This window comes from Crinia signifera, chromosome 5, assembly GCF_055691185.1.
Source record: "Crinia signifera chromosome 5, ASM5569118v1, whole genome shotgun sequence".
Lineage (NCBI taxonomy): Eukaryota > Metazoa > Chordata > Amphibia > Anura > Myobatrachidae > Crinia > Crinia signifera.
In genome coordinates, this window is record NC_139221.1 from 141,062,404 (window position 1) to 141,206,582 (window position 144,179).

Below are 144,179 nucleotides of genomic sequence, written 5' to 3' on the forward strand. Positions count from 1 at the left end.
TAAGTTATGCAGTGGTTGAGAGGCAATAAGGATCTTATATGGTAGCAGGGAGAGAGATGACCATGGGCAGTGGTTGAGAGGTAAGCAGGCACCACGAGGGTAACAGTGAGTTTAAAAGGGACTGGGTTAAAAAGATGTGCTTAGGCTGAGTGCCTGATGCAGGGAGTGAGATATGTGGTTGGTGAGAAGGTAGCAGGGCATGAGAGGACCAGAAGAGAGAGAGAGATAGAGAGAAATGAAAGGACAGGGAGGTGAATGGGATAAATTCAAGAGAAGCTTGTGTTGAGACACAAATGAGAATATCTGAGTTGTGAAAATTACCTGGGAGAGTGACAGGTAAAAGGAAAAAACAGGACACATGGAAAACAGAGAGTGGTGAACAAACAATACTGTAGAAATACTGCATTTGGGAAATATGTATATAAACTAATTAGTGCTAAAAAGCATCTAAAATTAATCTTGTTTTCATAAATACCTACAACTTCTAGTGGTCTGGGGATGCCACAAGATCTCTCTGCAGTTACAGTATACTCAAATTCCCATACCTCCAACTCTAAACTCCCGCCTGAAGCACTGTATTTAATTCAAATACAATTTGTATTAATCCTTTTATTTTCTTGAATTTTAAATTTAGACTTTAATTTTTGCTTTTTTTTTTAAATTAAAGATTCCTCAAAGTAAATATCAAGTTAGAAACGATATAATAAGAAATGATTTTTCATGTTAGAAAAAAAGATACACAATTTTTTTGCAACATTAGAATAAATGTTCTGTGCATGTCAGACTCAATACTGTATAAACAGCCTTTATAAATAATCACTCCTACAAAATCAAATAATGTCTCTAATAATCAGAAATTGTCTCAATGTTTTCACAGGTTGAATTTTTTTCTGTCAGGAACTGTATAGATACTGAGAAATACTGCCAGAAAAAAATAATTATAATATAGAGTAAAAAACATATGAAATATTTGAAACATATTATTTATTATTGCACTGTAATTACAGTGGATTTTCCTTCTGTCTATATAAAATATATTAGAGATATTGCAAACTGTCTATCTTTGTCAGCAATCCCCATTACTAACTCTGCCCCCAGTGATGGGTATTATGGCAAAGAGTAAAGGTCTAGTAAGGAAAATTACTTTAGAGCTTAACATCTAAGAATTGTATTATATAATATTCCTTTTACCATGAATCCCCAGCACCTACTGTATTAATAACAGAAGCAAAAGAAAAATTCTAATATAATCCAGTGTCTGCAGTCAAAGCTGCATGGTAGCCAGGGGTTGCTCCATTTAAAGAAGCATCAACTTCCAATATCCAGAGAAGTAATAAAGTTTATGGACACTCACCAAAATCTTCATAAGAAAAAGGGTTTATTCACATATGGCAACAGGTAAGCATGGCAATCAGTCGACAGCATTTCAATCCATTCAAAACAGTGGGCAACCCAGGACCAGAATATGTGTATATACAGTACCTCACCTCCTCCAGATGGAAAAGCAGAAAGAACTAGCACTCAATATAAATGAAAAAACACGTTACATAGTATTACATGTTCCCAGCTGACTTGACAGCTGTGTCTACCAGCCTATGCTGGTTTTCATCAGAAGTCATCTGGGAACATGTAATACTATGTAACATGTTTTTTACTAAATACATAGTTACATAGTTACATAGTATTTAAGGCTGAATAAAGACTCACGTCCATCCAGTTCAACCTTGTATTTGCTTCCTCCCTTGCTATAAGTAGTGCTGATATATTCTGATATATTCAAGGACAGTCCATGATTACTGATTGTACCCCTGTATGTTTTTAACCAATAGATATTTATCCGTCCTTATTTTAAATGTATTTATTGTGTCTGCCGACACCACTTCTCCAAGAAGAGAGTTCCATAATTTGGTTGCACTTAGTGTAAAAAAATGTTTTCTTCTAAGGCAGGGGTGTCCAAACTTTTTGCGACGAGGGCCAGATTTGGTGAAGTGTCAATGTGTGGGGGCCGACCATTCAGCCTGACATTCTTTCAATCATTAATTACATCACAATGGAACCCCACTCTGCCCCCATTCACTCTATGTCCCCCAGCCTGCCCCCAATTCACTGTATGTCCCCCAGCCTTCCCCTCCTTCACCTTCACTGTATGTCCCCCATTCACTCTATGCTCCCCACTCTGCACCCATTCTCTCTGTCCCCCAGCCTGCCCCCTTCCTTTAATGTCGATCAGTGCTCCATTCATTGTATGTCCCTAAGCCTGACCCTCCTTAACTGTATGACTCCCATTCACTGTATGACCCCCATTCACTATGTACCCCACTCTGCCCCCATTCACTGTATGTCCCCCAGCCTGACCCTCCTTCACTGTATGTCCCCCACTCTGCTCCCTCTCTTCTCTGTATGTTTCCCAGCCCCTTGTGTGAGCCAGCGGAAGGAGAGGCAAAGCAGACACTGCAAGGACAGGAGATGCTTGGGCTCCTGCTGCTGCCCTCCTCCACTCTGCATGTTATGGGAGCAAGCTTCCCCCTTGCTGCTCCCCTCCCTAAACACTTCTGTCACTGTGATTGTGGAGTAGGGTGATACACGATTGCAGCAGAAGGGGTAGGACGTCAAACACATCTGACTGTGGCAGCCGGCACCTCCTCACTGCAGCAGACAGCAAGGTAAAGGCGTGCTCGCCAGGGCCCCACATTTAGTGTCCTGTGCTTCCCACATCTGATGCTCTGACCTCTTCCAGCTGGAGGCTGCAGGCCACTTGAAATAACAGCACAGGCCACAATTGGCCCCCGGGCCTGACTTTGGGCGTGCCTGTTCTAACGGAACAAAATCTTCTTTCCTCCAATCTGTTCTTGTGTTCTTGAGTCCTTCCTTACAGTAAAAAGGGCATCTGAAAGTTCCTAATATATTGGCCCCTGATATATTTGAACATGTTAAGCATGTCCCCCCTTAAATGTCTCTTTTCTAGCGTAAACAATCCTAAATGGTTCAATCTTCATAGCTCAAATTCTTCATTCCCTTTACTAGTTTTGTTGCTCTTCTTTGGACTTTTTCCAGTTCTATGATGTCCTTTTTATAGTGTGGGGCCCAGAATTGTACTTCATATTCCAGATGTGGTCTAACCAATGCTTTGTACAGTGGCATAATTACATTTGAGTTCCTAGTCTCCATGCCCCTTTTTATGCATGCTAGTATCCTGTTGGTCTTATTTATTGCTATATGACATTGAGCACTACACCCCAGTTTGTTATCTATTTGGACTCCTAGGTTCTGTTCAAGTTCTGAATTACCCAGCGCCTCCCCGCTTAGGTTATAGCTAGCACATTGGATATGTTTCCCAAGATACATAACCTTGCATTTATCCATATTGAACCTCATTTTCCAATTGTTTGCCCACCTGTCTAATTTGTTAAGATCAGTATGAAGCGTAGAGACATCCTGAGTTGATTTGGTACTTGTGTAGTATCACGGCTCCCACGATGGGCATCGTACATGGAAAAATCGCATCGCATCGCATGCGATCGCATGAGATCGCATGCGATGTGATGTGATGCGATGTCATTTTTCACTGCAATTATGGACATGTGTTAAAATCATGTAAAATGCACCCCAAATGTCATTTTTCACACTGTACCACCCCCACTATCAACGCCAACCCGAAGCATGGCGAGCGCAGCGGTACTCGTCCTATGACATTTTCATACCCCCACTATCCATGTCGGCGTGGAGTTGAGAATAGAAAGTGTGGCGAGCACAGCGAGCCACCGAGCCCGAAGCGTGGCGAGCGTAGCGAGCTCCGCGAGGGGATGCGGATACCTTCACAGGTATCCGTGTCCCCTCGCGGGCTTCACAGGTATCCGTGTCACCTCGCAGGCTCGCTGCGCTCGCCACGCTCGCCACGCTTCGGGCTCGGTGGCTCGCTGCGCTCGCCACACTTTCTATTCTCAACTCCACGCCGACGTGGATAGTGGGGGTATGAAAAGGTCGTAGGACGCGTAACGCTGCGCTCGCCACGCTTCGGGTTGCCGTTAATAGTGGCGGTGGTACAGTGTGAAAAATGACATTTGGGGTTCATTTTGCATGATTTTAACACATGTCCATAATTTCAGTGAAAAATGACATCACATTGCATCACATCGCATGCGATCTCATGCGATCGCATGCGATGCAGTTTTTATCACAAATGCGTTAAAAACCCGTTAAAATCGCATCGCATCGCATGCCATCGCATGCCACTACATATGGCATGCGATGGCATGCGATGGGAGCCGTGAAGGTATACAAGTACCGTTGATTTCATTACTCTGCTCACTTTTGTGTCATCCGCAAAGATGGAAACATTGCTGAGTACACCCACCCCAATATCATTAATAAATATATTAAATAAAAGGGGCCCTAGCACCGACCCTTGTGGCACTCCACTTAGTAGTGGTATCATATTCATAATATTGATACATTTACAACCACTCTCTGTTCTCTATTTTGCACCCAGTTCCTTACCCATCTACAAATGCTTACCCCTAGTCCCAGATCTTCCATTTTATTTATCAACATATTATGTGGAACCGTGTCAAAAGCCTTAGCAAAATCTAGGAAGACCACGTCTACTGCATTTCCATTATCAAGGTTGTTGCTGAGATCCTCATAAAAGCCTATTAAAGTTGTTTGGCATGGTCGATTTTTCATAAACCCATGTTGGTTAATACTGATTAGACTGTGATGCTCTTAATATTTTTTGGATACCATCCCTTTAAAATCCCTCAAATAATTTACCCACTATTTATGTTAAGCTCACAGGTCTATAATTAGCTGGGTCATCCCTTTTTCCTTTTGAATATTGGTACTATCCCCCCTATTCTCCAGTCTTTTGGTACCTTACCAGATTAAAAAAATAATAATAACGTAATACAGAGTGATTGCTAATTCCTCCCTTAATTCCATTAGTACCCTCACATGAATCCCATCTGGTCCTGAGGATTTGTTTGATTTCCTATTGCTGAGCCATAATGTTATCTTCTCTGTTGTGAAAGTGATTTTAAGATCTGGCCTGCTTGTCCCATTTGAGTCACCTGTAAACTACACTGTCTGTTCCTCCCTAGTAAACACTGATGAGAAAAACTCATTTAACAATTCTGCTTTTCCCGTATCCTCTGTAATGTTAATACCGTTAATATTGGTTAATGGGCATATGTTCTCTTTAATTACATGTTTTTTTTAAATACTTTTTATTATAAGTTTTAATTTGCAATACAATACAATAAGGTCGGTTTTTGATACAGAAACATAAGGGGTATACTTTCCCACCTTTAGACAGTATATCACATCTGTTCGTAGAGATTGAGGAATAGCTTATGTCCACAATGTTCTAATCCTGTTATAATGAGCATTGATGGGAAGATTGTACTTTACTATATGTTTCTAGGTTAAGTAATTAGATCAATATTGACGATCAACCTTTACAATTTAAACCATACTGAATAATATTATATATAGTGAATTACTCAACAACTAAAAATAGACGAAAGACAGAATAATAGCGGAAAGAGGAAAAAGGGGGGGGGTGCTTCAACGGAGAGGATCATATACTTTTACACATATTGTATAGTATAAACTAGTCAAAATTGTGCTGAGTAGTGCCTTCTACATCTTGTACTGATTATCAATAAATCATTTCCTGCACATATTTCTTATACTATACAGTTGAAAGAAATCAAAGTTCAGGTTCAGGCATGAATCCAGTGGTCAAATTATTTCAAAGACTGATAAGATATGTTGTTTTGTATCCGAGTCCAGAGTGTTCAGAAATAAAGACCATTTTTTAATTAACTTATGGTCCGTTCTAGCATATTTTCTTTCAAAATAAAGTATTTGTGTAAGCTTCTGCTTAACCAAAGAAAGTTGTGGTGCAGTATTTCCAGTCCAGTTGATTAATATGCACTTCCTTGCAATTGTATCAGAATCAAGAGTGGGAGGTGCTGCTTCCCAATCTTATCCATCGGCCACGTACGAAAGGAAAGTCCCATAAGTGCTAATGGATAAGTGCACAATTACACTTTGAGGAGCATCTACAGATTAATCTACAGATTCAAGGCGATAAATAGGCGATAAATATCTCTTCAATATTAATTCTGAATTTTATAAATTTGGAAACAAAATTGGCTCCATGCTTACAAATTTATTACAGGGCTCAAGCAAAAAAAACAGTTGTACACCCCCTTCTAAAAGAAGATGGTTCTATTACAGATTCCGATGACCAAACAGCTGACGTTTTATGCCATTTCTATTAACAATTATACTCTCCTCCCTTGGCCACTCAGGAAGAGTCAATGAGTGCAGCTTCCTCTTCCGATCCTCCCACTGCACAAACCCCTATTTCATTTTGGAATAACCTTCCCCTCCCACAACTACCTGAACATTTAAAATTACCCAAATCTCTACAGAAGACAATTAAAGCGGGTTAAGGCACCAGGCCCAGACGGCGATTCTAACGATTTTTTTTAATTTATGGAACCGCATATTGTTACCCCTTTGGTGGCATGCTCTAATGATATTATAGATCACGGCACGCTCCCTACCTATTTTTCAGAGGCCATTATCAAAGTTCTGCCGAAAGAAGGTCGTAACTTAAGTTTAGGGCATTTGACCTAGGATTATGACCCCAAATTTTTAACACGTTAGAACAATTTGGCTTCCCTTCCAAATTTATAATGATGATTCGCACAATTTATACCTCTCCCAAATCCTTAATATCATGTAATGGACTCCTCTCACCTATGTTTCAGTTTGGGAGGGGTACTCATCAAGGATGCCCTCTATCGCCATTACTATTTGCAATTGCGATAGAACCCTTGGCAGTGGCTATTAGAACATCACCCCTTAGACAAAGTATACAAATTAACTTGGAAGAACTAAAGATTGCATTGTTCGCTGATGATACTTTGATATTTATTTTGAACCCCTCACATTCCATCCCAGCCCTACTGCATCTCATTGACTCATTTGGATTGATCTCATGGTATAAGGTAATCCTGTCCAAATCAGAAATTTTACTCTTAGGTAATGCTGACTTAAATTTAGTGAAACAATTGGACATCCCCTTCACTCTTACTAGTACACATTTTAAAATGTGTACTAGTAAGAGTGAAGGGGATGTCCAATTGTTTCACTAAATTTACCTCGGGATCCAGATTAGTGCTAGTTTATCTAAATTATACCCATTAAACGTTTCGCAAGCTATAACGAAGATAGCTACAAAATTAACAGCTTGGAAGGATCTCCGTTTTCTTATTAGGCCTCCTAGCCATTATGAATTTAATTATATTTCCAAAAATATTTAATTTTATGCAAATGCTTCCTATAGCATTCCAAAAATCAGATGTTTCTCGACTTGAGTCGATGTTCTCTAAATTCATATGGCAGAACAAATGCCCGAGAATCGCCAAACTAAAACTTCAAACTTTGAGATCAGCCTCCCTCATTTAGATAAGTACTCATCGGCTGTATTTTTCAGATACATCAGTGATTGGATCCTAAACAAATCCACATATATAGATCTGTTGTTAGAACGGGCTATTTTTCATCCCTTTGCGCCAGAAGCACTGATCCAAGCTAAAGATACAGATATCCCAACAGAAATAAAATCACATATTTTATTCAAGGATACATACATTAGATGGTTAGCTATAAACAATCATTGTAGTAGAAACCCTTATATATCTCAATTTATCTACTAATTTGGTAACCATCCTTTTTACCTTCAACATTTAATACATTATTCAATTTGTGGACAGAAAAAGGTTTAGATCTATCAATTAAGATTTTTGATCCTGGAGGCTCATAGAAACATAGAAACATAGAATTTGACGGCAGATAAGAACCACTTGGCCCATCTAGTCTACCCCTTTTTTTAAACATGTTACCTCAAACCATATTTGATCCTTATTTTTTTGTAAGGATATCAATATGCTTATCCCAAGCATGTTTAAATGGTACTACTGTATTTGCCTCTACCACCTCTGATGGTAGGCTATTCCACTTATCTACTACTCTTTCTGTGAAGTAATTCTTCCTCACATTTACCCTGAATCTTCCTCCCTCTAGTTTCAGTGCATGTCCTCGTGTTCTGTTGCTCCTCTTCCTGTGAAGAATGTCTCCCACCTGTACCTTGTTAAAACCCTTGATATATTTGAAAGTTTCTATCATGTCCCCCCTTTCCCTTCTCTGTTCTAAAGTATACATATTATACTCTATATGTTCTTTCTATGATCTCTCCCACTGCTATGATTTGCTCTGCACACACCAGTTTATGTACTGTACTTCCAAGTGAGACATTTCCTGACTTCGATAAAAGCACCCAGTCCGGAGCCTGAGAGAGTTATAGTACCATCTAAAATTGTATCTATAGATTTACTTCTGAATTTTCTTATAACCAAACCATATAAGATCAAATGCCTATAAGCTTTATTGATGAAGCAAAGTGGTACAGATCATGTCCAATGGTGCCTAATATTGGATAAGTGTTTAAGGGACATACCGCCAGGGGCGGGCTGGGCCGGGGGGCAGGGTGCCATGTGACCCCCAGGCCACTCTGTTACCTAGTGTCTTGGGCCGCTGCCACATCGACACTGCAGTCACCTCCATCCTCCCCCTGCGCTCACTACTATACAGAGCGCAGCGCAGCACTGACTGTGCAGCGCAGGTTTCCTCCGGCTATTTGGAAGCGCCTATTTGGTATGCTGCAGCGGCCGCCAGCCAATCATAACTCGTGTTCCGGCAGCCGCGGTGATTGGCTGCCGGGATGCGAGCTCGAATTGGCTCACAAACTGGAGCCATATTTGAAATGGCTGCCGGAGGGGTTAGCAGCGGCGGCGGCGGCGGCGACTGCAGCATCAGTCGGCTGGGGGAGGCCCGGGAGAGTGCTGAGCGGTGGCAACATCTATGACAGCCACCCCAGCCCCTGCAAGACAAAGGTAAACACATGGCTCCGCCCCCTCTTTTGTACTTTCCTCCCCTTCCACCTTCCCTGCTGTTAGTAGGGATGTGTCAGCATCGTAGCATACCTGCCCTGGCCCAGCAGTGACAGACCCCTCACTCTCTTTAATGAGTGATGAAGTACCCAGCTTCCTTATGTCCTGTGCCAGCCTATTCCTGCTGTACCCATCTCCCACCTAGGCTCTCCTCTAATACACATCACTCCTTGTCCTAATACAGTAGTTCCCCCAGATTCTACTGCAACCTGCATATTTCTGCCCTTCCTAGCACCCTAGGTCTCCCTAGTGCCCTGGTACGGAACTTAAGTACTGTGTCCACGCCACCCTCCTGTGTCCGCGCCACCATGTATTATGTTTAGTAAAGTTGTGGCGAGCGAAGTGAGCCACCGAGCCCGAAGGGTGTCTATTGAAGCCAGCCCGCAAGGTGACAATGGTGCTGCTAAGCATTATCCTTCGCTCGCCACGCTTCGGGCTCGGTGGCTTGCTTAGCTCGCCACAACTTTACTGAAGGTAATCCTTCCATATCGGCTAACGTAACTGGCGTAGCAGTGGCCACAAAGATGAGGAAGTACCCTCTGCCCTCCCTAGCACCCTGCAAATCTCTGCCCTCCCTAGCGTCCTGTGTCTATCATCCCTCCCATCCCTCTCTACATCTGTCTCTGCACTCCCTAGTACCCTATGTCTCTCTATCCCTCCCTAGCACCCTGCTTCTCTCTATCCCACCCTAGCACCCTGTGTCACCCCGCCATCACTGTCCCTGCGTCTCTCCCTGGCAGCTCTGTCCCTGCGACTCTCCCTGCCAACACTGCGCCTGTGTCCCAGCCAACACTGTCTCTGCATTGTGGCCCACTCCATGTGACATTATGTTAATTTTGGCTTCTACTGCTCAGCATAATGTGAGTTTTGGTGCAATCCATATGGCATAATGTGAATTTTGGCTTATTCCGTGTGAATTAAGGCTTATTATGTGTGGCATAATGTGAATTTTGGCTCCGTCCATGTGAATTTGGCTTATTCTGTGTGAAATAATGTGAATTTTGAATCATTGCATGTGATACTGGGACAGCAGCACTCGAACACAAGACGGACACAGCAGGCTGGTTTACCACCATTTCAAAGCAGACAGCCTCTTTTATCAAGGTGCATATATGCTCATATCCACCTTCATAAAAGAGCCCGTTGGCTTTGAAACGTCAGTAAAGTAGCCTGCTGTGTCCGACTGCCGCCGTCCCAGTATCTTGTTAGATTATTGTGCATACTGCTGTATCACAATTAGATATATATATATATATATATATATATATATATATATATATAAATATACACATACATGTATGTATGTGTGTATAGATACATACAATTTTTTTTACTAAGAACCTCGGTGCTCTGTATTTGCCCCCCAGGCTAGAAGTTGCCAGCCAGCCCCTGCATACCGCAAATAGTACATATAGAGGATCTCATTGGTTTGCATTCTGTCTCACGCAAAGCATTACATTCTGTCTGTCTCACTTGAAGCATTACATTCTTTTTATTTACAGGAGGTATACTTGCGCAATCTGCATAGGGCATACATAATGCCTCACTGACGCATGCATATGGTACAAGAAGAGACGGGTAGCTGCACCAAATGTAGAGTAACAATAGCAGACTATGCACATTGTATGTGGTGCTGCTATAAGTTTAAAAGATTTTGGTGTAAAGTTCTAAATGATCTCTTCAGTATATTTCAAGTACAGCTCTCTATAGACCCTTTAGCAATTATGGAACTTTATTATCGCACGTGGCCAATGGAAAAGATCAAAAAACAAAATCTTCCACTTCTCATTTTGATACTTACAATAGCAAGGAAATGCATTTTAATTCATTGGACTGGAAAAGAAGCACCACAGTTGTCCACAGTAAAACAGAAGCTTATACAGATTATTTACTTTGAGAGGAAATACTCACAGCTGGATTTATCTCAGGGGATTCACAAGTTCTCTCAAAAATGGACTTTATTTATAGTTACCTTAGACACAGATACCTAAACGCATATCCTCTCTATTTTTAAAACTGTTTAAATACTTAACTGGTTTAATTTTACTAAATTATATTTGTATTGCCCATGAAATGTATAAATGTATAGACGTTCTATTAATAATTCAAAAAGGAATTTATAATACTGTACCTCGAATAACTACTAACTTTAAGATAATAAGGATATAAGAAATGTGCAAGCTAGCATAATTGTATCACTACCATTGCTACAACCACCCTCTCCCCTCTCCTACAACCCCATCCCTTTCCCACTTATCTGTCTTTTGTCTATTTATTCTTGTTATTATATTAGGTAATATGGTTTGTATTCAGGGGTGGGCTGGGCCAGGGGGCAGGGTGCCATGTGCCCCCCGGGCCGCTTACCCAGCCACTTGCTGCAGGCCGCGCTGGATCCTGTGCATTGGCCACCTCCAAATGGCCGCCGGCCCCCTGCACTGAGGACATGTCCTCAGTGCAGGAGGCCGGTGGTCATTTTCCTGTAGTCGCGGCCGTGTCCTGGAAGCCGCGGCCAGCGCAGGAGGGCTGGAGGTAGTAGTCTCACCAGACTGGGGTGTGGGCAGGAGGGGCATGTACTGCGATCTCCCCTGCCCCCCTCCCCCCAGCAGCAGCAGCAGATGGAGACGAGAGACAGCAACAACGGTGAGTTGCTGCTGGCAAATTCTGGCACTGTGGGGCATATGTGTTTCTGGCACTCTGGGGGCATGTGTGTATTTGGCACTGTGTGGGAATATCTGGCACTGTGGGGGCATATGTGTCTCTGGCACTGTGGGGACATATCTGGCACTGTGAGGGCATATGTGTTTGGCACTGTGGGGAATATCTGGCACTGTGGGGGCAATGTGTATCTGGCACTGTGGGGGCATATCTGGCACTGTGGGGGCATATGTGTCTCTGGCACTGTGGGGGAATATCTGGCACTGTGGGGGCATATGTGTCTCTGGCACTGTGATGGCATGTCTGGCACTGTGGGGGCATATGTGTCTCTAGCACTGTGGGGGAATATCTGGCACTGTGGGGGCATATGTGTCTTTGGCACTGTGGGGGCATATGTTTATTTGGACATCACATTGTGCGGTGTAATGGGCATCATGGTATGGGGCGTAATGGGCATTACGGTGTGGGGAGCATTGGGTAATTGCCATCACAGTATGGAGTGTAATGGGCATCAAGGTGTGCGGTATAATGTGTAATTAGCATCACAATGTGCAATCTGCAGGTACACAATACAATCATGGTACAGGCCACGCCCCCTTATGATAGGCCACACGCCTAATTTTTCAGCGCGCCTCCGGTGCGCACAAGCATTCCGTCTTCCAGAAAGTTGGGGGGGGGGGTATGGGCCAGTGCTCTGGACTTGCCCCCTAGGCTAAAAGTTGCCAGCCAGCCCCTGTTTGTATTGTTTTGGGTTGAATATGGATACAGACCAAAATTTATTGATGTGGATCTTATTGCAATATATACTCTTAATATGTATACCCTATACTACAGTCTTGGAGTGTAACATGTTTACACTTCTGGACTATAAGGGACTGAATGTAACGCAAGATTTATTCTTTATTATAATGTGAACCATTATTTATTTATATGTATGTATTGCATACCTTTATACTTATGTATCATATATAAGCCTACTTTTGTTGGAAAAACAATTCAATAAAAATTATTTAAAAAAAAGACTGCCTACCACTCCTACTGCAATGATTTGCACACTGCCAAACAAACATACTTCCAATCTCTTAACTCTTTTCACGCTTCCAACCCCAAGCAACTTTTTAATATATTTAAATCGCTTCTATAACCTCCCTCACCTCCTCCACCAGCTACCACCAGTTCAAAAGAACTTGCCTCCTACTTTAAGGACAAGATTGATAACATCCGGTATGAGATGGTTTGTTCTTCTGCGACCAGCGACCTACTTTATTCCTTACCTGAGACCTCTGGCACTTTTTCCTCATTTGAGCTGACAAATGAAGAAGAAGCATCAAAACTTTTTTCATCCTCCTACTCTACTACCTCTCTTCTTGATCCTCTACCCTTAAAAGTCAGTAAAATTATTTCTCCTGTGCTCACCCCAAGCTTAACTATAATCTGCAATCTCTCTCTCTTGCTACAGGTATCTTTCATTATCTGTTCAAACATGCAGTGATTACTCCCAGTCTGAAAAAACTCAATTATGACCCTAACTCTATAACTACCATCCTATCTCTCAGCTCACATGCCTCCCCAAGCTGCTTGAGAGACTTGCTTACTCTTGCCTCACACACTTTCTTAACTCCCACAACTTATTGGACCCACTACAGTCAGGTTTTAATTCCCAACACTCAGCACTAACTAGACAGCACTGACTAAAGTGGTGAATGATCTGGTAACTGCCAAGTCTAAAGGCCATTACTCACTTCTCATTCTTCTAGATCTCTCTGCTGCTTTTGACACTGTTGACCACTCTCTCCTCATACATACAAACACTACGCTCCCTAGGTCTAAATGATACAGTTCTTTCCTGGTTCTCATCCTACCTATCTGATCGCTCTTTCAGCATTCCCTTCTCTAATACCACCTCCTCTTCACGACCTCTGTCAGTTGGAGTACCGCAGGGCTCAGTTTTAGGTCCTCTGCGCTTTTAAATCTATACCTCATCTCTTGGCAAACTAATCAGCTATTTCGGATTCAACTATCACTTGTATGCAGATGACACTTAAATCTATCCCTCCTATTTCCCTATAGATTGTGAGCTTGCAGCAGGGACCTCCAACCTCTATGTCTGTCTGTTTTACCAAGTTTGTTCTTTCAGTGTTGTCAACATTTGTAAAGTGCAACGGAATCTGCTATACATGTGGTAGGGAATACAGATTCTAAACTCCACTGGGGCAGGGACAGATGTGACTGTTCAAATATTCTTTGAAAAGTGTTGCAGAACATGTGTGTGCTATATAAACAACTATTAAACTTAATATTTATATACCTTTATAATATAATATTTCTATACCTATATATTTCCTTCTTTTCCTAGACCTCTCATTTCTCTCCAAACACCAAAACAAATGAATGCATCATGTGATATCTGTGACTACTTGTCAATTAGCAGCAGGCTGGAAATCTCTACAAGCCATTCTTTCCTGGGTATGGCATGCTTATCATATGGAATACATGACAAGTATTCTCAAAAATTAATTTAAATCATTTGCCATAATTTGGAACCCATGGATATCATATTAACAGATTTTTTTGACCTTTCTCAATGTGAGATTTACACCTGCTGACTGAATTATATATATATATATATAATAAGGGTATAAGGGTGTGCAGTCCACACGCTGGTGTCACGCTCAGAAGTGCTAACACCAAAACACCAAATTATCCACAGTAGCAGGAGCCAGGTGCAGCAGTGTGACATTTCCCTGCAGAACTCAGCTCCTGTCATAGAGAAGGAAATGACAATGCAAGCACTATTCCCTGGGGGCAGGCCATCATTTCTGGGAATGCTGAGCTGTCTCCATAGGGATGTCATCAGGATTCAAGTAAAAATTTACATTTGATTAAATTAAGCTTCAAACAGTAATTATTCTTAATTTTCTTTTCAATTGTTTAAGGTCAAACTACAGTAAACAGATTAAGGTAATCTATGATTAAAATAATATGAAAGAATACTTTTATTTTTAATCGAAATGTGTCTGGTTGTTGGTAAAATACTTTATGTCTCATAGCTTACCTTAAACTTTTAATAATAAATTATATCTATATCAAGAATCTTTCAATCTTAAATTTGATTATGCCATTTTTGAGATCTTCTCTGTGTGCTTTCATCTATTTTTCTATAATGGGACAGGAATTTAAATCACACTTTCCTTGCTGATAGTTCATATTTCAAACAAAAAGAATATTTGTAATAATTTTTATATATTAAGACAAAATGAAATTTCAGCTTTATAGGCTACAAGTTGGAACAAGAAAGATTGAACTTTTTATAAAACAAAGTTAAAAAAGTGATTTTCTGTGTGCTGTAATATATGTCTATCAGGTTTTCATTTTGAAGCTAAGGAAATGAGGAAAACTTTCATAAGGCTATAATCTAGCCTACCAAGCAAAAAATAATAACCATCACTAAGAATTTTTATCTTGCCATGTTAATGAGGCTCTGACTAAAGTTAATACTCCTTGAGGACATGAGTCTCAGAAGCCCAGATGTGGAATAAAAGCAATGGACATTAGTTTGAGGCTTAAAACATTCTCAAGAGGCCCTAGTAGGTAGAAACTTAGCTATAAATTTGCAAGCAACCTTGTGTGCCCTTCAGCTGTCTAGAGTGTATGAAGGATATTAGGTTGCATGTTTTTTGTTTTTAAATATATATTCAATGAATTGTTTAAATTTAAGTATCATTGTCTACATACAATTAAAAACTACTTAATATGTATACAATGTTTAAAAGGATGTACTATTTACACTAAATGTCATCTGATTTCTTTACAACATATTTACAAAACTATTACTATTCTATACACATTTCTGGGACATGCTCAGCACCAATAAATCTAATTTTCTTCATTCAGTTAAGAATACAGATTTTTAAGATTTAATTAGTTTGTATCCTGGAGAGAATAATAAAAAAAGGAGTAAAGATATAAAATATCATTCAGTAAAATTTTCAGCTATAATGTAAGTTGATTTTCAATCACAAAAAGAAAATTTTAACATAAAAATTGTTACACTTTTATCACATGTTATTCATACCTAATTCATAAACTTAATATTCATACACATTATGTGAAAACTACTTAATCTCTACTTCTATGACTCAAAAAAGCAATATAATTCCAATTAAGGATGACACCTTAATCTACATGTTCCTTGCACAATATACATTTACACGCCTTTACATTCTATTAACAAATTTTTTTCCTCACTTACACTATTTCTTACTATTACTATTTAAATTACATTTAATTTGTTTTCTCTCACTTTCTATATATATATATATATTTATATAAAAATGGCAAAAGGTGATCCGGAACTCCAATGACTGTAAAGATAGCGGGTGCCACGGCCAAACAAACATGCACTCTTCAATCGGGAACAGGGGCTCCCTGTGCCTGGCACTCCTCGCTTGTCCTGACGAAGGGAATATAATAATGGTTCCCGAAACGTTGTCCTATAAGACCGTCTTCAGGTCTCTTTATTGACAGGGTTGGAATGTCGACAGACAATAGGTTGACAGGGTCAATAGGTTGACAGTCAAAAGTTCGACATGGTCAAAAGGTCAACATGGAAAAGGTCGACATGAGTTTTTTGTGTGTATATGTCGACATAGGTCAACATGAACACTGTCTAAGTGTACTGCATCCCCTTGTATGGTTCGCTTCGCTCCCCATGCTTAGGGTTTAGAGCCTTGCTGTGCTCGGTACACTGTTATATTCTCCCTCCACACTGTATGATAGCTCAAAATTTTGTAAAAAAAATGCATGTCAACATTTCTCATGTCAACATTTTCCATGTCGACCATTTGACCATGTCGACATTTTGATCGTCTAAACCTTTTTGCTGTCACCCTATTTACCCTGTCGACCTATTGTCTGTCGGCCTTTAAACCCTTTCGACCTTTTGACTGTCATCCTTTGGACCCTGTCGACCTTTTAAATGTTGACCTTTGCACCTTGTTGACCTTTTGCTTGTCGACCTTTAGACCCAGTCGACCTTATAACTTCTGACCTAGAGTCAATCTATGATCAGTTCAGATACCCATCCTATCTCTAATCTCTATTAACAACTATAGTATTTTCAATGGTGTTCTACTCTGGGCTTTCTAGCTTCTTGGGGTGCTGCACTCTGCACCAAGATATAGCACTAGGGACTCCTTTATACAGAGAAACCTTGATGATGGCTTGGGGGCATACACATACATTTGTGCAAATATCTGTAACCAATATCTCTGAATTCTATTATTGTGTAGTGGTCTAGACTATGAATGATAATACCATTCAGTGAGCTGGTAGAAACCATGCATTTTTACGTACTCATTATTACTCCTCCTCCCATGCACCTGAATGGTATTAATACACTAATGTAGCTTTCACATCACATAAAACATTTTGAAACGTTTTGAAAAACTGTAATTTTAAATGGTATTTTAAACGGGTCTAGTGTTCATATTGCAGCAGATTACCATTTAAAAATACAGTTTAAGTACCATTCACATCACCAGTCAAGCCGTTTAACCTCTGAACACGTTTCTACCCACAGCTTATTTCCTGGTTCAGGAAAGGGACACAAGACAAGGGACAGCCTATCACAGTGCTCTAACCTTTATTTTTTACTAAATACCATTTCAGTGCCATTCAGACAGCACAAAAAATGGCTCTGAATTGGCTTTAAAACGGGTAGGACTCTGCTTTTTAAACGTGTTGAAATACCAGTTAACTTTAAATGGTATTTCAACTATGACACTTTCACACTGCAGCCTTAAACGTTTTAAAAGGCAAAAAAACGGCAATATACCGTTTTAAAAGTGTGATGTGAAAGCTACATAATTGAGCACCTTCTACGATCTATAACATAATACAGACATAGGTAAAACACTGCAGGTGAGGCAGGTGTAAAACCCCACCCAAATCTAATTATCTCTGCACAAGTAACACCTGCCTCACCTGCAGTGCACATGGTTTTGTCCATCTAAGAAATATTTTGTCAGAAAGAGTGAACTAGAATAAGGGCCTCAGTTCCTGCTGGAGCCTGCTGAAAAATAGCCCTGGGTACATATATCCCCATGCACCTCATCTCTGAAGGCCCCCCTGAGCAGAATGATGCAGTGTTCCACCTGCTGATTTTTAGAAACAGGGTTCAATTTGTGCACACAAACCGGCTTGAAACACAAAATCAGACACACTTTCATCTGCAACAGCAGATTCTTAAGATTAAATTTCTTAAGATACCTCTGTGGACTCTACTATGTAGGGAAAAGCACTTGCAAATTCAAAATGATGGCACAGCATCACAATGCCATTCGGTTGGCACTTGAAGGAAAAAAGAACCTGTGTCAATGCACTTCTCACAATTCAGATACATGCGTTCTTCACTCAGATACAAGATAATAGATACAGTTACTGAAGATAAACATGGTGGTGACAGGGCTAAAAAGCTTCTCTGCTTCAAAGTCAAATGGATACACCTACTGAATACTGTATCCCCCCACGGTTTAATTGAGAACCTTTCACTAAATTGCTTTTTGTAAACTGTGTTTCTGTTCAGCTAAATGTACATCTGTATGCACTGTGTATTGCATTTGACACTGAGTATAATTGTCGACATTTAAATAAGCCCCTCATATATTGATTACTGTATTGCCTATGAATAATTATATACACCTTAAATGTATAATATGTTAGCAATGTCTGCTGAATCGTCTTTGTTAATTGAATAATGGTTACCATGACAATTGATTTTTGATATACACACCATGCACAGCCAATTAAGCACAAGGTGACCCCCTTTCAATTGTTTGAAAGTTCTGTCTTTGAAACGTTTGCTTTTTTGCTAAAAAATCAAAACATTGAATTTTTAAAGGAATGTGCTTTGAGTTTCTGTATCCCTGAATTACAAAGACCATGAATGCCGCATATATATATATATATATATATATATATATATATATATATATATATATATATATATATATATATGAAGGTAAATGAGGCGGCACTCAAACAGGTTTTTTCAAAGCGTGTATTTGGCAAAAAATAGGACCTATATATATATATATATATATATATATATATATATAGAAGTCCATAACAAAATAGGCGGCACTCAGAGTCTTGTGCAACATTTTTAGTGTATTAACAAGGGTGTATTAACAAGAGTGCCGCCTATTTTGTTATGGACTTCTGTATGGCTGCCAGCCCCAAGGAAGACACCGGAGCAGAGTAACCCCTCGGGGGACCCAGGAGTGCCGGGGCCGCAGGAAGCGGATATTCAGAAATGGTTTAAATGATGCAGACCACAACCAGCATCTTAGTCTGACGTTTCAATATCTTTAATACCTTTTTCAAAGATAAAGTGAAAGACAAATAGACACTTACTTATACCAGAAGACTCTCTCCTCTGCGTCGGCGTCTCCCCGCATGCTGACTGGCCGCGCACCTCAACGACGTCATCAGGCCCCGCCTTCTGCCGTCTCAGCCGCTCGGCTCGGCGTGTTGCCTGGGAAACCGCTGGATGCTAAGGAAAAAAGAGATTATTAAAACCATAATGTGCAAATACAAGATCAGTCCAGAGGGACTACATGGTAATAGTTAATGGTCAATAAATAAGTAAATTAAGTGCAGGTATCACGATGGTGCTCCAATTGATTGGCGGAAATTCCATTAAAGAAAAAACATATCTATGAACAAAAAATAACGGGCAGCAATATATCACAAGACATTTAGAGTGCTGCATACTATTAAGTGGACTATCAAAAGATCAGTCCTCCAGCAAATCAATACACACAAATCCCATCTTGTACAGTTCCTGCCAGACTACTTCCGAAATAAAAAAATCCCTAGAGGATTTCGGATTGCGAACGTACCCACCATCAGTAGAACTAATCCAAATTTCTGCTCCCGATGATGTGGTGTTTTAAACAAGTGTTCGCTTGATTTAATATTATTGGTGGTGGAGGAAGTCGGACGGGAACTGGATCAGGTCAGAATAGAGCTGAAGGATGTAAAAATAGCTGTCAATCCAGTATTGGTAGAAGATAAAACTGAAAAGTGGATTGATAAGCTAAATTCAAGTATTGACCATTATAGAAATGAACTAATTTCCTTTAAAAGGAAGTAATTAGACACAGTAAATTTAGACTACAAACAGCACACCTTTTACTGGTGGCTCTCAAATGATAGTCAGAGATATCCCCGACGTAATTATTGTTCAAGACCGATTTATACGGTTGATGCATATAATCATCATCGGAAGCAGAGGGAGATAGATTGCCACCTAGTGGGATAGGTTCAAGTAATTTTTAGAGGAGGGTGGTCGCGGGGGCACGTACCATCGAAGAAGAAATGCCCCAGACCGCACACGCGGAGGGGCGGGCACAAAAAGAACACGCCATTGACAAATACTATTATTAATATATCCAACCACCAATTGACTGAGGGGGAGGAATCGTTGCTCAACATGGGACTTGGATTCGTACCCGTTTTCACAAGAGATGATTTTGATTGTACAGTAGACCAGTACAAATTTGGTAGAAAACTTAGGTTGAGAGACCATTTTAAGGATGTAGAAACTGTTAATAAAACAGATATGAAACAGATTCTGAAAAGACCAAGCAGCTTCGACCCTAGTACTAATAACCCCAATATCAAAACATTTTAAGAATGATTGACCATGACAACCAAACTTCATGGCCTTTGCAACATAAGTTTGATCATTTAAATCATGTCCAACGGATGGCCTTGAAATCACTCAAAGACAATAAAGAAATAGTGATACGCCCCGCAGATAAAGGTGGGGAAGTGGTAGTCATGAATTATAAGGATTACGATGACGAAGTCAGGTCCCAATTGAGCGACGCCTCAGTCTACACTCTAATTGAAAAAAATCCTATTGATAACATCAAAAGAAAGGTGGACCTATATATAGAACAGGCCCACATGGCAGGTTGGATAGAAGATACTCTGAAAAAATACTTGAGGGTAGATGAACCCATCTGCCCTATCATGTATACTCTACCCATAGTGCACAAACGGTTGGAGAAACCCCCTGGTCGACCAATTATATCGGCCAAGGGGTCGGTACTCCAACCGATTGCACAATTTATTGATCAGATACTACAGCCCACTGTGAGGAATATTCCCAGCTATATTAGGGATACTCTTGATTTTTTGTCCAAGTTGGAAGATGTGGATATGATGGAGGATGAGACACTATTTGCTACTTTAGACGTGTCACCACTCTAGATCAGGGCTGGGCAACACCGGCCCTCCAGATGTTGATGAACTACACATCCCAGCATGCCTTGCATCAGTTTCAGCATGACCACATTTCAAAACTAATGCAAAGCATCCTGGGATGTGTAGTTCATTAACATATGGCGGGCCGGTGTTGCCCAGCCCTGCTCTATATAGTAATACCACATAAAGAGGGGATAAATGCTGTAAAAAAAAGATTACTAGAAACTGATTTCACTGGTCCACCAATTGAATTTATGTGTGAGCTTATTGAACTAGAGCAGACCCAGAACCACTTTCAGTATGGAAAAAATTATTATATTCAACAAAAAGGCACCGCTATGGGCTAGAATTTAGCCCCGGTATACGCTAATGTATATATGGTGGAATTCAAGGAGACGCACATATATCGGACCTATGGATATTATCAATTTATCGATGATATCTTTATCATTTGGAACATTACCTTGGAGTCATTAGAAAAGATGGTAAATGAGCTGAACAACCTAGATACTCCTATTAAACTTACTTACAATGTGAGCAAAAAATCCATCAATTTCTTGGATGTAACAATATTTAAGGAGGAACAGAGGTTGGGTACAACTCTGTATAAAAAGGACACAGATAGAAATTCTCTGTTATACTACACCAGCTTCCATCCGAGGCCATTAAAAGATGGACTATCGGTGTCTCAATTTCTACGTGCATTAAGAACCAATACAGACTCTGAGAAGACTGAGATACAACTCAAAGAGATGACATATTAGTTTCAGGAAAGGGGATATCCCACCGAAGTGGTACAAACCAACTTGAAAAAGGCAAGAAGTTTGAGCACAAGATGTTAAGCGCCGCTGTCCGGGATCTCCTGCGCCCGGACAGCCGGCGGACGTCACAGGGCATGTGAGCGCTGGGGGTGGTCCCCGCCAGCGTCTCACGCCTCGTCCTGGACTCGGGCGTCGGGGCGTTGCTAAGCAACGACCCCGCACTTCCGCCCGGCGCCTCCCCGCGTCGCCAGCTGACGTCAGCTAGGCGGCGCGAAGCTCAAATATAAGCCGGCGTCTGCTGGGCACAGACGCCGGTTATAGCTTCCTCTAGCTGTTCCCCGGTCCCTGGCGCTGCATCTGCCCCCTGTCCCTTGGACGCACTGCTGATCCCGCCGTGCGAGCTCCTGTCTGCGTCTGCTGGTGGGAATAGGAGTTTCCACCATCCTGCTCCTGTCGCCCAGCCTCCTTGGTGATCTTTTACTTTGGACACGTAAGTGCTCCTGTGGAGCCTGGGTCCTTTTCTTTTGGAGCTGCCTAGCTCTGTTTTCTATCAGCTCATTTGTCGCCCGTTTTGCTATATCTGTAGGGGTGTTTGTGACCCTGCCCCCCTGTGGGCTTTTGCTCACACGTTTAGATCCTTTCCTCATCAGGTATCCCTGTTTTCCTTGCTAGTCGGTAGTTCTCCTCGGATAGGCAGGGCCTTCCCACCTCTTGTCTCGGTCCTTGTTTTGGGGATTCGCTACCTATTATTTTGCCATCTGTATCTTATGTGGAGATTCCCCGTCTCTGGTCGCTTGTGCCTGTGACTGGGTCACATTCCCGAATTTGGCCCGGTGCCGGCAGACAGGGGTTTTGTTTCAGTTAGGCCCGGTAGTAAGATCATCCTTTTGAGATTACCCCTGACGATTGCTTACCCCTTGTCCCCTCATAGACCTAGCTGCATCGGGGTCGGAGCGGGCCTAACTCGCTCCTTCGAACGCGGCGGCCACAGGTGAAGCCTAGTACCTGCAGGGGTTTGTCATCTGCCCGGGGTACTCAACAGAGTCAGCGTAGGATTCGCTGTGGCCGTCCTAACCGGCGGTCCCGGCTACGGGCTCACGCCTGACCTTTCACTCCCCATTTTCTGCTACTGTTCCCCAGAGTCTAGCGGCAAGCATAACATTATAACCGGCCATACAGGTTATATAAAAAGGGATTTATATAACAATTTTTTTTTTGTCTTGTCTCTTGCCGTTTTTGTTTAATGAATCCTACTCCTCAGACTTTCTCGGATCAACTCCAGGGGCTAACCCAAATGGTCCGGGATCTGTCTTTAAAGGTAGCCAACCAAGAACAGAGGATGCGTCCTCCAGATCCAGGGGTGTTGGAACCTAAGGTGAATTTGCCCGACCGATTCTCTGGGGATCGGAGGGCGTTTTTCAACTTTAGGGAAAGTTGCAAGTTGTATTACCGGCTCCGTCCCCGGTCATCCGGTTCTGAGTCTCAACGAGTAGGCATGGTGATGTCTTTATTACAGGGGGACCCTCAGACCTGGGCATTCGGGCTACCTTCCGACAGTCCGGCCTTGTCTTCGGTTGATAACTTCTTCTCTTCGCTAGGTTTGTTGTATGACGACCCTGATAGAGAGGCCTCCGCGGAGACTCATCTCCGAGCCCTTAAACAGGGGAAAGACCCCGCAGAGGTCTATTGTACTGAATTCCGTCGGTGGTCAAATGATTGCGGATGGAATGACCCTGCCTTACGGAGTCAGTTCCGCTGTGGTCTGTCCGATATCATCAAGGACAGCTTAATCCAGTACCCTGCACCCAGTTCTCTGGATAAATTAATGGAACTGGCCATAAAGATTGACCGCCGTCTCCGTGAACGGAGATCTGAGCGGGGTATACAAGCACGGTCACTTCCCTACGTTCCCTTAGTTCTGGAGGAGATCGATGAGCCCATGCAGATTGGGGCGACTCGCATATCTCCGGAGGAGAGAGCCCGTAGGTTCAGTTCAGGCCTTTGTTTATACTGTGGGAACAAAGGGCATATCCTTAAAAATTGTCCCAGCAGGCCAGTAAAAGCCTTGGCCAAGTGAACGAGGAGAGGGTTCACTTAGGCCTGCAATTGTTTTCCTCTCACGATTCTTTATTAGTTCCATGTGGTATTTGTTTTCAGGAAAATAACTTTTCCGGTACAGCATTCATAGATAGTGGTGCGGCCGGAAATTTCCTGGATATCACCTTAGCCCAGACATTGGGTATTCCTCATCTGAAACTCCAAGGTCTTGTTACTCTTCGGGGTTTGGATGGGAATATCTTGTCCAATGGGGCAATTTCTTTTCAAACTCACTCAGTCTTGAAGACTATCGGTTTATTTCATACGGAGGAGATTTCCTTTTTGTTAACCTCTTGTCCTCTCGTTCCCATAGTATTGGGATATCCTTGGTTAGTCAAACATAATCCCATTATTGACTGGAGTTCGGCGCAGATTGCTCGTTGGAGTCCCTTCTGTACTCAGCATTGTCTCAAAACCTCGGCCTTAGTGGCGTCTGTCTCCCTCTCCGAGATACCTCCTCCTTATCAAGACTTTGAGGATGTGTTTTCTAAGGGGAAGGCGGACAGACTTCCGCCCCATCGCCCATATGATTGTGCTATCAAATTGGTCCCCAACGCTACCTTACCCAAGGGTAGATTGTACGCCTTATCCATTCCGGAGACTAAGGCGATGGATGATTATGTACAGGAGAGTCTAAAAAAAGGGTTCATCCGCCCGTCTAAGTCCCCCCTCAGCGCGGGTTTTTTTTTTTGTGGCCAAGAAGGATGGTTCCTTAAGGCCTTGTATTGATTTTCGGGCCCTAAACAAAATCACGGTGAAAAACACCTATCCTCTTCCATTAATTGCGGTACTTTTTGACCAATTAAGATCCGCAACTATATTTTCCAAGATCGACCTCAGAGGCGCCTATAATCTCATTAGAATCAAGGAAGGCGATGAATGGAAGACGGCGTTTAGTACTCAGACGGGGCATTATGAGTACTTGGTGATGCCTTTTGGCCTCTCAAATGCCCCCGCTGTGTTCCAGGACTTTATCAACGATGTCCTTCGTGATTTTTTAGGTCAGTTTGTAGTTGTCTATTTAGACGACATCTTGATTTTTTCGCAAGATTTACATTCCCACAGAATTCAGGTGCGTCAAGTCCTGCAAAAATTGAGGGAGAATCAATTATTTGCCAAACTGGAAAAATGTGAGTTCGAAGTTACAGAGGTTTCTTTTTTGGGTTACATTATTTCTTCTCAGGGTTTCCAAATGGACCCTAAGAAGCTTCAAGCTGTGGTAGACTGGGCCCGTCCTACCAGTTTGAAGGCAATCCAACGCTTTCTGGGATTTGCCAACTATTATAGGCGATTTATTCACTCTTTTTCCTCTATTGTTGCTCCGTTGGTGGTGTTAACCAAGAAAGGGGCCGATCCGTCACAGTGGTCCCCTCAGGTAGAACAGGCTTTTGAATCTTTGAAACAAGCCTTTGTCTCAGCTCCTGTTCTTAAACATCCCAATCCTGACCTTCCCTTTATTGTAGAAGTGGATGCTTCCGAAGTAGGGGCAGGAGCAGTTTTGTCTCAAAGGGATCCAGAGTCATTGGACTTGCATCCCTGTGCATATATGTCCCGAAAGTTTTCCCCAGCAGAGACCAACTATGATGTTGGTAATAGAGAGTTACTCGCCATCAAATGGGCTTTTGATGAGTGGCGTCATTGGTTGGAGGGAGCGGTTCATCAGATTCTGGTCCTTACTGACCACAAGAATCTGCAATACATCGAAACAGCTAAGAGGCTCAACGCCCGGCAGGCTCGGTGGGCGTTGTTTTTCATGCGCTTTAATTTTTCTATCTCTTATAGACCGGGCTCAAAAAACGTCAGAGCTGACGCGCTGTCTCGGTGTTTTCTTCCCCGACACGACGACAAGATCAGCAAGAGTCCCATTTTGCCTGCATCTTGCATTCATGCAGGAGCCCAGCAGACCTTAGAAGCCCTCATCCGACAAGCTCAGAGTCAGGCTCCGGCTCAAACCCCCACCAACAAGTTGTATGTTCCCCCGTCTCTTAGACGTAGAGTCCTATCGGAGTCTCATGATTCCAAACTGGCTGGCCATCCAGGAGTCTTCAAAACTTTGAAACTGCTTTCTCGTGTTGTTTGGTGGCCTGGCATGTCACGTGATACCAGGGAATTTGTATTATCCTGTCATGGCTGCGCGCAGCATAAGGTTCCGAGGTCTCGGCCCATGGGGGAGTTGATTCCCCTGTCCATTCCTGTCAGACCCTGGTCACACTTGGCGATGGATTTTATTGTAGGATTACCTGTATCCGCTCACTGTCAAGTGGTTTGGGTCGTGATCGACAGGTTTTCGAAAATGGCGCACTTTGTGGCCTTGAGACAATTACCTTCGGCCAAGGAGTTGGTTGCTCTGTTTTTGCAACACATTTTTAGATTGCATGGTTTACCCACAGATATCGTGTCTGATCGTGGGCCGCAATTTGTGGCACAGTTTTGGAGACTGTTCTGTTCTGCATTAAAAATCAAGACCAGTTTGACATCGGCTTTTCACCCACAGTCCAACGGACAAACAGAGCGGTTGAACCAATCCCTCAAACAATACTTGAGATGCTTTGTGTCCAAATTGCAAAATGATTGGGCAAGCTTTTTACCACTTGCCGAATTTGCATATAACAACGCACATCATTCAGCATCTAGGACCTCTCCGTTCTTTGCTGTATATGGGTTCCATCCGCGAGTCAACTCCTTGGGACCTGAAGCTTCTGGGTCGGCCTCGTCGTCTTCGGCCTCTCGACTCAGAGTCATCTGGAGGAGTATTCACATTGCTCTTAAGGAGGCTGCATTGAGAGAGAAGGCGTCTGTAGACAGGTCTAGGCGTCCTTGTCGCTTTAAGGTCGGTGATTGGGTCTGGCTTTCGACCCGTAACATTAAACTTCATCAACCTTCAGCCAGGTTGGGACCTCGATTTATTGGTCCTTTTCAGATCATTAAAAGGGTGAATCCGGTAGCATTTCGCTTGTCTCTACCCAAGTCCCTCAGGATCGCCAATACCTTTCATGCCTCCCTCCTCAAGCCTGTGTTCTTTTCTCGGAAGTTTCATCGCAGGAGCAACGCTGGGTCTTCCCCAGTGATGGTGCGGGGACAACAGGAGTTTCACGTAGAGAAAATTCTGGATTCCAAGTTTACTAGAGGTTCATTGCAGTTTCTGGTGCATTGGAGGGGCTTTGGTCCTGAGGAGAGGTCATGGGTTCCTGATAAGGACCTTCATGCGCCCAGTCTAAAAAAATTTTTTTTCCGAGAATTTCCGGATAAGCCTGGTGGAAAGGGGTTGTTGACCCTTCCTCAAGGGGGGGTACTGTTAAGCGCCGCTGTCCGGGATCTCCTGCGCCCGGACAGCCGGCGGACGTCACAGGGCATGTGAGCGCTGGGGGTGGTCCCCGCCAGCGTCTCACGCCTCGTCCTGGACTCGGGCGTCGGGGCGTTGCTAAGCAACGACCCCGCACTTCCGCCCGGCGCCTCCCCGCGTCGCCAGCTGACGTCAGCTAGGCGGCGCGAAGCTCAAATATAAGCCGGCGTCTGCTGGGCACAGACGCCGGTTATAGCTTCCTCTAGCTGTTCCCCGGTCCCTGGCGCTGCATCTGCCCCCTGTCCCTTGGACGCACTGCTGATCCCGCCGTGCGAGCTCCTGTCTGCGTCTGCTGGTGGGAATAGGAGTTTCCACCATCCTGCTCCTGTCGCCCAGCCTCCTTGGTGATCTTTCACTTTGGACTTGTAAGTGCTCCTGTGGAGCCTGGGTCCTTTTCTTTTGGAGCTGCCTAGCTCTGTTTTCTATCAGCTCATTTGTCGCCCGTTTTGCTATATCTGTAGGGGTGTTTGTGACCCTGCCCCCCTGTGGGCTTTTGCTCACACGTTTAGATCCTTTCCTCATCAGGTATCCCTGTTTTCCTTGCTAGTCGGTAGTTCTCCTCGGATAGGCAGGGCCTTCCCACCTCTTGTCTCGGTCCTTGTTTTGGGGATTCGCTACCTATTATTTTGCCATCTGTATCTTATGTGGAGATTCCCCGTCTCTGGTCGCTTGTGCCTGTGACTGGGTCACATTCCCGGATTTGGCCCGGTGCCGGCAGACAGGGGTTTTGTTTCAGTTAGGCCCGGTAGTAAGATCATCCTTTTGAGATTACCCCTGACGATTGCTTACCCCTTGTCCCCTCATAGACCTAGCTGCATCGGGGTCGGAGCGGGCCTAACTCGCTCCTTCGAACGCGGCGGCCACAGGTGAAGCCTAGTACCTGCAGGGGTTTGTCATCTGCCCGGGGTACTCAACAGAGTCAGCGTAGGATTCGCTGTGGCCGTCCTAACCGGTGGTCCCGGCTACGGGCTCACGCCTGACCTTTCACTCCCCATTTTCTGCTACTGTTCCCCAGAGTCTAGCGGCAAGCATAACACAAGAGGTAAAGAAAGGGCGAATACCCAGTCACCACCACGCATGATCGTAACTACAACCTTTGACACTAAAGCAACTACATTTAAGAAAAATGTGATGAAACATTGGGACATCGTATCTACGGACCCTAAATTAAACCTAAATGAGAAGAAGGCATTGTTCTCTTATAAAAGGGGCCAAACGATCCAAGATCATCTGACGAGACCAATGTTAAATTTTAGAGATGACCAGAAGAAAACCTGGCTAACTCAACCCAAGTTGGGGTGCTTCAAGTGTACAGGTTGTACAACATGCCAATCGATGCTAACAGGAAGTCAATTTACACACCCACACAATGGACAGAAATTGGACATAAGGCATCATTTGTCCTGTTTATCCGAATATGTAATTTATTTACTCAAGTGTCCTTGCGGACTGACGTATTTGGGTAAGACAATCTGCTCTTTTAAAGAGCGAATGGCAAACCATCGAACAAGCATTTGAAGTGCATATAGTACGGGCCAGTCTGACAAGCCAGTAGCTCGTCACTTCTTGCTGCATCCATTGTCGTCATTGAGGAGTATGATAATAGACCATGTCCCAAAGTTGACGAGAGGAGGGGACAGAGCAAGATTATTGTTACAAAAAGAGTCCCGCTGGATATACAAACTGGACACCATTAATTCCAGGGGACTCAATGAGAATAATTTGTTAAAATGTTTCCTCTGAGAACATGGGTCCGATATAAAATATATGTGCGATATCCATACTAAGAGAGAAAAAGTAAGAAAGAGAGAATAAGAGACAAATTATAGAGAGAGATCAGGGAAATAATGTGATACCATAATGACAGAGTTTTTTTTTTATAATTGATGGTAGATCCATTTAGATGGATCAACCGATTTTTTAATTGTGTGTATATGTTTGTACGTTTCCCCCCCCCTTTTTCTATATTTGTAGTAATGTATATTTGGGATTTGGTATATGTTGCTCCCAACAGCCTCTGAGGTCTGCCTGTTTGAAGGCACATTGAGAGATTAAGTGCTGTACTAGGCTGATTAGAGTTGTGCATTCCAGGGTACTGGAGCACAGATTACATTGCTTCCTGGGTGGAGGAGGAGCAAAGAAGGATGCTAGCGTGCGTTCCAAAGGTGGTTTGCATGTCAGGAGTAAGTCACGCTGATGCGCATCACTTCCGGTGGAAGTGTGAGCACAGAGAGGTGGAAGTGGCGGCGCCATGATGCGTTCCACAGCAGTGGAATGCATAACCGTGATCTACACTTAGGAGCTACACAGGAGCCGCGGGGGAGCCCTGGAGGCTATTATGAACTAGCGGTAAGCACACATTTGTGACATATATTTATAGGGTGTACTGGTTGTTTTATTGGAGTGCGGGAGATGCAACCAGGTCACTAATGAGGTGACCACAGGTGTGGATGATTCCTCATTCGTGATGCTATATTAGGGATGCTATAAATGTGGTTTAATGGTGGGTAGTAGTCAGATGCTGTTTGGTGCAGGAGATGTGAACAGAGCAATGACTAAGGTCCTACAGAGGACCGAAACGTTGGCTGCTACATCCATGTAAAGGATACAAATAAGGAACCATTTATCTGCATTTAAAGTGGTGAGTGCTCTGAATTACATATATATATATATTTGCTCTCATGAAAACTAATATATTCACATCTCTCTATCTCTCTCTCTATGAATATATATATATATATATATATATATATATAGAAACAGTGTGCACAGGCACTCTTTCAGTAACAGCTGGTTCAATAAATGAAGGACGCTACAACTGTAGGTATTGTCAACGTTTCGAGTACTTAGACTCTTTATCAAGACATAAAGCAAAAGAAAACATAAGACTTACATTTATAGTAGTGATCACAGTGACAAACACCAATGCACTCAGCAGCTCCCAGCGTGTGCGCCCCACGGGGTTCCCATGACGTCATACAGGCGCCGATGCGCTTGGCTGGCCCGTCAGACAGGAGAGGGGGGGGCGTGATTCCAGGGGAGAATGCCAAAGGAAAATTATCATAAACACACCTAAAGAATAAAAAAGTGCTAGAATAAGTGATAATGAAATATTAAAAACAAACAGTGTTAAACCACGTAGAGATAATAGGCATCAGGTAATAATACTTCATCTAAAACAAGCAATAATGTTAATGTTAAACTAAACGAGTGATGAAGATCAAAGCATGTTGTATAAGTCGCTTCACAGGATGTGTTACTGGAGAGCAGGTGCTTAGTCCAGTGCATATAGTCAAACTGTTGACATGAAGTCGTTATGCCACTGTTAGTGGGTAGACTACTGACTTAATAACCAAAAGGATAAGGGAGAAAACATGGCAGTGGAATGTCAAAGTAATATGGGGAGGATGCGATTGGTCAACATGCAAGCATGTCGGCACTTTTACAAAAAGCAGGTAAATGAGAGCTGCTCATTCAGGCCGTACGGGTGCACCGTCTGTAGCCGGTGTATCCATTTGGCCTCACATTTTAGCAACATCTTGTTTCTGTCACCACCTCTTTTATTAGCAGGTACACAATCGATCATTTTGTAGCGGATGGATGGCAAGGTGTGTTTAGAGTCTCTAAAGTGTCGCGCAACCGGCTGTTCGGAACCTTTGCCTTCCAATGCAGCCCTGATCGCGGATCTATGGTTGGCAATGCGTTCCTTAAATTGTGTGGCAGTCTTACCCACATAGAATAAGCCGCACGGGCATCTTATGTAGTAAACAACGTATCTACTACTACACGTTAAAGGGTGCCTGATTTTAAATTTTTCTCCTGTCCGAGGATGGAAAAAATTGTCACCTGTCTCGAGGTTAGCACACGTGGTGCACCCAAGACATTTGTAGTTGCCATTCTTCCTACTGAGGAAGTGTGTCTGAGGGCTAAGGTTGAAATCACTGATATCGTTGTGTACAACGTAATCTTTGAGATTTTTACCTCTCCTAAATGATGGCAAAAATTGGCTGTCTTTTAAACTGGGCAGGGTTTTATTAGAAGCAATAATGGGCCATACTCTTCTGGCTGATTTGACTACAGAATGGCTTTTAGTGGTGTATTTTTGAGTCCATACTATCTTATTATCCAACTTTTTATCGGTGGAGGAGTTGAGGACAACATTTCTGTCTAGGTTAAGGACTTTGGTTTTGGTATTTTGTAATAATTTGTGTGGATACCCTCTTTTGAGGAAATTGATGATCATGCTATCAATTTCAAGCTCCGCATCTTCGATTCTGCTGCTGATCCTAAGTGCCCTCAAAAATTGAGAATACGGGAGACCCCATTTCAGGGATGGGGGATGGTGACTAGATCCGTGCAAAACTGTGTTGCGGTCAGTCGGTTTTTTGTACAGGGTAGTGATGATGGCATTATCGTGAGCAATATTAACACATACATCAAGGAAATTAGTGGTGACAGGGCTGCAATTAAACGTGAATTTAATTGATTGATCACTTTCATTAGCACTGCACATAAAAGAATGGAATTTTTCAGCACTATCTAACCAAATTAAGAAAATATCGTCGATGTAACGATAAAAGACATGGATCGCAGATGATATCTCTGGGTTACTGAAAAAAATGTCATTTTCAACTTCATGCATGAAAATATTGGCTAAACTCGGAGCCACACAAGACCCCATAGCCACCCCCGAGCACTGTAGGAAAAACTGGTTATCAAATAAAAAATAATTGCGAGATAATGCAAGATCAAGGAGTTCAATGAAGAACAGAGCATCAGGGCCATTATATAGATTGCTGGACAGTACAGCTCTTTTCACAGCTTGGATACCTCTTTGATGGGGGATAGAGGTGTAGAGGGAGACAACGTCTATGGTGCAAAGTAGGCTGTTTGCTGGAAGTGTTGCAATGTCGACCAATTTCCTCAAGAAGGTATTAGTGTCCTTGAGGTACGTGGTTTGATGTTGCACAACAGGTTGAAGGAACATATCAAGAAACTGTGCCACCGGGTAAAAGATAGAATCTCTGGCCGAAATAATCGGGCGACCTGGGGGGCATCTGGCATCCTTGTGAATTTTAGGGATGGTATAAAGAAGCGGTGATTTAGGGAAGTCTGTAGTAAGAGCAGAGCGAACCTATTCAGGAATAATGCCTGAAGAGACACCTTGTTGGAGTAATGTGTCCAATTCCTTTTTAAACGAGCTTGTAGGGTCTCCATCGAGTTTTCTGTAGATTTGCTCATCTGCCAATTGGCGGTATATTTCAGTCTTATAATCAGATGTATTCTGGACTACCAATCCACCGCCCTTATCGGCTGTTCTGATAACTATATCCGTATATGAACTCAGGTTCTTGAGAGCCATTTTTTCATCAGGAGATAAGTTGTACAGAGTGTTGCCGCAGGGGTCATCTGATGTAGAGATGATATTGTCAACATAATCAGTGAAGCTCTTAATTGCGGGGTTGTTGGAGTAGGGGTCAAAAGCAGATTTTTTATGGACCTTCTGCTGGGCTACTGGGGTTGATGGGCTGTCAGCGAAGAACTCTCGTAGTCGAAGGCGTCTGCCAAATTTAAACAGGTCCACTTTGTCATCAAACACGTCAGGAGTTGTAGTAGGGACAAAAGACAAACCTTTATTAAGGACACTGTGTTCGGATGCAGTGAGTGTCCTGGATGAGAGGTTGTAGATTATGTCCTCCTGCCTGTGTTCTTTTTTCGTGAGCCTCGCCCATTGTCCGCCTCTCCTGACTCTAGGACGTCTGTTAGTCCTCTTCGGGCTCGGGTTAAAACACCTAGAGGGGGCCGTTGGGTGCTGCGGCCTCTGCCTCTTGGCGGTTTGACACATTCTGCGTCACTGGACGAAGGTTGATCGCTAGATCTGTCAGAGTCTCTTTGAAATCTGCGGCGGTAATTGCGGCGGGAATCAGTAGTCTGGCCCCGGCTGTATGCCCAACTGTAAACCTTATACTCTTCGGAATCCCTGTTCACAGTCTCACACTTAGATTTCTTAAAGGCTATTAGCTCTTTACGGTATTGGTCGATTTGGGAATTTAGGTTAGATAACCAATCTTGAGATTTATCCAATTTAATGGCGTTGAGATTAACAGTTTCAAATGCCGAGATCTTTTCTTTAACAATGTTCAGTTCTCGTTTTGATTCTTCTATGACTAGAAGAATTAAATCATAGGAACATTTGTTGAGGACAGCTGTCCAACGACGGCAAAAGTCTGGGTTGGTACGGCCAATAGTGGGAATATTTTTAATTCTAAAGCCGCGGGGAATTTTCTTTTCTCTATAATAGTCAGAGAGTGTTACCCCATGTAAGTAAAAATCAACTTCTCTCTTCTTCAATCTGGTAAGAGCTGTGACGAGTTGTTCAGCGGAGTCTGCTGTACTTACATCCTTTAAATGGTCAGAGAATAATATGATATCAGCATCAGAGTCTGTTAAGACCAAAGAATCACCCACTGGTAATGTAATATCCTTGAATCCTGGAACGACTTCTTGCTCTGTCATTACACCCGTTCAACCAGTCTGAATCCTCACAGAGAAGCTGGGACGTGGATAGAGAGCTGAAGAAAGTCACTGATGGTTGCTGAAAGCGATGCAGGTTGAAGAAAAGTAGGTGCCTTGGCTCCTGGATTGGAGATTTCATCCAAACTGGAATATAGATAGGCTTGCAATGCCCGGCACTCTGGATAGTAGAAAGCAACTTAGAAAGGTGCTCTGTCTCCCTTCAGGGATAGGTATAGAAACAGTGTGCACAGGCACTCTTTCAATAACAGCTGGTTCAATAAATGAAGGACGCTACAACTGTAGGTATTGTCAACGTTTCGAGTACTTAGACTCTTTATCAAGACATAAAGCAAAAGAAAACATAAGACTTACATTTATAGTAGTGATCACAGTGACAAACACCAATGCACTCAGCAACTCCCAGCGTGTGCGCCCCACGGGGTTCCCATGACGTCATACAGGCGCCGATGCGCTTGGCTGGCCCGTCAGACAGAAGAGGGGGGGCGTGATTCCAGGGGAGAATGCCAAAGGAAAATTATCATAAACACACCTAAAGAATAAAAAAGTGCTAGAATAAGTGATAATGAAATATTAAAAACAAACAGCGTTAAACCACGTAGAGATAATAGGCATCAGGTAATAATACTTCATCTAAAACAAGCAATAATGTTAATGTTAAACTAAACGAGTGATGAAGATCAAAGCATGTTGTATAAGTCGCTTCACAGGATGTGTTACTGGAGAGCAGGTGCTTAGTCCAGTGCATATAGTCAAACTGTTGACATGAAGTCGTTATGCCACTGTTAGTGGGTAGACTACTGACTTAATAACCAAAAGGATAAGGGAGAAAACATGGCAGTGGAATGTCAAAGTAATATGGGGAGGATGCGATTGGTCAACATGCAAGCATGTCGGCACTTTTACAAAAAGCAGGTAAATGAGAGCTGCTCATTCAGGCCGTACGGGTGCACCGTCTGTAGCCGGTGTATCCATTTGGCCTCACATTTTAGCAACATCTTGTTTCTGTCACCACCTCTTTTATTAGCAGGTACACAATCGATCATTTTGTAGCGGATGGATGGCTTCAACCTTCAACCTGTTGTGCAACATCAAACCACGTATCTCAAGGACACTAATACCTTCTTGAGGAAATTGGTCGACATTGCAACACTTCCAGCAAACAGCCTACTTTGCACCATAGACGTTGTCTCCCTCTACACCTCTATCCCCCATCAAAGAGGTATCCAAGCTGTGAAAAGAGCTGTACTGTCCAGCAATCTATATAATGGCCCTGATGCTCTGTTCTTCATTGAACTCCTTGATCTTGCATTATCTCGCAATTATTTTTTATTTGATAACCAGTTTTTCCTACAGTGCTCGGGGGTGGCTAGGGGGTCTTGTGTGGCTCCGAGTTTAGCCAATATTTTCATGCATGAAGTTGAAAATGACATTTTTTTCAGTAACCCAGAGATATCATCTGCGATCCATGTCTTTTATCGTTACATCGACGATATTTTCTTAATTTGGTTAGATAGTGCTGAAAAATTCCATTCTTTTATGTGCAGTGCTAATGAAAGTGATCAATCAATTAAATTCACGTTTAATTGCAGCCCTGTCACCACTAATTTCCTTGATGTATGTGTTAATATTGCTCACGATAATGCCATCATCACTACCCTGTACAAAAAACCGACTGACCGCAACACAGTTTTGCACGGATCTAGTCACCATCCCCCATCCCTGAAATGGGGTCTCCCGTATTCTCAATTTTTGAGGGCACTTAGGATCAGCAGCAGAATCGAAGATGCGGAGCTTGAAATTGATAGCATGATCATCAATTTCCTCAAAAGAGGGTATCCACACAAATTATTACAAAATACCAAAACCAAAGTCCTTAACCTAGACAGAAATGTTGTCCTCAACTCCTCCACCGATAAAAAGTTGGATAATAAGATAGTATGGACTCAAAAATACACCACTAAAAGCCATTCTGTAGTCAAATCAGCCAGAAGAGTATGGCCCATTATTGCTTCTAATAAAACCCTGCCCAGTTTAAAAGACAGCCAATTTTTGCCATCATTTAGGAGAGGTAAAAATCTCAAAGATTACGTTGTACACAACGATATCAGTGATTTCAACCTTAGCCCTCAGACACACTTCCTCAGTAGGAAGAATGGCAACTACAAATGTCTTGGGTGCACCACGTGTGCTAACCTCGAGACAGGTGACAATTTTTTCCATCCTCGGACAGGAGAAAAATTTAAAATCAGGCACCCTTTAACGTGTAGTAGTAGATACGTTGTTTACTACATAAGATGCCCGTGCGGCTTATTCTATGTGGGTAAGACTGCCACACAATTTAAGGAACGCATTGCCAACCATAGATCCGCGATCAGGGCTGCATTGGAAGGCAAAGGTTCCGAACAGCCGGTTGCGCGACACTTTAGAGACTCTAAACACACCTTGCCATCCATCCGCTACAAAATGATTGATTGTGTACCTGCTAATAAAAGAGGTGGTGACAGAAACAAGATGTTGCTAAAATGTGAGGCCAAATGGATACACCGGCTACAGACGGTGCACCCGTACGGCCTGAATGAGCAGCTCTCATTTACCTGCTTTTTGTAAAAGTGCCGACATGCTTGCATGTTGACCAATCGCATCCTCCCCATATTACTTTGACATTCCACTGCCATGTTTTCTCCCTTATCCTTTTGGTTATTAAGTCAGTAGTCTACCCACTAACAGTGGCATAACGACTTCATGTCAACAGTTTGACTATATGCACTGGACTAAGCACCTGCTCTCCAGTAACACATCCTGTGAAGCGACTTATACAACATGCTTTGATCTTCATCACTCGTTTAGTTTAACATTAACATTATTGCTTGTTTTAGATGAAGTATTATTACCTGATGCCTATTATCTCTACGTGGTTTAACGCTGTTTGTTTTTAATATTTCATTATCACTTATTCTAGCACTTTTTTATTCTTTAGGTGTGTTTATGATAATTTTCCTTTGGCATTCTCCCCTGGAATCACGCCCCCCCCTCTCCTGTCTGACGGGCCAGCCAAGCGCATCGGCGCCTGTATGACGTCATGGGAACCCCGTGGGGCGCACACGCTGGGAGCTGCTGAGTGCATTGGTGTTTGTCACTGTGATCACTACTATAAATGTAAGTCTTATGTTTTCTTTTGCTTTATGTCTTGATAAAGAGTCTAAGTACTCGAAACGTTGACAATACCTACAGTTGTAGCGTCCTTCATTTATTGAACCAGCTGTTATTGAAAGAGTGCCTGTGCACACTGTTTCTATACCTATCCCTGAAGGGAGACAGAGCACCTTTCTAAGTTGCTTTCTACTATCCAGAGTGCCGGGCATTGCAAGCCTATCTATATATATATATATATATATATATATATATATATATATATATATATATACATATACACACTGTATATTTACACTCGCATGCAAAACTTACAATTTCAAACTTGCTAAAATTACCACAAATAGATAAATAAATAATATATATATATATATTAATTATATATATATATATATATATATATATATATATATATATATATATAATATATATATATTTTAAATAATAACACTTAATAAAATTTTTTTCAAAATACAGTATAAATTAAGAGAGCAAATTTGTAAGATCTTAGTGGCAATATTTTGTACTTTCATTTGGTGTTTTATTGTTCTTCCTGTGGTGTTATTTTGTGACAACCACGATGAGCCAATCAGAGTTCACTGTGCCGTACTTGCCTCTTCCACTGGCAATGGATATCAGAGGAGATGGAAGAAGGTCCATCAGTGGAGAGGGAGCACTAAAGAGCTCACAAAGATCATAAGATGGCGGCGGCACAAAGAGTTTTGGCAGCCATGGAAGAGGCCAGAAGGCACTGGGATCAAGTAAGAAGGTTCTTGGCTCCATCGTGAAGAAGAAAAGAAGCGGCACCACAGAAGATTGAAAAAGGACCATCAGAGAGGCCAGCGGGAGTAGAATGCAAAGAGAGAAAACAAAGGTAACCCCATGGCCTCTCCCAGCTCTCCCAGCTCCCATCTGTTGGCCACCTAACTCCTCCATAGACCACCAGGTGATTGGGCATTAGGCCCTTGGGAAAAAGTCAGGCCCTTTCAGCCTGGGGCCACTGTAGTCAGGCCCCCTTGGCCCATGTACATTATACTCCAGACCACTCAGCCTGTGGGCATTATAGTCAGGCCCTCCTGATCCTTGGTCATTACAGTTGGGCCTTCCTGTCTTGTGACCATTGCAATTGGGCACTCCTGGACCATGGCCATTACAATTGGGACCTCTTGGGACTTACAGTCAGGCCTTTCTAGGGTGCAAGGCCCATAGTTGTAGCCAGGCTCTAGGCCCGTGGATCCTTGCAGCTAGGCTCTAGGCCTTTGACCCTTGTATCTGGACACCAGGACCGTGGCCCACTTGGGATGGGCATTTATTTATTATTTATTAACAGTTTCTTATATAGCACACACATATTCTGCAGCGCTTTACAGAGAATTGTCAGGTATGCTCTGCTGGTTCTGTTATGAAGTTGTTGCTAATCAATCTGCCCTGAATATCTCATTAGCTGGTTACCCTTCATTAGGGATTCTGACCAGCTGCTACCCACCAGTATTACTTCCTGTTGAGTGAAGTTCAGCATTAGCTGCACGCTGTGCAGCTCCTTGGTTCATTTTCTTAGCAGTGTATCTGGAGACATTGCCTCCTGTTTCCAGCATACCTAAGCTGGTGTTCCCTGTCTAAGATTTTTTACACCTACAGTTGGTTTTCACCACTACAAGCTGTATCTTCTGGTGTTTCTGGTCGCCTGTACCTCCGATCCACGTGTCACTTACTCCGGGTGTCATGAGTCCTGTGGGCCTTACAAACATTGTGGCTAGGTCCTCTGTTTGTTAATTGTGGTTCAATGTATATTTTGCATCTGGGTTGTTTATGTTTGTTTGTAACTACCTTGCTTTTAAGCAGTGAGGTCGCTTCTGGTTCATATCTGCAAAGAGATTGCTATAGTTCTTTTGTGTACTGGTTTTTGTGTGCAGTGTTATTGTTCACTTTTTCTTAGTTTTTCAGGTAGCCTTCTAGTTTTATTTAGTTAGTTTTCCTCTTGTCTTCCCTTGGTTTCCACTGGTGCCTTGTCACCCTTTAAGACCTCACGGCACCGGAAATGGGCAGACCAAATTTGCCCCTTCAAACATGGCTGTTAAGGGTGAAGTCTTAGCAACACAGATACCCAGTGGTTTCTAGAGGAAACAATAGAGATAACTGTTAGAGTAGGGTGCTGTGACCTTTTCCTTACATTGATCACAGCTTGGATTTTTTTATTCACATATTCCATTTCATACATCCATACCCTGGTCATGTGATCTGTATCCTCACCTCTATGCTCCTGGTTTCTGTCAGATACACTTGTCAGTCATTAGACCTGTATTAAGTTTAGGTTTAATCATTTGTTAAATTTGTCCAATGTGCATAACAGTAAAAAGTATGAAAAGTAAATTCACAGAATTCAAGGGAAAAACATACAAAATGTCAAAATTCATCACATGACACGCCCCAAATGTAATATATCTAATAAAATGCACGTGTGGACTTTATTACATTGGCAGAATGATCAGAACTCTAAATACAAGAACAGGAGAGCACTTGAGGAACATCAAAAAAAGCCTAGACACACAATCCCTTTCTGAACATTTCAATAAACACCATTAGTGTACTATGAACTATATCAAAATATTTATTGGGATAGAAACAGTTAGAAATATGTGGAGGAAAAGAGACAATAATATCAGACTAACACATAAGGAAATGGAGTAAACATATTAACACTGGTAAGATTGAACAAAGACTTAGAGCTGAAATGGTTCCTACTGTATGATAAAAATAACAGAATCCTCTCACCACTTCTGATCTGCACCATTATTATATGTGTACCCCTATTTATGCCTAGTGAGGAGCCCGTCTATCCATGTCGGTGTGGAGTTGAGAATAGAAAGTGTGGCGAGCGCAGCGAGCCACTGAGCCCGAAGCGTGGCAAGCGCAGCGAGCCCCGCAAGGGGACACCGATACGTTCACAGGTATCGGCGTCCCCTCGCGGGCTTCACAGGTATCCGCGTGCTCTCGCCACGCTTCGGGCTCGGTGCACTCGCCACGCTTTCTATTCTCAACTCCACGCTGACGTGGATAGTGGGGGTATGAAAAGGTCGGAGGACGCGTACCGCCGCCCCTCGCGGGCTCACTGCGCTCGCAACGCTTCGGGTTCACGTTTATAGCGGGGGGTAGCGTGGGGGTGCATTTAACATTGTAAGCACCCATTTTGGCATGCGATGCGATTCGATAAAAACATTGCGCGATGTACATCGGGGGCGCCGCTATAATACACAAGTACCCAGATTTTTCCACAAGAACCATATATATATTTACATATAAAACTGTTTATTAAAACATGAATTTCTTTAAACAGGTTCTTCTTGTCATAGAAGAACAATCTTTGTTTTTACAGATGAAACCCAAAGCATTTCGTCTTTTAACAAGACTTCATCAAGGGTAAAGATATTTATACAGTAATCTCTGTTTAAGAAAGGATGGTAGCTATTGTATGAGTATCTTCTTAGGACCTTCTTAATCTTTCTGATCTTAGGAGTGGACTTTATAATGATATATTCAATTCCTGTAATAAAGTATTTTAAATCGATTATACTGGTGTTGTCTTCCTTTCCGTCTAACCAGAACAATTATATATATATATATATATATATATATATATGACCCTGCTTTTTGCCACGTTCTTATAGATCTCACTTATAGACCATTCATAGGATATTTTTCTGTAGTTCCAATTTTTATATGGAGGACCATAATCATTCAATTTATTCCGATGAAAATTTATCTTAGTACTTTTTCCTATGTGTCCTTAAAAGGACAGAGTAACCATTTAGTATGCCTATGGATCTGTACGGGAAAAGCTTGTAGTTCCTGGTCTGGTTATACTAGTGCTCTCCTCAGAGTCCAAAGTGCAAGTGCAGAGTCCAAGTGTAACATCCAACGTTTCGGGGTTTGCTAACCCAAAGGGGTTAGTGAACCCCGAAACATTGGATGTTATATTTTGCCACTTAAAAGTTTATTTCAAAGTCCTCCTGAGTGCTACAGCCTGTTCCTTGGATCGCTATATATGTATGTAATGAGAGAGCACCGGGGCAGCTGTTTACCTAAAGGGACTGAGTGCCGGGCTGAAGTATGTATCAAGCACATGGCAGCATAGTGAAAAGTACTTTTGGTGCAGGTTACTTTTCAGAATGCATCACTGCATCATAGCGAATAGGAGAACCTGCTGCCAGCCTCATAGCCAAAACACCCGACAGCCTGGTGGTCCCACCACCTTTTTCAACGGCATACAGTATATGTGTAACTGACACACTGCCAAATAAATAGAGCTCTGGTTTAGTTTGGCAACACCCAGAGCTCTATTTATTTGGCAGTGTGTCAGTTACATTTATGCCCTTGAAAAGGTGGTAGGATAAGAAGATAATGTGTAATTAAAACGTGAACAATAGAATGGGGGTTCAGTGAAGCGCTCCACCCCTTTGGTGTTTGGTGCGATGACACAATTTATAAGCCGGTTTGTTTTGCTTAAATTGCCTTTAATGAAATAATAGTAGTACAAAGGGTTAACAATGTTTCATAGAATACAATATGTGCGGTTGGCACATATACACACAAGGATGGGGTGGGGGGGGAGGGGGGCTTTTGGTAACACAAACAGCGGTGGTGGGATAATGGGATTGGGGTATTAGGGAATGTTCCGATTCCGGGGGTCTCTGGATAGGGACAGAGTCCGGGGTCGGATGATGGTTGGAGGGGGGGGGAAGGGGTTGTGGGCTTGTTGGCGGTGGGCACAGGTGCGGCGTCCCGCTTGTCTGTGCGCTGTTCCTTGGAGCCTTCCACAGGTCTTGCTCGGGGGCCCAGACTGGTGATACTGGGTGGCGTGCCGAGGGTAGTTGTTTGCCGGTGGTCGTTCTGATGCTGTACGGAGGGTGCTGCTGGAGTGTGCAGTGCTTGGGAGCTGGTCGGGTGGAAGGACGTAGCGGCCCGGGTCTGGGCGCTCCGTGTGCTTCCTTTCCCCGCGTTGGCTCGACTAGGTCCGGTGTCGGGCTATGCGCCGTCTGCCTTGCTAGTCTGAGGCCTGCGGTCAGGGGCGTGGAGCGTCTGGCAGAGGTCGCGAGCGGGGATTAGGCTGGTTAGCGTCTCCCCCGTCGCGAGTCCTTGCCGACGGACCCTGGCTACTTACCTCCTCCCGTTCCCGTCACGATCTTCCTTCTGCCCGGCGGATGTTTCACTTTGCCGTCGCGGTAGTCGGACGGTGTTACTCTCGCGCTTCCCTTCTGGTCCCGTATGCTTCTGCCGTTGCTTGGGGTGCTCTCACTCGCCGGGGTGCTCTTGGGGCTGTTTATGGTTGGGATAATGGAGCTTGTTTTCCTGGTGTTTCTCCAACGCGTTTCGGCCTGGTGCTGGCCTTCTTCTAGGGAGTTTTACAGTCTCTGTGGCTTGTCAGTCTTAAGTAGGCTGGGGGCGGGTCTTCTGTATGGTCTTTTGTCATCTGATTGGAGCTTCTGGTTCTTGCTGGTGTCTGATTGGTTGGTGCTTCTGTCTGCTTCTTGATTGGTGTTCTTTGATGCTTGTGTCTGCGCTGATCCCGAGCAGACACGTTTGTGGTTGCTAGTGGTAACCATTGTTTCTGGATTCCACGTTATTGTGTGGATGTGGGTTATATACATTTGGAATGTGCAATTACGGTGGTGTTGTCTGTAAATATAGGATCGGGCGCAGGGGGCTTGTTTTTAAATAGGATATTTGTATGCTTAACCGGGCTATGCCTGTATAGGGCAATGAAGATTTCTTGTGTTGTTGGGCGGTGGTGTCGTATTTAATTGGGGGGATGGGTGTTTTTCCGGTGGGGGGGGGGGGTGGGAAACGGAAAGATGGAGGGTGGGACGGGGGGTGTGGTGATTGGCGGGCTTGGGGGGGGTGAGGATCAAGGAAATAGAAACTAGAAATGGTACAAAAAGTTTGGGATTATATAGTCTGTTGGTGAATGTTGGTCGCTTCCATGGTTTTTAGAATGTCCAGGCAGATTTATTTCTTTTTTCCGACTATTGATTTGACCTCGTTGTCTAGATTGAGTCCTCTTGGGTTAAGTGTTTTCAGTTCGTACATCCACCTGAGTTCTGTTTTGTTGATGAGTTGTGTGTAGTCTCCTCCTCTCCAATTTTGTGTTACTCTCTCGATTCCTATGAACGTGAGATGTTTGGGATCACTGTTGTGGTGTTGTTTAAAATGTTGTGATAGGTTGTGGTCTTCGAACCCCTTCTTGATGTTGTTTAGATGTTCTTTTATGCGTGTCTTCAGGGTTCTTGTTGTTCTTCCCACATACTGTTTCCCGCAGGGGCATTCTAGAAGGTATATTACTCCTTTGTTGTCGCAGGTGATTTGACTTTTGATTCGATATGTATTGCCTGTTGATGCTGATGTGAATTCTTCCCTTGGTTTAGTGCTGAGTTGTTTCTGGTTCTTGCATCCGGTGCATTGGCCGCAGTAGTAGAAGCCCTTGGGTGGTTCCTTCCCGTTGATTGTGCCTTGCTTCTTGAGCTTTGGTGGAATGCAGCTGTGGACAAGTTTGTCTCGTATGTTGGGCGCTTTTCTGAATATCACTCTTGGTCTGTCCTGAATGTGCTCGCTCAGTTGTTCATCCTGTAGGAGTATTGGCCAGTGCTTTCTGAGGATCTGCTTTATTTTTGTTGCTTGTTGGGAGTAGTTGGTAATGAAGAGTGGTATTCCTAGTTCTTTCTTGGTGTCTTTGTTTTTGTATTTGAGTAGGTTCTTCCTTTCTATGGCTTCTACTTCTTTTCTTGCTTCGTTCAGGTGTTCGTTGTTGTATTGTTTTTCTTTGAATTGTGTTGTTAGTTCTTCACTTTGTTCATGGAAGTCTGTCAGTCTTGAGCAGTTTCGGCGTAATCTGATGTATTGGCTTTTGGGTATGGTCTGCAGCCATTGTGGATGGTGTCCGCTGGTGGAGAGGATGAAGCTGTTCACATCCACTTTTTTCCTGTATGTTTTTGTGTGTAGTTTTGTGTCCTCGATGAAGATCTTGAGGTCGAGGAAGTTGACTTCTGTCTTGCTGTACTCGGTGGTAAATCTTAGGTTGTTGTTGTTGTTGTTGATGTGTTCGAGGAAGAGTTTAAGTGATTCCTCGGTCCCCTTCCAGATAAATAGGACATCATCTATATACCTGCTCCATGTGATAAGGTTCCCTTTCCAGTTGTGTTCATTCCAAATGTAGTTGTCCTCCCACCACCCCATGAATAGATTCGCATAACTTGGTGCGAATTTCGTACCCATTGCGGTCCCAGTGGTCTGTAGGTAGAACTGGTTCTCGAACCACACGTAGTTGTGTTGGAGTATGAAGGTTCTAACTGGAAAGGGAACCTTATCACATGGAGCAGGTATATAGATGATGTCCTATTTATCTGGAAGGGGACCGAGGAATCACTTAAACTCTTCCTCGAACACATCAACAACAACAACAACAACCTAAGATTTACCACCGAGTACAGCAAGACAGAAGTCAACTTCCTCGACCTCAAGATCTTCATCGAGGACACAAAACTACACACAAAAACATACAGGAAAAAAGTGGATGTGAACAGCTTCATCCTCTCCACCAGCGGACACCATCCACAATGGCTGCAGACCATACCCAAAAGCCAATACATCAGATTACGCCGAAACTGCTCAAGACTGACAGACTTCCATGAACAAAGTGAAGAACTAACAACACAATTCAAAGAAAAACAATACAACAACGAACACCTGAACGAAGCAAGAAAAGAAGTAGAAGCCATAGAAAGGAAGAACCTACTCAAATACAAAAACAAAGACACCAAGAAAGAACTAGGAATACCACTCTTCATTACCAACTACTCCCAACAAGCAACAAAAATAAAGCAGATCCTCAGAAAGCACTGGCCAATACTCCTACAGGATGAACAACTGAGCGAGCACATTCAGGACAGACCAAGAGTGATATTCAGAAAAGCGCCCAACATACGAGACAAACTTGTCCACAGCTGCATTCCACCAAAGCTCAAGAAGCAAGGCACAATCAACGGGAAGGAACCACCCAAGGGCTTCTACTACTGCGGCCAATGCACCGGATGCAAGAACCAGAAACAACTCAGCACTAAACCAAGGGAAGAATTCACATCAGCATCAACAGGCAATACATATCGAATCAAAAGTCAAATCACCTGCGACAACAAAGGAGTAATATACCTTCTAGAATGCCCCTGCGGGAAACAGTATGTGGGAAGAACAACAAGAACCCTGAAGACACGCATAAAAGAACATCTAAACAACATCAAGAAGGGGTTCGAAGACCACAACCTATCACAACATTTTAAACAACACCACAACAGTGATCCCAAACATCTCACGTTCATAGGAATCGAGAGAGTAACACAAAATTGGAGAGGAGGAGACTACACACAACTCATCAACAAAACAGAACTCAGGTGGATGTACGAACTGAAAACACTTAACCCAAGAGGACTCAATCTAGACAACGAGGTCAAATCAATAGTCGGAAAAAAGAAATAAATCTGCCTGGACATTCTAAAAACCATGGAAGCGACCAACATTCACCAACAGACTATATAATCCCAAACTTTTTGTACCATTTCTAGTTTCTATTTCCTTGATCCTCACCCCCCCCAAGCCCGCCAATCACCACACCCCCCGTCCCACCCTCCATCTTTCCGTTTCCCACCCCCCCCCCACCGGAAAAACACCCATCCCCCCAATTAAATACGACACCACCGCCCAACAACACAAGAAATCTTCATTGCCCTATACAGGCATAGCCCGGTTAAGCATACAAATATCCTATTTAAAAACAAGCCCCCTGCGCCCGATCCTATATTTACAGACAACACCACCGTAATTGCACATTCCAAATGTATATAACCCACATCCACACAATAACGTGGAATCCAGAAACAATGGTTACCACTAGCAACCACAAACGTGTCTGCTCGGGATCAGCGCAGACACAAGCATCAAAGAACACCAATCAAGAAGCAGACAGAAGCACCAACCAATCAGACACCAGCAAGAACCAGAAGCTCCAATCAGATGACAAAAGACCATACAGAAGACCCGCCCCCAGCCTACTTAAGACTGACAAGCCACAGAGACTGTAAAACTCCCTAGAAGAAGGCCAGCACCAGGCCGAAACGCGTTGGAGAAACACCAGGAAAACAAGCTCCATTATCCCAACCATAAACAGCCCCAAGAGCACCCCGGCGAGTGAGAGCACCCCAAGCAACGGCAGAAGCATACGGGACCAGAAGGGAAGCGCGAGAGTAACACCGTCCGACTACCGCGACGGCAAAGTGAAACATCCGCCGGGCAGAAGGAAGATCGTGACGGGAACGGGAGGAGGTAAGTAGCCAGGGTCCGTCGGCAAGGACTCGCGACGGGGGAGACGCTAACCAGCCTAATCCCCGCTCGCGACCTCTGCCAGACGCTCCACGCCCCTGACCGCAGGCCTCAGACTAGCAAGGCAGACGGCGCATAGCCCGACACCGGACCTAGTCGAGCCAACGCGGGGAAAGGAAGCACATGGAGCGCCCAGACCCGGGCCGCTACGTCCTTCCACCCGACCAGCTCCCAAGCACTGCACACTCCAGCAGCACCCTCCGTACAGCATCAGAACGACCACCGGCAAACAACTACCCTCGGCACGCCACCCAGTATCACCAGTCTGGGCCCCCGAGCAAGACCTGTGGAAGGCTCCAAGGAACAGCGCACAGACAAGCGGGACGCCGCACCTGTGCCCACCGCCAACAAGCCCACAACCCCTTCCCCCCCCCTCCAACCATCATCCGACCCCGGACTCTGTCCCTATCCAGAGACCCCCGGAATCGGAACATTCCCTAATACCCCAATCCCATTATCCCACCACCGCTGTTTGTGTTACCAAAAGCCCCCCTCCCCCCCCACCCCATCCTTGTGTGTATATGTGCCAACCGCACATATTGTATTCTATGAAACATTGTTAACCCTTTGTACTACTATTATTTCATTAAAGGCAATTTAAGCAAAACAAACCGGCTTATAAATTGTGTCATCGCACCAAACACCAAAGGGGTGGAGCGCTTCACTGAACCCCCATTCTACTGCCTACCCTCGATTGGCCCAGTCACCCAATAAGTGGAGCAGCTAACCCCGACCACTGGGAACAGTGCGCAGGAACAAAAAGACTCAACACGTACTAAAACGTGAACAACATTTAGCGATGCCATTTTAATTTTAATAAGAAACAATGTTGTTTTACATGATAATGATATAGTACTCAATGGTGTTTATCTATATATATTTTTTTTTTATTTTCTATGAGGAATAATAACTACTGTGGTAAAAACAACTAAACAGACCTGTAAGTGATACTTTAATTGGATACACAGGTGCTCTTTAATCAAAGCTCCTGAAGGATTGGCTGAAACAGCCTTTTTATACCAGAAACTACCTGTGCCCATTATCTTCTGAGGAAACTGCCAGCTTATATGACAAAGAAACGTGTCACGAGCTTGGTGCACTAACTTGACAGCTTATCTCACCTCATCAATGGTCTTCTGATCCTTGAAAAAGACCCCATAGGGGTTGAAACGCATTGGAGCACAGTCCACACACTACAGCAGTCTCCTCCCCACCGGGAGTTGAGCCCGTGTCACTCCAGTATCCCACTCACCCCGGTGAACGTCCAGCAGCGGGACCCGGAAGTACACCGGACACTGTGGTAGCGACGCGGCTTCTACACTGGTGCGCCTGCACGGCTGTGCAGACACCAGCAGGAGAAAGACAGAGACAGCGTGGCGTGGGACGGTCGGAGAGGAGATCCTACCAGGGTATCAGGTAAGTGTAAGGTGCACCGCTGGGACCAGAGGACGGGCTAGCTCCGGGGGACACTTCTGCACTTCCCATGACCCCCAATGTGACTCACTTTGATCCACCAGCAGCCGGAGCCTTATTGTGACTTTCCCCACAGTGACTCTTCATCCAGGGCACACGGACCACGTTCGCCGCAGGAGGTGAAGTGTTATCTGCCCTTCCACACCCCCCTGTGGCATTCTCAGGACTGAAAGGCTTACCCACAGCCAGACTCCCCCATCCAGATTCCCTCCACCAGATACTTTTCCCTCAACTACCCCACATTCTTGTATGCATTAATACAGCCATGTCACATGTCTAATAAATATTGTTTTATCAGCACACTCACTGTAGTCATCTATTTAGTGGCATCATCTGCACCCAACCTTATCGGCCCAGATCCACTAGGTATCCACCAGATACTTGCTGGTTTAGCACCATAGAGCCAGAGTGCTGGTCAAACCCCCTTTTTACAATGGTCTTCTGTGTCCAGACTGACTGGTAATTATGCAAAGAAAAACACATGGTGCAGACGCACACTCCATATTATTAATCAATCAATCCAGAGGTACTTGGTATATCAATTGGCTAAGAAATATTTGCCCACCAACCAGCTTCACGGTAACCTCATTTCTGGTGGGTCCCTAATACTAAGTTTGGATCTGGGGCGCAGAACCCCACAAAGGCCAGCATAAGCAAGTCACCCCAGGGCAGCACACAAGTGAAAAAACTAAGCTAGAAGTGTGTTAATAAGAAAGTAGCAGAAACTAGAGGTTAAAATGTGTAGTGCTAGAAAAATTTAATATTAGTGAAAAATAAATAGTGCTAAATAAATGTTAGGGTGTGCCACCCCGAAAGCAACTCGGTTACACCAACCCGAGGGGAGCCGCGCCCCAAATCCATCCCTAAGACTAGCAACAAGTGTCAATTTTTAGGTCTTACCTTCATTGTGCCTACAGTTTGCAGTCTGTGGCTACCAGGGACCAAGCTGGTGAAATAATAGTCCGATCAGGTGGGCGGGGTGCTACTCTAAGTTGAAGGAGTACTAACCTTCAGGTGTGCAGGTGTACACAATTTTAGTTTATGGGGGGGGGGATATTAGAATGCACACCCAATATACATGAGGTGCTATCATGCTGGGACATGTAGTTCTGCAAAGAAAAACACGTGGTGCAGATGCACACTCCATATTATTAATCAATCAATCAATCAATCAATACTGACTGGTAATTATACATGGACTTGAATTTGTCCCTCAATATATGCAAATAATATATAAATGATTTGTATGTGTTTCTGTGAAGTTACATGCAGTAACACACTAAAATAACCATCATTATAATCACCAAACAGCTATACAGTTAAGCTGTGTTTAACATGTCCGCAAGTAACAATTTCTTAAACACGGACCTAAATTACAGAAAGAGCAAAGCCTTACTAGAACGTCTCTGACCTGTATTTTGTAACTTTTGAATCTAATGAGCCATGATCAGTTTCTTCAACCTCCCATACCCTCAATTAGTAATGTATCATTAATATTTGCATATAAGATTGTTAGAATTACTTTTGTCAAGGGGAGGAACACAAACACTAATTAAGAACAGATGTCTACTCTCGGTCTCTATTGCACATTCATTGGTAGCTGGTTAAGATAAATCTCTGATGATTTGCTTTAAGTCATTTTATGTTACACTGGAATAAGACAAAACAATGCCTATAGGAAACATATTGATGTGAAATACTTAAACAGTGTGACAGGATTATACAAGGTTGAAAGAGACACATAGAAGAAATATAACATGCATTAGATACATTTAATGTCATTGTTAAGTTGTCTTGTAACAGTTGGATTTATTCTTTGATATTGTATCAGATAAGACAGTGAAGCCTGCAGAATTCTCATGTTGCAACTGATGGTTCTTTGTTATTGTGTTTTCACATACAGTATACAGTATAAAATATTTAAAACAATGTGCCTGTAAATATTTTATCAAAGCATTAAAGTATATCACTCATATATAATATACCGGACTGACATCTCAACAAACATGTCTGCAATATGCAGTATTTGACTATATGGTCAGCAGTATTTATTGCAATTTGCCCATCATATAGTACAGTATTTTTAGCAATAATAAAAAAAAGTTATTGGTGTTCTTTTTCACAAAAAATTATGGAGTAACACAAATTCACCTAACACAGATGTAAATGTGAAAACTGTTCCAGAGGTGATGGCGCTGGTTGCATGATATGGCCTTTTTTTCATAAATATTAACATAAATTATACTGATCATTTTGCATTAGCCCTGTCCACTCATATGATTTCCTATATGTGCTTTATTTAATAAGATAGGGGTTCTCCTGAAGATGGGATGTTGCTATGGACAACCATTCATATTTTATTAACTTCTAGAGGGTGCTAAATAATTAAGAAGTACATTCTGATTGGTTGCTATGGGTAATATCCCATCACCAATAGAACGCCCATCTGAGTAAATGAACTCCTCTGAATGCAGTGTAGATAGAGTTTGTAGGACTAGACTGATGGAATTGCCAATGGCAACGTATTCATAGTTGATATCTGAGTACTGTTTTTGATGCTTGTTTACTTTAAAGAAACAAGTTCATTACATATGTGACCTTGAATGTTACATCCTCTGTATGTTCATAAATTTGTCATTTTAAGTCATCTCCTATAAAGACAAGATTACAATTACCATTGAAAATTCAGAATTGTTTTTAGAACTATACATACTGTACCTGTGGGGGTACAGTATAACTAAGCACTAAGCAAAGATGTCTCCTCATTTGATACTTGAAACACACTATACCATCATCCCCACATGACTGCCCAAAAAGAGGTGGGGTCTAATGTAATGGGGCACAGTCCTACTAGATTTTAAGCTCTTCAGAGCAGGGCCCTCTTCCCTCCTGTTGTCAAAGCCCTCTTCTGTTCACAGTTCACTCACAGCTCTCCCTTACTCAAACACTCAGCGACTATCTTTGTCCACATACTCATCTCCATCTTTGGCCACCACTAGTAGCACATTAATCAAGTCCTTACTACTTACATTTAAGATGTACTGTATATTGAATTGTGGCATTAATTTAACTTTTACTCTATTTTTGTTATTTATATACTGTAAAGTTAAGTTTTGTCTCCCTGTACTGTTCCTTTGTATGGCGCTGCTAAACACTTGAGGTGACATAAATAAAATAATAATAATAATAATATTTATGATGTATTTTATCAACACACCCTGTACGTTACCTTGTCATTTGTTTTTTATTTGCTATGTACGGCGCTGTGGACACTTTGTGGCGCCTTATAAATAAACGTACTACTACTACTACTACTAATAGGAAGTTTAGGCCATGAGCGCTAGGATGCCAAATACTTACCATCAGAGGAACCGTGTCCCTCTCTCAAGCTACAGGAAATTGCACTCACCTTAAAAAAGTCAAGGATTCTGCATTGATTTATGGGATTTATCACTTTAATAAAAAAAAAAAACAAAACATTTTTTTGTAGAATAACAGAATATGTAAAATGTTACTCTAAAATTTTAGTGTACAATTTTCAGTTTTATTTTTGAAAAACAAAAATATGTTTCTCTAGAATCCTTATAAAGTATCATTCTCTGTCCACTCACCATCAAACCATCAAACCAAGTAATATATCATGCCAAGGGATCACAAGATAGTATGGCAGCATATAATTATCTTTTCTGTTGCAATACATCTTTTCTGTTTGTCATCCTACAGCATTACTGAGCAGTTGTCTGAGTTTTGAACATAGTGAGCAAAAATTGCTAGATTATAATAGAATATGAGGGATATATTTTAATCATACATAAAGGTATTCTGTAAATGTCTCATATACTGTATAGCTTTCGTACAGATGAATGCATAGTTATGTCTAAAACAAAAAAAATCCATTGATGTTATAAAAAGGGCCATTAATCACTTACTACATATTTTGTTAATTTTCTGAAACTACACATCACAAATTAACAAACACTATTACTTTGAATTACAAAGGAAAAAATAAACAAATCAATGCACTGATATACAGCTTTGTCACTCTGCTCTTCATTTTATGTCTTTTCCAGTTCTCAATCCCTAAACATAAATATTCTTTGAAGTTCTTTTTATGATCAGTTTGAGTTTAAGCCAAATGTGTATTGTGAACTATTTTTGAAACGCTCTTTTATTCACACACTGAAGCACTTACTGTAATAAACATGCTAATAGCACATAAAAACTTTCCATGAATTATTATTTTTCTAGTAAGACTATCTCACTGTAGAGAACTTGTCATAAAATTTTATATTATGCAAGGCATTGATTCAACTTTTCCTTTTCAATATCCAAGTCTATTGTAGACAGCAATTTCTAATACAGAGCAGTAATCTGAAAAATCATTGTTTGTGAGCAAAGTAAATGAAATATCAATGAAAGATTTGTAAAGAATACATTTTATATCTCATTGTCATACTAGGGGACAGTGCAGAGTTCGAATTAGATTTCCATGAACTAAATTCTAAAAACTTGCACTAGGTATCCACCAGATACTTGCTGGTTTAGCACCATAGAGCCAGAGTGCTGGTCAAAACACATTTAATATAGAACAGGATATATATTTATCATCCCATATCATTAAATAATGTAGCTTCAGAAGCTAAGGAGTCTATATACTAAGCCTTGGAGAAAGAAATAAAAAAAATCAGAGATAAAGTACTTTAATACAAAAGAAGAAAAGAAAACTGTTGTGTGGGAGCACACTTGCCAGGGAAAATGGCTAGAGGCTAGGCATGTAAAACTAATTAATATTTATTGGATATACATTAAAATTATTGTAATAAATGGAAAGAGTATTTTTTATGTAAAAAATTATATATATAGGTTCTAACAATTATACTGTTACATTGTTAGAACCTATATAGTTAGCTGCACATTCAGAATGAGAGAAGCACTTAGATAACAATTTAGCGGTCTCCCACCCAGGTATTGGCCTGGCCCAATACTGCTTAGCTTTCAAGGTGCTAAGGATTTGGGCATATCCAGTGTTGTATGACACTCTTGTTTTGCCTCAGATCACGCTGTTTAAACGCATTCTTTTGCCTTATCACAGATAATAAAAACAATTAAAGTTCAAAATATATGTTACTCAATTATATAGGCACCAACACTGTAATGACTATTCATAAAGATACAATGTGAATGAAAGCACCATTGCTGTTTGATTGCAAACACCCACTTCTGCTGTTTTCAGTTGTGCCCTTAGGTATTGGACTCAGAAAATTAGAGAGTGGGATAAATAAAGAGTGGGATAAATAAACAAGAAGGGGAGTGGTCAGAAATTGTCCTTTCAGCAGGGAAAAGGTCCTGGTACTCAATGCATTGCAGGATCCAAGCACTTAGCTATACTCAGCGGCGGATCCAGGATAAAATGACAGGGGGGGCACCATGATAAAAGAGGGTTTAGGAGGGGGAGGGGCGGTGTTAGTAATGCCAGTGTACATGCTAAGAGAGCGGCAGAGAGAGGGTGGGAATGGGATTAAAAATAGGCCCTGGCATTTAAAGTACGCAGGCTCACCATGGCGACAAAAGTGAAGGATGCAGTTGTGCGCGCCGAAGGCGCGCTCCGGAAAAAGGGGTGTGGCCACTCAACAAGGGGCATGTCCTTGAGTGTAGTGTACAACACTATATACAACTTCTACGCATTATGCAACAAAATACTAGACCCCACTATACTTGCCCCTACACATGATGCCAAAAGGATTAAGCCAAAATTCACATAATGCCAAATGGATTGAGCCAAAATTCACATAATGCCACATGGATTGTGTCAAAATTCACATAATGCCACACAGATTGAGCCAAATTCAAAAAATGCCACACGGATTGAGCCAAAATTCACATAATGTCACTAGGATTGAGACAAAATTCACATAATGCCACACGCATTGAGCCAGAATTCACAAAATGCCACACAGATTAAGCCAAAATTCCCAATACGCTTCATAAACAGGGACATTGTCCATCAAAGGCGTGCATTAAACATTTACACCATAATGTCCATTACACGTTAAGTTACATGCCATTATGTATTATGCCAAACACCATAATGCCTATTAAAAATTATGCTACATAAGTGCTGCTTATCTACATGCTCATTGCCAAGGGTTCCATGCTCATTGCAAGAGGTTCCATGCTCGTTGCCATGTGGGATTACATTCTCATTGCCAAGGGAGAATACATGCTCGCGGTAAATGGGGGACAGCCGCCGCCAGGCAGAAGTGATAGCCACTGATAGTGGCAGAGCCTGGCTGTATTCAGAGCACTGCAGGTCCCGGCTATTTGAAATAATACCCCTTTCACACCAGAAAATGCATTCCCATGTTGGCCCCCTTTACACCAGCCTAGGCCCTGCATTTTCTGGTGTGAGGGGGAGAGAAAACCACCCCTCCCCCTCTTTAACCAGTTATCTCATTTAACCGGCTATATCTTCGGAACCAACTGACGCATTTACATGAGACAAGTATCATATTGATTTGAGTGGGCTTTAAATGATTTTGGTTCAGTGAAACTGAAACGCTTGGTTCCAGAGTAATCTGCCATCAAAGAACATGAACAGCCATGAAATTACATTTCAAAAATAAAAAAATTGGTTTACATGCAATATCTCTGGAACCGATTGACCGATATGGACCAGCCTGATATCTTATTGAAGGCCCAGCGATTTGGAATTGAATGAGATCAACCGGAAGCTTCTCTGATGCCAGGGAGGGAACTGGCAGCCGTCGGAACTAGGTGGGGGTCGGAATTGCTGGGTCCCATATTATCCTATGGGGAAAAAACGTTACAGCTTTGCCAGGCGATATCTTTGGTTCCCGGGGGGCTAGAGACACGGGGCTGGGCTCATTGGAAAGCCCTGGTCCTCAGCTACAAAATAAACGACAGAGGGGCACGTGCCCAGGTGCCCTCCCCCCTGAATACGCCACTGGCTATACTGGTAACATGTGGCCACCCCTGAAAGTACTAAATATACAAAAGAAATATATATTCTTAACCAGTGTTCCCTCTAAGCTGTGCGCACGTGCGCGCGCACACAACTCGACAAGCGTGCGCACAGACATTACAACAGTGCGCACAAAGCAGCAGTGGTCCCTTTTTGCAGTTCTGGACTCAATTAATGTGTGTTTCACCCATTAACTACATTGTGTGCTGTGTTTTGAATGTTTAAATGTTTAATATCATTTTGAAGTAAAGTTCACACAAATGCTGAACGTCATTTTCCAGTTATATAGAAGTGACGCACAAAATGTTTAATTTCCTTCCAAAGTTGCACAGCCAAAATCCTTTGCCGCACACAGCCTTCGTAAAATTAGAGGGAACATTGTTCTTAACCAAATAATATAAGAGGAACCAAACACAAAAGAAAAATAATGTTTCTCTTGTTATACAGCTTCTATTAGCATAATATCTGTCTGTATACATGTTGGCTCAAAAAACAGTGAAAAACCCCATGTCGACCTTTTGACTGTCAACCTTGCCCATGTCGACCTAACACTTGTATCGACCTTATGACCTGTCGACCTAGACTCATGTCAACCTTGACACATGTCGACCTAAACACATGTCGACCTTGTTGCCTGTCGACCTAGTGTTTGTCGACCTAGTTGCTGTAGACCTAATGACCGTATCCCCATTTACATGCCTTGTAAATGATTGCTCCTATAAAAAACCTCAGAGTTAGGCTGCCAACACACTCAGAGGCTATTACATTTGGCCTTAAGAGTTTCCTATGTAACAATAAGATCCAAAGCAAAAAACAATAGTCCTGATAAATAAAATAATAAAAGTACAAATAATGTGTAGCTTTGATTGGTTCCAACATTTTCACCTAACTATAGAGAAACTTTTTTTTTTAATTTAAGGTCTACGAGCATTTCCTGACAGTGATAATAATTGCACACTTGACATGCCTCATAATGGTTGTTTATTGCATCATATTTATTGTATATATTGATGTGTTTGTTATCTTTTTTATTACTATAAATATATATTTCTAGATAGCTACATTTGGAGTGTGGAAGCCACATCGTTCTTTGGATGGTTTAATTTATTAGTGCAAACACCATATTGAATATTATTTGTTCACATTACAACAGACAGCAATCTTACCTTAAAGACACCACACACAAACTATAAATCCTTATAGAAAATAGAAAGACCTAATGAATTCTATATAGCAAAAAGCAATGTCCTGTAACTGTTCACCAACTATGAGACCACAACAGACATCTTGGACAGTGGTGACACAATACACTAATTAAACACAATTCATAGCAACAGCCATTAGTTTATTATTTAGCAAAACAATGTAGAGTTTGAGAATGATTACTACCTCCAGAACACTGACTGGAACTGCAATTAGGGCAAGGTTTGGCCAAAGATATGCAAACCTCATGAGCATTGGTAGATCACATACGGTTTGGACAGGACCTTACTGTGGAGGGAAACTAGTTCCAAGGAGACTTTGCTCAATTTCATCACTCTTTTAAATTACAACACTAAATGTGCGTACACACCGGCAAAAAATTGCTGGCAATATGGTTTCTGGTCGGAGCATGCTCCTCCGACCAGTGACTTCACCTGCCTTTTCTCCCGGCAGTGAGTAATTTTCATCAGCGACCATCTCTGGAAAACACTGAGGATTACTGTATAGTGGAGGAATCCGCACTCCCAATCCAGATAGCAGCAACTGGGTTCTCCACTTAAAGTGCCACTAGTGTACACCGGGGGGCGTGGCCACGGCAGTGTGCGAGTGAGTGAGGGACCTTTTGAGCCGGCTCTCCTGCACGAAAAAAGAATGGCTCCCCAACGCCCAAACCCACATGCTACCTGTGCTGCACTTGGGGAGATCTAGGGCGGTGTACTGCTGAGGTTCGCTGAGGTCTCCTGTCAGGTTCCTGTTCGGCTGCCACAGCGGGAGACGGCTTGGTCCGGCGGCTGGAGGAGACGGAGTGACAGCGAGTGACTTCCGCCCGGCCAGACATGCACTTCCTGCCTGACCCCGGCGCGAACCCTGGGGCTTCTCCGGGTGACGAGAGTGCGACTGAGCTGAGCGCTGGACCGGGAAGATGGAGCAAGGAGGGGAGAAGCAGACCCAAACGCCCGCTGGGGGGGACTTGTTGTTGATGCAACCCGGCTCTGAGAGTGGCACAGAAAAACGGGAGCCTCTGAACGGACTCACCAGCCCCCATGGGAAGCTGGCATGGGATCCCTATTGATATTTGGGACTGCAGCCAGGCTCCTCTCCTAGACCGTGGAAGTGGTCTATAAGGTAGGTGGAAGCAGAGGGGGTTTGCTGGTGGAAAGTTCAGCCGTGCATAAAGATAATAGGAACCTGAACTGTGCCTGTGTAATTATCTACTGGGTTCAGTAGTCTCTGCATAGTGGGAACCTGTTGATATACAAGACTGCAGCTACTCATTAACCTCATCTCATTCTGCATTGGGGCCTTGTCGTCAGTGTAAAGATAAGTGAGACATAAACTGCAGGAATAGGCAAGAAAGCCTGAATTAAAGTGAACTGTGCCCTCTGTTGGTCCCACTTTGCCATAGCAAACGTTGCCCAGGTTCGCACAGAGACTGTCGCTTGAACTATACCTAAATCGGCAATAATTGACACGGGTCTCAACGGCCCTGGCAATAATAGGAGGGCACAAAAGAGCCTAGAGGTGTTCCTCTTATCACTCAGTAAAAAGCTAAACAAAATACCAATTTGATAAAGCAGAAAACAACTGAACCTTTTTTTTCTCTACCCTTCTGTGTAATAAGTAACCTACAACATGGGTAAAATGGGTCAGAACACGGCCGCAGCCCGGCTAGAGAAGTTTGCCCGCTCCCAGACACAGACTGGGAATAGTTCCCAGATGACTACTCCCCAGACAACTCCTGCTAAGGGATCCAAGGATCCGCAACCGACTGATGTTACTCTGCAACAGGTATTAGAAGCCGTTAACACTTGTGAATCCCGTTTATCGGAACAAATCAACAAGGTCCAATCGGACATAATGTTGCTAAGAAATGACGCACAGAAGACACGGGAAAGGGTTACAGAGATAGAAGGCCGTGTTTCCTCAATGGAGGATGTAATGGTTCCCCTTCAATCTCAAGTTAAAACTCTGGCAGTACAAATGGCGGACATGCAAACTAAAATGTCAGATTTCGAGGGGAAACTCCGTCGTAACAACATCAGATTTATTGGCTTTGAAGAACGGGTGGAGGACAGCTAGCCAGAAAAATTCTTGGAGGAATGGCTGATACAGGAATTTGAGAAGGAGGCCTTTTCTGCACATTTCGCAATTGAAAGAGCCCACCGAGTTCCAGCACGCCCTGCCATACCAGGAGGTCCTCCCCGGACCATTATAGCCAAGATATTACACACACTTTAAGGACCGCGACTAGCACGGGTTAAACCTGATTTTGGTTATAAGGGGAAAAGAATCTTTGCATTTCCGGACTTTCAGATTGAGATCCAAAAAGAAAGAGCAAAGTTTAGAGAAATAAAGTCAAGGCTCAGAGAGCTGGAAATTAAATACTCAATGTTATATCCATCAAAATTAAGGATCAAAGTAAATGGAGAGAATAAATTCTTTCTTTCCCCAGGAGAAGTTGCCGATTGGCTGGACAGATCCTACCCAGGCAGGAAACAACTGTCCAATCCCCAGCAAACATTGGAGATATGATAGAATATGTTTTTCTTTTCTTTTTTTTTTTCTCTTCGTCTATGCTGATAGTATAAAGCTAAGCTGGTGCTTTAAAGTATATGACTTAATCTTGCTGGTTTATCTTTCTCTTTTTTTTCTTCTCTCTGTTCTCGCATGTGGGGGAAGGGGGAGGGAAAATGTATAAAAATGTTATAGATAAGGAGAGCCGGCCGCGTGCTTGGTGGCCATTAAATAAGTGCTCCTTGAAGGAAATAGGAGGATAGTAAGGGAAGGGGGGGGGGGGGGGTTGGGAAAGCAGGTACACCTGGGGTTTCAGGAGGTACAGGGTGGGGAAGGGGGAAGAGGTATATGTTGAGTATGTTGTATCAGTATGTTTTGTATAGGTCTAAGCACAATGTAAAAATAGGTACGCAATTGGAGACACCGAAGGAGATAGAGGTTATAAAAACGTCAAATAGAAAGTGGAGAGAAGGGGTGGGGACTAGTCCAGATGAAAATATGCCCTGATGGTTAAAATACTTACGTGGAATGTGATTGGGTCTTAATAATAAAATTAAAAGGGCGTTAGTATTAAATGATTGTAAATCTTTAGAGGCCGACATCAAATGCCTCCAAGAAACCCATTTAAACGGGGATCGGGTAATGGCCCTAAAACGTCCATTGGTAGGAGCGGTCTTCCACGCCCCATTTTCTTATACATCTAGAGGCGTGTCAACACTGGTGAAGAAATCTGTCAACTTTGTAAGTAGAAGGGTTAAAATAGATCTAGGTGGCCGATTTATCTTTATTGAATGTAGTATTGACCATGTTGACTTTTGTTTACTGAATGTTTATATCCCTCCGCCGTTTTCAAATGGGGTCTTGAGGGCCGCTGTTGACTTCTCCATATCATATCCTGAGAATCACGTGATATGTCTTGGAGACTTCAATAATATCCTTTCTTCTCATCTGGATCGGTGGAGCAGGGTAGATAGCGAATCCTACAAAAACAAGAACAGATTCGCAGAGTTCATAGAAGGGATAGGATGGAAGGATCCATGGCGTATTAGATATCCAGATCTGTCCCAATTTTCCTGCTACTCAGCAACCCATAGGAGTTTCTCCAGAATAGACATGATATTAACCTCAGAAAAAAATATTAATAAAATAGTGCATATAGAGTTTACAGCGCAAGGAATATCGGAACATTCCCCGCTAATAACACACTTAGATCTGGAGAAGTCCATGGGATATCGATCATGGAAGCTTCAACCATTTTGGCTGTCACAATTTAATCTAGATGAGATTGAGGGAGAAATTATGGCTTTCTTTGAAACTAATGAATGATCCACCTCAAATATGTGTTTATGGGATGCCTTCAAGGCCTTTTTGAGAGGGATATTTATTTAAAAAAATCTCTTTTCTTAAAAAAGAACATCGGAAGAGAGCCTACAAACTGGAGGTTCTGATGATGCAGCTTGAGGCAGTATACCAAGTTAGCAAAACTGATGCAGACTGGAGTAAGTGGCAAAAAGTGCAAGGTGAATGGCTGGAGTATGTGCCGGCTCATATCAAGCTCGCATCAAGCTCCGATAAAGTTGGTAAATTCCTGGTATATCTAACAAAACAAGATAGACCATCAAACACAATAGCTAAAATCGAAACGGGGGCAGGAGAAATCCTGACCTCCACCCCCAAAATCGTGGACGAATTTGTCCAACACTATAAGTCAGTATACCAATCCCATATAACAAAAAATCAGGAGGAAATAGGGACCTTCTTAAGAGAACTAGATATCCCACAACTCTCATTGGAAGCTAAAACTATTCTGGACGCCCCTATAGAAATAGAGGAGGTAGAAAAAGTAATCAGATCCCTGCCTGCAGGGAAAGCCCCAGGCCTGGATGGGCTACCAGGGGAGATGTATCAAAAGTTTGAGAGATCAATGGCCCCACGGCTTGTTACAGTATACCAAAACATGATGGAGGAAGATGAGATGCCAGTCTCAATGGCAGAAGCCTCCATCGTTGTTATACCTAAAAGGGGTAAAGATTTGATCAGGGTGGACTCATACAGACCAATTTCGTTAATTCCAACAGATTCAAAGATCATCACAAAAATATTAGCGAATAGATTGAGCGGTGTCATTCAAAGTATAGTTCACCCTGATCAAACAGGGTTCATGAGTGGAAAGTCCACAATGATAAATCTAAGGAGGGCATTCTCATACATCCAGTATGCCAACAGGGTGGGGTTAGATGCCGCGTTGGCTTCATTTGATGCCAACAAGGCATTTGACTCCGTGGAATGGAGTTATCTGTGCACGAATATCTATCAACGGATATACATCTGCCCCCTTTCTATTGAACAGAGGGACCCGCCAAGGGTGCCCTCTGTCATCCTATATTTTTGTGATAGCTATCGAACCGCTGGCACGCCTATTAAGATCAAGGCTGAATTGCCAGGGGGTGGGATTGGATAGGAGTTTCGAACTGATTTCTCTATATGCAGATGACCTCCTGGTCGGCTTGGCCAGGCCAGGAAGGGATCTGCAAGTGGTAGTTGGACAGATTAAAATCTTTGGGAAATTTTCTGGCCTTACTGTCAACTGGAGCAAATCCCACCTTCTGGCAATAGGCAAGGATTGGTCAGATGATGAACATGTAAATACTCCCCTGTAAAAAGTGAACAGCTTTAAATATTTGGGGATTGAAGTGTCCAGACAGCCAGAAGAGTATGTGAAAGGAAACCTTCTTCCAGTGTTGGGGGAGGTAAGGAACAAATGTAAATGCTGGGTAAGACTCCCACTGACATTAATCGGCCGGACCAATTTAGTAAAAATGGTCATACTGCCTAAGATCCTATACATACTCCAGCACTCGCCAATATATTAAAGACGAATTCTTTAGAAATTTAAACAGCATAATATCTGCTTTTATATGGGGTAATAAAAGACCCAGATTAAAACTAGCTACCCTTTGGAGAACAAAAGAAAAAGGGGGACTCGCACTACCGAATTTTAAAAATTATTACCATGCAGCCCAAATTGCTCAGTTAAAAACCTGGGTCATAATAGCTGACGCAACTAAGGAATTAAGTAGCTTAATAAATAGTGTTGATAGAAGGTGTACCCCTCGGCAGATGTTGTTATCAAACGGCATAATCAAGGAATACCCTCCTATAATTAACCAAGCCATCAGAATTTGGAGAATAGTCTGCAAACAGGATAAATATACAGGGGTGGATCCAGAGACCTCTTTTTTATCTCTAACGACAGTTCAAGCAGTCAGGAAACAGCAGGGTGGGAAAATATGGTCAAATTATGGCATATGTACAGTTGGTCAATTCTATCAAGAGAGAACTTTCAAATCTTATGAGCAGATGCAGGTCGAATATGAACTACCCAGAGAGATGTTTTATAGATTTCTACAGGTTCGGAGTGCATTGACCCAGTATAGCGGAGGGAGGGAAGGGTGGTTGGAGGAAACCCCAATTAAAAAATTTATTCAACAAATATCTCACCGAAAGCAGATCTCCAAACTATATGGACACTTGCAGAGTACTATCAACGATACAGACCTACTTCAGCTTAGGCAGAGATGGACTGGGGATATCTCAAACCTATAATAATATCCTTTCTTCTCATCTGGATCGGTGGAGCAGGGTAGATAGCGAATCCTACAAAAACAAGAACAGATTCGCAGAGTTCATAGAAGGGATAGGATGGAAGGATCCATGGCATATTAGATATCCAGATCTGTCCCAATTTTCCTGCTACTCAGCAACCCATAGGAGTTTCTCCAGAATAGACATGATATTAACCTCAGAAAAAATTATTAATAAAATAGTGCATATAGAGTTTACAGCGCAAGGAATATCGGATCATTCCCCGCTAATAACACACTAAGATCTGGAGAAGTCCATGGGATATCGATCATGGAATCTCTTTTCTTAAAAAAGAACATCGGAAGAGAGCCTACAAACTGGAGGTTCTGATGATGCAGCTTGAGGCAGTATACCAAGTTAGTAAAACTGATGCAGACTGGAGTAAGTGGCAAAAAGCGAAAGGTGAATGGCTGGAGTATGTGCAGGACGTAAACAGTCGCAGGCTCATATCAAGCTCGCATCAAGCTCCGATAAAGTTGGTAAATTTCTGGCATATCTAACAAAACAAGATAGACCATCAAACACAATAGCTAAAATCGAAACGGAGGCAGGAGAAATCCTGACCTCCACCCCCAAAATCGTGGACGAATTTGTCCAACACTATAAGTCAGTATACCAATCCCATATAACAAAAAATCAGGAGGAAATAGGGACCTTCTTAAGAGAACTAGATATCCCACAACTCTCATTGGAAGCTAGAACTATTCTGGACGCCCCTATAGAAATAGAGGAGGTAGAAAAAGTAATCAGATCCCTGCCTGCAGGGAAAGCCCCAGGCCTGGATGGGCTACCAGGGGAGATGTATCAAAAGTTTGAGAGATCAATGGCCCCACGGCTTGTTACAGTATACCAAAACATGATGGAGGAAGATGAGATGCCAGTCTCAATGGCAGAAGCCTCCATCGTTGTTATACCTAAAAGGGGTAAAGATTTGATCAGGGTGGACTCATACAGACCAATTTCGTTAATTCCAACAGATGCAAAGATCATCGCAAAAATATTAGCGAATAGATTGAGCGGTGTCATTCAAAGTATAGTTCACCCTGATCAAACAGCGATACAGACCTACTTCAGCTTAGGCAGAGATGGACTGGGGATATCTCAAACCTAGATGTAAATGAATGGCAGGCAGCTCTAGCCTATCCAGGTAGGGCGACGAACTCCACAAGGACACAACAAGTCCTGTTTAAAAATTTACACAGGACCTATATAACCCCGGTTAGGTTAAATAAAATGAATAGTTCAAAAAAACATAAATGCCCAAAATGTGGGGAAAACGGGGCCACTTTTTGGCACCTGTTGTGGGCTTGTGAAAAGGTGAGATATTTCTGTGAAAAGATTTGCCAGGTCATCTGTGACCTGGGGATATCTCGGAATGCTCTCTCGGAGATAAATATAGTGCTGGGGGTATGGCCTAGAGATAATGGTCCTGAAGAGGTAGGAGCTCTGCTCCAGAACCTCACAGCTTTGGCCAAACTAGTCATCGCATGTAAATGGATGGCATCAACTGGTCCAGTAGTAGAGGAATGGATTAATCAAGTTAACATCACGTATGAACACAAAAAATTTATTTATGCTTCAAGAGGTACTAGCACCAAATTCTATGCTATTTGGGAAATATGGCATAGATCTAAATATTTCAAAGTACAAGCAACAGTCACAAGGGCACATTAACCCCTTCCCGACATTTGACGTACATTTACGTCATGGCCGGGATGTACTTCCCGACACATGGCATAAATGTACGTCATGACTTTAAACTGTCACTGCGTCTCGAGACGCAGTGACAGAGGGACGATGTCTGCTGTCCCTGACAGCAGACATGTCCCTGCATGCCCAGGGGGGGCTGCGATGTCGCCCCCCCGTCGGCGATCGCTGTGATTGGCTGTTCAGTGTGAACAGCCATTCACAGCGTTTTCCTGTGTTACCAGCGAATCAGACGCTCGGTAACACAGGTGTCAATCACCGCCGGGCGTCAGGGGGCATGAGGGGGTCATCGGTGACGATGACACCTCACCCCACCCTCACCCCACCTGCCCCCAAGGCTGTGATTGGTCCGTGGGACCCACGGACCAATCACAGCCAAGGCGCGACATTTAAACTACCGGTGACTGCGCTGCAGACGCCATTCCGGTCTGGAATAGCGTGCAGAGCGGTCACCGTGCCTATCTGCCGTGATACTGACCTGATCCTTGCTAATACTTACCTGATCCTTGCAAATACCTTACCTGATTACCTGATCACTGCTTGTAGCGTGCTGGACGCTTCCTGGATCTGACTTCTTGGGACTTCCTGCTGCTGCTGCAGTGTGATAGAGAGATAGAGAGAGAGATAGAGAGAGATAGAGAGATAGTGGCAGAGAGAGCTATATTTTGTGTCTGCTACCCCCCCTTTTTGGGGGTGCAGGTTTTTTTTATATATAAATAACTGTCAGTGCTGCTGCTGCAGTGTCATAGAGTGATAGATAGTGATAGATAGTGATAGATAGTGATAGATAGTGAGAGATAGAGAGATTTGTGTCTGCTACCCCCCCTTTTTGGGGGTGCAGGTTTTTTTTTTTATATATATAACTGTCAGTGCTGCTGCTGCAGTGTCATAGAGTGATAGATAGTGATAGATAGTGATAGATAGTGAGAGATAGAGAGATAGAGAGAGATAGTGACAGAGAGTGATAGAGAGTGTATATTTTGTGTCTGCTACCCCCCCTTTTTGGGGGTGCAGGTTTTTTTTTATACATATAACTGTCAGTGCTGCTGCTGCAGTGTCCTAGAGTGATAGATAGTGATAGATAGTGATAGATAGTGATAGATAGTGAGAGATAGAGAGAGATAGAGAGAGATAGTGACAGAGAGTGATAGAGAGTGTATATTTTGTGTCTGCTACCCCCCCTTTTGTGCTGATCAGTATATCTGTGCTGATCAGCAACTTTTTGGGGGCGCAGGGTTTTTTTTTTTTTTTATATATATATACCTGTCAGTTGCTGCCAGTTGCACTGTCAGTTGCACCAAAGGTTGTGCACCTGCTGCCCCTCACTGGTAATCAGTGTTGCATCACTGATCACCTTTTTTTTTTGAGGCTGCTGTGGGTCTTTTTTTAATTTTTTTTTTACACACACTGTGATTTTGTGGGTGTCCTGTGGCCACTGTGCGCTGATCAGTGACGTACATCACTGATCAGCTTTTTCGGCACAGGGTTGATCTATTTTTTTTTTTTTTATCAAATTCCTGTTGCCTTTGAGCGCTGTTCAGTGACGGACGTTACTGACCAACATCTGTGCTCAATTTTTGGCGCAGGAGCTTTTTTTTTTTTTTTTTTACCCCTTCAATTTTTTTTTTTTTTTAATTGGGTTCAAATTCCTGTATAAAGTATTTTTTTTTTTTCTGCACTACATACACACTACACACTACATACCCCCCAGGTTGAAATAAAGTTTGTACCCCCCCCTACACTATACACGTGTTGAAACATTTCACTACCAGTAACACAAAAATAAAAATGGCATCCCAAATGTCATCCCAAATGTCATCCCAGTCATCCAGAAGAATGTATTCAGCGGAGGAGGCATATGCCATGCTTGCCTCTGATTCTGACACAGCCAGTGAGGCAAGCGGGGAATTTGAAGGATTCATCTTAAGCTCCTCTTCCTCCTCTAGTGATGAGGGACCCCCTCAAAGACGCCCCCGTAGAGCAGCTGAGACCCCCCCCCAATAATTGATCTCGTATGGACCCCACCACCAGACAATTTTGAGCCCCAGGTTCCTGAGTTTTTGGCCATGCCAGGAATCCAATTTGATTCCACAGGTCTCAGAGAAATTGACTTTTTCAAATTATTTTTCTCTGATGATTTTATAAATTTAATTGTGGACCAAACTAATTTATATGCCCAGCAGTTTATTGCTCAAAACCCCACGTCATCATTTGCTAGGTGGACCCCTGTAGATGCAGTAGAGATGATGACGTTTTGGGGTCTGGTGTTTCATATGGGCATAGTAAAAAAGCCAGAAATTAGGCAATATTGGAGTACAGATGTTCTGTACAGCACCCCATTTTACCGTATGGCCATGCCCCGGGCTCGATTTGAGACGATCCTTAAATTTTTGCATTACAACGATAATGCACAGTGCCCACCCAGAGATGATCCCACCTTTGACCGGCTATTCAAAGTCAGGCCGGTCATTGATCATTTCAGTGCCAAATTTGAAGAGATGTACATCCCAGATAAATTCATTTGCATAGACGAGTCCCTTATACATTTTAAAGGAAGGGTTAAATTCCGCCAGTACCTTCCCAGTAAGAGGGCAAGGTATGGCATAAAAATGTATAAGCTGTGTGAAAGCACCTCAGGGTACACCCACAGGTTTAGGGTATATGAAGGGAAGGATTCAAGAATTGAACCGCCAGAATGCCCCCCCTCCCTCGTAGGTGTTAGTGGAAAAATTGTCTGGGATTTAGTGCACCCCTTCCTGGATAAAGGTTATCACCTCTATGTGGATAACTTTTACACCAGCATCCCCCTGTTTAAGGCCCTTGGTTCAAGAGGTACAGCAGCTTGCGGTACTGTGCGCAAGAACCAAAGAGGCCTCCCAAAAACGCACATTGCCCAAGTAATGAGAAGGGGTGAAAGCAGGGGAATATGCACCGAAAATATGTTGTTGGTCAAATATAAGGACAAGAGGGATGTCCTTATACTGACAACAATTCACGGAGACAGTACCACCTCCGTCCCTGTACGAGGTACCAGTACCCACACCTCCAAACCTAATTGTATCCTGGATTACAATAGGTACATGGGCGGAGTGGATCTTTGAAATCAGGTACTGAAGCCGTACAGTGCCCTGCGGAAAACAAAAATCTGGTACAAGAAGCTGGCCGTGTATATCATCCAGATGGCACTGTATAACGCTTACGTGCTATTCCGTTCTACCGGCCAGAGGGGGACATTTATGCACTTTCAAGAGGAAGTCATAAAGGGCCTAGTATTTGGGAACCAGCAGGCAGAGGGCCCCAGTACTTCTAGTACTGGCCCCCGTATTGTACCAGGGCAGCATTTTCCTGATGAAATCCCCTCCACTGGAAAAAAGGGCAGGACACAAAAAAGGTGCAAAGTTTGCTATAAAAAGGGAATAAGAAAGCAAACTATTTTCCACTGTGACACTTGCCCCGACAAACCCGGCCTATGTATAAAGGAGTGTTTTAAAATATACCACACATCTATGGATTTTTAGGTTCATCATTTCACCGTGCTTCGGGGGTCTTGCTAATGCCACATAGCACCCACCATTCATTCCACCAGAATCTGAGCCGCAAAATCCAAAAATCACTCCTTCCCTTCTGAGTCCTGCCATGCATCCAACTGGTATTTTTTGGTCACATGTGAGGCATTGCCGTACTCGGGAGAAATTGGGGCACAGATTTTGGGGTGCTTTTTCTCCTTCATACCTTCTGAAAATGAAAAATTTTGAGCCAGAACTGCATTTTTGTGTAAAAAAATGTAATTTTTCATTTTCACTGCCCAGTTGTATCAAAATTGGTGAAACCCCTGGGGGTTTGAAATGTACACTATACCCCTAGATGAATTCCCTGAGGGGTGTAGTTTGCAAAATGGGGTCACTTGTGGGGGGGTTCCACTGTATTGGTGCTTTGGGGGTCTTGCTAATGCGACATAGCACCCACCAACATTCCACCACCAAAAATCACTCCTTCCCTTCTGAGTCCTGCCATGCACCCAACTGGTATTTTTTGGTCACATATGAGGCATTGCCATACTCGGGAGAAATTGGGGCACAGATTTTGGGGTGCTTTTTCTCCTTCATACCTTCTGAAAATGAAAAATTTTGAGCCAGAACTGCATTTTTGTGTAAAAAAATGTAATTTTTCATTTTCACTGCCCAGTTGTATCAAAATTGGTGAAACCCCTGGGGGTTTGAAATGTACACTATACCCCTAGATGAATTCCCTGAGGGGTGTAGTTTGCAAAATGGGGTCACTTGTGGGGGGGTTCCACTGTATTGGTGCTTGGGGGGTCTTGCTAATGCAACATAGCACCCACCAACATTCCACCAGAATCTGAGCTGCAAAATCCAAAAATCACTCCTTCCTTTCTGAGTCCTGCCATGCACCCAAATGGTATTTTTTGGTCACATGTGAGGCATTGCCGTACTCGGGAGAAATTGGGGCACAGATTTTGGGGTGCTTTGTCTCCTTCATTCCTTGTGAAAATGAAAAATTTTGAGCCAGAACTGCATTTTTGTGTAAAAAATGTAATTTTGCATTTGCACAGCCCAGTTGTATCAAAATTGGTGAAACCCCTGGGGATTTGAAATGTACACTATACCCCTAGATGAATTCCCTGAGGGGTGTAGTTTGCAAAATGGGGTCACTTGTGGGGGGGTTCCACTGTATTGGTGCTTGGGGGGTCTTGCTAATGCGACATAGCACCCACCAAAATTTCACCAGAATCTGAGCTGCAAAATCCAAAAATCACTCCTTCCCTTCTGAGTCCTGCCATGCACCCAACTGGTATTTTTTGGTCACATGTGAGGCATTGCCGTACTCGGGAGAAATTGGGGCACATATTTTGGGGTGCTTTTTCTCCTTCATACCTTCTGAAAATGAAAATTTTTGAGCCAGAACTGCATTTTTGTGTAAAAAAATGTAATTTTTCATTTTCACTGCCCACTTGTATCAAAATTGGTGAAACCCCTGGGGGTTTGAAATGTACACTATACCCCTAGATGAATTCCCTGAGGGGTGTAGTTTGCAAAATGGGGTCACTTGTGGGGGGGTTCCACTGTATTGGTGCTTGGGGGGTCTTGCTAATGCGACATAGCACCCACCAAAATTCCACCAGAATCTGAGCTGCAAAATCCAAAAATCACTCCTTCCCTTCTGAGTCCTGCCATGCACCCAACTGGTATTTTTTGGTCACATGTGAGGCATTGCCGTACTCGGGAGAAATTGGGGCACATATTTTGGGGTGCTTTTTCGCCTTCATACCTTCTGAAAATGAAAAATTTTGAGCCAGAACTGCATTTTTGTGTAAAAAAAATGTAATTTTTCATTTTTACTGCCCACTTGTATCAAAATTGGTGAAACCCCTGGGGGTTTGAAATGTACACTATACCCCTAGATGAATTCCCTGAGGGGTGTAGTTTGCAAAATGGGGTGACTTGTGGGGGGGTTCCACTGTATTGGTGCTTGGGGGGTCTTGCTAATGCGACATAGCACCCACCAAAATTCCACCAGAATCTGAGCTGCAAAATCCAAAAATCACTCCTTCCCTTCTGAGTCCTGCCATGCACCCAACTGGTATTTTTTGGTCACATGTGAGGCATTGCAGTACTCGGGAGAAATTGGGGCACATATTTTGGGGTGCTTTTTCGCCTTCATACCTTCTGAAAATGAAAAATTTTGAGCCAGAACTGCATTTTTGTGTAAAAAAATGTAATTTTTCATTTTCACTGCCCACTTGTATCAAAATTGGTGAAACCCCTGGGGGTTTGAAATGTACACTATACCCCTAGATGAATTCCCTGAGGGGTGTACTTTGCAAAATGGGGTGACTTGTGGGGGGGTTCCACTGTATTGGTGCAACATAGCACCCACCATTCATTCCACCAAAATCTGTGCTGCAAAATCCCAAAATCACTCCTTCCCTTCTGAGTCCTGCCATGCACCCAACTGGTATTTTTTGGTCACATGTGAGGCATTGCCGTACTCGGGAGAAATTGGGGCACAGATTTTGGGGTGCTTTTTCTCCTTCATACCTTCTGAAAATGAAAAATTTTGAGCCAGAACTGCATTTTTGTGTAAAAAAATGTAATTTTTCATTTTCACTGCCCACTTGTATCAAAATTGGTGAAACCCCTGGGGGTTTGAAATGTACACTATACCCCTAGATGAATTCCCTGAGGGGTGTAGTTTGCAAAATGGGGTCACTTGTGGGGGGGTTCCACTGTATTGGTGCTTGGGGGGTCTTGCTAATGCGACATAGCACCCACCAAAATTCCACCAGAATCTGAGCTGCAAAATCCAAAAATCACTCCTTCCCTTCTGAGTCCTGCCATGCACCCAAATGGTATTTTTTGGTCACATGTGAGGCATTGCCGTACTCAGGAGAAATTGGGGCACAGATTTTGGGGTGCTTTGTCTCCTTCATACCTTCTGAAAATGACAAATTTGGAGCCAGAACTGCATTTTTGTGTAAAAAAAATAATTTTTCATTTTCACTGCCCAGTTGTACCACAATTGGTGAAACCCCTGGGGGTTTGAAATGTACACTATACCCCTAGATGAATTCCCTGAGGGGTGTAGTTTGCAAAATGGGGTCACTTGTGGGGGGGTTCCTAACTTTTAGCATCTTATGGTGCCTAGAAACCTACATGGTGCCTAAAAAATAATCTCATAAAAAGGAGGCTCCAAAATCAAGTAGGTGCTCCTTCTATTATGAAGCCTGTGGTTTGGTCAACGTGCACACTAGGGCCACATATAGGATATTTATGAAAACAAAAGAATTGGGGGAATCAATTTTTAGTCACATTTCTCTAGTAAAATGTACTGTGTTACTTAGAAAAATGTATTAAAATTGCAAATCTGCAAAAAAAATGAAATTTTGAAATTTCACCTACACTTTGTTTTAATTCCTGTGAAACACCTAAAGGGTTAACAAACTTCCAAAATGCTGTTTTGAATACTGTGAGGGGTGCAGTTTTTGAAATGGTATCATTTATGGGGGTGTCTTACATACAAGTCCCTCAAAGTCACATCAGAACTGAACTGGTCCCTAAAAAGATCAGTGTTTGAAATTTTCTTGAAAATTTGAGAATTTGCTATTCATATTGTAAGCCTCCTAGTGTCCAAAAAAATGAAAAGGAAGTTGAAATAATGATGGAAACATAAAGTAGACATATGGTCTATGTTAGTTATTAACTATTTTGAGTGGTATGATTATTTGTCTCACAAGCAGAAAATTTAACATTTTGCAAATTGCAAAATTTTTCATTTTTTCACGACATTTTGGTATTTTTCACAAAAAAACACAGACTGTATCGACCCAAATTTACCACTAATTTGAAGTACAATGTGTCACGAAAAAACAATCTCAAAATCACTGGGATAAGTAAAAGCAAAAAAAAGTTATCCCCACTTAAGTGAGACATGTCAGATTTGAAAAAAAGGGCTCTGTCAGGAACGCAAAAACTGGCTCTGTCAGGAAGGGGTTAAGAAAAGCACAAAATATAAGATATGTAAAGTAAAGCAAAGGGGTAGGGGGGGACATAAAGATAAAACAAAGTAAATTACTATTTTGGATTTCACGCATAGATTGGAAGTGAGGATGTGTAGGGTCACAGGAATTAATCAAGAAATATAGCAAGGGGGTTAGGGTGGGGCGGGAGGGGGGGGGGCTATACGATATGGGGTGGATTCACTTATTATTGACACGGTTTAATATGTTTTGTATATACATTCTTTTTTTTTCTCTTCTCGTATTGTATATTCCATCTATGGGAATTATAAGATACAAAAGGTACTACATGTGCCAGGTCTAACGCAAGATCAACAAGCTGGAGAATTCCAACTGGGCTATTAGGCCATTATGCATAAAACCAGCATGGGCCAAGAACCACATAGCGGTCAAACAAGTTCGAGACGGTATAACCAGATTCCCCAAAAATAAGAAACCAACAAGGCAGTTTAGAACGAACGTCCTATCTCACCCCGTTAGAAATAAGTTCAAGTGTAGCTTGTCATCATCTCCAATAGATATTAATCCACTGTCTCCTAAGTTGTAGTGTGCTTATGACATATGGCGAAAAATTCTGATTATGTATATTTTTGTATTTGTTATGTATGTAAATGAGTGTCTTAAAAATGTTTGTCTTTTTTATAAATAAAAACTTAATAAAAAAAAAAAATACCACTAGTGTACCATACATACTTCAAGGGGCTGATCAAAATAAATCAGCCAAGCATGCACACTCCAAAATTCCAGCAGTGTAAATTAATTTAATACATCACCAAAGTGATACCAGTCAGTCAGTCGACGTTTTGGACAAAGAATAGGCCTTTTTCAAGATGACATCTGGGACAACCACACAGCTCCACAGCAATACAGGAGGCAATGTGGCACCGTGTGCCTGGTGCACCCCTTATAAAGGTCAGTACTCAATAAAACATCAAACACCTGGGCTAATAGGTTTAATTACAATATGGGGGCCCACAAGGCTCAACCCTACATACCTTTAAAGCAGCCTCCTAAGTGTATTACAGCATGTAATACACGTTGTCTGCGGTGCCGGGTATTCAATAGTGTTAACCCGGAAGCGCCGAACCCGGAAGTGACGTCGGTGCGTTCCACCGACTCATCAATTCTGGTATTTGCGTTCCACGGCATCAAAACAGCGCTGTCAGACTAAATCAAGCAAAGGACAGCCGGCAATAGTGCACCTCGGATGCCGCAGAATTGGGGAACATCAGGTTACTTTGACATATATAGTGGGAACTAAAAGGCCTAATTATATCCATCAGACCTTATGGGTATACATAAATCTTGCCTAAAGAGGGCTAGAATCCAGCTCTTAAAGGGGAAGAGGCAATAATTGAATGGGCATACCATTAATGAGTAAGAGGTTGGGATCATAAACTGTTCCAGCACCCTGACCAATATAGGGGCAAAATCAGGCTACACCTAAAGCCAATAACAATAAAGTGCATTATAATAGAGTGCATTATGGTAAAGTGCAATACTTACTCAATATGTACATAAAGCTAAGATGCATATACAATATTTACATCAAATGAAAAAACAAACACAAACAAAAATAAATAATATCAATCAATGGATAACACTATGACATCTGTAGTTACGGTGCCAGTTGCCAAAGTCCATCAAAATAAAATTCAGAGAGACTTGTATATATATATATATTGAGATATATATATTGAGAAACAAGGGAATCACCATAGTCCAATCTCAATTGTAGTTTTTATTCCATTCCCATAAAGTGCATGATGCAGAAGCATGTGGTTTTCTCTTTACAGCATGGACGGTGTAATGGTTAGCATTACTGCCTCACAGCGCTGAGGTCATGGGTCCCATCATGGCCCTAACTGTGCAGAGTTTGTATATTCTCCCCATGCTTGCATGGGTTTCCTCCAGGTACTCCGGTTTCCTCAGTGTGTAGCACTATTGGCCCAATTCAGACCTGATCTTTGCTGTGCAAATTTGCACAGCAGATGATTATCAATATACTGCATATGTGTATGGGCCACATTGTGCCATGTGCAAAGCCTGCTAGCAAATAAATCCTGCTACCTTTGTTCGGGTTTCACCTGGTTATTGACAGGAAGTTGGTATATGGGGGTGGTAGTCGTCCGTTTAATGGGTGTGCTACGATAAATACAGGTGTGACATATAAACACTAGATGTGCTTAGGATAATGCAGGCGTGCCCAAGCATTTTAGGGGGGGAGTGTTGTGACATCAGCTCTAGCCTCAATCGGGCTGATTTTATTGCAGCTGCCCAGTAAGTTAGTAGCTACTCTGAGCCTGTGACGAGTGGTGACCAGTGCATAAATCATTTGATGGCGAGCATCTAACTAATAGATTTTGGCATATTTGCTCTGCTGTGAAGTCTTCACTAGCTGTACACATATAATCTCAAAACGATCACATTGATCGCAAGGCAGAATTTCACTATAGCGGGGCGGCATTTAACTATTTGCTGGCTGCTGCTTCTTCGCACAGCAGCAATCCATTCTGAATCGGGCCCAATATCAATAGTGATGTGTGTGCTCTATCATCTGTACATGGAGCTCAATATGAGTATATCGTCAATGACAGCATACTTCCGGATGTTGCCCCTGATGATATCTTTTGCAAGAATGAACAGTATGTATGCACTAAATCAGGGCTGGGCAATTGCGTCCCTCCAGATGTTGATGAACTACACATCCCAGGATGCTTTGCATTAGTTTTGCTATGTGGCCATGCTGAAACTGATGCAAGGCATGCTGGGATGTGTAGTTCATCAACATCTGGAGGGCCGCAATTGCCCAGTCCTGCACTAAATCGTTTGTCCAGGAGTTCACGGAAATTGTTGGCGACATTGCAGAGTTTGCCTGTCATTTAGTATTACAATGTAATGACAATGACAATGTACATGACAATGTACAAATAGAAATGATAGCAAGATGTCCGCTGTTAACAAAATTATTTAATAAGCAATCTATTAACCCTTTGAGTGCCAACATCTCAGGGTTAATATTAATGAGATGATCAAAATGTCCACTAAAAATGAAAGTGTGGCTCACATTTGTTATATAACGTCAATTTAAAAATGTTGTGCAAAAAAATATTATATTTTCTATATACCATAAGGTAAGCATTACAGGCCATTATGATGAATAAAAATATATGCTTGGCAATTATTTACACCTACAGTATTTTGACAAATTCACTTGGCACTCAAAGGGTTAAAACCCTGATCATTGAGCAGTTACATGTTAGTAAAAAATCCTAAGCACACCCTCATTGTTTTCTAATATGCAATTTACAGTATTTCTACAATTATAACAGTAATTACCTAAGCAGTAGCAATTTATTCTACCTTTAGTGGAGTTTAGGAAATCCATTAAAAGTTATCATTGAGCAGTGTGTATAATAAACATTTATAAACATAACCACTCCATTTTTTTAAATTGCTTTTTACTGTACAGTATTTCTACATTCAACAGATAACTGATATAATAAAATCTTTAACAAAAAGCTAAGCTAAAACCAGGCAGTTTATTTAAGATATTCAAACTGTTTTAACTATTTCTCATGTATCTGAAAGTTAAGCCACAAATATTGTGACAATTGCTACATGAAATTGTACTTTCTAATTGTAATTGCTACATGAAATTGTACTATTTGCTTAAAACAAAAATGCTTTCTACATTTCTGAAGAAGAGGATCTAAAATGAGTCACTGAAAGTTGTTTGCAATGTGTCATTTAAGCAGTTTAAGCATCAAGTGAATGCTTTGTACTCTCAATAAAGTGGCCTTGTAAAGAGCAGAATTTTTTTTATAAGTGGAAAATCCCTTTTGATCGAAATTTGAGGTAACTTTTTTTTTTATTTCTTAATGATAATCGGACATACCTTTAACTCCATAGTAGAATATTAGAGAATATAAAGTGGTTTATAATGATACTCAACAGGGTATGTTAAACATATCAGCAATTTTCAGATAAAAGCTAAAATATAGTTTACTAGAGATTACAAAGGAACATCTTATCTCATACAATGACACTGACAATCGTATAGAATTAAAATGTTAACATTTTTTTTTTTATATTCCAGTGAAAAAATGATAGAGAAAGAAGGGCAAGCTGATCAGTGATGACATGTTTTATACCAACAAGATGACAACAAACTTTTTTAAGACAAGTAGTCCGACCAGAATGCCAATGCCACTGACCCCAACAGGGTGAAAGCTGACTAAATGCAATCATTTTTCAATATAGAAACTAGAGTGACTCTGCGCTCTCCTTCTTGGGTGTTGAACAGTAGGTATAACTGTGTGTACCCCATGAGGTTTAAGTACCAATAGTCTAAGATAAGAATGGATGCAAAGATACACTAATGAAAAATAACACAGTGTTTAATGTGATGGGGTCCGCTGAACACCTCAGAAGAATTAGAGTGTACAATGGCTGAGTGTTTGGAATTGAGAGATTAACACTTGCTGGTGTGTCAACAATATTTATTCTCTGTGAACAATACAATAAGAATAAACTGACATAGGGCACTAATATTCGTGGTGGGAGGGTGCAATGTGTCCCAGCAATTATGCAGGAGCAGTGCAGTTTCCACTCTGCCTGAGTGGTGTTCGCTGCTGGCTGAAGCTGTATATGGGGTGCGGGGGAAAAGGGAAAAGGGGCAAAGAATATCACTCCACTCTGTGTTTTGGGCAATGCACAGGGGAGGATTGCGCAGTCTGATGTCAAGGTCTCACTCCACTCTGTGTATGAGAAATGCACAGGGGAGGATGAGACAGTCTGAGTCAAAGGGGGTCAAGGTAGGCTTTAGGATGGCACCGGAGGCTGGCGTCACTCACCTCCTGTGGTACACACTACACATACCTGATGCCCTTAGCAAAAATCCCGATGGTCCCTCGTCATGTAGACCCTGAGGTGGTGGCTGGCGTATGCGTTGCAGGCAATGATGCCTGTTGTTGAACCAAGCTGCTACAACACCGTGCGCCAAACTTCCGGGTTGTGCTGACTAGTGTATGCCCAGTGTGAGACACAGATGGAGTGGCGTGCGCTCTACTCCTACATGAGGAGGAGACTAGTGGGATGAACTTCTGTTGTGCAGTGTGTGTGTCCAACACATTTCAGCCGCGATGCGGCCTTTCTCATGGATGAAATCAATGAATGTCAGGACGGGTTTTTGTGGTTGATATATATATCTATATATATAGATATATATATATATTATTTCGTAATAGTCCCAACCCGAGAACCAGAGTTCTTGACCCTCTTTTTGCAAGATAATTGTACTGAATGTTAATAAAGGAGTGCACCTATATTATTTACAGTGAAATAGCCACTGGACTAGATAAAAGAAAAATTAGTACAGAACTCTCTACCACCACACTAAACATAGCCTCCCAGCATCTAATCATTTTCAGAGGGCCAAAATAACAAATAAATTATGGGTGAAATTTAATAGGATGAGAGATTCAGTAAGTAAGAGATTTGGTAAGAAATCTCCAGTTTTTTTAAAGCGGCAATCATTTACACTGCAAAATCAAACTGGTTTTGCAGTGTACTGTAAATGATTGCCACTTGAAAACAACTGGAGATTTCTTACTAAATATCTCACTTTTTTTTTTGTGGGATTGTACCTCCTTCAAGATCTCTGCCAGGCCAGGCACCGTCGTTGTTTTCCAGCAACAGGCTAGTAGCCGCTTTGTGGTGGCCAGTATGTGGCCTATTACATATTTGTCAGGAGGCAAAGCCGAACCAGGCAGGATATGAAGTAATGCCACTTTTGGTTGGGGTATAATGGTTTCATGTAGTATAATGGAGATACATCTGAAAACTTGATTCCAAAGGTTTATAAGTGATGGGCAGGACCAGAATACATGATAGAGGGAACCTATTCCTCCACACTCGCGCCAGCATGCACATGGGTTAGTGTTACTAATCTTATTGAGAAGGGCTGGCGTAATATATAGCCTATGCAGTACTTTGAAATGTTGTTCTACATGAGTTGTACAGTTAGAAAGCTTAAAACATATTTGGAATGCCATTTGCCATTCCTCTTCTGACAGGCTTAATCCAATATCCTTCTCCCATTTAATCTGGGATGCTAGTTTGACGTATGTTTTAGGAGTGTTGATACAAGTGTACCATCTAGATATTGCTCCTTTTGAGTTAGTTTTAAGCAGTAATGCGCGTATGTCATTGGGTAGGGTCTTAAGAGATTGGGGTGATGGAGATATCGTATGCAGCCAGTGTCTTATCTGCAGGTATTTGTAAAAATCCGTTTTAGGTATTTCAAATTTTTCCTGCATTTGTGTAAAAGATAATAAAGTATTAGCCTCAAATAAATCTTTCAGTGTCCTAACGTTCTTGGTCGTCCATGTATCCAGGGACAAATTTGGTATTAAGCGTGCCATTCCCCCTATAGACAAATCTAGGGTAAGTTGAGTTCCCTCTGACGCCATTGACCTCAAGGCATACCAGGCTCTGCATGTCGTTTGTACAGCAACAGAATTTTGTATGACGTGTTTAGCCTCCTGTGGTGGAAGCCACAGAATGTCCATTAGCGGGAACTGGGAGACCATTCCCCTCTCCACTGAAACCCATGGTTTGGGCTCATCTGATGCCATCCAGTCTCCCAAGGAAGAGAGCACCGAAGCCAACTGGTACGCCCTGAGGTCTGGATATGCCAAACCCCCATGAGATTTAGGCAGGGACATGGTCTTCCTTGCTAGTCTGGGCTTTTTCCCCTTCCAAACATAAGAAGTAAATAATTTATTAAATTTAGCCAGTAGGGTTTCAGTTAGCAGAATTGGTATGGTTCTAAATAGATACAGTAATTTTGGTATAAGGACCATTTTTAAAGCTGCTATGCGCCCCATCCAAGATACATGTTGCATCATCCATTCCTGAGTCAATTTTTTAAAGCTTGACAGCAGTGGGATGTAGTTCCGTAGTAGTAAATCCTGAATCTTTTTCGGGACATGTACACCCAAATATTTTATACTAGTTTCTTGCCAGGCGTATGAGTACTTATTTTTCAGTTGGTTTACCAAGGGGGAGGGGAAGTTTATCGGTAGTGCCTCCGTTTTGGTACAGTTTAATTTATAAAAGGACACCGCTGCATACTCCTCCAAAACTCTATGCAGACTCTCCAAGGAGGTACATGGGTCCGTGAGGGTCAAGAGGACGTCGTCAGCGAACAAACAAATCTTGTGTGATTGACCAAACAGCGAGGGCCCTGAGATTGATGGAGTGGTTCTAATTGTCTCAGCTAATGGTTCAATTGCAAGGGCAAAGACCAATGGGGACAACGGGCAGCCTTGGCGGGTACCGTTTGTTATAGGAAAAGGATTTGACAACAATCCATTAATTACCACTTTTGCAGTGGGGTTCGAGTAGAGAGCTAATATTAATGATAAGGCCCTACCTCTAATCCCAAACTTCATTAACACTTCTTTCAAATATCCCCAGTGCAGACGGTCAAATGCCTTCTCCGCGTCCAGGGAAAGCAACAGTAGCGGTTCCGAGGCCGCGGAGAAGGCGTCAAGAACATCTATCACCCTTCTAGTGTTGTCAGACGCTTGGCGTCCCCCCACAAATCCCACCTGGTCTTGATTAATAAGGGATGGTAACAGCTTTGCAAGCCTGTTAGCTATAAGCTTTGCGTAAATTTTCACATCCGTATTAAGGAGTGCTATTGGGCGGTAGTTGGCCAGCATAGAGGGGTTTTTCCCTGGTTTGGGGAAAGCAGCTATTTTAGCTTCCAACATTTCAGTAGGGAATGTCCCCCTCAGGGTCGCTTCTTCAAATACCAATTGCATGGGGTGGGCTAGGGTGTCTTTAAAAGTTTTTTATAAAATTTATTTGGGTATCCGTCAGGGCCGGGAGCTTTCTCTGAAGGGAGATCTGATATGACTTTGCTTATTTCCCCCACTGTCCAGGGTTTCTCTAGAGATTCCAAGGAGGACTGATCTAAGGAGGGGAGGGATATTTTTTCTAGGAAGTTTGCAATACCCTCCTTAGTGGGTTGGGGTGTGTTTGCATCATCTTTCAGATTATATAGTGAAGAATAGTATTCTGCGAATGCATTGGCTATGTCGGCTGGGTCCGACAGTTTTGTTCCCTTTAAGTTCACTATCCCCTTAATTCTCTCTTGTGCGATTTTACCTCTAAGTTTGCGCGCCAGGAGTTTCCCTACCTTGTCATTTTGTGAGTAAAATTTTTGTTTTAGCCTGAATAAGTTTTTGTTAACTTCCTGCAGGGAGAGTATGTTCCATTCCTCTCTTACCTTGAGTAACTCTTTATACAGAGATTTATTCGTGGGGAAGGATTTAAACCTAGCTTCTAGTTCTGTCAGTCGAGTTTCAATCTCACTCATTTGCCTGTTCAATTTTTTACGTCGCCTAGCTATTGCTTGTATCAGTGTGCCCCTTAGAACCACCTTCAGCGTGCACCAAAAATTAAAAACCGTGGTATCCCTGGGGTCATTAGTATCCAAAAACAACTTTAAACTTTCCTGCACCGATTCTTTGATACTTGGGTCGTCCAATAGATAGTCTCCCAGTCGCCACCGTCCTGCGGACGGACCCTGGTAAGCCATGTTCCATCCCAGAGACAATGCCGAATGATCCGACCAAGGTATAGGAATTATATTAGCTTTTTTTATCTGTTGCAGCGTCCATTTATCTGATAAAGCCAAGTCAATTCTTGAAAATGAATTATGGGCCTGAGAATAAAACGTGTAGTCTCTACAGGTGGGGTTTCTGGCTCTCCAGATATCATAAAGGGCAAACTCATTAAGTATTTGCCTAAACTGATGTGACTGATCTGTGACTGTTGTTTTGGATAGAAGGTGTCGTGGGGAGTATTTATCAACGTGAGGGTCTAACACTTGGTTGAAGTCGCCTAGAAGTAGTACCTGGCCTGATTGGTTGGCACGCAAAGCCATACAGAATTTCCGGATGAACCGGGTTTGCTTGGTGTTAGGTACGTAAACATTTGCCAATGTCACTTGCTTATCTTCTAATTTACCCACAAGGATTAAGTAACGGCCTTCCTCATCTGCTATTTGCTTGTCTAATGCAAACTTACAGGTTGCGGAGAAAAGAATTGCTACCCCCGCCTTTTTTCTAGGTCCGTTGGAGGTATAGATCGTCGGGAATTTGTGATTAGTGAATTTAGGCGCTGAGGGGGCCATAAAATGAGTCTCTTGCACTGCCACCACGTTCGCCTTCAATTTAGCAAAGTGGTGCAGCGCTAGGTTTCTTTTATTTGGGGAGTTAAGACCCTTAACGTTTAATGATAGGACGTTAACCATAGTCAAATTTCAAGGGTAAAGTGCTAACGGTTACTGTAGAACAAGTCGGAGCTTTGGCCGCGTTGGCCGAGACCAGCTCGACCCCCGTGGTTCGCTCCACTAGTTGGGAACTTCGGGGACTAGAGGCGCACCATCTGCACCGTACCGTAGGGATGGGCAAGGAGGGTAAATTAGGGTGCCATAAAGGGGATTGAGAGTACCAACTTGGCACTGTTAGATATGGCCGCCGCTGGGGGCAGCTCATTTAGGGGGCGTGGAGAGAAATTTGTGCCTCCGTCCATCCTAAAACTTTATAACTGACTGGGTGTCAATAGTGCAATATACTAATAAAATATTAAGTGAACGCAACATTAATAGCATCCATATCATAACCATTAACATATCTACTGCAAGCCAAACTGCCATTTACATATGTCAGTATCGGGAGGGGGGGCCACCCCACCCGCCCACCCCCGCTCTGGTTGCACATGTGGTCTGACCCATATTCAAGCCTTGTCGATCTGCCCGGGCAGAGTGGCGTCGGCGGAGCGTCCCCCCCCCCCTCAACCACAACATAACATTAAATGCAATCATAGAGCATGGCAGTTCTCAACAGTAATTCTCAGCTCAACGGAGCATAAAGGTTACTGGCAAGCAGTAGCAACCAATAACAAATAAGATCGTTCAATTCACTTAGCCTTGGACCATTCCGTTTCGATCCTGGGGTGTCTTGAGTTCGCCGCTGAAATATCATTTAAGTTCCATTTCACAAGGAGCTTGACGCCGTCCTCCGGGGTTGTCACCACCGTAGTAACCCCGTTCTTTCGAACAATCAGCTTAGTGGGCAAGCCCCATCTGTACTGAATTTCCGCTTTCTGGAGTGCCTTGGTAACTGGTAGAAATGATCGGCGACGAGCTATGGTGGCAGCTGAGAGGTCGCCAAATATTTGGAGATTACCGAGGATTGAGTCCGCTCGTTCTTTTGATCTTGATGCTTGTAGGACTTTTTCTTTAATGTGGTAATAGTGAAACCTCATAATAGTGTCCCTGGAAGCCTCCTGGGGCGCTGTTCTTGCTTTCGGGAGTCTGTGAATACGATCCAACAATAGATCTTGATCGCTGGCGTCTGGGAGCAGATCTTTGAGTATTCTTGTGACATAATTTTCTAGATCTGAGTTATTTACTGATTCCGGGATTCCTCGTATCTTGATGTTATTTCGTCTAGATCTGTCCTCGAGTTCTCCCACTTTGTTGCGCAGAAGTTCCACCTCCGCCAACAGTTCCTCATGAGATGTTAGGAGGGCATTGTGAGATGTCACCATTTCTTCACATTTATTTTCCAGATGTTCTGTTCTATGGCCAATCTCATCTATAGATTGCTGGCACGAATGCAGGGCTGTTTTAAATTCCGCCGTTATGTCTGACTTAAAGGATGCCAGCAGTTGTTTCACCAGACCCACGGTTAATGGGCCGTCGTCGCCCATATTTGAATCGTCCGTTAGGGTGTTCCTCCTTTGATCGCTCGTTGACTCTGCCGATTGGGCTTTGTGGTTCGGCAGGGCAGGGGAGGACAAGGGCTTTGAAGCTGATGGGGAGGGTTGGGTTCTGAAGAAATTTGTTTGTGGGGTATTGGAAATGTCCTTCTGTCGTTTCGTTGGCATGCTTTTTCCGTATAGGGTTTTGGTTGAAAGATTCTTGTTATGGCGCTTTGCCCTTGGTCTCGGTAACGGAATGGGCTCTGAATGCACTATTTTCGATAAGTAGGATGGCAAAGGCACTTTTATAGAGTTACTTCATACTGGAGCCTATGCAAAGGTAAGGTAAATGAATTATTGGGTGTCTTTTCTCCCCTGAGCCACTGGGTGGTGCTGTGGGGCTATATCAAGTGTAATTGGCTTGTTTCTCCAGGCTCTGTTCACTGAGTCTGGAGGCCTGCTTTGTTTTATTATAAGGTCAGTGAGGAATGATGCAGTGAGTAATCTTATCCTGACATGCACAGAGCACAGCTCACAGCCCGCACAGGCAGTCTCTAGGGTGGTCAAAGCTGCCCGGTAAGCGATGAGGCTCTGAGGATCTGCACTTTTTCCCTCTGGAGGGGGGGCTCACTGTTTCCTCCGAGTCAGTGACAAGGGCAGGGAGAGGAGGGTTTCAATTATATGCCCCTGCGAGTATTCCCAGGTCAAAGGGGGGCCAGGGGTTCTTAGGAAGTTGGCACAGGGGGGTTAATGTTGTATTCTTGGAGGTGCTCTGCTCTGTTGGAGGCCCAGCCACCGCGTGCGCCTCCTCCAATATGGCGGCCGCAACTCGGGCCGCGCTGCTTCAGGCAACCTCCCTGGACTCTCTAGTGGGGTGCCACCTCTATGGCTAGCGTTGCAGGGCTGAGGGGGCTCTTTTAAAGGTGGCTGCAGGTATCGCCGCTCGCTCAGACGGCCTCCAGAGCTCGCGGCGTCCCGCGCGCCACATCCAATATGGCGGCCGCGACTTAGGCCTCGCAGCTTCAGACGGTTCCCCTTACCTCCCTGGCCGGGATAACGCTGGGTCCTCAGTTGGTAGTGGGCAGGGGGTGCCTCCTCTCCGGTGGACTCCAGTCAGTGATCGCTGGGGGGTCCTCTAGATGGGCTAGCACCTCTCGTCAGGCGGCGATTAAATCGAGGCCCCGGCTCCTAGGGGGTACTAGGCCGCAGTCCGCAGGGACCTCCAAACACGGTCCCCCGACTCCGCAGCCGTTCCCTCACCTTCCCCTTACTGTCCCCAAGCTGCTTCTGGTCCCTGGGGGCACGGATGGGCACAGATGGCGTGGATTCAGCCTGGATTTAGTGGCGCTGGACAGGAGCTCAAGGAGATCGCGTCCTGCTCCTTCCACTGTCAGGCCATGCCCCGTCTAAATATCTCACTTTTTGAATCTCTGATCCTATTAAATATCCCCCCCCCTATAGCTTTTGTTCCCAAAATGTATAAGAGTTTAAGTTCCCTCCTACATATAAAGTCATCAGGACATGTCAGCTAGAAAGCAGAATTCAGGTTATTTACCATTACTTACAGAAAATAACATCTAAAATGGGGTCAGGCAACCATATAAAATAAACAATTGTAAATCTTTCAATTAAACTTCAAGGATAAAATGTATGGTGAAAGACTGTTTTCAGATTATTATTTTTTAAACAACAATCAATTACATGGCAAAATCAACCTGGTTTTTCTGTATAAATGATTGCACCCTTAAACAAAAAAAAAAAAAGTGAAAACCAAAATCTCTCCCTTTCTTATTCTGTGCGTGGCTCGCTATGCTCGCCACGCTATCTAAAATCAACTCCATGCCAACATGGATAGTGGGGGTATGAACTATCCATGTTGGGATGGAGTTAAGTTAGTTTATTTTAGATAGTTTGCCGAACGTACAAACCGGAAGTAGCTGGCGCCGTGAAACTACACAAGTACCTAACATGGTTCCTTATTCAGATCTGATCGCAGTACAAATGTATTCTCATAATGGGCAAAACAATGTGCACTGGAGGTGAAGCAGATGTAACAAGTATAGATAGAGTTATATTTGGTCAGTTATTTTTTTTCTGTGCAGGGTAAATACTGGCTGCATTATTTTTACACTGCAAATTAGATTTCAGTTTCAACATGCCCCACCCAAATAATGTACACTCTCTCTGCACATGTTACATCTGCCCCACCTGCAGTGCACATGGTTTTGCTCAATTTTAAAACAAATTTGTACTGTGATCAGATGTGAATAAGGACCATAAGGCCTAGCCAGAAAGCCACTGCTACTGACCCCATTAGATTGAAATAAACCTAATTAGTGTAATAAAGAGGAGTGCACTTATAGCAGTGAAGTAGCCAATATATTGCCAATCTTTACATCTATGAAAAACCACCCCAAAAATACACTTATGCTTCAAATGACTGGATCATGTTGCATCACAAACAAACAAACAAAGAACATAAAGCACAGCAAGAAAAACTGTACTAGGAAGCAGAGAACTATCAGTGAAGAAGATAACCGTTAACCACAGCTAAATTATTACAACGGATGATGACATGATAATTAATTAAATACTTTTCCCAAAATTCCAATACAATTATGAAAGTGAAATACTCAAATGGAGTCTGGCTGAGCCACAAGGGTCATCTAACATCCAGAACAGCAAGTAAAGAAGCAGAGCGGCAGGCCAGCAACCCGCACCTCCTTTGCAAAAGTACAGTATATGGGATGATTTTTGATTAAAAAAAAAGGTTGGCAACTATCCCTATAGCCACGGGGACTTAAGAAGACATTTTATCAAAAGTTCTGCCAAATTGCCAAATCATGTATTCGAGCCACCAGAACATACTGTGTGTTGTCAGTAATAGCAAACTGTGCAGTGGGCCCCTTAGACCTCAGAGCCCCCAGTTCAATGCACCCACTGCACCAATGGTAGTTCCACCTCTGACAAAATGTCTGGAAATTCTCATACACCTACTGACATCTGTACTAACATTGTGCTAGTGCAGCATTCCTTATTGTGGCAGCTCTGTTCAGTAGTGCACGGTCACTGGGCAAGAGTTCCCCAGGTTGTGCAGCAGCAGCACTTCTATGGAGGAATGTGGGGACAGCTGAAGCTGAGAGAGCGGAAAAAGAGCAAGAAGCACAGGTAGTCTCCTTTCCAGCATTCCCAGCACCTGCACTTCCACACTTCCCGGGGCGGAGGTAAGCTGGAACCCCACCAAACAGGGACACTGGCCTTAGTATCTTTAGGCAAATGGGGATCTATGAGGACAGGGAGGTCCTGGGGTGGGGGGGTTCGAGGGGTGCATTGCTTTTTTATTTTTGCCCCCACTTTCCCTCCTCTGCTTAAATATCATCTAGAAGCAGGACTTGTCTTTTTATTGTCAAAACTACTGTGTGGCATACTTTCAGGGGTACTACTGTGTTGCATACTTTGTATAAGGTGTACTACTGTGTGGCATACTGTCTATAAAGGGTACTACAGTGTAAAAGTCAGGGGCAGATTGTCCCTCTGGGATCATTAGCTGGTGGGTCAACACCCTTGCTGTCCTTAGAGACTATGCTCCCCACAGTGATGGGTGGGTAACAAGCAGCATTAGCCCAAATCTTGCCTAGGGAATCAAATTGGCTAGGCCCAGCTCTGAAGAAAGTCATGTCAAGAAATGTGATTGCAGGAAAGAGACACACATCATTACGTCTAGATGTGCTGATGGTATCAATAACATCATAATGTACACTGCATTAGCTGGGCAAGAGATTGCATGTTCTAAGTTGCAGATGCCCATGGGGTCTTGACATGAAAGAAGAGAGAAAAGAAAATTATAGAGAAGCAAAATGAATGAAGACAATATGAAAGTGAGTGTAGGTAATGGAAAATGACACACCCTGCAAATTCAATAAAAATAAAAGTCCAAAAATTCACCCTTGACATTATATTTGGCCAACAGAACTAATAACATTTTAATTATTTAAATTAGTATTTCCATTCACTTGTCTCCAATATGCTTTGCCCATGGGATTACTTTCTCTCCTGCACATACAGGTGTGTTCTCATACATGATTGCTACAGATGCACCAAACAGCCCCTCTCTGCACCGCAGGTCAAGTGAGACTCTACTAGCATTAGGAACCTTTTTGTGATGTGGTTAGGATGCTCCAGAAAACTGGACTGTTTAAATTGAAATGTGACACTTGCATATCTGTGTTTGATTGAGTCTCCGAATCTGTATATGAAATTAATCAGTACAGTCTTCAGGTGCATCCTAGTCAATTTTAGTTGCAAATAAGATGCATTTTTTTCAAAAACATAGTTGCCCTAGACCTGGTGGCTCACTTGCAGCAAGTATCTTGTGTTGCATGGTGTATTGAGGTTAGATATATTACAACACATCTGTAGGGCCTGACTCAGATGTGGACTTAAAGGCTATGGTAAACACAATTTTTTACTCCGTGAATGTATCCAAGCACAGAAAATGCATCCCAATGGTTACGACTAGTACACACAGAAGGATTTTAGTCAAAGAGAAAAAACAGAGGTTTGTTTATTAATCCAAGTTGAGATATAAAGTGGAAGGAGATAAAGTACTAGCTAATCAGCTCTGTCCTAACAGACATTTTCTTGGCTTTGTTTAAAACATTATAAATCAAGCCTCATACACACTAGATAAGAATGTAAAAGTATCCCTCAGAAGGTCCCTTCTAAGCATCTCTTGCTTTCTTGTCAAGTAAGTACATAAAATAATGCATCATAACAACCACTACCCCTGTCTGATCAGTACAGGTGAGGGAGGACCTAGTTAATGACAGCCATGATGCAGTCCCACCCACTCCCCCCCACCATCCCTCCCCTTTCATGTGTGGTGAATCATTTTCACGAAACAGCACTGTCAAGATTGCTAACTACTAATGTTGGAGGGAAATAGATTTAATAATGTAGCTAAATACTGTATGTATGGAAATTAAGCATCATTTTGTTAAGTGGATATGTAGTGGTGAAACATTTTGTTATTAACAGGTAACACAATACTCAGATTGAAAGGAAAAATCCAAGTTAACATCAGGGAAATAGAAACTAAGGTACACTAAACATAATGCATTTGTATTCCTTTTTACAGCTGCATTAAGTTTTATAGCCGTTCTGGGGTTTAAATGACTTTAAGCCAGTAGACTCCAGACCAGAAGTACAGTAGCATGGCATCATGAAATAAACAAAGCAGACTGAATTTCCTGTTAGTATGTTTTATCACAACATCAGGTGTACATAATGAGAGTGTACACTTTTCTGGATCTTGTTTTAGCAAAATATGTTGTAGAGTAGAAGTTATATCAATGATTACAGGTTTAATTTGATACAGTAATTACATAAGAGTATTCATTCATAGAGTTAATTAAATCTAAGTTTTTATTACAGTAGATACATATTTTTACCTGCTATTGATACTAATGTTGCTGTTATAATAGCTTGGCTGTTATACTGAATTTATTTTTTACTGTTTCAAAGATTTTGCTGTTTTATACACATTGTTGCCACTAGCTAGTGCTGTATTACTTGAGTAGCTAGGCAAAAGGGTGCAGAATGCTGCCTGCACTTCCAGGTGCCTAGCCCATGATCTGGAAGTAGGAAGTGCACACATGGTGGTTGTATTTATAGGGTGAGTACATTATAATGTTTATGTATGTTCCACTGCTAATATTTGTATGCAACATCTACAATGAGTATAATTTCATGTTTTAAACTTCCAAAAATCTATGTATGTGATTATATCATATTATTCCCCTATTTTAAGCACTACAGTATTTCAGAATCAGAACATCCTGTAGTTGTCAAGAGCAAACAACAAATTATTGCTCTTTTAAATATGTTTAAATACTGTACTGTAAGTTAGGTATATTTACCCTGTAGCACTCAAGCTGACACAATCCAAAATTCTTTGCCACAGTTTTAACAGCAGAAATGTGCTGTGTATGCTGGAATGTTTTGTTCATCCACAGGTTGCCTACACATGCGGTAAATTACTAGACCAGCGGTTCTCAAACTGTGGGTCCTGACCCCAAAGTGGGTCCCCGCCTTCTCAGCATGGGGTCGCAACTCCATGTTGCTGACCATCAGGCTGATGACTTTTCTAATCTCAGTCAGTGATTCAAGGAGTCTGGAAAAACTGTTGAATTGTCTGTTGCTTCAGACCCCTCCCATTAGTTTGTGCCACCACAATACTGCCATGTATGTACTGTCTGCTATTTCAGAAGTTTCAGAATCACAGATAGTGCGCTCTCAGGTGGGCAGCAAGTCTGCTAGTGAGATAGATTGGAGGTATTCCACAATCCTCCCAGAATATAGTGAAAAAGATAGAATTATCCCCCAGCACCTAAGCGCCTCAACCCTTCCACATGTATTATGCACACAAAAAATATTCAGAAGTTCTTATCTTAATATACTCGAATTGATGGGGCAAGGTTCCTCCTTCAAATTTCTCCAATTAGTATCATGCGAATGGGAGATACAAAGAAACCATCATAGCGCAAACAAATTTATTCACATACAATGCACACTTTTTAAAAAAACCCTTAACATTGGATTTTACAAGTACCATAAAAGATGGAGAACTATAATCAAACAGTTCTCATAAAAGCATGAAACATAGAAGGAAATCCACTCCAGATATATCCCATAGAGAAAAGAAACAGTCAAATGCAAGTTACCAGATGGTGTGGAGACTCAGTGGGCCACTGAAATCTCACATGAGTAATATGCACGACTCTTTGCTAGTCCTGGATCTCTGCAGCTGGTCACCGGGCAGCAAATCCCTTCCTTCACTTCTACGTCCGGGGTGGGCTCCTTCTGAATCTCCTTCAAGGGCCAACGCGTTTCGACCACGTCCGTGGTCTTTTTCAAGGCTTTAGGAATGTCCAGTCTTTCTTCCCAGACGGCGCTATTTACAGTCCCTGATTGAAATCATCCCTCCAATAGGGAGAACAGAATTGTCCGCGTCACCGCGCTCAGCGCGATGACGTTTTCGGCGGTCACGTGACCCGCTCCTGTTGGTCCGTCCGCTTATTGATAAAGCTTTACAGCGTGTGGGCAAATTTTTCCCTTAGGTAAGATGGCGATGCCGGATTCTGCAACCTCCGTGAATAGTATTCCCAGGGTGATCTACAACGTGACGCCCGCATGATTTGGGTCACGTGATCGCCACTTCTTACTACCATCTTACAGGGTGTTTTCTTTTAGTTGCCATAACAACCCTTTGTTGTTTTCCAGATTTCTATAGGTCAAACATGGAGAAAAATAAATAAATTACCACTTAAAAATTATGTTTAAAAATACTTTAAAATACATAAAAAGTCAGAGATAAAAGAATATAATCCCTGAATTTAAAGTGACAAGTGCATTATATATAAAGGAAAAGAAGAAATGGTGAAGAGGGGAGGGAATCATAAAAACCATTTTAACTCGAAATCCGAGTTTAGACCACCAGGTATCAATGTTCCATATTCATATATTAATTGCATCTCTTTTTTAGCTAACAGTGATGCAGTATCCTTGAGTCTCATATAATTTTTAATGAGTTTAATCCCAGCAAAACTTTTAATAGAATTAGTGGAACAATTGTGTTTTGTTTTAAAATGGTGGGATAATGCATGCGTTTCCACACCCTTTTTAATGTTCCGTAGGTGTTCCCCCAGCCTTACCTTCAAAGGTCTGGAGGTCCTACCTATGTACACTAATTCACATGTACATTTGATCATGTATACTATGTTACTGGTATGGCATGTTATAAATTCCTGGATAATGGCTTCCTTGCCATTAATGGTCACTTTTTCTATTTTACTGACACCCTCCCCTTTGATCCCTCGGCACCCTATGCATACCCCACATCTATGGAAGCCTTTTTAGTACTGTCTGCTGCCTACACCTGTGATGTGTTTTTTTTTTTATTGTCTAATGGGGTCCCAGAGCAAAATAGTTTGAGGACCCCTGTACTAGACTATTAATTATGGCAGATACTGGCTTGTACAGTACTTCTAATCAAAAACACCTTTATTAACCATAACAACTAACTTAATTAAAGACACAACATCTCATGGGGGTTATTCTGATTCACACGCTCGCTTGCAAATTTGCATGAATGTTTTTGCAATGCACATTTATGCGCTTGTGCATACACTAAGGGCCTTATTCTAGTTCACTCTTTCGGACAAAATCCTTCTTAGATGGACAAAACTATGTGCACTGCAGGGGGGCAGATGTAACTTGTGCAGAGAGAATTAGATTTGGGTGAGTTATTTTGATTCTGTGCAGGGTAAATACTGGCTGCTGTATTTTTAGAATAAAGGACTAACTATACACTTTAAATGTATCTGTTTAACAGTATATTAAGAGAGCGCCACACAAATGGAACTACCAATTTTTCGCTTTTAATATTAAAAATAAATGAATAAAGAACACACAGTAAAAAATTGTACTCAGTTATATTTAGAATAAAAAATACACAATAATTAACAGATTCTCAGTATTATTATTTGCTTAAAATTGTGCAATGATATCCAACTCCAGATTATTTTAGTGTATATTACACTGCCACTTTAAGATTATATATCAGTATTAGTTGCTGAAATTCAATGTCCAGACATAGAGACGGACTTGGTTGTAAAGTTATTGTCCCGGCTGCAGTTGTTTGAGCAGCAACTGTAAAGTACAAGAAGCCCCGTATTAGGGAAAATAATTTATACGACCTTAGATTTATAATGTCCACGGCAGTTGTCCGGCAATTGTAGAGTGTTGGAGAGTGCTCCAGGCGGCTGTTTGTAATGCTCGGCAGGGAGAGAGCTAATTTAAACGCAAGATGACTTTGCGAACCCACCAGATTGTAGATGAGGAATAACCCACCGGCTATCGCTCTACCCGTCCTGTGCTGTTGTCCGATGACATACAGCTGATTAGAGTCTGTTTGGGGGGAGCAAGCCGTGTTGTGGGAAGCAGGCGTTAGTTAGTAAGTAATACCCAGCCAAATGGATTGCAGGTGCCGCTGTGCCGGATAGATGAAATGGTGGAGACTACTTGCAGTAAACTGACAAGTGGCAACCAATCTTAGTCGGAGTGAATACAGGGGTTCAGTATTCCCCACCCTTGATGCGTTTCTCCATTATCAATGGCAATGGTTTCTTCAGAAGGAATAGTAGGGGGGTGTCAGTTCAGCTAATCATGGTGCATGCCTGATTAAGACCTATTAGGTATCGCAGGTGGGTATTAACCCTTGCTTTATTTTTACACTGCAATATATATCTCACTTTGAAGTAAAACCCCACCCAAATCTAACTCTCTCTGCACAAGTAACATCTGCCCCACCTGCAGTGCACATGGTTTTGTCCACCTAAGAAGGATTTTGTCAGAAAGAGTGAACTAGAATAACCCCCTAAGTATGCGTGGCCACAGCAAACAGACTGTTCGCCGGGTGCATGCACCCAAGACTGCGGGTGGGGGGGAGGCGTGGGAAGGCGGGATAGTGGATTAGCCCATGGGAACGCCCAGTGTTTCATGAAGGAGAACTGTCACACCACTTGTGTGAGTTCTTCTTACAGTGCTATAGATTGATTAATGCACACTAATAGAATAATTGCCGGCAAATAAAGGATCTAAAGATACATATTGAATTTAATCTCCTGGAGGTTAGATGATAATCAAAATGCTCATATGCGGCAAAGATGGAAAATATTAGTAGTATGATGAATTTTATAAATGTGCACTGATATTACCTCAGCATTAATTTAGAGGAAGAGCAATGTATTACTGTTTAATACAAAGTATCCTACTGGTATTTCCTTCAGTAAAGATACATATACACAGTGAATAAACTTCTGCACAAAATCAGGATTAATAATATGATCTCATTTGATGTGTATTAGAAGCAAAGTCTCACATTTATTGTATAACCTCTTCTCACCTTATTCTAATGAGGTTTTGCGTGCATTTATTCCAATATTCGCCGGCAAATTTTGAGGGTTGCAAATATATATAGTAAATTCAGCCTTGTGCAAAATAAGGGTTATTTGAAACATTCATGTACATCTGATGTAAAATATATTATTATTTAGTCTTACTTATTGCATACAATATAGCCGAGACCAAGAAGCGGCTATCTATATTTGCCGGGTGTTTGCAATGGGGTCGGCTCATGCTGGGTGTGGACTGAAATCCAATCACCCGCCTGGCCGTGTCACACTGAATTCACCGCAGCAGCCGCTGCTCCTGGGCTGCTGGTGCTGTGTTGAAGGCTGTCTGAAGATCAGACACCTTTGACCCTCAGAATGCCGGTCCGCAGTGAGAGGCGGTGAAGGACGTCACTTCACCGCTCCGCTGCTGCCTCACTGGAAAGGGAACTCCGTATGTGGCGGAGACCCGGGGAGCATCTGCCCTATCTAATTTACAGATCAAAATGCATTTGTATGTGGGGAGCAGTGATGTTGCTAAGTGCCATGGTGCCCGGAGCATGGGCATGTTTATGGCATGCAGTTAGTACTGTGGTGGAATGTGGGCCCCCTTTACAGTAGTGTGTTCCCCACATGCCTGTGTGCCGAAATGCCCTAAGCATCTGTCACATGGCCCCTTCATAGCATGTCCCCCCACATGCCTTAAGTGTGTCACCATATGCTGCACTACATAACTACTCTACATCACTACACTACATCCCCTTATACCATGCACTACATCACTACACTACATCCCCCTATACCCTGCACTACATCACTACATCCCCATATTGCCTATAACTTGCACTGCATCATCCTACACCCTGCACTACATCACACCCCCTATACAGTACACTGTAATGCATCACTATATAATAAACCCCTACATGCTTCACCACCCTACACACTTCATTACTACTCTGTGCTATGGGTCCCCCTGTCCTCAGCACTGGCAGGGCTAAAACTAGGATGTTTGGCAACAAGGGCAAGAGAGTAATTTAGCACACACACAAACACACTATGTCACACGCTGTGCTCTCATAAACACACTGTGACCCAATACACAGACATGCACTGTACCCAAACACACACACACACACACACACATACACATCATACACATACTGTATACACACACTTTGCCCCAATACACACACACACTTTGACCCCATATACACACATTGTGCCTCAAAACACACACACACACACACTGCCCCCATGAATAGACTGTACATTGTGTACATACTGTAGCTGGACTCACCCCAGTCAGATATCCCTGGAGCTCTCCTGCAGCTGTGGTCATTCAGCGCGGTCCCTTCCTAGGCTCTGATGGGACCAGGGTCTCAGCACCGGTGGCAGCATGGTACCATCCTCAGCTCCTGTGGTAGCAGGGTCGTGGCCTCGGCACCAACGGCAGCATCCTCGGCTCTGGCAGGGGAGGTTTCCCAGTCTTCTCTTTTACTCCCTTCGCCAGGGCAGTCAAATTGTGTCCAGCCCCAGTGGCGCAAGAGGGCCAGTCTCCCGCTGGACTGCGGCACTAACCAATAGGCGCTCGCAGTCCAGCAGCCACCAATGCTTCTGATTGACTGCTGAACTGCAAGCACTTATTGGTGAGTGCCGCGATCCATCAGGACACTTGAATTAAAAATAGCGGCAGACAGCTGCGCACAATGGGAAAGATAGAGCTTGGCTTCCCATTTCCGCTATATAAAGGATTGGATCTAGGAGAGAGGGGAATATACGAACATTCAGTTGGATCAAGAAACTCTTATGAAGGGGGGATTTGTAGCATTTCTCCACTCATCAGATCTGCATGTTGATTTGGGAGCTATGGGGAACCCCCAATTCAAATCTACCAGAAGAGCATTGTATGTTGTTCGCCATAGATTTGGTATTAACTCTAAAGTCTCCATAGTTTCAAACTTCTTGGAGAATCTGGGTTTCCAGGAAGGGAAAGCTGAATTACCATTTAATCGGTGGAAAGATATGGGGGTGATAAGAGTGGGTCAATTAATCGATGTTGCCAAGAGAAAGCCTATGACTCATAGGCAGGTAGTGGAGAAGTATTCGGCAAGTATACCATTAGATCTGGCATTTATTCAAGCCCAACATTATGCACAAGAAATTACCCAAAATCTCAAGGAAAAGGACTGGGATAATGACTTAGATAAGCTCCTACTACACCCACATTTCGGGAAAAGGGCTCTTTCCTTTTTTTATAACTTCTTCATACATACGCTGGTTGATAAAGTGGGGAAAACAGGCATAGGTAGGTGGTCGTAGATATTCCCAGATTTATATACTTATCTAGATTCTATATGTAAGATGTTACCTATGCCAACGTACACAGAGCTGCTCCTAAAAATTTACTATAGAGCATATCTATCTCCAAATAGGAGGAACAAGATTGGATTATCCAATAACAGCAACTGCCCGAAGTGTGGATCAAGTGGAGCAGATCTGGTTCATTGCCTCTGGAACTGCCCTGAAGTTTTTAGGTTTTGGAAGAATGTAGAAAGGTTTATTAACACCTATATACAGAGTGACTTCCAAATAAGAGCACAATGGGCCATTCTTAGTATAAAACCTTGTGATGGGTCAACTGCGAATAAAAGGGGTAATGAGAAAATTATGTTGGCTATTTCCGCTGTCGCAAAAATAATGATTCTGCAGATGTGGATTCAGCTACAGCCTCCGGTAATGAAGTTATTTTTGGAGAAGTTATATAATATGTTTCTGATGGACTGGGTGGAGGCCTCCTCACAAAAAGAGAATAATCGGGATAAGTTCTTTGAGAGTTGGGGAGATTTTATACAAACTCTCTCCCCCCAAATCCAAAAGAAAATTAAGATTTGTTTCTCCCTAGTAAAATGGAAAAGCAGAGGGGATTAGGGAATATACAGTATGCCCATTTAATGTATAATATTTAAAATCTAATATTTAATATAAAATCAATAAAAAAATAAGTACATTACCAAGAAGATTACTATGTGTATTTCTCAATATGTACTTTATATTCCATGCAAGTATGAGGACCCATCATAGAACACGGTTAGAGTATGATGGACCGAAGACCAGTATGTTATGATAATATCTGTTTGTTATGCCAAATCTAAATGTGAATATGTATTTTTGTATTTTTGTTATATTCTTCTTTTCATTTATCTTTTTAAATGTATTGTCTTTTGTAATCTTTTTTTTTTTTGCATAATAAAAAAATGAAAAAAAAAAAATTAGTGGCAGACAGTCGCGTACAATGGGGAGCAGGGAGTGGGCGAGGCAGGCGGGCTGGCGGTACACGGCTACGGCGCCCGGAGATCAATCGGCGCACAGAGCTTGTGCTCCGCCATCGCTACACCGCTGGTGGGGAGGGGGTAGGGGTCCACAGAACAAGTGTACGGTCTGCATACGCTTTGCAATAAGCTTCAGAGGACCAACCATTACAATAATGTGAGACGAGGTTATACGAGAAATGTGACACTTTGCTTCTAATACACTATTGACATCTCATCGTCAAATTAGATCATATTATTAATCTTGACTTCGTGCAGAAGTTTATTCACTGTGTATATGTATCTTTACTGAAGGAAATAACAGTAGGATACTTTGTAGTAAACAGTAATACATTGCTCTTCCTCTTAATTAATTCTGAGGTAATATCAGTGCACATTTATAAAAATTCATCATACTACTAATATTTTCCATCTTTGCCGCATACAGTACGAGCATTTTGATTATAATCTAACCTACAGGAGATTACATTTTATATATATATATATATATATATTTAGATCCTCTATTTGCCGGCAATTATTCTATTAGTGTGAATTAATCAATCTATAAAACTGTGAGAAGAACTCACACAAGTGGTGTAACCAGTGCTATTTTTGTAGCAAAACAGGTTCAGGAACTGTGGGCGGGGCAGAAAGTGGGCGGTGATGTAGGTGTGGGGCATCAATTGTTGCATAAACCTTTTTTTAACACATAATGCCCTCAGCGGTGCTTTATATACATAATTCCCACAGCAGTGCCATATATACACATAATGCCACTAGTAATGCCATATAATACACAATGCCCACCAGCAGTACCAGATAAACAAGCCAGTAGTGCAAGTCTAAAAAAATACTCAGCGGTAACAAAGGCATGCGCCAAAAATTGGGTGTGGCCACATGCCACATGGGGAGTAGCCAATGAAAATGGGGGTGCCACACATGTGCCCCCAATAGTGCAGTGCTGGATACACATATGCCCCCAATAGTGCCAGATACACATATGCCAGTGCCAGATATACATATGCCCCCAATAGTGCAGTGCCAGATACAGATATGCCCCCAGTAGTGCCAGATACACATATGCCCCCAATAGTGCCAGATACACATATGCCCCCAATAGTGCCATGCCAGATACACATATGCCCCCACAGTGCCAGGCACACATATGCACCCACGTTGCGAGATACACATATGCCTCCACCGCTGACGCTGCTTCCAGAATGTTTTTAGGTTGGGGGGGGGGGGTAAGATTTAGTTGCAGTTTGGTGCCCTTAAATTGCCCTCATCACAGTGAGAGTTAATGTAGGGAGCAGTGAGGGCAGGTGTATGGAGCAGCAAGAGTGGGTGGGTATAGGGAGCAGTGAGGTGAGTGTAGGGAGCAATGAGAGTCAGGGCCGGCCTTAGGCATAGGCAAACTAGGCAACTAGGCTTCTGCTGATTAAAATGATATGCAGCATGCCTATATTATGTATGTGAGTGAGGCTGTATCTGCATAGGAAATAGTGTATTCACTGAAATCACTGTAACATAGCATTCCGTATGCAGGTACAGCCACAGTCGCACATAGAATATAGGCATGCTGCATATCATTTTAATCATCGGGAGCTCCTTGTGTGTTCTGGTCATAACAATGCAAATAAGACGAATTTTCAGCAAAAAAGGCACTCAACGTTAGCAGAACTGGCCAGGAGCTGCATGGCCTATTGAGATAAGATGTATGAGGAAACATCTGTATCCAAGCAGAGGCAGAGTTTACAGTGTTAGCGGCTGCGCGAGTGCTGTCTGCGGGTGGGTTGGTTGTGCAATAGTGTTCGGCATATGTGTAAGGGGCATTATGTGTTTCATGTATAAATGCATTAATAATGTGCGACATATGTGTCACAGGCATTATGTGTGTTATGTGTATAAGAGCATTAATAATGTGCAACATATGTGTAATGGGCATTATGTGTGTCATGTGTATAAGGGCATTAATAATGTGCAACATGTGTATGGGGCATTATGTGTGTCATTATGTGTATGAAGGGCATTAATAAAGGTTGGCATAATGTGTAAGGGGCATTATGGTTATAAGGACATTAATAATGTGTGTCATGTGTAAACGGCATTACTGTGTGGTATTATCAGGGGTGCCGAGAGAAAGGGGTAGGGGGTACAAATTACCCAGGCCAAAGTCTGATGGGAGGGCCCTGTGGGGGCCCGGGCCCCCTCCCCTTAAGTGACAGCAGCAGCTGCAGCTCTTCTCCTTTGCCCAGAACACATTGCTTTGTGCTGGGTTGCAGTGTGGCCATGGAGGTGGTTAAAATACAATATTTTATCAGGATTTTTTTCTAAGGGTATAATGTGAATAATGTGAGGAGCAATGTATATAAGGTAAAGTAGTACTACAGTGTGATGTAATGTGAATAAGGGACACCATCGCATGATATAATGTAAATAAAGTTGCACTACTGTGTGGCATAATTTTAATTGGGGGTAAAATTGTGTGGCCATGCCCCTTCCCAGCAAGAACACACCCCTGTTTGGGCTGCGCACCGAATGTGTGCACTGTTTCTATTTATTATATTGCGGGTATATTGCGGGTAGGAGCACCAAAATGATGACTGCTATGATGAGGGTTAATGGTGCTGGGAAAGGGGAGCAGGGTCAGAGGCGGAACTAGTGGTGGTGCTAGGGGGCACCAGCCAAAATCTTGCCTAGGGCATCATTTAGGCTAGGGCCAGCTCTGATGAGAGTGAGTGAAGGGAGGGCAGTAGGGGGAATGGGGGAGCACAGAGGATGTAGGGAGAGAGAGTAGACAGAGGAAGGTGAAAGAAGGGGAGAGAGGAGGTAAGATAGCAAGAGGGAGAGAAGGAGACAGTTAGAGAGAAGGAATAGGCATACATGGGAGAGTGAGAGAGACATACAGACAAACAGATGGATCAATGCACCTTTTCTGTGCCCGTGGTGGAAGGCTGCCGGGTGGTGAGGTAGGTGACACGGGGCTACATGCTCTGCTCCCATCGGGTCAGAAGAGGTAATGCGGGGGATAGTGGGACTTAGCACTGCTCCCCATCCTGTCCACCACTACCACTGTCTGTCCCCTGTCCCTCCCTGTCATGGCGCCTCTCTCTCCCCATTCCGATGCCCCTGACTTGTCCATCAACCAATCAGAGGTTGCGGGCCGGCTCCTGATTGGCTGCAGTCCCGTGAGCTCTGATTGATTCGCAGGTCAGCAGCCTATCAGTAACCGGCCTGCAAGCTCTGATTGGCTGACGGACCAGTAGGGGCTCCTGCCGGAGAGAAGCCCTATGACAGCGGCGAAGATGGTGGAGACTGATTTGCAGGCCACAGAGGTCCCGGAACGCCGTTCCTGATGACGGAATTTCAGGTTCGGCGTTCCGGGGTGTTCCAGCCCAAAAATAGCCCTGGGTGTAACAGTTCTCCTTTGAATAAAACATCAACACACTGATACACTGTTCAAATGTATCGTTATTAAAAGAAGTAGTGGTGGGATACATTGTATAACATTATATTAACAGTTATATACTGATTCTCTTCTCCAAATAAATGATTTTAATTTAACATTTGGTGCACGTTAACAGGGGATAACGCACTGCTGTTCTACTATACATATTACGGAGATAAATTGGAGTAGGTGACACACCAAGTGAGGATTAATTTCTTTTTTAAATCTCTTAGTTTGTGTTTATGTGTATGTATTGTGTGTTCATATTTCACAACTATTTTAGATTAATCTAATAAAGGTTTAATGGTCAATTTTTCTTAGACATTCTTTTTTTTTTGTCCTACTTTTTGATCGTATTACTCAATGTCCAGTGATAGCACACCCTCTCTTGCTGTAGAAGTATTACATTCACATACATTTATGTGAAGGTCTACATCTGTATCACAACAATTCATTTTTTCTTGTGTGTCCGGCAATAAAACCCCTTGTGTATTTGCCTTCATCCATACTTTCCTACTTTTGAAAACTGGTTTCAGGGAGATGTTACAGTTGTTAATAGAATTTAGCAAAGTGCCCCATTGAGGGGGCGTGTTATGCTCTACCCAAAGGGCCTGTCTAATTCCATATATGGAGAGATTGTGAAAAGAGATTGCGAATGTGGCACCTAGAAGCATGGGTGTGTAATTTAAAATGGCATATCCGAAATGTAGATGAGCCCCAAAGCAGTTAGTAAGAGTTACTATACTTGATAAAGTGCTGGGAAATGGTGCTGATGACTCAATGTAAATGTATATATCTCTCATTCCTTTTCCCCAAAAATTTTTTACAGTGTAATGTGGACTAGGTGAAATGAGGAAGATTGCTAGACTAATGAGGGACATAGGGAGATTGCTGTTATTTCAGGTATTGCAGTCTCCTATTTTAATATCTTAGGTAGAAAATACAAGGAAGGCTGCTTCCACTATAAAAGTAAAAGCTTTTTGGTTCATACAGCCTGCAACTTACAAGCTACAGTATAACATTTCATAATTGATCTTTATTATCTGCGATCATTCAGGTTTTTCTGGTAATTTCCAGATTTATATCACTTCTCCATAAAGCAATACATAATATGTTGATGTTGATGCCTGTGTGGGGCAAAAGACATCAGCACCTGCCCCCAAATCGACGATCTGCTGGCATCTGAAAAGTAATCATGGACATTATTTGAAGGTCAGTGATCATCAAATGATTTTTCCTCCTTTCTGCCTCATGCAAGGGGATGTGTTCCCCTATACATCCTCTCACATGCTAGCAGTGTGATTTGGGTGGCATTTTCCTGTTCGCTAGACTGCGAAAATACGCAGCCTAGTGAACAGGTCTGAATAAGGCCCTTATTATTTTTATAGAAGGCGGTTTCACAGTGCACAATGCACCTAACAAAGCTAATGATGATAGAATTAATGGTACATTAGGTACATACCTAGAAACAACAGATACATTCTAAAAAGGAACAAAAGTGAGAATAACGTACATTTTCCACAACAAGCATACAATTAATCAACCAAGAATAAACATTTAGTGACTTTAGCTTTCACAGAGGCTTCTCCAGCACTGAAGTTCCTTTAAAGCTGCTATGGGTTTAACAGACTCATATTTTAGTCTTTCTGCTGGAGTTGTAAAAATGAATCATTGCTTTGGCTCAGCATTTCCTTGGCTCCCTTTAATCAATGTGCACAATGCAGAGCCAGAGTTTAGGTCTGCACTCAAGCTGAATCTGGCTTTTACTGTTCTGCTGTATTAATCCTTTATTTTGTTGGCAGCTTCATGCAAATGAAATGTGGGAAAGTTTTGTCAAGTGTCACACAAAACATGTCTATTTTTGGCAAGATCTATGCAATTAAGTAATTTATAAACTAATTAACACAACATTGGGTTTTTGGAGAAAAATAAAGAATAAACTTGCCACATTTTACTAGTTATTGTTTAATTGTGGACCAATTTTATACAGTAGGTTTTATTTTAGACAGATTTAAAGAAAAATAAGCACAACATAGAGTAACACTACTTTCTGCAGTATACATTTTCTTCTGAAGCATTTGCATTTACACAGGGTAGATTTTTCATAGCGGCACCTTCGGTGTCACTATAGCACTTTCTGCTTTGCCTCATTAGCGGTGCAAAGCAGAAACATACACCGACAACATGTATTAACATCGTGAGTGAAACCCCCCCCCACCACCACCACCACCACCACTCACCCACGCACCCTCTGGCAATACCCCAATAATCTTAGTGCGGACAGGCTGCATGTCACTGCCTTATTTCACTTGGCTGGCACCCACCACAGCAAGGGACAGAGTGGCCCCGCTGTGGAGGATAGGAAATGATTTACACAGCTGCAAGTGTCAGAATTGTCAGTGTCGCTGACCATTCATAGAGTGCACAAGCCTATACTGTATCAGCATGATATCTTTTAGATAGCAGTGCCCATAATGTCAGGAGCACTTGCCATTTACCAAACACCAACCCCATGCATGAGGAGAAGCAGTATCAGCGCTCATAACATGTACTGATACCACTTCTCCCCCATAATGGTTCATCATGCATCTTAAACTTGAAGTTATTTTGAGATAATCAAATAGATTTCTTTTGGTCAGTGGAGTTACTATGGGGGTGCAGGTTGCACCCGGGTTTCACCCAGCAAAGGGGGACACTAAAGTTCCAACTCCTCAGTAACAGTAGCTGTAACATTTCGTGTGACACTCGGCTCCTATCACAGTATAGGTACCAGCTCTGCACACAGACTGGTCTCCGTGAACAGCTTTGCAGCTTTGCAGCTCAGAACCATAAAATTGACAAAAGGTTATGATCCTCCCCTCCTCTGTTTTCTGTCAATCTGTCACCCCCTTCCTGTTCAGCCACCCCCCATCTGTGTTCTGACACCATCTTTGTTGCTTGCGCTGGGAACCGGTAATTAGTATCGTCCAAATGGGTAGATGTAATGGGGCAAAGGGGAGATCCCACAGGTCCCCGGTCAGCTTTAAGTAGGAGTCCTCAAAAACGCATTTTGCTGTGCTCAGGGCGGCTTTCTCCTTGGAGATTGATGTGTGAGTACAATTTACTCCCCTGATTTATTCCAACTAACTGGGAGAACATTTATTTATACATCTGCAGATACAACTCTTTCTTGTGGAATGTACAGCTGTACAGTCACCTTCATATAAGACGCAGTGAAGCACCTTATAGCCAGGATATATTTCAGTATGTGGTTCCAATATGATTACATTTTAATCCAGTGGTTCCCAAACTTTTTTGAGTCACGGCACCCTAGAGCATCAAAACATTTTCAAGGCACCCCTAGGCCAAATGCTTCTTATCGATAAATTTAGAAAAAAAATATTAAATTAAGTGCATTGTGTTTATATGTCACAGTTATGTGGTGAGGGACAGGATTTGCTTTGTTTGTCCACATATATTATGATTGGCAGCCACCAGCACTGGTTTTGCCTGGTACATTGACCATAAATAATATGAATTGATCCTGGTCCAACAACCCAAGGCACCCTGCAAGTGTCCTGAGGCACCCCAGGGTGCCTAGGCACACAGTTTGGGAACCACTGTTTTAACCAATTAATAGCTTTTGATTTTATATGGTATTTGCATGCATGCCATTATTTCTACTATTATTTCTATTTTTATTTTTATGAATCTATATTGAGAATTGTGATTAAAGTGTTGTTTTGTGTACATACGGCGCCTGGTGGTCTTTTTCTCTTTACTTGTATTCTGTTGAGGGCGGGATCCCTCTACCATATGGCAGCCATTTGTATACGACACACAACCACTGTCCCTAGCACTTTAGCCACACTGGGGTTTATTCTAGTTCATTCTTTCTGACAAAATCCTTCTTAGATGGACAAAACCATGTGCACTGCAGGGGGGCAGATGTAACATGTGCAGAGAGAATTAGATTTGGGTGAGTTTTTTTGTTTCTGTGCAGGGAAAATACTGACTGCATAATTTTACACTGCAATATAGATCTCACTTTGAAGAAAAACCCCACCCAAATCTAATTCTCTCTGCACAAGTTACATCTGCCCCACCCGCAGTGCACATGGTTTTGTCCATCTAAGAAGGATTTTGTCAGAAAGCATGAACTAGAATAACCCCCACTGTTTTGTTTTATCAAACTTTTTTGATGGGCACAACACAAGTCTTTGTCACTAGTTACGATGGACCATAAGGCTCTCATCGCCTTAGGGGTGATAGCATTTACTGCTCTGTAGTCCAGGATGAATGGAATTTTACTACCAATGGACGATCTCACGGTTGATTCCAATAAAGCTGTTTTACTCTTACTCATGATGTCCTGTTTGATCTTAACAAGTTCTCTATGGTTGTACCCTCTTTCCCTGAATTGCTGTACAACATGATCAAGTAATTTTTCTAAGCAGGTTGGATCACTGTTAATGCAAGCTATTCTCAGCATTTGTGATCTTGGCAATCCTTTCTTAAGTGCTGCAGAGTGGCAACTGCTGTTGTGAATTAGGCTATACCTAACGGTTGGTTTGCGGAAGGCTGATGGGTGTATCCGAATATCCACAATGCTGATAGTGATGTCCGGATAATTTATTGTTGAAAAATGTTGTTGGTAAGTTAGTTTAATGGGTGAATCCAGCTGGTTAATGTCCTCAATTAAGGCATGTAAACTTTGTTCTGGTCCTGACCAAAAGAGAAGTACAGTACGTCATCTATATACCTGGTATATAGATGGATGTGTTGAGATATTTCAAGATTGGAAATAAAGAACTCGTGCTCAATAGCAAACACAAAACCATTGGCTAGCGACAGGGCCACATTGGACCCCCTCGAGCACGTGGTAAAATGTAAATAGTTTTGACCATAATGCATAATAATTATCTTCAAGAAATGCTTAAATGCTGCTGATTCCTTGCTGATGAGGTACCACCGTATATAGATTTTAAACGACCAGTGTGCAAAGTATCAACTAGTTCGGAATAGATGTTAACGATTCAGTTTAATCAATAACTGGGTAGTGTCTTTTAAATAGTATGGTTGTTTAACTATGAGAGGCTATAGCAGGGAGTCCAGGAACTGAAATATGAGATGACATAACGATCCTCGCGCCAACATGATCGGACTACCCGTGGACAGGTTCAATTTTTATGTATCTTTGGGGGTCGTGTATATGACAGGCTCAATTGGATGTGTATTAGTTAGTGCTTGTATTAGCTTTGGGCTGATGAGTTTGTCTTTCATCACTTGTTGGAGAATTCAATCCAAAAGACTTTGAATGCATCAGTTGGATTGCCTGGTAATTTCCGATAAATCTGATAAATCAGCTACGTGTAGTTATTTAGCCAAGTCTTGGATAAATATGCTGGTATCTTGAAAGACTATAGCACCCCATTTATCTGCTGGGCACAATACAATACTGTCATTATTTCATTGAATCTGTATTGTGTTTTTTTAGAATGGGAGTAATAAGTGCATGATTGAACAGAGAAGGAAATAAACCAGTAGAGAGAGAGAGAGAGGTTACAGATTTTAGTTAAGCTTAGGATAAGCACAGGAGACAGAGCTTTACTGACTTGTAAGGGTATAGGATCAAGAGGATAGTTAGTGGAGTAGGAAGATGAGAAGAGAGTGGATACTTCATCCTCACTTGTGGGGTCAAATGAGGAGAAAGTGGCAAAGGACTCAGGAAAGGAAGTAAGCAAGTCACTGGCTGAGGAAGAGCAAGCCATTTAATCTTGTATTTTAGCAATCTTTTCCTTGAAGAAGGAAGCAAGCTTAAAAAGGACCCTCTCCTATCTGTAGGAGGCACAGCATACAGATGTTACAGCAGTCACATACAGAAGAAGTACAATTTTGAAGGCCAAACTTGTGCCTTATGATCCAAATTCCACACACAATGGGCCTTATTCTAGTTCACTCTTTCTGACAAAATCCTTCTTAGATGGACAACACCATGTGCACTGCAGGAGGCAGATTTCAAATGTGCATAGAGAATTAGATTTGGGTGATTTATTTTGTTTCTGTGCAGGTTAAATACTGGCTGCTTTATTTTTACACTGCAATTTAGATCTCACTTTGAAGTAAAACTCCACCCAAATCTAATTCTCTCTGCACAAGTAACATCTGCCCCACCTGCAGTGCACATGGTTTTGTCCATCTAAGAAGGAATTTGTCAGAAAGAGTGAACCAAAATAACCCCCAATATCACAGTTGGTAATTCCACCCTATTCTCTGCAACCAGTCAGCATTGTGCAAGAGATGTGCATGCCTGGACATTTACATTCATAAATCAATAAGACCATTTTACTGTAATAAATAAATCCTGTATAAAGGGCAGAAGGTGTAATCCAATTTCATTAGAATATCCACCAAATGGACAGGAAAGCATGGAATTCTTTACATACTTGACACGTCACACACACAAGTCACCCATTATTTCTAACATTTTCACACAGGACGGCAAACACCCAGCCCGCTACCTGCTGTGCAGTTGTCATTCACCAGACATTCTGCTAAATGTGCTAAATCACATCACATCGCATGGGATCTGATCAAATGTGATACAGTGCGATGCGATCTGCGGGGCAGGAGAAACTGGAAACTACAAAAGCGCCATCACATCGCATTGCATGCGATGTGATGCGATTTCCCTGCCGCCGTGAAACTACACAAGTACCCTAAATTTTCATTAAGGCCCCTTGGGTTATTGGTATTTAATCGATGTAACCAGCGCGTTTCACATTTCAACCCTCTATTGTCACCTCTCATACTAACGGAATGTGGTCAATCATATGGTAGCAGAGAGATGGAAGGGTATTTGTTTTAGCAACAAAGTGTCTTGGAACTGGTAACTCACAGTTGTCCCCTGCTAATGCTGCCCTAATGGTAAAGTGATGGTTGGTAGTACACTCTTTAAAATATAGGACAGCCCGCAGGGGCAAATTAGTTGGAAAACTACAAACTTGTTCTCACAGCTCAAGGTACAGATGTAGCCCCTGCCATCCTTGGCCAGGGCTCGCCAGACCCTCCCCGATGGTGAGTGCCGGCGGACAGGGGCTACACTGAACTGGGACGCGTGTGCGTCTCACACGCACGTGCGTCCCAGTCTCTCGGCGGGGACGCTGCGTGTCCATGCCCGTCTCCGCTTCAGGGAGATAGGCAGGGTTCGGAGGTGCTCAGGGCAGTGAGGGGTACCTGCAGTGACGGCGGGGGAGGCAGCAGTGACCGGAGGCAGGCTCCATTGCCAAGTGACGCGCAAGCATCTCGTGTGCGCGCTCCCCCTGGCAGGATGGCAGGGGCTGGCGATATAATTGCCAGCCCCTGCAAAGATGGCTAAAGCTCCATCTGTATGTCTGATGGTAAACTTACTGCCGGAATGAGGGTGATAAAAGATGTTGCCAGGGATCATACAGGAGCATACTGTACATGTGCAACAGATGCCCCAACAAGGTGGTGGTTTTGGAGGGGACTTATAATCAGTAATATCCGCTCTGACAAGCATATCACGTAAGTTTGGGCCCTCTGATAGCATGCCATCAGTCTGGTATCAGATAAATTAATATCACGATCGGACTTGATGATGGGCCAAAGGTTCTTATAGATTTTGTTAATCGCAGAGCTGGCACTATTGTATTTTGTAACACACGGAAGTATGGGTTCCCTGGTAACAGATGTTTTAGGTGCCAAAAGTTGTTCCCGGGACAGGAGAGATGCTCTATATCTGGCTTGAAGAAGGGCCAGTTCTAATATCCCCTTTACATAAATCGATCAATCAAACAATTGATTTGTTCCTCTGCAGCTAAAGGGTCTGAGACAATACGTTTGATGCGTAGCATTTGAAAGTACAGCAGAGCTTGTATTGAACTGGATGGATGTGCACTGGAATTATGTAATAGATTATTTCTTTTTGAAACAGGGATGTAGTAATAGAACTGTTACTCAGATAAATAGCAACATCTAAGAAATGGATGGTGTTCTGATTGTGCATCATAGTCAACTTGACATGACTAGCCCCAATGTTATGACTATCAACATGATCGATCAACTCCTGTATGGGACCTGCCCAAATTATGAGCAGATCATCCATGTATCTGAGATAAAGGGAAATCTTGACTGCAATTTCAGGATTATAAAAAATATAGATTGCTATACATGGAACATATGGATGTTCACATATGCTGGTGCAGCATTAGATCCCATGGAACAACCATTTAACTGCAGCCAATACTTCCCATCATGAATAAAATAATTGGTACTTATGTGATATATGGGCTCCCGTTTTTCTTATGAGACCGCGTCCCCTTGCAGGGATCGCCGCGCTTGCCACGCTTCAGGCGAGGTGGCTCGCTGCGCTCGCCACACTATATAAAATCAACTCCATTCGTAGTTGGATAGTAGGGGTATGAAAAAATGGGGTGCTTTTAACATGGGAGCCCAGATAATACATAAGTACCAAATAATTTTTAGTGAGTACAAAATGAAGCAATGATAATAAAAACTTAATATCCGGACAATCATAGTTAGTTTGCTGCGAAAGGAAAAGCTCAACCGCCAACAATCCCTCCTGATGTGGGATGATGGTATAAAGGCTTTTGACACCAAGGGGGAAATTTACTAACAAAAATTTGTGACAAAAAAATTGTATTATCATACAAAAAGACAATTTTTGGGGGCGTATTCTTATTGATGGGACATTCGTATTTGTATTTACAAACACAAATGAATACACCATCGAAAGAATACGACAGAAATCACCATTCAAAAGAATGGTGGTTCCTAATTAACTAAGCGGCCGTATTGAAAATACGGCCGCTAATTGGCGTGAAACGGCCTCGAATATACGGCAGGAAAATACACTTTATTTTCCTATCGGATTTGGCAGAAGCCTGCATGGATCAGTCAGATCTGTGCAGGCTTCAGTGTAAAAAAATAGAGAAATAAATAAATAAATAAAAACAGCGTGGGGTCCCCCCCACAGCCATAACCAGCACAAGGCTGAAAGAGCCGGGGCCGGTAATAAAAAATCAGGAAACCCGACAAATAGGGGTTCCCCTATTTTTTTTAAACCAGCCCCAGGCTCCAGGTCCGGGGCTGGTTCCCAAAATACGGGGGACAAAATGAGTAGGGGTTACCCGTATTTTAAGAACCATCCCCAGGCCAAACCAGCCAGCAGGGTAATGCCACAGCCCGGGGACACTTATTATATAAGGTCCCACGGCCAAAGCATTTATCCCTACTGACCAGTCAGCCTGGCCAGGGGCCCTGGGGGAGTGGGGACCCCTCAATAAAGGGGTCCCCCCTCCAGAACGCATCAGATGAGGAGAGGCGCAGAGATCTTTCATCTTCCGTGCCTCTCCTCTGAATGATTCTATTGTCCGCCTAGCGGCCAATCAGGAGCCGACTTTCCTCAGTTCGATGCGGGGAGCTGCCGGAATCGCCGGCATTTGGCAGAAGATCAGGATTATGTTGGATCAAGAGGACAGATCTTCGCAGGAGGACCTGGGTGAGTTGGATTTCCTTCCACAGGTCCCCCATGGATTACTTCGGAGCCGGAACCGGATGCCGACACGAACGCCGCCGACATGGACCCAGACACCGACATGGACCAGAACGCAGACATGGACCAGGACACCAGACCAAGACCCAGGGACCTACCTACGGGCTCAAGATAGGTAAGTATCTGTATGTGTGGGCTTTGGATGTATTAAAGTTTTTTTTTAATTGTGTGTCAGTGTGTTTATTTTACTATTTTTATTACTTTGGAACTACAAGTGTCAGCGGGCCCTTTAATGCCCAGCATGCTGGGACTTGTGGTTCTCCAAGTTCCAGCTTGCGGGGGAGGCTTGCTGGGACTCATAGTTCCACAGTATTAAACAATAGTTTATTCTATTTTTTGACACTGAATCAGCTCCATGCCCACCGCCCAGGAGCATCAAGGACAGCACCAGGCTTCAGCCTGGTCAGGTAAGTCCCGGAGGGGGGGACCCCTTTATTGGGGGGTCCCCACTCCCCCAGGGCCCCTGGCCAGGCTGACTGGTCAGTAGGGATAAATGCTTTGGCCGAGGGACCTTATATAACAAGTCTCCCCCGGCTGTGGCATTACCCTGCTGGCTGGTTTGGCCTGGGGCTGGTTCTTAAAATACGGGGGACAAAATAGTAATTTTGTCCCCCGTATTTTGGGAACCAGCCCCCGACCTGGAGCCTGGAGCTGTTTTTTAAAAAACCGGGGAACTCCTATTTGCCGGGTTTCCTGATTTTTTATTACCGGCCCTGGCTCTTTCAGCCTGGTGCTGGTTACGGCTGTGGGGGGGGGGAGGGGGGGGGGAGTAAAGATGTTAATTGGGCACGAAATTCCCCAGTATGGTCCCTCTCCAGGACACAATAAGTAGAAGCATCTGCCAATTGAGAGTCCAGTTCGGCCTTGTATTTATCGAAATCCATCCCCACAAGGGCACCACCCTTGTCGGCTGGTCTGAAAATCAATTCACGGTTGTTGGTGAGGTTTTTCAAAACACTTCTTTCGTCAGATGTTAAATTAGAATGTTGAACATGAAAGTTAGACACTTCCAAGTAAACAAACAAAAGTTTTCATGGATGGATTTAACAATTGTGGGTCGAATGTAGACTGGGGCTATAATTTGCATAACTGCATAGGTATAGAGTTCTGTGGTTCTTCAGACAGCCTTGGGTTCTTTGAAAAAAATTATTTCAACTTAAGCTGACGGCAGAGGGAATACTTTTCTACCTGCCAATCAAGAAGATTTATTTTTACGGATGGCACAAATTAAAGTCCTTTAGAAAGGATGTTACTTTCTTCATCCAATAACTGGTAGGACGACAAATTAACCACTAGACTTTAAGTGGATTTGGAGGCTTTTTTCCAGTTGTTTTGCCCCTCACATTGGTGGCCCCTTCTGGTATACCTACGACGCCTTCTGTGTGTCTCAGGCATGTGGTTACTCCTAAAGTGCCAGTGGGTTGTCTCCTGTCACATCCCCATCGGAAATCTGTCTCGGTCTCACTATTTGATGATGGATTATTGGTGGACTGGTCTAATGTTACATAACCCTTATACCGGATCTTTATGAAGAAAGGCCTATGATTAGCTCTTTCTGAATGTCAATCTATAAACAGTATTGCCCTTATAGTCATCATCAACTTTTTCACGCTTTTCTTTTTTAGCGAGTAAGATCACGTTTAAAGGCTGTCATTTGATTCGTCAATTTCTCATACCAATTATTTTCCGTATCCAATTCTAATGATGGTTTGTGGATAACCTCAAATTGTTCAATCTTGGCTTTCAGTGCAGCTGCTTTTTTGTAGTGAAATCAATAATGAGCAACATCAGATCGAAAGAACTCTTATTCAGTGTGGCCACCCATTTTTTGCAGAATGCTGGGTCCTTTTTACCCAGGGTGGGGGCATTTTTCACTCGCAAACCGCAAGAAATTTTTTTGCCTTATATTAGTCACTTAGGGTCAAACCATGGAAAAGTAGATCAATTTCTCTCTTTTTATGATTTAAGAGGTCACGGTACACAGTTTCCACCGATGGAGGTTCCAACAGTGACTCAATTTCTGGATTACAGAGAATAGCTTTGGCTTCTGCTTTGGAAAAGCTATGAGTATCTCCAATAGGATAATTGGGATGTGCATATCAACTTGCTCCATTGTCACCATCAGGATCCATATTAAGACCAATGTATAAACACAATTGTACTCAAAGAGACAAATTGCCCAAAGTAGATGTAAATGTCCAATATGGAGGCTATATATACAAGTAAAGTTTCCAAATAACATGCACAGAAAGGAGCATATAAATCCAACGTAAAATGTGGGTGCCTTGTCTCGATTCTGGTTAACCAGGCCAGGATCAAGCATATATATGAGTTACCAGTTCCAAAACACTTTGTTGCTAAAAAACCTTCCCTCCTTTCTCTCTGCTACCATACAATTGACTACATTCTGGTTAGTATGAGAGGTGGCAATAAAGGGTTGAAACTATTGAAATGTGAAACACGCTGGATACATTGATTAAATACCATTGCCCCAAGTGGCCTTAATGAAAATTTAGGTATTAGTTGTTTGACACGTAATTGATTTAATTCTTACTTTGCCCGTTTCCCATGCTGGAGACCCTTAATGTTGCCCGCTTGTCCCTTTTTCCGACATCTACAGTAGTTGTCGTAGATACAGTATGTCAGTACCGGTAAGCATTGTATATAGATTCCCATAGGATCTATTTAATCCTGTGTTCTAATATTCATGATAATTTGAGACTATATGTAATTCTTTTTGCTTATTTAACAATGTTACAATAATCTATTATGCACTTTATGCATTGGTCAATTTATATATATTGTAATGCTGCTCTATCAATTGTATATTGTCCTCTGTAAATGTTATGTGTATGTTTGTTGTTTGTTTCAGTCTGTATCCTTGGTGATGGTACATGTGATGATGTCATCCCGGCGGGCACCCGGTGAACGGGCCACTGGAATCAGTGTCCTTCTCGTGCATGTTAGTGGTGTATAAAGGTATGTGCTTATTCTTATGATCTTTTGAGCCTGAAGAAAATGGCAATAAAAGGCATTTAAACATCGCCTTAACCTTGACTGTTGCTGTGTGATTTATTGCTGCGAGTGCTGCGCCTCCCCCACTGCTGTGTGTATATATATATATATATATATATATATATATATACAGCCCCAAAAACCGTCACTTACGGGGTAAACCAACAACTTTATTTTTTACCTTGCTCTGGTGCCTTCTCTTTCAGCAATGCCAGTCCTTGTCCAGCAGCATATATGTACAGGGGTAATGAGCGCTCATTACCCCTGTGTGTATATATATATATATATATATATATATTATATATATATATATATATATATGCATTGCAAATATATGGTGCAGTCCCAGCTGAGTGTGGAACATACATTTCATAAATACATATACTTCGTGCCTTGTGCCCAGCAGCAGGTGTCCCATATTCAGACACTACAGCAATACATATAAAATGTTTACAACATATTTTAACCCTGTCAATTGGTCAATTTGGTTTAAAGATTTTGCCACAGCACAGGGATAAACCCTTTCAGTGTCAAGGCATCCATTATGTTAATGTGGGACGGGGAATCTGGCCACACATTGGGTTTTTATTATTTTGTAAAAAACTGTCATATCTCCCAGGGGTACTAATACGCATATGCATCGATTTATTGAATCAGGGGAGGTTGATATTCCATTGGAGGTTACTGTGACGGTAACTTGGTATAAATGATAATCTTTTTTGTAATAGATTAGTTTGCGCAGGTATGAGGTTTTTGGAGGATAGATTAGGTTTTCTGTAATCTCTTTAGTCTGGCGCCCCCTACAGATGGGACGGGATTAGTCCCTCCTGCTTGTCCTCTGGTGATCAAAACCAAACTCTTTGAAAAGTCCTTGGAGTGTCGCTGTCTGTGTAAATGCTGCCCAATATTTACTATTTCTCCAGAAGGCACCCTAGGCAGTTATCACATATACATGAGTGCCAAGCTGACCAAGCCAAACATAGATATGTGTAGAACAAGAAAATAGACTTTTGCTTGCGCTAAGGATAGCAGCAGCTCTCTATTAATCGCCCTGTTAGTGGAGGGCGGAAAAGATAGGTATGAAAGAAGGTATAGAGTGCGCTCTGTAATATCCACCAACCTTTACATGCAATTATATGGTAGACCCAACAATTTAAAATTCATTAAAATTAATTTTTATTTCTCAGACAGGTTTCATGGTTCAGTTCTTCCAAAAAAGATTACCCAAAGTGTTTCGTCATAAATGACTTCATCAGGGGACAGTCTTTCTAAACCATTGAATACAGGTTTAAGGGCTGAATCCTGCTTAAGGATAACTTTTGTTTCAATAAAAAGACACGTTATTCCAGCAGGAAAACGAATTTCAAACGAAATTCAAGAGGTTTCAAAAGAAAAATAAGATTTTCCAACAGGTAGTAAGCAGTGACCTGGATCAAATAGACAGAACCATGTGTCACCAGTGTCTAGAATGATTTTTTTTTTAACATTTATACTGTGGGGTGAGATTTTCTATAAGTAAATTTGAATTAAATTAAAGCTATGTACACACACTTCTTTTTGCTTTAGATTCGATGTTAGATTAGATTTTCTATTAGATCTGCATTAGATCTTTCCATTTGATTTGGCATTAGATCTGTACTTTTGCATTAGATATCGAATTCGATATCGAATTTGATATACATTCATGGTACATTGTACACATTAGATTTACTAGATCGAATTCGATATTTCCTTGGCTGCACAGATTTTTCTGTTCGATTTTGTGAAAATGGGAGAGCGGATCGAATCAAATATAGATCAAAAGTGACACAAAAACCATGCGATTTTGTTTAGGATTCGATTCTATTTTGCATCTATAAGCAAAAATCGAATCGAAAATCGTGAAAAATCGATGCATGTGCACAGGGCTTTAAAGTGATGAAAATCAATTAAAATTCTCAATTGATGTTGGATTTCAGGGGCTGAAACAAATATGCACATTTTTAAATATTAATAAATGTTTGTTGTAGCCGTGGAAGTACAGTTTTAAATTTTATTTGTTTTCATCTAAAATCTACCTATTTAGTAAATTTTCCCCTGACAGTTGATACAATGATTATACATTGCAAGAAAGAGCTGCTTGTATTTACTACAACTGGTCAACTTATAGTTGTGTTAATGATTATACACACCTTGCTGTGACTAGTTACAGCATGTGTAAGCACTACAGTATATTTTCCTAGGGAAGCTGGAAAGATGGCACATACACACTTTTCCCTTAGGAAAGAAAAATGCTAGACTTTTTTACACTGTGGATTACTGCTATAGCTGGATAGTACATATACCAGATACAAGTGACAAAACTACGTTCCAGTGATTTAGCATCGCTAATGAACACTTGTATAATGCCATCCAATTGAAATGAATGGCAGCACTCTGATTAGACAAGACACAGCTGTCATCATGCTCTGACTTGTCAGATTGCTATTTTTCATTTCTACTGAAAGACAGAATACAAGTATTCATTATTGACATAATCCCTTTAAAGACAAGTAATGAGAAGACCATGTTCTTTCTTTTTAATCTTTTCTAATGTTTCCACTTAGATTAAGGACCCTCTACTATTGATCTAGTAAGCAATAAAATAGGAAAGTTGCAAATACTTTTCTCACAGTGTACAGTATGTGCTTTGTTCTTTTTGTTATATTTTTATAGCCACACTGAAGCATCTATAGCAAAACACATATCATCATTTGCTGAGTGCTGCAAAGGAACATGAGCACATAATACACTAAATACAACCAAAGGTTGATATTTCTTGAATTTCAAAATGATAAAATCAGTCGAGATTAATCTTGATTTTTAAATGCCTGTAAATATACATTTACTGTACGTCCAGGAACATTATACTGGTTTAGGTTCATTTAAATATTAACCTTTAGAATAGACAAATGCGCTGGGGAGGGGGGGGTGATTGCCTGGAGACCCCGATCATCATTGCACTTTTACTGCTCTACCAGAGAACATTACTAACATACGTGTTATTCAGTCCTGATCACTATGCTGCTAATTTGCAGAGCCCTGCAATCAGGTATAAGCAAGGCTGCGATTTGCTTAGCACTGCTTACAAAACTTAGGTGGCTTGGCACTTTGCTGCAAATCCATTTGCAAGCCGCTCTCTCTTGAATGATTTTTCCAGTGTGTGTGCAGTCACCTTCCCCTCAATTGCCTGGGCATGTCTGCATTTTGTCTGACACTCAAAGAAAACGTCTTGTTACCACCCACAAATGCCAAGTTCCTGTCAATCAAAGTAGCAGGATTTGAACTCAGGATGGCCTCGAGCATGCGCAGTCTATCGATAACCAGCAGACCTGTGAATTTACAGCTTTGTGATCAGGTCTGACTTACCCCAATATTTTTTATGAGGGGCTGCAGCACAGTCCAAAATTCAAATACGGGAATACAACCAACCGTCAAAGAGTTAGTTTGTAATGGCAGTTGGTGGCAGTTGAATTGTGAACAATACTCAGCAGTCAGTGGACAGATGCAGTCTGTCCACACTAACAGGAGAACCTTCTGCTGTCTGATAATGTATTGTAAAAAAAACATACCACTTCCTTAATGTGACATTGTTTGCTTAAATGAGCACACCATTTATGTTGTATCGGAAGCAAAGGTAACTTTGGATACATTCATAGTAATATAGTCATTGGTGTATTGATAATGGGTGTACTGAGTGTGCTTGTGTGTGTGTGTGTGTGTGTGTGTGTGTGTGTGTGTGTGTGTGTGTGTGTGTGTGTGTGTGTGTGTGTGTGTGGTGCAGGGGTGCCAACACCACACACCATGCACCCATTTTTTTCTATTAACTTTCTGAAGTCCTACATTGACCTCATCAGAACTGCAGAAACCACAAAAAAATTACACAGTGGCCATTTTTCTGGCTTTTTACAAATGCTCAGCAGTAAAAATCACAGGAAAAATCATGGCAGACATTTTTCTGAAGACCTGTGCATATGTACTAGACTCTGTGACAGGGCTAGGGTTTCCTAGTGCCCAGAGACTACTACTCTGCCAGCTGGCGTAGGAGGCCTAGATGAAGACTGCACACGGATCTCCTCCTTTCTTGCTGCCTGTGTGTACTGACATCGAGATATGTGTGAAATGTGTATATATATGTAAATAAACCTAATATATCTTAATTTGGCATCATTTGTATATATTTTTGGAGCAGCATGTATATTAAGATACAGTATGTGCTGTTCAAATTACAATTGTAAAATAATAGTTTTCAGGTTAACCCCTTCCCGACATTTGACGTATATATACGTCATGACTTTAAACTGTCCCCGCGTCTATAGACGCGGGGACAGAGGGACGATGTCTGCTGTCCCTGACAGCAGACATGTCCCTGCATGCCCAGGGGGGGCTGCGATGCCGCCCCCCCGTCGGCGATCGCTGTGATTGGCTGTTCAGTGTGAACAGCCATTCACAGCGTTTTCCTGTGTTACCGGCAAATCAGACGCTCGGTAACACAGGTGTCAATCACCGCCGGGCGTCAGGGGGCATGAGGGGGTCATCGGTGACGACGACACCTCTCCCCACCTGCCCCCAAGGCTGTGATTGTCCGTGGGACCCACGAACCAATCACAGCCAAGGCGCGTGATTTAAACTAACGGTGACTGCACTGCAGACCCCATTCCGGTCTGGAATTGCGTGCAGAGCGGTCACCGTGCCAATCTGTCGTGATACATACCTGATCCTTGCCTGAAACTTACCTGATCACCGCTGATCACCGCTGGTAGCGTGCTGCCAGCAGTTGGATGCTTCCTGGATCTTGTGACTTCCTGTGTCCTGCTGCTGCAGTGTCATAGAGTCACAGATCGTGAGAGATAGGGACAGATAGTGACAGAGAGTGATAGAGAGTGATAGAGAGTGATAGAGAGTGCTATATTTTGTGTCTGCTGCACCCCCTTTTGTGCTGATCACTATATCTGAGGTGATCAGCAACTTTTTGGGGGTGCAGAGGTTTTTTTTTATATATATACCTGTCAGTTGCAGCAAAGGTTGTGCTGCCTGTGCAACTGACTGCTGCCCCCCCCCCCCCCCCCCTTTTGTGCTGATTGTGCTGATTAATTAAATGATCAGCAACTTTTTGGGGGTCCAGGGTTTTTTTTTTAATATATATACCTGTCAGTTGCACCAAAGGTTGTGCTGCGTGTGCAACTGACTGCTGCCCCCCCTGCTGCCCCCCCCCTTTTGTGCTGGTCAGTTTAAATTAATTAATTAGCAACTTTTTGGGGGTCCAGGGTTTTTTTTTTTATATATATACCCTGTCAGGTTGTGTGTCTGCTGCCCCTCACTGCTAATCAGTGGTGCATCACTGCATCACTGATCTGTATTTTTTTTTGGTACTTGTGGAGTATCACGGCTCCCACGACCTGCATCGTATGCATATCGTATGCTAAAAATCGCATCGCATCGCATGTGGCATACGATGGCATACGATGCGATGCGATGTTTTACCGATTTTTGACTATTTTAGCTCAAAAATCGTATGCCATCGCATAACATCGTATGCCATATGTAGTGGCATACGATGTCATACGATGCGATACGATGTTTTACCGATTTTTTAGCAAAAATGGTCAAAAATCGGTAAAACATCGGATAACATCGTATGCCATATGTAGTGGCATACGATGTTATACGATGCGATACGATGTTTTACCGATTTTTGAGCAAAAATGGTGAAAATCGGTAAAACATCGCATGGCATCGTATGCCATCGATGCGATACGATGTTTTACCGATTTTTGAGCCATTTTAGCTCAAAAATCGTATGCGATCGCATCGGATGCCATACGATGGCATCCGATGCGATGCGATGGCACTCGATTTTGCACTGAAATGCATCAGAATGCATTGAAATGTGTATTAAAGTAGTGAAATGCCCCCAAATGCCATTTTTCATAGTGCACCACCCCCACTATCAACGTCAACCCGAAGCGTGGCGAGCGCAGCGAGCCCGCGAGGGGCGGCGGTACGCGTCCTACGACCTTTTCATACCCCCACTATCCACGTCGGCGTGGAGTTGAGAATAGAATAGTGTGGCGAGCGCAGCGAGCCACCGAGCCCGAAGCGTGGCGAGCGCAGCGCGCCCCGCGAGGGGACGCGGATACCTTCACAGCTATACGCGTCTCCTCGCGGGCTTTACAGGTATCCGCGTCCCCTCGCGGGGCTCGCTGCGCTCGCCACGCTTCGGGCTCGGTGGCTCGCTGCGCTCGCCACACTATTCTATTCTCAACTCCACGCCGACGTGGATAGTGGGGGTATGAAAAGGTCGTAGGACGCGTACCGCCGCCCCTCGCGGGCTCACTGCGCTCGCCACGCTTCGGGTTGACGTTGATAGTGGGGGTGGTGCACTATGAAAAATGGCATTTGGGGGCATTTCACTACTTTAATACACATTTCAATGCATTCTGATGCATTTCAGTGCAAAATCGGGTGCCATCGCATCGGATGCCATCGTATGGCATCCGATGCGATCGCATACGATTTTTTAGCTAAAATGGCTCAAAAATCGGTAAAACATCGTATCGCATCGATGGCATACAATGCGATGTTTTACCGATTTTTGACCATTTTTGCTCAAAAATCGGTAAAACATCGTATCGCATCGTATGACATCGTATGCCACTACATATGGCATACGATGCCATGCGATGGCATACGATTTTTGAGCAAAAATGCTCAAAAATCGGTAAAACATCGTATCGCATCGTATGACATCGTATGCCACTACATATGGAATACGATGCCATGCGATGGCATACGATTTTTGAGCAAAAATGCTCAAAAATCGGTAAAACATCGCATCGCATCGTATGCCATCGTATGCCACTACATATGGCATACGATGCCATACGATGGGAGCCGTGATACTCCACAAGTACCTTTTTTTTTTTTTTGGAGAGTGCAGTGGGGTTTTGTTTTTACACCCACGTTGCTTGTGTGGGTGTCCTGTGGCCGCTGAGCGCTGATCAGTAACGTACAATCACTGAACAGCATTTTTGGCACAGGGTTGATATCATTTTTTTTTCTGCAGTTTTTTTAAATTGTTTTTTTTTTTTTGGAGAGTGCTGTGGAAATTTTTTTTAAATTGTTTTTACACCCACGTTGCTTTTGTGGGTGTCCTGTGGCCGCTGATCAGTGACGTACAATCACTGAACAGCATTTTTGGCACAGGTTGATATCATTTTTTTTCTGCATTTTTTTTTAAATTGTTTTTTTTTTGTTTTTACACCCACGTTGTTTTTGTGGGTGTCCTGTTGCCTTTGAGCGCTGTTCAGTGACGGACGTTACTGACCAACATCTGTGCTCAATTTTTGGCGCAGGACCTTTTTTTTTTTTTTTTAACCCCTTCAATTTTTTTTTTTTTTTTATTGGGATCAAATTCCTGTATAAAGTATTTTTTTTTTCTGCACTACATACACACTACACACTACATACCCCCCGTGTTGAAATAAAGTTTGTACCCCCCCTACACTATACACGTGTTGAAACATTACACTTACAGAAACACAAAAATAAAAATGGCATCCCAAATGTCATCCCAAATGTCATCCCAGTCATCCAGAAGAATGTATTCAGCGGAGGAGGCATATGCCATGCTTGCCTCTGACTCTGACTCTAACACAGCCAGTGATGCAAGCGGGGAATTTGAAGGATTCGCCTTAAGCTCCTCTTCCTCCTCTGCTGATGAGGGACCCCCTCAAAGACGCCCCCGTAGAGCAGCTGAGACCCCCCCCCCAAATGATTGATCCCGTATGGACCCCACCACCAGACAATTTTGAGCCCCGGGTTCCTGAGTTTTTGGCCATCCCAGGAATCCAATTTGATTCAGCAGGTCTCAGATAAATTGACTTTTTCAAATTATTTTTCTCTGATGATTTTATAAATTTAATGGTGGACCAAAGTAATTTATATGCCCAGCAGTTTATTGCTCAAAACCCCACGTCATCATTTGCTAGGTGGACCCCTGTAGATGCAGTAGAGATGATGACGTTTTGGGGTCTGGTGTTACATATGGGCATAGTAAAAAAGCCAGAAATTAGGCAATATTGGAGTACAGATGTTCTGTACAGCACCCCATTTTACCGTATGGTCATGACCCGGCATCGTTTTGAGTTAATCCTTAAATTTTTACATTACACCGATAATACACTGTGCCCACCCAGAGATGATCCCACCTTTGACCGGCTATTCAAAGTCAGGCCGGTCATTGATCATTTCAGTGCCAAATTTGCAGAGATGTACATCCCTGAAAAATTTATTTGTATTGACGAGTCCCTTATACATTTTAAAGGAAGGGTTAAATTCCGCCAGTACCTTCCCAGTAAGAGGGCAAGGTATGGCATAAAAATGTATAAGCTGTGTGAAAGCACCTCAGGGTACACCCACAGGTTTAGGGTATATGAAGGGAAGGATTCAAGAATTGAACCGCCAGAATGCCCCCCCTCCCTCGTAGGTGTTAGTGGAAAAATTGTCTGGGATTTAGTGCACCCCTTCCTGGATAAAGGTTATCACCTCTATGTGTATAACTTTTACACTAGCATCCCCCTTTTTAAGGCCCTTGGTTCAAGAGGTACAGCAGCTTGCGGTACTGTGCGTAAGAACCAAAGAGGCCTCCCAAAAACGCACATTGCCCAAGTAATGAGAAGGGGTGAAAGCAGGGGAATATGCACCGAAAATATGCTGTTGGTCAAATATAAGGACAAGAGGGATGTCCTTATACTGACAACAATTCATGGAGACAGTACCACCTCCATCCCTGTACGAGGTACCAGTACCCACACCTCAAAACCTAATTGTATCCTAGATTACAATAGGTACATGGGTGGAATGGATCTTTCAGATCAGGTACTGAAGCCGTACAGTGCCCTGCGGAAAACAAAAATCTGGTACAAGAAGCTGGCCGTGTATATCATCCAGATGGCACTGTATAACGCTTACGTGCTATTCCGTTCTACCAGCCAGAGGGGGACATTTATGCACTTTCAAGAGGAAGTCATAAAGGGCCTAATATTTGGGAACCAGCAGGCAGAGGGCCCCAGTACTTCTAGTACTGGCCCCCGTATTGTACCAGGGCAGCATTTTCCTAACGAAATCCCCTCCACTGCAAGAAAGGGCAGGACACAAAAAAGGTGCAAAGTTTGCTATAAAAAGGGAATAAGAAAGGAAACTATTTTCCACTGTGAAACTTGCCCCGACAAACCCGGCCTATGTATAAAGGAGTGTTTTAAAATATACCACACATCTATGGATTATTAGGTTCATCATTTCACCGTGCTTCGGGGGTCTTGCTAATGCCACATAGCACCCACCATTCATTCCACCAGAATCTGAGCTGCAAAATCCAAAAATCACTCCTTCCCTTCTGAGTCCTGCCATGCACCCAACTGGTATTTTTTGGTCACATATGAGGCATTGCCATACTCGGGAGAAATTGGGGCCAGATTTTGGGGTGCTTTTTCTCCTTCATACCTTCTGAAAATGAAAAATTTTGAGCCAGAACTGCATTTTTGTGTAAAAAAATGTAATTTTTCATTTTCACTGCCCAGTTGTATCAAAATTGGTGAAACCCCTGGGGGTTTGAAATGTACACTATACCCCTAGATGAATTCCCTGAGGGGTGTAGTTTGCAAAATGGGGTCACTTGTGGGGGGTTCCACTGTATTGGTGCTTTGGGGGTCTTGCTAATGCGACATAGCACCCACCAACATTCCACCAGAATCTGTGCTGCAAAATCCAAATATCACTCCTTCCCTTCTGAGTCCTGCCACTTTTTGGTCACACATGAGGCATTGCCATACTCGGGAGAAATTGGGGCACAGATTTTGGGGTGCTTTTTCTCCTTCATACCTTCTGAAAATGAAAAATTTTGAGCCAGAACTGCATTTTTGTGTAAAAAAATGTAATTTTTCATTTTCACTGCCCAGTTGTATCAAAATTGGTGAAACCCCTGGGGGTTTGAAATGTACACTATACCCCTAGATGAATTCCCTGAGGGGTGTAGTTTGCAAAATGGGGTCACTTGTGGGGGGCTTCCACTGTATTGGTGCTTTGGGGGTCTTGCTAATGCGACATAGCACCCACCAACATTCCACCAGAATCTGTGCTGCAAAATCCAAAAATCACTCCTTCCCTTCTGAGTCCTGCCATGCACCCAAATGGTATTTTTTGGTCACATGTGAGGCATTGCCGTACTCGGGAGAAATTGGGGCACAGATTTTGGGGTGCTTTGTCTCCTTCATTCCTTGTGAAAATGAAAAATTTTGAGCCAGAACTGCATTTTTGTGTAAAAAATGTAATTTTTCATTTGCACAGCCCAGTTGTATCAAAATTGGTGAAACCCCTTGGGGTTTAAAATGTACACTATAACCCTAGATGAATTCCCTGAGGGGTGTAGTTTGCAAAATGGGGTCACTTGTGGGGGGGTTCCACTGTATTGGTGCTTGGGGGGTCTTGCTAATGCGACATAGCACCCACCAACATTCCACCAGAATCTGAGCTGCAAAATCCAAAAATCACTCCTTCCGTTCTGAGTCCTGCCATGCACCCAAATGGTATTTTTTGGTCACATGTGAGGCATTGCCGTACTCGGGAGAAATTGGGGCACAGATTTTGGGGTGCTTTGTCTCCTTCATTCCTTGTGAAAATGAAAAATTTTGAGCCAGAACTGCATTTTTGTGTAAAAAAATGTAATTTTTCATTTTCACTGCCCAGTTGTATCAAAATTGGTGAAACCCCTGGGGGTTTGAAATGTACACTATACCCCTAGATGAATTCCCTGAGGGGTGTAGTTTGCAAAATGGGGTCACTTGTGGGGGGCTTCCACTGTATTGGTGCTTTGGGGGTCTTGCTAATGCGACATAGCACCCACCAACATTCCACCAGAATCTGTGCTGCAAAATCCAAAAATCACTCCTTCCCTTCTGAGTCCTGCCATGCACCCAAATGGTATTTTTTGGTCACATGTGAGGCATTGCCGTACTCGGGAGAAATTGGGGCACAGATTTTGGGGTGCTTTGTCTCCTTCATTCCTTGTGAAAATGAAAAATTTTGAGCCAGAACTGCATTTTTGTGTAAAAAATGTAATTTTTCATTTGCACAGCCCAGTTGTATCAAAATTGGTGAAACCCCTTGGGGTTTAAAATGTACACTATAACCCTAGATGAATTCCCTGAGGGGTGTAGTTTGCAAAATGGGGTCACTTGTGGGGGGGTTCCACTGTATTGGTGCTTGGGGGGTCTTGCTAATGCGACATAGCACCCACCAACATTCCACCAGAATCTGAGCTGCAAAATCCAAAAATCACTCCTTCCGTTCTGAGTCCTGCCATGCACCCAAATGGTATTTTTTGGTCACATGTGAGGCATTGCCGTACTCGGGAGAAATTGGGGCACAGATTTTGGGGTGCTTTGTCTCCTTCATTCCTTGTGAAAATGAAAAATTTTGAGCCAGAACTGCATTTTTGTGTAAAAAAATTTAATTTTTCATTTTCACTGCCCAGTTGTATCAAAATTGGTGAAACCCCTGGGGGTTTGAAATGTACACTATGCCCCTAGATGAATTCCCTGAGGGGTGTAGTTTGCAAAATGGGGTCACTTGTGGGGGGGTTCCACTGTATTGGTGCTTGGGGGGTCTTGCTAATGCGACATAGCACCCACCAACATTCCACCAGCATCTGAGCTGCAAAATCCAAAAATCACTCCTTCCCTTCTGAGTCCTGCCATGCACCCAAATGGTATTTTTTGGTCACATGTGAGGCATTGCCGTACTCGGGAGAAATTGGGGCACAGATTTTGGGGTGCTTTTTCTCCTTCATACCTTCTGAAAATGAAAAATTTTGAGCCAGAACTGCATTTTTGTGTAAAAAAATGTAATTTTTCATTTTCACTGCCCAGTTGTATCAAAATTGGTAAAACCCCTGGGGGTTTGAAATGTACACTATACCCCTAGATGAATTCCCTGAGGGGTGTAGTTTGCAAAATGGGGTCACTTGTGGGGGGCTTCCACTGTATTGGTGCTTTGGGGGTCTTGCTAATGCGACATAGCACCCACCAACATTCCACAAGAATCTGTGCTGCAAAATCCAAATATCACTCCTTCCCTTCTGAGTCCTGCCACTTTTTGGTCACACATGAGGCATTGCCGTACTCGGGAGAAATTGGGGCACAGATTTTGGGGTGCTTTTTCTCCTTCATACCTTCTGAAAATGAAAAATTTTGAGCCAGAACTGCATTTTTGTGTAAAAAAATGTAATTTTTCATTTTCACTGCCCAGTTGTATCAAAATTGGTAAAACCCCTGGGGGTTTGAAATGTACACTATACCCCTAGATGAATTCCCTGAGGGGTGTAGTTTGCAAAATGGGGTCACTTGTGGGGGGGTTCCACTGTATTGGTGCTTTGGGGGTCTTGCTAATGCGACATAGCACCCACCAACATTCCACCAGAATCTGTGCTGCAAAATCCAAATATCACTCCTTCCCTTCTGAGTCCTGCCACTTTTTGGTCACACATGAGGCATTGCCGTACTCGGGAGAAATTGGGGCACAGATTTTGGGGTGCTTTTTCTCCTTCATACCTTCTGAAAATGAAAAATTTTGAGCCAGAACTGCATTTTTGTGTAAAAAAATGTAATTTTTCATTTTCACTGCCCAGTTGTATCAAAATTGGTGAAACCCCTGGGGGTTTGAAATGTACACTATACCCCTAGATGAATTCCCTGAGGGGTGTAGTTTGCAAAATGGGGTCACTTGTGGGGGGGTTCCACTGTATTGGTGCTTTGGGGGTCTTGCTAATGCGACATAGCACCCACCAACATTCCACCAGAATCTGTGCTGCAAAATCCAAATATCACTCCTTCCCTTCTGAGTCCTGCCACTTTTTGGTCACACATGAGGCATTGCCGTACTCGGGAGAAATTGGGGCACAGATTTTGGGGTGCTTTTTTTCCTTCATTCCTTCTGAAAATGAAAAATTTTGAGCCAGAACTGCATTTTTGTGTAAAAAAATGTAATTTTTCATTTTCACTGCCCAGTTGTATCAAAATTGGTGAAACCCCTGGGGGTTTGAAATGTACACTATACCCCTAGATGAATTCCCTGAGGGGTGTAGTTTGCAAAATGGGGTCACTTGTGGGGGGCTTCCACTGTATTGGTGCTTTGAGGGTCTTGCTAATGCGACATAGCACCCACCAACATTCCACCAGAATCTGTGCTGCAAAATCCAAAAATCACTCCTTCCCTTCTGAGTCCTGCCATGCACCCAAATGGTATTTTTTGGTCACATGTGAGGCATTGCCGTACTCGGGAGAAATTGGGGCACAGATTTTGGGGTGCTTTGTCTCCTTCATTCCTTGTGAAAATGAAAAATTTTGAGCCAGAACTGCATTTTTGTGTAAAAAATGTAATTTTTCATTTGCACAGCCCAGTTGTATCAAAATTGGTGAAACCCCTGGGAGTTTGAAATGTACACTATACCCCTAGATGAATTCCCTGAGGGGTGTAGTTTGCAAAATGGGGTCACTTGTTGGGGGCTTCCACTGTATTGGTGCTTGGGGGGTCTTGCTAATGCGACATAGCACCCACCAACATTCCACCAGAATCTGAGCTGCAAAATCCAAAAATCACTCCTTCCCTTCTGAGTCCTGCCATGCACCCAAATGTTATTTTTTGGTCACATGTGAGGCATTGCCGTACTCGGGAGAAATTGGGGCACAGATTTTGGGGTGCTTTTTCTCCTTCATACCTTCTGAAAATGAAAAATGTTGAGCCAGAACTGCATTTTTGTGTAAAAAAAATGTAATTTTTCATTTTCACTGCCCAGTTGTATCAAAATTGGTGAAACCCCTGGGGGTTTGAAATGTACACTATACCCCTAGATGAATTCCCTGACGGGTGTAGTTTGCAAAATGGGGTCACTTGTGGGGGGCTTCCACTGTATTGGTGCTTTTGGGGTCTTGCTAATGCGACATAGCACCCACCAACATTCCACCAGAATCTGTGCTGCAAAATCCAAAAATCACTCCTTCCCTTCTGAGTCCCGCCATGCTCCCAAATGGTATTTTTTGGTCACATGTGAGGCATTGCCGTACTCTGGAGAAATTTGGGCACAGATTTTGGGGTGCTTTTTCTCCTTCATTCCTTGTGAAAATGAAAAATTTTGAGCCATAACTGCATTTTTGTGTAAAAAATTTAATTTTTCATTTGCACAGCCCAGTTGTATCAAAATTGGTGAAACCCCTGGGGGTTTGAAATGTACACTATACCCCTAGATGAATTCCCTGAGGGGTGTAGTTTGCAAAATGGGGTCACTTGTGGGGGGGTTCCACTGTATTGGTGCTTGGGGGGTCTTGCTAATGCGACATAGCACCCACCAACATTCCACCAGAATCTGAGCTGCAAAATCCAAAAATCACTCCTTCCCTTCTGAGTCCTGCCATGCACCCAAATGGTATTTTTTGGTCACATGTGAGGCATTGCCGTACTCGGGAGAAATTGGGGCACAGATTTTGGGGTGCTTTTTCTCCTTCATACCTTCTGAAAATGAAAAATATTGAGCCAGAACTGCATTTTTGTGTAAAAAAATGTAATTTTTCATTTTCACTGCCCAGTTGTATCAAAATTGGTGAAACCCCTGGGGGTTTGAAATGTACTCTATACCCCTAGATGAATTCCCTGAGGGGTGTAGTTTGCAAAATGGGGTCACTTGTGGGGGGTTCCACTGTATTGGTGCTTGGGGGGTCTTGCTAATGCGACATAGCACCCACCAACATTCCACCAGAATCTGAGCTGCAAAATCCAAAAATCACTCCTTCCCTTCTGAGTCCTGCCATGCACCCAAATGGTATTTTTTGGTCACATGTGAGGCATTGCCGTACTCGGGAGAAATTGGGGCACAGATTTTGGGGTGCTTTGTCTCCTTCATTCCTTGTGAAAATGAAAAATTTTGAGCCAGAACTGCATTTTTGTGTAAAAAAATTAATTTTTCATTTTCACTGCCCAGTTGTACCACAATTGGTGAAACCCCTGGGGGTTTGAAATGTACACTATACCCCTAGATGAATTCCCTGATGGGTGTAGTTTGCAAAATGGGGTCACTTGTTGGGGGGTTCCTAAATTTTAGCATCTTATGGTGCCTAGAAACCTACATGGTGCCTAAAAAATAATCTCATAAAAAGGAGGCTCCAAAATCAAGTAGGTGCTCCTTCTATTATGAAGCCTGTGGTTTGGTCAATGTGCACACTAGGGCCACATATAGGATATTTATGAAAACAAAAGAATTGGGGGAATCAATTTTTAGTCACATTTCTCTAGTAAAATCTACTGTGTTCCTTAGAAAAATGTATAAAAATTGCAAATCTGCAAAAAAAATGAAATTTTGAGATTTCACCTACACTTTGTTTTAATTCCTGTGAAACACCTAAAGGGTTAACAAACTTCCAAAATGCTGTTTTGAATACTGTGAGGGGTGCACTTTTTGAAATGGCATCATTTATGGGGGTGTCTCACATACAAGTCCCTCAAAGTCACATCAGAACTGAACTGGCCCCTTAAAAAAATCAGTGTTTGAAATTTTCTTGAAAATTTGAGAATTTGCTATTCATATTGTAAGCCTCCTAGTGTCCAAAAAAATTAAAAGGAAGTTGAAATAATGATGGAAACATAAAGTAGACATATGGTCTATGTTAGTCATTAACTATTTTGAGTGGTATGATTATTTGTCTCACAAGCAGATTATTTAACATTTTGCAAATTGCTAAATTTTCAATTTTTTACGACATTTTGGTATTTTTCACAAAAAAACACAGACTGTATCGACCCAAATTTACAACTAATTTGAAGTACAATGTGTCATGAGAAAACAATCTCAAAATCACTGGGATAAGTAAAAGCAAAAAAAAGTTATCCCCACTTAAGTGAGACATGTCAGATTTGAAAAAAAGGGCTCTGTCAGGAAGGCAAAAACTGGCTGTGTCAGGAAGTGGTTAATACAGTATGTTGCTTGTAGGAATGTTTGGTCCACTAAATTGTGCTTGACTCTAAATAAAACTGACTAGCAAGGATATATTTATCCATAACTGATAGGAGTTGGAGATAATGTAAAGAGAAAGGTCATTTGACATATTAATTGCAGAATTACATAGTGTATGTAATACAGTATATGCTTTAGGTAAGTGACATTTTGATTAATGTATGTGATATCTAAAAGTTCCATTTTACTTGCACTACAATTATTACTTTTAATCATTTATACACACAGTATCAAGTTGTCTGACTGCCATATATGTATCTTATGAACACTGTAAGACTACTGTATATCTATCTACAACATGGAACAATAATAGTGCTCTAAATATGTCATGGTTAATATGTCTGATTAATGTTCAAGTCTCATTAATTTTTGTTTATTTTTGTAGGTGGGTAATACAACTAAGAAACCACGATATGGAGCTTATGGAGGAGTACTAAACAATCCATATCAACCCAGCTACATTTTTAAGGATACTATTTATTGTTTATATTTAAAACTCTATTTTGCTCAATTAAATGACTCACTAAGGAATTAGCATAATGTGCACTTTCTTGTTTAAGGTTATATGCTTTGGTACTGTATATAACTATATTTGATTGTTGATTGTTATATTTCTTGTTTCAAATCCAGTTTTGGCAAATATAGAATTTGATGGCAGATGACCCATCTAGTCTTCCCCTTTTACTTTATGCTTTTGGTAAATGTATCCCTATTTGTTCCTTAGGACTTTGTAAGGATATTCTTATTTCCTAGACATGTTTAAATTGATCAATTGTCTTATGGCTTGATTCATACCTGCAGTCATGCTTGTAAATATACATTCTTGTACATAGAAATGCTTGTGCATAGACATACAGTACTTGTACATAGACATACCGGTGCATAGGTATACTTGTACATAGACACGCTTGTACATACAGTAGTCATGCTTCTACACAAGCATTCTTTTAAATAAACATATTTGTACACATTGTAGACATACTTGCACATAGACATATTTGTAAATAGGCATACTTGTACATCAGCAAGCTTGTACATATTCATCCTTGTACTGTACATACAGTAGTCAAAATTGTGCATATAAATACTTGTATATAGACATATTTGTATATAGGCATACTTGTACATATACATGCTGGTACATACAATAGTCATGTTTGTACATAAGCATTCTTGTATAATTGCACATAGACATACAGTACTTGTACATAGAAATACAGTACTTGTACATAGGCATACTTTTACATACAGTAGGTTTTTGTATATTTGTACATAGATATACTGTATTTGTAGATATAAATACTTGTACATTGACATGCTTGTACATAGACATGCTGGTACATACAACAGTCATGTTTGTACATAAGCATTCTTGTATAATTGCACATAGAAATACAGTACTTGTACATAGGCATACTTTTACATACAGTAGGTACTCTATATTTGTACATAGATATACTGTACTTGTAGATATACATACTTGTACATTGACATGCTTGTACATAGACATACTTGTACGGGATACGGTCACTAGGTCTACAAGCATTAGGTCGACACCACTAGCATGAAGGTGTACCATGACTAAAGGCTGAAATGCAGGAAGGTTAACATGACTGAAGGCTGACATGGGTTAGGTCCACAAAGTCATTAGATGAACACAAGTCAAAGGGTCGACATGGGTTTTTTCACTTTTTTTCATGTGTTGACAGGTGGTATTTCATGCCTTACCATCCACTAGGGCATGTTGGTAGAATACAATAGTGTGCAGAGCGTAGCGTGGCACTGTGCCTGAAGTCCATGCAAGGGGACGTGGTGCTATGGTTTGGTGTCAACGTTTGGGTAAAATGAAAGTGAAAAACCCCAACCTTCAGTCATGTCAACCTTACTGCATGTCAACCTTCACGCATGTCGACCTAGTGCTGTCAACCTAATGCTTGTAGATCTAGTTGGTGTCTATCTAATGATCCATACCCATAATTATCACACCTAGATAAAAATTTTTTTTTTAGCTATGGTGTATGTGAACTTTACTGGACTAACTGACTCATTGTGAGAGTCAATAAGGTGTTTAAAGCCCATCCAAAACAATAATACATCATCGATGTATTGATAGTACCTTAATATTTGTTGGAAATATCAGGATCACAATAAATCAAATCAAACTCAATTTTTTAATATAAAAGCATTGGCATATGCTGGGGTCACACTGGACCCCATCACCATGCCTCACTTTTGTAGATAATAAACCATGTCACAGTAAAAGTAAATTTTTGTTAAAACCAACTCCAACAACTGCATAAAAATCAAATCTGGGCCAGAATATTTAATGTTATTTCTTCTTATAGCCTGCAGTCCCATTTGATGTGGGATACAGGTGTAGAGATTGCATACATCAATTGGGATCAATAAGCAAGATGATGACAATTGGCCCAATTCCTGTACAGCAATCAAAAGTGACATAGTATCTTTTAAATACGTTGTCTTTGCCTGTATCATGGGCTGTAGATAGCCATCCAGTTAAATCTATTATATCAGATGAAAGATCGACCCTCACACTGATATAATGGGTCTCCCTGGCAGCCTAGTGGCATGTTTTTTAATTTTTTTTCTATTGTATAAAGGATTGGTTTTACAGGATGAGATGTTGTTAAATGGGCTTGACATATTTCTGTGATATACCCCTCTTGAACTCCAATACTCAAGATTGTATCCAGTTAATTTTTTTACCCAGTCGTGGGGTCACACTGCAACTAGATATGTGTTGTCATCCGATAACTGTCTTTGTATTTCTTGACAATATACCGTAAGGTCTTGGATGATAATTGCTCTGCCTTTATTTGATTGATGGCTAATTATGTCATCATATGAAGGGAAGTTCTTTAAAGCCTTATGCTCTTGGTTAGTCATATTCCAATATTTAGGAGGTGAAGGTACAGTATCGGTGAAAGTCATTTCCCCAAGGACATGAGAGTTGTCTTTAATGATGCGTTTTGGCTAATCGGGTCAACATGGTTTAAACTTTGTCATGTGTTCAGGAACAGATTCTGGAGTGGCTGATTTTTTTGGCCTTCTTATCTACAAACGTCAGTGTGGCCCCAGCATTCACCAACACGTTTATGTTTGAAATTGAGATTGATTTGTTTTATTGTGATCCTTATTTCCAAACACATATTAAGGTACTAGCGATACATCGATGACATATTATAGTTTTGGATGGGCAAAATCAAGTTCAAAAACCTTCAATTAGTCCACATACATCGTAGATCAAAAAAAGGTTAATTATTTAGATGTGATAATTACCAAAACTACAGAAGGTATAAAAACAAATATTTACAGAAAGCCAACAGATAGTAACAATCTATTATTGGCATCCAGTGCCCAACCTTTACATAGTAAGGAATCTTTACCATATAGTCAGTTGTTAAGAGTTCTTTGTATCACTAATGACCCAGGAGAGGCATTGATTGAATTAGAAGCTATTGCAAAAAAAAAATATTTAGAGAGGATATAATCATGGCAGTCTACTAAATAGGAAAAATAAAGCCCTCCAACATTAGAGGCCTGAGTTCTTGTGGCCGAAAAGTAAAATAAATAAGAACCAGAAAAAACTAACATGGGTTAACACTTATACACATCAATCTAGACAAACAATTAAAACAGCCAAAACATTCCTGCCAAATGTGAGTTCAGATTTAAGAGATACCTCTTTAATGCCAGCATACAGAAGAGGGAAAAATCTAAAAGATTGTTTAGTAAAGACTGAAATAACTAACATGGGTAAAACTCCTAAATCAACACGCCAAACAAGGATGTTTCAGATGTCCCAGCTGTGTAACATGTGGATTTCTTTAGACAGGTACCTCATTTTGCCATCCTAAATTAGAAAAAAGGTTCCAGATAAAATTTTTTTAACATGTTTGACTATGGGGGGGTATGCAATGTTGGTCGACCTCCCACAGCCATCTCCCGATGGGGGAGATGGTTGCGGGGCCCTATTCAATACTGTCTTCCCCGACAGCATTGAACAGGGGTTCTTCGCAGAACGAGCCCGACATCACAAGCTGCACAATCTGCCGAGAAAAGCCGGAAATAGGCGAGCTCCCTGCCGGAGCTCGTCTATTTCGATCCTCAACTCGTGGCCATGCCCCCTGCTCGCCGCTCGGTGGCAGGGACATTAAATCCACACCGCCAAGCTCACGTCGAGCAAAGCGAGAACGGGACAGGGCATGGCTGTCGAGCTTGCTCGACAGCCGTACCCCTGACATTGAATAACCCCCCTTAATATGTTGTTTATACTATTTCTTGCCCTTGTTTACTTGTGTATGTGGACAAAACGGAGCTCCAGTTCAAGGAATGGATGATGCTCCACCGTTCCGCGATCAAAGCAGCTCTGATAAAGGGCTCAAGTGATCAGCCCTTACCTCGCCACGAGCTAAAGTTTACATAGAAATACCCATAATACTGCCATTAGTCAGATATTAATTTGCTTTGCTGATGCGATTAGGAATATTTATACACAATTTTTGGTACTTGTTTCCTAGCAGGGCATTCAGCTTTCCTACGTACGCTACCGTAGTGAAATCACATCACATCGCATCGCATGGGCCATTTTAGTGCCATGCGATGCAATCTTTTTATTTAATTTATTCACTGCTGTGTTGGCCCCAGGGGATCGCATCGCAACTCCCGCAAAATCGAGTGTGATGCCATGCTATTAGCTATACACTTGTATGACATACAATGAGGTTTTAGTCACCCCCCCACTATCCACGCCACCCCGAAGTGTGACGAGCGGTGTTGGAATGCGTCCTCCTGACCTTTTCATACCCCACTATCCAAGTCGGCGTGAAGTCGATTTTATTTAGTGTGGCGAGCACAGCAAGCCACCGAGCCCGAAGCGTGGCGAGCCCCGTGAGGGGACGCAGAATACATGTAAAGTAATCGACGTCCCCTTGCGGGGCTTGCTGCGCATGCCACGCTTCAGGCTTGGTGGCTCGCTGCACTCGCCACACTATATAACATGACCTCCAAGCCAATATGGATAGTGGGGGTATAAAATGGTCGGGAGGACGCGTTCCGCCACCGCTCGCCATGCTTCAGGTGGCCTGGATAGTGGAGGGTGTCCAAAACCTCATTGTATGTCACACAAGTGTATATCTTATGGTATGGCATCCCCTGGGGCCAACAGAGCAGTGAATAAATGACATTAAAAAAATTGCATCGCATTGCACTGCACTTAAATGGCCCATGCGATGCAATGCAATTTTAGTACGGAAAATAGCCCTGTACGCAAATAGAGTACTGGGCGCACTGCTAGGAAACAAGTACCCTTGTTTCAAAGGGTACTTGTTTCAAATAATTGTGTTTAAGCACATAATACTGTATTTAGCAAATGTTATTTTTCGTTTTGTTTAAACAATAGGTTAATAGAAATAGTGCACAAAGTAATCACATTAAGTAAATTATTTAACATTATGTCCCTCTGTTGATTTAATTTTTTGCACTATATTATTATTGTCTTTTTGAGTTGCAGTATCACAATGTTTTGTTGTGTGCAGTGGGCATTACACAAAGAGAATACAAGGTATATTTCCACAGTAAAACACAGCAGTCCGTTTATGTTTATATTTGAAGGTTGCCATGACAACCACATTGGAGAGATGATGTAATAGAGGTGCGTCCTGGCAGGAGCCCGGACACACAGAAGTGAACGCTGGTCTGTCACAAACATGTGAGCCTGCACTACTTAAGGGTGAGTGTTTCATTATTCTTGTAAGCTGTTTGAAAAAAGCCTAGTATAGACTGAAATGTCACACAGAGAGTTGAGGCTACTGTGATTCATTAGAGAACAAAACAAGGGAAGAAGAGCAGCGCTGTAGTTAAATAAAAAATTAAAATGGCCAATTGGTTAATCTATTACAAAGACTTAATATCTAATATATGCTAAAAGGTGAATACCACCAGCAATATTAAAAGTGGATAATGTATTATATTAATCAATCAATACACAATGCAAAATAAAACGTTCACAATTCCTCACCAACCATGGAAGATCTGAAGTGATGGACAGTCCAGGATTTGTATGTCCAAGGGGAAAAGCTTATTTCCCAGGTATTAGTCCAGGGGGAGAACCACTGTGGTGTGGCTGTGGGGCAGAAGTGGCCCAAGATGGCACAAATATCCAAATCCCTCCACAGCGTTTGTTGGAATGAAGTGTTGTCCTCAACCTCCTGGTGCGGCAATAAAGAGGAATTTGTATCCAAAGTTGGAAAGTTGAAGTAGAGAGTCCAAATGGAGATCTCCAGATTTGTATTCCAGGACCAAATGGTTTGGAGGATGTAGCAAAGGGTCTGCCTTACGCGTTTCACTACACCTGGTAGCTTTATCAAAGGTCCTTCGATAAAGGGACCAAGAGGTTCCGAAACATTGGTGAGACGTTGCCTATAGTGTCTTCATTTGTGAGTGCCGCCACCCCCCCCACATTGCTGTATATGGTATATGGCAATAGTACATGTATTGAAGAGGTATGAACGTTTTCAGGACCTAAGTCCCCTCCTCAGATACCTACAGCAATTAGTACAACAACCCCCCCTACATATACCCCGCTAGTTACCATGCTGCTGCGTCCTCACCCGCCGTCTGAGTCGCGCCTGGACTTCCCGATGACGCACTTCGGGTCATGTCACCCTCAGCACCATGGCAACCACCTAGCTTGTGTTGCACAGGGTGTCTGGTGCGGTCCACAGACTGTGCAGCCTCTCTGCCTCAGGCTGCAACTCCCGACTCACGGGGGCGCTATGCAGCGGGACTGAAAAACAAAAAATACATGAATAAACATAAAAATACACAGGTTACATTTTACAAAAGAGCACACAAGATAATGCATAACAGGCACTGATTATAACATTCCATTAAGTACACCCCCAAATTAGACCAGAGAATTCCAGTTTATCTTGTTGTTTAGGCCACCAGGCCTGGTTGTGCCCAAACGCAAGATACACTGGGATTCACGCACCAACAGAGTTTTAACCCTGTCACCTCTGCGAAGAGATTGAGGCACATGATCAATCATGTAATATTTGAGGTCCTCCAATCTATGCCCTGCTGCTTTAAAATGACGGGGCACAGGTTGATCCACATCCTTGCCCCGTAGTGTAAGGCTGATCGAGGACCTATGTGCGGCCATCCTCTCCTTAAATTTACGAGAGGTCTGGCCCACATACATCAGGCCACATGGACAGGTTACAATGTAGACAACATAGGATGAATTGCAAGACAACACATGCCTAATGTCAGAAGTACGTTCACAATGGGGGTGTCTGAAAGATTTGCAGGCTATCATGAAAGAGCATGTGACGCAATTACTGCATTTATAACAGCCCGGGGCTTTGGTGTGTTCATTGGCCTCCGGGAGTAAAGTATCCGTGACATCTGCATGAACTAAGCGGTCTCTTAAATTTCTACCTCGTCTGAATGACAGTAGAGGTTTAGTTTATGAAAACATAGAAGGATCCCTATCTGTGCCAACAATAGGCCAGAGTGCTTTAACTGCCCTACCAGTGATAGGGCTAGATGTAGAAAAGTCACTCACAAACGGTATTCTGTTGGTCAATGACTTCACTGGGGTTTTAGTGAGTTGATCCCTAGGCATACTCATGACTTGAATTTTCTGTTGATGGAGCAGAATAGGGTCATACCCTCTATCCAAAAATTTCTGGACCATTTTATCCAATTCCTCTGACACTTTGTTGGGGTCACTGGTGATACGGGCAACTCTCACCATTTGAGATAATGGGAGTCCCTTCTTAAGGGCCGGGGGATGGTGGCTAGGGTATTTCGATCTGTACTCTTAGAGTATAACCCTGTCATAAATTTGCCCTCACACAAAGTTACAGCAACATCGAGAAAATTGGCATGCATTTCGTCACAGACAAATGTAAATTTGATGGGGGAATCTAACCCATTCACTTTCTCCATCAATGCAACAAATGAGTCGCTCCCCCCAGTCCACAACAGAAAATATCATCAATGTATCTCGTGTATAATAAAATACATCAATATACATCTGGATCAGAAAAAAACATCTGGTTTTCAACAAAAAAAATGAACACATTAGCATACGTGGTTGCTACCGATGATCCCATGGCGCACCCACGTAGCTGTAAGAAAAAGGAATTATTTCTACATAACGTAAGTTCAAGCAGATTCAGGAACAGCTCATGATCAAAGAATTGTGGATCAATATGCTCCTCCAAATACAGCCTCATCGCCCTCAGGCCACCCTCGTGAGGAATAGAGGTATATAAACTTTTAATATCCAAGCAACACATAAGAATGCCCGCTGGGATATCCTTACAGTCTTGCAGCAACTGTAGCAAGGATGTGGTGTCCTTTAAGAAGGACCTGTGGCAGGACAGGAATAGCTGGGCGAGACTGTCCAACAATCTCGAAACAGGCTGTAGAAGAGACCCCTGGGCTCAAATGATTGGTCTCCCCAAGGGCTTACTGGCATGTATGTGTAGTTTCGGCAGTGTGTGTATCAGCGGAACTACCGGGCTTGTGACTTGCAGGGCTCCATACACTTTTTGAGGGATCAAGTGGTCATCAAAGGCTTTTTTAAGGACAGCAAACAATTCCTTTTGATACAGCAGGGTGGGGTCATTCTTCAGTTTCCGATACACATCAATATCACCTAGTTTGGTATAAATTTCCTCCTTATAGTCATGAATGTCCTGTATCACTATAGCCCCTCCTTTATCAGCCGGTCGTATGGAAATGCTCCTATCAGATTCTAGGGCCTTGAGTGCTTGTGTCTCCAACTTGTTAAGATTAGGATGAATCTTCCGTGGAGTGGCCAGATATCTCTGGGCCGAGTCATCTAGCAGGCGATTAAATGTTCTGATGGAGCTATTCCCTGACACAGAATCAAATGTGGACTTATAATTCTTAGTGAGGAAGGAATTAAATAAAGAAAGTCTAGTGTCCGTAGCTGAATCTTTGAAATGTTCTTTAAGGCGAAGACATCGTGAAAACTGGTGGACACTCAGTTTCCATTTAAACTCGTCATGCCCATTCGTCGGGACAAAGCTCAGACCTCTGTTTAAAACTTGAACTTCTACATTGTTTTCCACCTAAAGGGCCACTAGGTGGTCTGCTTGCGTCATCTGTTTCGGAAAATTGGAAGTCGCTGTCACTGCTTTTGAACCGATCATCCTCACCACTGTGATCCCTTCTCTGGTGCCATGGCCTCCTGCGTCGACCTTGGGGTCTTCCAGAGGGATTACTCTCCGAACAACCATACAGCCAATTATATACTTTGTTGTCCTCATAATCATTATCTACAGTTGTTTTTTTATTTCTTTTAAAGCGAATCAGTTTATTGCGATACTGTTCGCATTGAGTTTCAAGCTTGGAGAGCCATCCAGCATTAGTATCCTCCTCCAATGTTTTAGAATACTCTTGAGACAGCTTAGCAATTTTATTGCTGGAGGATGCCCATTCCCTGTTCGCCTCTTCCACTACTAAAATCATTAAATCGAATCTGCATTTATGAAGGATGGCAATCCACTTTCTGACAAACTCTGGATTGCTCCTACCAATGGTGAGCACTTCTTCACCCTAAACCCACGGGGTATCTTGCGGTCTCTATAGTAGTTAGACAGGGATATACTGTGCAATTGGTAATCTATCTCCCTCTTCCTTGCTTTTAGCAGCTGGTAATACGCGTCTTCAGCTTTAAAGTCTGCATCAGTAGTAGTAACAATCTCTGTAGAGAGAATTTTTTTCTATCTCATCATTGGAGAAGCTTAATATTTCACCAGCTTGTGCTGATTGGATCCCGCCAATGCCGGCAATGTCCTATGACAGTCCCATTCCTGATGCACTATCCATAGCGCTCAGGTGTGTAACATAAACAAACAGTTCAAAACAAAACCGATGCCTCTGGAGCTTCTGTTGCCACACCAGACCTCCGCTCAGCAAACAGTCCATAGAAAAAGGTAAGTAAAAGGAGGAAGTATCGAAGGTTCATAAATACAGCATAACCAACAAAGTCCAATGGGTGCCTTGCAACTTAGTAAAACGAAGTTTCATCAATACACATATCCAATTATGCAGCTGCTCCGGTGCCGCTTCAGTAGTAATGTAGCGTCCAAGAAAAGAGCACTCTGGAGACTTGGCAATAGTACAACAAACTGTATTGAAGAGGTATGAACATTTTCAGGACCTAAGTCCCTTCCTCAGATACCTACAGCAATTAGTACAACAAACAAACCCCCCCTACATATACCCTGCTACTTACCATGCTGCTGCGTCCTCACCCGCCGTCTGAGTCACGCCTGGACTTCCCGATGACGCACTTCCGGTCACGTCACCCTCAGCACCATGGCAACCACCTAGCTTGCGTTGCACAGGGTGTCTGGTGCGGTCCACGGACTGTGCAGCCTCTCTGCCTCAGGCTGCAACTCCAGACTCATGGGGGCGCTATGCAGCGGGACTGAAAAACAAAAAAAATACATGAATAAACATACAAATACACAGGTTACATTTTGCAAAAGAGCACACCAGACAACCTGTGCAACGCAAGCTAGGTGGTTGCCATGGTGCTGAGGGTGACGTGACCGGAAGTGCGTCATTGGGAAGTCCAGGCGCGACTCAGACGGCGGGAGAGGATGCAGCAGCGTGGTAAGTAGCGGGGTATATGTAGGGGGGTTTGTTTGTTGTACTAATTGCTGTAGGTATCTGAGGAATAGATCTCACTTTGAAGTAAAACCCCACCCAAATCTAATTATATCTGCACAAGTAGCATCTGCCCCCCTGCAGTGCACATGGTTTTGTCTATCTAGGAAGGATTTTGTCAGAAAGAGTGAACTAGAATAAGGCCCTAAGTTCTGAAGAAGGGGCCAGTGAGCCTTGAAATGGCATGTCGTAGACAAATGCCCATGACCATGCAATGTAATGTATATTACACAAATATATTTTGCTTAAACAAGTCCGTGGAGTGCCTCCCATTTCTTGCATACCATCGGTGGATGGAAGTGAGAGCACCTTTTATTTATTGAGGGAAGGCAACCCAGCAGATGGACGTTATTATCCTGAGTGCCAGTCCACACAACCTGTATATATATATATATATATATATATATATATATATATATATATATATATATATATATATATGCAAAAAGGGGGGTTGACCTTGATCGCGCTTCCAATAGTTGGGAGCTTCGACCTCTGCAAAATCTCCCCTGTTAGTGGGAGATGAGACAGAAACATGCAGTAGGAGCGTAGAGGGAGCTGTTGAAAGGACCACCACCTTCAGTATTACAATAAAGGTGAACAATGATACAGTGGATGTATAAATAACATTTATTAAAAATCAGAAGACATCTGCTTGATTCCAATGTAATTGATGAATCACCGCAAGAATATATATATATATATATATATATATATATATATATGTAGATAAAAGCGGCGGTACTCTCCAGACTTGTTTCAAGGATTACATTTGGCAAATGAACATACACACTTTTAAAAGTGTTTTAAAAGTGTGTATGTTCATTTGCCAAATGTATGTCCTTGAGAACGGGGAAACCTGAAACGCCGTAGAATCAATAAAGGCTTTCTTTTAATCCTTGAAACAAGTCTAGAGAGTACCGCCGCTTTTATCTACTTATCTACACTGGTGCTGCGCACTATTGGAAGGTTACCCCAGCAAGTATTTGGACTTTTGAAGCAGAGTGCCGGGCCCACCCCTGCTACTATATATATATATCACGGATGTCAAACACAAGGCCCGCGGGCCAAATCCGGCCCACCAGACCTCATCATGTGGCCTGCGCAGCCGCCGCCACCCACCCCCGCCTGGCGCTGATTACATTACTGCGGGAAGCCATCACAGTGTGAGTGTCACATCACATTCAGTGACACTCACATGACGACTCGAGACTGAGAGACATACCTAACAACGTGAGGAAGCCGGGTGACACAGTCACTCCACCGCGGCGCTCGCAGGGAGGAGGAGGGAGGCAGGACAGTGGACACAGACTTGTTAGTGTCACTGTGTGACATGCCCGACTCTTCCCCGGCTCCTCCTGGGGGCAGCGGCTACGGCGCTGCCATGTGTGACACACGCCCTGACAGCAGTGCCAGTGACACCGTGACGTGCATGCTGCTGCGGCTGCCTGTCGGACGCCGGCCTGGCAGTGAGCTGCCTCCTGCCTGTGGTGCCGCGCTGCGCAGCAGTGGCATCAGTTGGTTCAGTATATTTACTGTAAGTTCGGCAGTGGGGTGGGCACAGTTGTGTTGTCTCTTGTTGTCCAGACCAGTCTGTCCAGTCCAGAGTCCGTGGCCGGGCAGGCAGAGAGCCAGGCAAGCAGCACACAGCCGCAGCCTGAGCCGACAAATCTGCAGTGCGGCTGCCTTTTTTCCACGGTCATCAACATTATCTGTCCCATTGTCACCACCAGTCCAGAACTCTAGCGAGAGTCCTGCGAACCCAGAGGCCCAGGTCACCTGCTGGGTGATCTGACATCACGTCACTGTGCCCTGTCCCAGGCCCCCAGCCAATCTCCCTGCTAGTTATTACTTATATTATTACAAAAAACAGTAATTGAATGCAGTGACAATAATTTATGATAATAAAGAGTGGACACATAGTCCTACAGATACAACCGGCCCTTTGAGGGTGACCAAACTGCTGATGCGGCCCCCGACGAATTTGAGTTTGACACCCCTGATATATATATATATATATATATATATATATATATATATATATATATATATATATATATATATATATATATATATATATATATATATATATATATATAGCGTGTGTTGGACTGGCACTCCCACAATCAATCCATCGGTGCTGCGTGCCTTTGCAAGGATAAGGTACAAAGCAGGGATCCCCACGGGGAGCAAGCACGTCACTGCAGCAATTTCTTGTAAAGAATAGATGTTTATTGAGCCTCGACGGGCCGTTTCGGGGTACAACCCCTTCCTCAAGAGACTTCAAAACAGGGTACAAAAATCACCACAGTGTTACACATTTAAATACCTTCACCTTGCCGCCAAAACACCTTCAGTCACGCCAGACACGCCTCCGCTGCACGTCAGTCGGCTCCGGCGCACAGCAGCAACATCACCGTCTCACACACGTTGATGTGCTGCCATGACAACCAGACGCCGGCCGGCGACCCGCTCCCATCTCACAGACGAGCGCGCCCGCCACTCTCACCAAGCGGGAACTCCCTGTCTGTGAGACGGAGCGGGCTAGCAGTGAACTGCGTGTCCACGCTAACACACTCAACGATTACCTCCTCGATCGGTGCCGGCACCCAGAGTAGCTAACGGCGTCTCTCACAAGCCGCTGTCACTCTGATGGTAGCCTAGCAACCCATCAAGCTACCATGACGTCACCTAGGAAGCACACACCCACGGCTCACACCACGTCAGCGCTGCTCCCATGGCAACGCCATAGCTGAGGCAACCATGAGCGTAGATGTTACGTACAGGGTATGGACTAAAATACAGCAACTTTCATAAACACAATAAAGAATAAAACTCAAGACAAATAGTCTTACGTGGGCGACCAATCACCATCACATGTGGCTGAACTGTCTCTCACACAGTTCTAACCACACAAGCGAGTGGCCACTCACAACAGCTGGGCTACCGTCCCGGGTGCTTACACCAACCCAGGTCGACAGCTCAGGTGTCGACAAACCATATGCTGTATACAATACTGACACCCTTCATAAATAGAACATCACCAACAAGTAGTATACAAAAATGAAAAAGGAAAATTACAAAATAATAAACAAATAATATAAACAACAGCAATAAACAACTAAATCAAATATGGGTAAAGGTAGGTATCAACATCACATCCCATTATACCCGGACCCAAGAGATAGCCTTAGGTGAGCTTCAATACTTCAAAAACAGCAAATTCACAAAGAGCCTTAGCATTCACATAAATGAACTCCATACCAGCCGCTCATTTAGGCCATGGGGTGCAACTGTATTTAATATAAAAATCCACTTAGCTTCAAGTCTAAGTAGTTTTATATAACGATCTCCACCCCTGATTGACTCGGGGACATGGTCTATTATCTGGTATTTAAGCGATGCTAAGGAATGGCCCTTTTCTTTAAAATGCATCGCCACCGGTTGCTCTGCCACCTTGCTTGTTATTTTACCACCGGTGGAGGCCTTGATGGCTGAACGATGCATCGCCATCCTTTCCTTGAACTTACGCGACGTCATCCCGACGTAACATAAGCCACAAGGACAGCTTACCATATACACGACATAGCTTGTATCACATGTAAGAACATGTCGAATGGAGAATAGTTTAGAAGAATGAGGATCTTTAAATTTATTGCCAGTAACAAGGTAACCACAAGTGACACATTTTGGGCACCTATAGCACCCTGGTGCTTTCACACTCGTATTGGCTACATTTGTTTTATCAAAACCAGACACATCTGTATGTACCAAGATGTCTCTCAAATTCCGTCCTCTGGTGTAACATGCTAGAGGGCGGATTTTTCTAAAGACCGGCAGGTCCTTGTCACTGGCCAAAATAGGCCAAAGTGCCTTGCTAGCAATGGGTACCACTGTAGTAGATGTATCAAACTGGGAGATGAATGGAAAAACCTCCCTTTGATTTTTAATAGCGGGTTTTAATAAATCACTCCTCTTCAACTTTAATGCCCTCTATTTGGCTATTTTGAGCGTATTAAGGGAATACCCCCTCTGACGGAACTTGTCGACAACTTTATCCAATTCCTGTTCAACTGTATCATGATTACTGCAGATCCGCACTGCCCTCACCATTTGTGAATATGGCAACCCCTTCTTTAATGGAGGGGGATGATGGCTACTGGCCAATAACAATGTGTTACGGTCAGTAGCCTTGCTGAACAATGATGTGCTGATCCTACCACCCTGAATGCTCACTGACACATCAAGAAAGTCAATCTTACTATCACTAGTTTTAAATGTGAATTTAATTGGAGTGTCAGCTTCATTAATTTCAGCCATCATTGTATTAAACAATTCAATGCCACCATTCCAAAACATAAATAGGTCATCGATGTATCTGCAGAACGCCCGTATGTGTTGGCCATAGCGATGTTGGAAAAAGTGTTCCTGCTCAAACTTGAACATAAACACATTCGCATAGGCCGGAGCCACCGCCGCTCCCATAGCACACGCGGACGTCTGCAGATACATCTCACCATTAAAAATAAAGTAATTTTTGGTGAGGACCAATTCGAGCAGCTGCAGATATAGATCAACATTAAACTGGAAGTCGTCTAAATTACACAAAAAGTCCCTCATGGCTGATAGTCCCTCATGGTGCGGAATGGACGTGTAAAGACTAGACACGTCCATTACACACATAATGGTATGAGGTTGTAAGTCATCAAATAAATTGATATGGTTCAAAAAATTGGTCGTGTCCTTCAGGAATGTCGGTTGGACACACAGGTACGGTTGTATCAACATATCAAGCAATTGTGATACCGGCTGTAGGATACTCCCCCTGGCAGAGATGATGGGTCTGCCAGGGGGGTGTGCACTGTCTTTGTGCACCTTGGGCAAGGTATAAAGAACCGGGATGACCGGAAAAGATGGTTTAAGTGCCATCCCGCATTTATCACTAATCAGCCCGTCTGGCGTGACTGAAGGTGTTTTGGCGGCAAGGTGAAGGTATTTAAATGTGTAACACTGTGGTGATTTTTGTACCCTGTTTTGAAGTCTCTTGAGGAAGGGGTTGTACCCCGAAACGGCCCGTCGAGGCTCAATAAACATCTATTCTTTACAAGAAATTGCTGCAGTGACGTGCTTGCTCCCCGTGGGGATCCCTGCTTTGTATATATATATATATATATTAATACTGTATACTAAAATATATATTTCGTCTGGTTTTGAACTTGGCTCATAATGTAATAATGTAAAAAGAAACCCCTATACTAGCATTTTTCTCATGTGTGCATATCTGTCACTGCTATTTTGGTCACTGCCATTTTCTTCAATGAATGTTGTCCTCATTAATATTCAGTGATAGGTAATAGATACATTAACCTCCAATTTTACAGCCATTGCTTTGAACCCATGCATGTTTAGGATTTATGCACATTAATAAATAAGACAACTTTATGAACATATTTAATACAAATATCCACTATGAATATTTGTACATTTTTACTATGTTATAAATATTATTCATGTCCAATAAAAGAAATAATGTATTCTGTTTTTCAGCATTTCTAAAAAGTACATGCACATTAAATTATATAATGCAGAGAAATGAAGATTAATATAGGTATCACAAGGGTCATGAAAATAAAACATAGGTGTTCTCATATATGAGCTTTCAAGAGTGAAAAAAGGTCTGTTTCTTAGATGACTGCTTTCAAGATATCTAAAAAGAGATCTTTTGTAGTCTCAAAAGCACATTTATCAGATATATTGGATGTTCAATCTGCTGCCCTTTTAATCTCACTTGAGATAACCTTCACAGAGGTTTGACTTAAAGTAAAATATTTATTTCTCTTTTAACACTTGGTCTCTTAGTGCCAAAATGTACTATACTTTGCCAACATGTTTCAAGAACCACAAAGCCATATCTGCTTAATTTATTAAGTGATTTGTAATCTGTGTGTTATA